General features: G+C 28.8%; 9 protein-coding genes and 2 long non-coding RNA genes across 13 annotated transcripts; 6 read left to right on the top strand and 5 right to left on the bottom strand.

Moving 5' to 3' along the window:
* The first annotated feature begins 6,768 nt into the window (after window positions 1–6,768).
* Window positions 6,769–7,890, top strand: LOC136083749 (uncharacterized). Of its 2 annotated transcripts, none has more exons than XR_010640052.1 (3): window positions 6,769–6,937; window positions 7,342–7,437; window positions 7,570–7,890. It is a non-coding gene; the product is annotated as an uncharacterized LOC136083749 (long non-coding RNA). The 2 variants fall into 2 exon arrangements; XR_010640053.1 differs by having other exon boundaries at window positions 6,770–6,937; window positions 7,346–7,437.
* A 29,300-nt stretch (window positions 7,891–37,190) lies between these two features.
* Window positions 37,191–40,234, top strand: LOC136083750 (uncharacterized). Its single transcript, XM_065803401.1, has 3 exons — window positions 37,191–37,263; window positions 37,422–39,648; window positions 39,967–40,234. Exons 2-3 carry the CDS (start codon window positions 39,215–39,217, stop codon window positions 40,067–40,069), a joined length of 537 nt encoding a protein of 178 aa, XP_065659473.1. The 5' UTR covers window positions 37,191–37,263; window positions 37,422–39,214; the 3' UTR covers window positions 40,070–40,234.
* A 13,393-nt stretch (window positions 40,235–53,627) lies between these two features.
* Window positions 53,628–54,848, bottom strand: LOC136083751 (uncharacterized). 2 transcript variants are annotated; one of them, XR_010640054.1, is made up of 3 exons: window positions 54,716–54,848; window positions 54,173–54,328; window positions 53,628–53,869 (listed from the first exon to the last, which is right to left on the bottom strand). It is a non-coding gene; the product is annotated as an uncharacterized LOC136083751 (long non-coding RNA). The 2 variants fall into 2 exon arrangements; XR_010640055.1 differs by lacking the exon at window positions 54,716–54,848 and adding an exon at window positions 54,412–54,466.
* Window positions 54,849–55,313: 465 nt separating this feature from the next.
* Window positions 55,314–76,003, top strand: LOC136083753 (uncharacterized). The gene is made up of 6 exons (XM_065803402.1): window positions 55,314–55,409; window positions 74,212–74,376; window positions 74,574–74,819; window positions 75,153–75,230; window positions 75,459–75,760; window positions 75,842–76,003. The coding sequence occupies exons 2-6, from the start codon at window positions 74,226–74,228 to the stop codon at window positions 75,860–75,862; spliced, it is 798 nt and encodes a 265-aa protein (XP_065659474.1). The 5' UTR covers window positions 55,314–55,409; window positions 74,212–74,225; the 3' UTR covers window positions 75,863–76,003.
* LOC136084289 (histone-lysine N-methyltransferase SETMAR-like) lies at window positions 72,811–73,896 on the bottom strand. The gene has a single exon (XM_065804357.1). The coding sequence runs from the start codon at window positions 73,851–73,853 to the stop codon at window positions 72,879–72,881; it is 975 nt and encodes a 324-aa protein (XP_065660429.1). The 5' UTR covers window positions 73,854–73,896; the 3' UTR covers window positions 72,811–72,878.
* LOC136083754 (uncharacterized) lies at window positions 75,922–78,012 on the bottom strand. The gene is made up of 4 exons (XM_065803403.1): window positions 77,836–78,012; window positions 77,422–77,700; window positions 77,032–77,289; window positions 75,922–76,821 (listed from the first exon to the last, which is right to left on the bottom strand). The coding sequence occupies exons 1-4, from the start codon at window positions 77,911–77,913 to the stop codon at window positions 76,717–76,719; spliced, it is 720 nt and encodes a 239-aa protein (XP_065659475.1). The 5' UTR covers window positions 77,914–78,012; the 3' UTR covers window positions 75,922–76,716.
* Window positions 78,013–89,787: 11,775 nt separating this feature from the next.
* LOC136083237 (uncharacterized) lies at window positions 89,788–90,306 on the bottom strand. Its single transcript, XM_065802638.1, has one exon. The coding sequence runs from the start codon at window positions 90,304–90,306 to the stop codon at window positions 89,788–89,790; it is 519 nt and encodes a 172-aa protein (XP_065658710.1).
* A 210-nt stretch (window positions 90,307–90,516) lies between these two features.
* On the bottom strand, window positions 90,517–91,257 carry LOC136083238 (zinc finger MYM-type protein 1-like). The gene has a single exon (XM_065802639.1). The coding sequence runs from the start codon at window positions 91,255–91,257 to the stop codon at window positions 90,517–90,519; it is 741 nt and encodes a 246-aa protein (XP_065658711.1).
* Window positions 91,258–108,812: 17,555 nt separating this feature from the next.
* LOC136083239 (zinc finger MYM-type protein 1-like) lies at window positions 108,813–109,664 on the top strand. The gene has a single exon (XM_065802640.1). It carries the CDS (start codon window positions 108,813–108,815, stop codon window positions 109,662–109,664), a length of 852 nt encoding a protein of 283 aa, XP_065658712.1.
* A 484-nt stretch (window positions 109,665–110,148) lies between these two features.
* LOC136083240 (zinc finger MYM-type protein 1-like) lies at window positions 110,149–110,853 on the top strand. Its single transcript, XM_065802641.1, has one exon. The coding sequence runs from the start codon at window positions 110,149–110,151 to the stop codon at window positions 110,851–110,853; it is 705 nt and encodes a 234-aa protein (XP_065658713.1).
* A 23,936-nt stretch (window positions 110,854–134,789) lies between these two features.
* On the top strand, window positions 134,790–137,052 carry LOC136083241 (chitin deacetylase 8-like). The gene is made up of 6 exons (XM_065802642.1): window positions 134,790–134,895; window positions 134,983–135,495; window positions 135,937–135,998; window positions 136,199–136,445; window positions 136,591–136,815; window positions 136,925–137,052. The coding sequence occupies exons 1-6, from the start codon at window positions 134,808–134,810 to the stop codon at window positions 137,050–137,052; spliced, it is 1,263 nt and encodes a 420-aa protein (XP_065658714.1). The 5' UTR covers window positions 134,790–134,807.
* Window positions 137,053–144,179: the final 7,127 nt, after the last annotated feature.

The raw sequence follows: 144,179 nt of genomic DNA on the forward strand, positions 1-144,179 counted from the left end.
TTTTATGGGCAGGGTATGCCATGACACATGGCCCTAACCTACCGATGATAAAATATATTGACTTGTTTTTTTTTAATGATTTAAGTAAAACAGATGAAAGCACGTCACAGTTAATGCAGGAAACCAAACCGTGTATAAATGAGTTTTTATACACCTGGTCAATGTATTTATGCATTGATAAACTGATCAATGACTGATCATAAATATTAATAGCAATAAATGATGCACACTGTGCACCTCGGTTAGAAAGGAGGCATGTACTTAACTCTTCGGTAGTGATATGTGCAGGGTCCGTGGATAAGTTATAGGCTAGGGTTGTTCTGTGCGATCGACCCGATTTTTTACCAAATTCTTTATATTTAACGCAGATTTTAGCATAAAAGTTCAGCAAGATATTTCCTAATCAAGATATTTGCTAATAAAACGGACTTTTTTTTTTTGTCAAAAATTAACCCCTCCGCAAAAAAAATTTTATGGTACGGGCCTTTATATTAGTTTAACCGTCAAAGCACGTAGAGCCACGATCGTGGCTTTGAAAGTTTTCTTCAGAACTGACTTTTTCTGCAAAAATACCGCTGTTCAAAAATTAAAAATGGTACTTTTGAATATAGCACATTTTTTTCTATTTTTTGGTATATTGTTTGTGTATGTTGACTTATTTTAAAATAAAGTTAAAATTCAAAATAGTTGTTTTTTTTTTTTTTGTTTTTTTTAAGTTTAGTTCCTCCTTACGGCGCTCAAATTTTAGCACGCGCTCAAAATAATTTGTCTAAATTTTATCTCTTGTTTACATATATTACTTTAAGTAAAAAATCACGAATTTTAGATTTATTGCGGGACGCGTATACAGGTTATTTTATAAATCAATAGGTGTAATTCTCCCCTACACTCGATTCTAAAAAGAATAGTCTGAAAACGCAGGCCGTTTCTAACAGTTTTTATTGTTCAAGTTGAAAATCGGGTGGTCCGCAGGAATAAGGTGCAAAATAAACTTAATGATGGCCGAAAGTTCAGAAGATTTAATTCATATCGAGCACATTGTCGAGTTAAATCAAGATGAGCTTTGCAGTTATTGACCAGGATTTGTTACGTGATGTTGTTGAAAAACAACACGATTCGCATACACCACCAACAACATTTTTGTGTCAGTTTTGTAATAAAATATGTTTGAGCTCTAGGGGTCTCACTCGTCACTCTAATAGCAAACATTCAGATACTTTATTAGCTCATTCAGAAGTTTTAAAAGATACAGAAAAATTTAAAATACCAGAAGAAATACTTGATCTCAAAAATTTTGAAATATATTTAGAAAGAAGTGTTGCAAAGCTTTCATCGGATAACTGCTTTGAATCTGTACAAAATCTTTTTAAAAACTATGCGATTAATTTCGATATAGCTAACACAGCATACCAGTTCATTAAACCAGTTTTATCTTTATTTCGAGGAAATGCTGAAAATTTTTATCCAGATTTCTACAAATGTATCTTTGACAACATTGATTCTATTTTTATAGGATTAAATACACAGTGCTCTACATTACTTGGATTTGAAGTATGTAACCATGTATTGTCGCATCTTTCTGGTCAATCAGTTCTAAGTGATGCAATTTTATCTGAAAAAGCTTGTGTACTTTCAAATAGAGATCAATCTGTTATTTGCCTATCTAAGTGCGTATGTTTGTAGCACATTATATCGTCGCATCAGGTTTTCAGGTATTTATAAGGAAGAATCTTTACTTGCTGCCCAATATCAAGGAAGTGATGATTTGCCTGAGCATAAACTTGTGAACACACGTAACAGATCAGGCTTATGGAAAATGAAAATTGAGGCAATATGCATTTTTATTACTGCTGAATCAACCTTTAAAAATATGGTTAGTAAGTCTATCAATAAAATTGACAGTAAAGAAATTGTACTATCACTTCTCAAAGACAAATATTTTATCAAATTTTTCAAAGATCAAAAGTGAAACTGATGTTGTTGTTAACAAAGAGGTTTGTTCAAATGTTCTTGAGGACATCTTGAATTTGTATGTGAGAGCAAGAACATTTTCATACGTCAAGGATAACCTACAAGCTTATAAAGTTAAAGTCAAACAACTTAAGTCCAAGTCACTACGAACTTCACTAAAAAAGAGTAGTCAAGTATAGGTTATATATAAGATTAATTGCACATTTGACAGTTAGATACACTTATCTGATCTTATTATCTCAATTTTTTAAACAGCTATTTTCATAGCTACAAATGGCTAAAAACATTTTATGGCATCAGAATATTAATAATAGTTTTTCAATAGAATGTTTATTGTTTTTATGTCTTTCTAGTCCTAAAAAAACTTTTTATTTTATTTAAATTTTATTGTTTTGTTTTTTATTCTCGTGCCATTTTCTTTTAAGAAAATTTCAAAATTAATACTTTGCTGTCAATTAAAAGGGGGAATCAATTGTAAACTGGACTTGGAAACTGGAAAAAATCTATTTGAAAACAATAATTTTTATTTAAGTAGATTGATCCTAAAGCATATTAAGAAAAAGCTAGCCTTCTTGTTTTAATAACTTCAATTACTTAAAAAAATGAAAATTAGGCAGCGTTTCTAGTTGTTAGTAGAGTAGTGTTTGTATTTAGGGATGAGGGGAGAAGGTAATCAAATTTGATGTATATAGGGGGTAAGTTGGAAAAGTTGTTGACAAGAGGGAGAAAAAAGGTAAAAATTACCCCAAAACTGTTGACATAATTAATGGACAGCCCCTTAGGGGAAAAATTAAGTATAACTGTTATTGAAATATGTAATGATTATATTTGCAGGTCTACCGTGAGAAATTTCTGACCCTGAAGAAAACGGATGGGCCTCCTTTTGGCGGGTCCACTGAAAAATCTAGGCAGTATATAATAGTTATACTTGCAGTTGTTATTAAACTAAGAACTAAAATTAGAGATTTAATCAAATAAAAAGATATTAGAAATAAATTTATTAGTACTATAATAGTTACCCGACTAAATCGACTTTTAGTCGATTAGTAGAAAATCCAAAGTCGGTTAAATCGACTATTACATTTTTCATAGTCGACTAATTTCGACTAGTCGACTTTTAGTCGATTTAGTCGAAGTCCATAACAACACTAATTATAAAATAACATTAGGGGGCATCCAAATGCGATAAACACTGTAGTATAATCAGTTTTTATTTTTATATAAACTTATTTTTCCAGAAGACTTAATTTCTATATAATATTTAATATATCATGTAAAAGCAGGTTGCAGTAAAGATTAGGATTTGATATAGTAGCATAGTGACAAATTATGGGCTCCCAAAAATTTTTATGAAAAAAGACGTCAAAAAATCCACATGTTGCATTTACATGTAAATGTACACACCCTACCTTTTCACTTTGCCAATAATGTGTTTTAATAATTTGTGGCTATGAAAATAGCCGTTTTTAATTGGTGCCCTATTATTTTACTCGCTTTCTGCATGGTACTGGTTCTTCATTGATCTCAAAGTGAACATCTTCATGGGAATTGCCATCTTTTATTGGTCTGAATACCTTTTGATTTCGAATAGTATTATCGTTGTAGCCAAAATCACGGACAGATGGATTATCCTTGCGGGAACCGATTTGGCGTTGATGTCCAAAATAATTTTCAAGGGGATCTTGACAAAATCTTTCTGTCAATACATAAGACACACCATTAGAAAGTTAAAATGTTATCAATTCAACAGCAGAATTCACTGTAATTTTAATTCCTTCATAGGTTTGCCACGATATAAACATTTTACTTTTATCATTTAAAGTAAACTTACCTTGACGGGTATTGATAGAATTTAACCAGTTTTCAAATATGGCAAAAATTCTGATTTAAACCAGTTCAAACGATTGTCATCAAGAGAAGAAAATGGAACAAGAAATGGTTTTGACTTCTGAATTGATTCATAAGGATTACTAATGTTTATAATATCAAAAAAATTGTCAATCATTGAACAAAAGTTAGCTGTTGCAAAAGTATCTGGAGATCCATAGTTAAGAAGGACTTTACTTACAGTAGTGCTTAGAACTTGTGCTGCCAATTTGACATTCATAACAGAATAAGATGACAATTTAATATGGTCATATGATAATTTTGGGAGTAGATGTAAACCACATGTTTGATCTTCTTTAAAAATATCTGAGATGTGACTCCATAGAATGTATAAACCATCATTCCACATGTATCTAGTACATTTACCAGATCCAGAGCTGTAAATACAGTTTCTTGTTGTTTTAAGAAGATGTGGAGGGTCAGCTATAAAGTAAATATATCTTTCAGGACAATATAAATTTATAGTTTTATATGCGACAACTGCATCCTTTTTAACATTTGAATTAGATAAACGTGAATGCATTTTTAAAAGTTTTCTGTTCGGAGAAGCACCATCACACTTTGTTGCCATAACTTTTAACTTGCATTCCAGTTTACATATACCGATAGCTTTCCAAAATAATGGAAAAATTTGAGCTGATGATATTCCAAGTGTTGCAAAATTAGCTAGTGTAAACTTAAAAGGGTTAATTATACTGCGAATCATAAACACAAGAACATGAGTGGCTACTGCGTCAGTTTTTTGTAAAGTTGCGTAGTTTAAATCGATATCGCCAAGGTCAAGGAATCCTATAATTTCTCCTGTGTGTTTATCCCATACAAGATTTTCTTGAATTTTTATTTCATCAAACAATAATACAATATATTTTTCTATATCACTAAAATCGTTTACTTTAGATTTTAACTCTTTAATAATATCTGGATTGAAACCACACTGAGGATGAATATAATTCTTGTAGTCACGAAGACGACGACGGCTTGGTAATACAAGAAAACCAGTACCAGACTTTTTATCAAAGCGAATATCCTCGTATGCACTAGGAGACTTTGCACAAAGGCTAAGGCAATACCATATAATCATTGGATGTTATCGCACAGATGTTGGATTTGACAGTAGGTATTTTTGTTGCTCAGTCCAAAAAAATTTCATAAATGGTGAAATATTATCAAAAGCATTTGACATTAGGTTTTTTATATCATTATCAAAATCAGATGTTACTCGTAATGAACTTTTTTGAATCTCATCTTGCATATTTTTCATTTCCTGTTTCAAAATGGCATTTTCAGATCGATAGTTTTGCAAGGTAAGTTTAATTCTATCAGGTGAAGTTATGGAGATTTTAAGGGGCATTTAAATGAGCAGGTTTTGTCAGCGTTTCAGCTTTACGTTTTGCAGCCTTTTGTAGTTTAGTATTTTGTGACAATTCCAAAGCTTTACATTCATTACAAATATCACCAGATTTTATCAATAAAAAACACAAAGTTGACCTATTAAATTCACTCTCAAATGTAGTGATTGATGGAACACTTGGATTGTACAATTTTGTAAGAATATGTTTTTTAAAACAGTTTGAACGAGATGCAACACCTTGACACAATGAGTTGATAAAAGAGCAATAATACTTGATAAAGAAATGTTTTTAACTGATTGTTTGTAATTCAAATATATATCATGTGTATTTGGTAAGTTCCAAGCAAAAGATCGTATTGTAAATATAAGGCTAGGTTGAACATATACTTCATATTTGGGTTGTAGGTGAATATTGTCTACTTTAAAAACTTTGACTAAATCTTTCGATATAACAAGTTCCCATGATTCTAATTTAAGTATGCTGACACGATCAACAAACTCTTGAAATGATTTATAAAAAAAATCTACATGATTCTGAACTTTGTCTGATTCATTGCACTCTTTCTTTGATGTAATAATTAGTGTTGAAAGTCTTGTCTTTTTTAATAGACTAAAAAAAAATAAAAAAAATAAAGATAAAAAATAAAGACAAAAATTAAATATTGCTTTGAAATTTTTTTACCTGGATGTTTGAACACTCTTAATTGGTAAATTTTCTGAAGGTAGAGATCCTGGTATAAGTCTTGCTCTAGTTGAATCTATAAATAAATAAATAAATATATATATATATATATATATATATATATATATATATATATATATATATATATATATATATATATATATATATATATATATATATATATATATATACATATATATATATATATATATATATATATATATATATATATATATATATATATATATATATATATATATATATATATATATATATATATATATATATATATATATATATATAGGCGCACATAACGAATAGTTTAGCTTACTTCTATTAACTTCGTGTTCTTTAAAGTGTTTCTCACAAATATGCAACGATTCACTGGCGATTTGCTTCCTTAAAGCTGAATAAATTAAACGGTCTTTAGTTATAACCTCTGTCAATTTTCTTCTCCATTGAACGGTAAAGTCATCCTGACCTTTAGGAAGACTGAATATAGCTATTCCATGTGAATAACGAGAGGTATGACAGCCATACACTGAACAATTTGCTCCAGGCATTGTATTTTTACTTGAAATCGTTAAAGAAATTTTGTTTGTTTTGCACCTTAAAGTAGGCTGGGTACTAACGCGGGTAAGAACCTAACATCAACGGCAAAACCTATTGTTCACAGGCCGTGTTTCCAGACTATTCTTTTTATGACTGATTTGTGTTGACGTTTTTTTGCGATGACGTAACCTTTATGCGTTACGTCTGAAACTATTTATTAACGAATATTCTCCAAACAACTGTTTCGGCGAGTCAATTTTTAAAGTATAAAAGTAAACAAAGTTACGCGGATTTTTTCTTTTTGGATTATCAAACTAATATCAGATAAGTTTTTAAATCCACTTTTATCTAGTGCATATATTTGTTAATTAATATTATTTTATTTGTTTTTATTATATTTATTAACAAGTCAATATTATTTTGATAACAATGTATTCAACTGAGAGGGAAATTCTAAAACAACATATTGGATGGAAAAATGGTTGGGAAGATAGGTGCAACTTTCCCTTTGTTAAGCGATTAATTAGGACAGATAAGATCAGTAATAATGTCATTTCCATTTTAATGACTGCCTTTAAAATAAGAGGTGATTTATTTAGTTTTATGAGTTTTCTTTTGCCAATTGATTTTGATATGCCTAGTAATGACGAGTTTGATAAAATATGCCTAAAGTTTACACGCCAAAAAAAGAAATGTAAAAAAAATTTTAAAGCTATAAAAAACGAAGAATTTTTTAAAATGCAACTGTCGCAAGCTCCACCCAAAAAAAAAATCAGCAGATGCAGATGACTTTTTCACTTTAAATAACAGTCAGGAGCTACTGAATCAAATCGATCAATTAACTTCTGAAAATAAAACAAATATGGAGCAAATAGAAAAATTTTAAATTGCAAGGTAGGTAGGTGCCCATTCTGTTCCTATCTTCAGAAGTTATTTATACCTATGCAATACCTTCGCTCAGGTTAAAGAATGGAATACTAGTCTTGCATCAAATGTATGTAAAAATCTAGCTTTTACATATTAACTTGTGATCAGAGCAACTGGTATGTTGGTTGGGTATGATCTTGTATGTTTGTGTATTTAATTTAAAAAATGTATCGTCCTTCTTTGTAACATTTGTTTATAGATATATTACATATCCATTCGATGTTTATCACCAGAAGTTAGTTCTACCTTTGCAGTACCTCTGCTCTACATACCTCCTCGCTGGTTAAAGAATGGAATATAAATCTCATATCAAGTTGGTGTAAAAATTTAGTTCAATAAATTAAGAATTTGTAAACGTTATCAAAATTTTGAGTGGAGCAATTGTTTTTCTGGTTTAGCATGAGTATGAATCTGATATCAATTGGATGTACAAAGATAGTTTACTACTTAAAGAACCTATCAGTAAACCAACTGATTATAAAACAGTTTTTAATGGGAATAAAAACAAATTTTCAAAAGATTTCAATTAGCTATTTGTATATTCAAACACTTTATTTACTGAGAAAAGAGACTATAGATTCAAGTACTATAAAATAATTCTACTACCATAAGCGAAGTTAATTCAAAAACTTAAACTCAAATTTGGTCATGAATTATTTTATTAGACTTGGTGAGTGTTTATTTATTAACAACTTAACACCATATTATTAGAACTGTGTGCACAGAAAAAAATAAATGCCTAAACTTTAAATGTTTTGACTAAATATTCCAAAATCGAAATCTGGCTTTATTTTGCAATGCAATGAATTTATTGGCTTAGGAAAATAAGTTTCTAAAACAAGAACTCCTAGGTTTAAAAATGTACTCTTTTAACAGCTAATCCCCCTTTTAACTACATTTTTTATAACTTTGCGAAAACTGCGGTATGCTTTCAGACCTCAATAAAGTCTGTTTTAGCTATCCTTAAACAATTAAGTAAAGTTTTTTTGTTTTTATAATGGTCAAACAATGGGTATATTTGAGAATAACTATCAGAAATAAATTTTTCTGATTTTTTTTTGATAAAAAGTAACATCAAATTACTTGAATTCAGCCAACTTCATCTTTTATCGCGTTTTTTTTAAACTTAAAGAAGTTTTTTTACTAATGCATTAAATGTCGTAAGATGAAACATTTAATTGGTGTTTTTATTCTTTTTACAAAACAAAATTATCTTTAATATTTTAAAAGTTATAGAAGTTTTAGTAACACCCCTTAAGTCAATATTTTCAAAAAATAACAAGAAGCCGTTAAGCTCGGTTTATAACAGCCGTGCTGCTCAACCCAAATAAAATAGAAGCTGTTTTGATTGGATCTATAAAACAAATTAGCAAGCATAAAAATGATTCAAAAACTATTTTTTCTGAAACAGCACTAACTACGATAAATTCAGTAAAAATCCTTGGTGTCACCCTGGATTCATTGCTCTCTATTGACAAGCACATAAACAACACTATTAAATCCTGCAATTGCCATATTCGTGCACTTAGAAACATTCGTCCATGTCTGACTAGAGAAGCTGCAAATACAATTGCGTGTGGCATTGTTAACTTCAGCTTGCCTGTTTTAACAGTCTTTAATCTCTATCAAAAAAATATTAAAAAACTCTAACGAATTTAAAATAGCTTATCTCAAATCGTTTTCCATTTTCTTATTCATTTAAATTCAGAAATGTTGCTGAAAGCTCTTCATTGGTTACCAATAAATTAAAGAATAATCTATAAGATATCAGTCATCACATATAAAATTTTATTATCTAAATCTCCTGCATATTTATTTAAACTCCAAGAAGTTTGAACATCAAAAAAAATACAAGATCATTAGACAGTTGTCAACTTACACATCGTCAATAAAAAACTTGTCTGGACTCAAATTCTTTTTGTATGACTGCTCATCGAATTTGGAAGGGTTTATTTATGAACACGCGAGACTCAACCTCTTTAGAAACATTTAAAAAAAGACTAAAATATGAACTTTTTATAAACGCTTTTTCAAACTCATAGCTAACTTGTTTTAGTGCTTCAGAATTACCTCACCACTATTGTGATTGTTGTAAATAATAGCACATTAATCTTTAATTTTTATTATTATTACTACTATTATTATGTGCGGCCGTGGCGCAGTGGTTAGAGCGCTTGCTTTATAAGCAGGAGATGCAGGTTCAAAACGTGCTTTTGACATATTTTCGCGTCACGATAAGGAAGGAGGGGTGAACTTCCTGCTTAAATGAACTTCCGCGGTGCTCTTTGACAAGACCGTTATATATATATATATATATATATATATATATATATATATATATATATATATATATATATATATATATATATATGTAACACAAGTCAAAAAAGGTCAAACTGAGAAAATCAGCGATGAAGTTTTAAGTTCTTAATATTTTTTCCGACTAAGAGTGCCATTTGTATCTGTCATTTTGTAAACATTCGTTTTAGACTTGAGGTATTTTTTTACCATGTACAACACATAACATACTATCAAATGAAATTAATATCTCAACATCCATAATTTTTGAATTGTGGCATATATATATATAAATATATATATATATATATATTTTTTTTTTTAGTTTACAATTATAAATCGTAATATAACAATGCATAAACTTGGTATCTGAAAGAAGATCCAAAATATCTTGTCGTCAGAACCATATAAAATATATCAAACGTGTATATATAATATAATAAAAATACAATTGATTTAATAATTATTAACTATGTAGAATAAACAAAAACAGAAAATAATTTTACATTTCAAAAATATTTATATAAACTGTCAGTAGAAAGAATAAAGTTTTTTAATTTAGTTTTAAAAACAGAAAACGAAATTGACAAATCAAAATTTGGAACAACAATTTTGTTCCATAAATATGGTGCTCGATAGTTTATGCAAAATTGATTAAACTTTGTTTGACAAAAGGGTTCAATTATTAAATTATTATTTCGTAAAGTATATTTGTTTATAGCTTTATGGGTAAAAAGATCTTTAAAAATGAACAATGGTTGTTCACTTTTACAACGAAACATAAAACATAAAATATTATAGACATTGAGTTCGTAAACGTTAAGTGCTTTAACGTTTTTAAACAAAATATTAGAATGAGAAAAATGATTTTCAAAACATATTAAAAGCATTGCGTGTTTCTGACGATGGTAGAGATTTCGTAACTTACTTTTAGAGATACTTTCCCAAACAATATTGGCATAATTTATATAGTTATGTATAAATGAGTAGTAGAGTTGAATTAAATTTTGTTTATTTAGATAGTATCTACCTTATATAGAATTCCAAATTTGAAAAATGTCACTGTTTGACAGAAATAAATTAGTATCGTCCGCAAAAATGATACTCATAAGGTTAGAAGCTTTATTTAAATCGTTCATATAGACTAAAAACAAAAGTGGGCCTAGAGTAGAACTCTGTGGAACACCACATTTTATGTCAATTAGTTTTTCATTTTGAAAATAATCTCCATAGAAAATAAATTGTTTTCTATTTGTCAAATAACTTTTATACAATTTTATTAATTTGCCATTAATTCCATAAAATTTGAGTTTCTTAATTTGAATTTTGTGATCGACCGTGTCGAATGCTTTTGATAGGTCAATGAAAATACCTAGTGTATATTGTGATCTACCAAATGAATTGGAAATTTCACGAATGAACTGTGTAATGGTTTGTTCAGTTGAACAATTTTTTTTTAAACCGAATTGATTTTTATATAGAAGTTTATTGTATGTTTTATATAGAAGGTAATTGTATGTTCTATTGTATATAATTCTTTCTAAAATTTTCGAGAAGGTTGAAAGAACTGAGATAGGGCTAATTAATAATAGGGCTAAAATAAAAACTGAGATAATTACTAATATTTGATTTTTTTTCGTCTTTGTAAATTGGAGTAACTTTAGCTATTTTTAATTGGTCGGGGAATACACCTTGCTGTATAGATCCCCTGAACACTTTATAAAGAATACATTTTAAATTTTCAAAGCAATCGATGATTATGTTGCCATTTATTTCGTCCGCACCTGTAGCTTTGTTTCTTTTAAAAGATAAGTCAGAATATAAATTATCTATAAAAAGCGAATTATTTATAGGCTCTAGGAAATCACTAAAAGTTTTTTCCGTAATAGGAATCTTATTTGCCAATTTAGTTCCTATATCAATAAAATATTTATTAAACTCGTTTGCAATTTCGTTTGGTTCATGTATATTTGTTTTATTTATTTTAATTACTTTAGGAAGGTAGTTTGAATTTGTTTTCCTGTTATTTCTTTCAACGTTCTCCAAGTATTTTTTGAGTCGTTTTTAAATTTACTAATTAAATTTGAATAATAATTTTTTTTAAGTTTTTTACGAGTTTTTTCAAATAGATGTTGGTAATTTTTATATTTTTGTTGGTTTTCATCTGATTTTGTTTTTAAATATTTTATATATAGTTTCTGTTTGATTTTAGAGGATTTTCTAAGTCCTTTGGTAATCCATGGACTATTCAAGGTTGTTTTATTTGTTATTTGTTCACAAAGTGGAAAGTTTGCATTGTATATTGAGAAGAAAGTATCAAAGAACTTATTATATATTGTATTTGCGTCATCACTAAAGTTAATATATTTCCAATGCAGAAGTGGTAATTGATATTGAAAGAATTTTATATTGTTTTCGTTGAAGACACGTTTTTTTATTATATTTTGTCTTTCGGGGCTATTAGAGGATACAGTATGAATTGTAAGAAAAATGGGGAAATGATCGGATATGTCGGTTTTTATAATTCCTTTTTGTAATTTCTTATTATAAATATCTGTTGTGAAAATATTATCAATCAACGTCGTTTAAGTTTTGGTTATTCTAGTAGGGCGATTAATTAAAGGAAGAGCTCCTGCCATAAATATTTCATCATAAAAACTTTTTACTTTTTTATCTTTACAATAAATTAGACAGCTTATGTTGAAATCTCCAATTATAAAAGTAATTTTGTTTTCTTTGCTACCTTTGTGAATGATATTACACTGTAAAAAGAAACGAAGATTTTCAGACGCACCATCTGGTGGTCTATAACAGCAGCTTAATAGAATACTTTTTTTTTATTGTTTAAAATGTCAACAGTTGCGATTTCTTTATCACCATCAGAAACGCACGTATCATTCCTAAAGTGATATACAATGTGTTCCTTAACGTAAATCAAAACTCCTCCACCCCGTTTAATTGTTTGTCTTTCTAACAAAATTGTTTCAAAACCTGAAAGATGGAAAATAGAATTATTTTTAAACTCGTTCGAAGAAATCCATGTTTCTGTTAAGCAAATTATATTAAAAAAATTTTCAGTTTCATCTAAAAAATCACAAAGCTTTTCAAAATTTTTATTTAGACTACTAATATTAATGTGAAGGATTCTGATTTTTTGATTTTCAGTGCCGTTTTTATTAAGAAATTCTTTTAACTTATTGGGATAAAGATAAAAACAACGTGTGTTCACATCATTAAAAAAGTTGACATCTGGATCTGAATTAAGATCTGATTTTAAGTATTTATCATGAAAATTAAAAGTAAAGGATTCGTAGTCATACATTTTTGTTTTTAAATTTGATTATAGAATATTAAAAGAATTCCTTTATACAGGGCCGTACCGAGCCGATTTTGCGCTTCGGGCAAGAAAAGAAAATTGCGCCCCCTCTTCCCCTTCCTTCCCCCTCCCCCTCCTTAAAAAAAAAAAAAGAAGAAAATTAAACGAAAAAAATGATTTATTGATCACAAAATTTATCACATCAAGTTATAAGTAAAATTTGCCATTAAGGTTGCACAAACTTTAGTTCAATGCCACTTTTCTGGCTTTTCTTGATGAAAATTCACTAATGACATCATCAAAATCAATGATGTTTGTCACTTCATTTTCAATTGAAATTATAGCCAAACTAGACAAACGTTCTTGGCCAATTGTTGACCTCATATAGTGTTTTATGAGCTTAAGTTTACTGAAACTTCTCTCACACGTAGCAACTGTGACTGGTATGGTGAGGAAGATGCGAATAGCAATTGTTGTGTTGGGATAAGCATCGGTCAAAGAATATTTATGAATGAACTGCAAAATGTCGATCTAGCTAGATTTTTCAAAGTTGTCCATCATTGCGGCAGCTTGATATTTAAAGCTTGCCATTTCTGACTGGAAATCGGAAGAATCTAAATCTGTCTTGTCAATTTGAGATAAATTTGCAGCTTTTTTCTTGAGTTCATCCACTGAACTTTTAGAGAGTGAATGCCCACTGAGGTAGCCAAAATCAGAGGATACAGCAGACATCAGCCTCAAACCGCCACTCTATTTGTGTAATAATGCTATCAAACACAAGGTTGCACTGAGATCCGAATTCTGTTTCTGCTGTGAGAAGGTGAGAGTCATCTTCAGCTTCATAAAGTGCTATTCGCTTCACTTTGCGCTTCCTCTTAATTGGAAAGCCACCACCAATTCCGCTCTGGTTAGCTCTTTCTGTGGATAATATTGTCCACCCCAACATCTCAAAAATTCTGAATGAAAGCCTTCAACCATTTCATTTTTTTTACGGCAAATGAAATGGTTTTTGACTGAAGCAGTTTGTTTTCCAGGTCAATTAGAGAAAGAATTTGACACCAGAAATCCAACAAACACAAAAAACTGAAATCAATATGAATGAGAAGTTCTTTTGCACTGCTAACTGTGACAGCATTTGTCATGGGATTGTGGATAATGGATTCCAAAACTTGAAGAACATCTTTGATTTGTCTGTGCAATGGTGTAATTGCTTCTTTTTTGGTAGACCATCTTGTGTCATTATTTCCCTTTAATGAGATGGTCAACGTTTTCATCAGTTTTTCCCATCTTGGCGTGAAGCTTGAAAAAAAGTTAAAGATGGCTTGAACCTTTCCAAAAAACGTAATCATGAGTGGGGAAACCTCAGCAGCATGAACACCAACAAGATTTAAAGTGTGAGCTGCGCATGGAACAAATCTTGCTGACTCATTAAGAGAATGGATGTGAGCTTTGACGCCATTGTATTTTCCAGACATATTGGCTCCATTGTCATAGCCTTGGCCCCGGCAATCGGAAATGCTTAGACCATCCTTCTCCAATTTTTCACTTATCTCTGTTGCAAGACCTTTTCCGGTTTTTTGGTGAGATTCAATGAAGTCCACAAAGCTTTCCTTAATTGTGCAGGTTTCATCACTGATGCGGACATACCTGATGATCTGAGTCATCTGCTCTTTGTGGGAGGTATCTGGAGTGCAGTCAAACAGAACAGAGTAGTATTTAGCTTCTTTGATGTTTGACAAAATTTATTTCCTGACTTTCTGCCCAAGTAACTCAATCAGCTCATTTTGAATTCAAGGAGAAAAGTAGGATGTTGTGGTTTTTTTTGCTTTAACGGACGCAATGTGTTCAGCCACTAAAGGATAATAATAGCTAATCAACTCAATTAAGCTCAGAAAAATGCCACTGTTTTGTTGACCGATGTCTTCTGTTGTTCCCCGAAGGGCAAGATTGTTCTTGGCACAGAAAAAAATTGCATCAACAATCACTTTTAAGATATCTCTCCGCTTTTTCATCTCTCCACTAATAACTCTCTACAGATCAGAATTCAGGGTCTTTCTTTCCTTGAGGTTTTTTTCAAGAGTTTGCAATCAGAATAGCATCTTTGGTGTTCATTGTTGTTTTCATGCTCAGGAATTCTTGGGTTTAGTTTTTTCCAGTCACAAAACCCTTTAGAAATTTCTGAGAAATTGTTGGTTTTTGTTGTTAAAAATAAGAAACAGCAAAAACAAAATAAAGAATCTTTTTTATTGCTGTACTGCAGCCAAGTGCGAACAAATTTTTTACCATTGGGATAAATTTTTTCATACCATTTTGAGCTGAAGTGTCGCATTCTGTTGTCAAAATCACACATTGTGTTTGGGAAAAATTCTCTTCTGTCTTGCTCTGGCCTATGCTCAATCAAAAAGCATCTTGTTTTTTCCGTTATTTTAGGCCATGTTGCTCCCTATGTTGAAAATATATTTTCCGTGGCAACTGGAATTTTTGAGATTTCTGAATGAAGTTCATCCTTGTCCATTTCAGCTGGGCCTGAAAGCTAGGCATTTTCATCTTCCCTGTTTGGTTCTGAATCAGTTGTGCAAAATTCTTCTTGACTTTGGCTGATGAAAATCTTCTCTTCAATTAATTCCAAATGATGATCTGAACTCAATTAAAGTCAATTATAGGATCTGTTAAATTGTTATTAATTTCAATACAAATATCCTCTGAAATAATTTGTTTCTCCACTGAGTTTGTTACCAACCACTTCTTGAAACAGTTTTGCAGTTTCTCGTCACTTTCTTGGCGCTGTTTTCTTTTCTTCTTAAATTCAGCACCAGATAACTTTTGGGTTCGACTCATAATAGAATTATAATGCTCCAAAGTTATCAAAGGTATATTAGTGTTATAGGGCGCTTTTTTATTCAGTATATGAGCTTTAATATTTAAGAGTTTGTGTCAAGAGGCGGAATTTTAATTAATTTTCTTATCAACAGCAGCGACGCCGTAAAAATTAGTTTCATAAACTGATTATTGTTTTTTTAATTTGTTAAAGTTTGCGCCCTCCCAATTTTGGCGCCTCAGGCCGCGGCCCGGCCGGCCCCGCCCTTGGTACGGCTCTGCCTTTATAATTATAGGTCACGCGTAATTAATTTATTGTAAGTAACTTTAGCAAATTTACCTTTCGCTCGCAATTCCTTCGCTTCTTTGAAAAGCTTTCTTCGTAAATTTATTGTAAAATCGCTAAAGTCTTCGTTAAGGTACGACCGCTCGTTCCAAAGCTTCATCGTTTTTTCCTGTTTCTTTTCCAACTCGATGGGCTCTATCTATTAAAATCTTTTCCAACTCGATGTTTCGTTCCAAAGCTTCATCTGTTTTTTCCTGTTTCTTTTCCAACTCGATGGGCTCTATCTATTAAAATATTTTCTTGTATATTAAGCTTCGTAGTGAAGAATTCTTTGATTTTTTGTTCACTTTCTTCCCAAGTTTCATTAGCTTTATCTTCAATCCCAACAAATCTCAAGTTGTTTCTACGGCTTCTGTCTTCTAGTTCTGTTATTTTCTCTTCTATGTTATTGCTTCCATTTTCAATATTACTTATATCTGGTGATTTTTTCGACTCAGTTTTTTTTAATTCTGTAAAAGCTATGATAAAATAATAATTGAACAATTATTATTTTATCATAGCTTTTGCTTATAAATTCAACAGCTTTCTGTACCTCAGATAATTCATTTTTTAATGTAAAGTTTTCATCTTTTAAGTTATTAAATTTAATTTCCATTTTTTCTATCCAATCATTAAAAATTTTCATCATAGTATTCTCATGATTTTCAAGGATTTCTTTAAGTTGTGCTGGTGTAAAGTTTTTCGCCATTATTATAAGTTTTTAAAACGCTCTTAAAACCACGTCCGTTCGCGGTGAAATTTGCGGTGAAAAAAAACAATATATATATATATATATATAAAGGTGTTTTTTTTCTCTAGGCAATAAGGAAATTGTTTATGCATTTTTTTATTTTAAAAGCAGCAGAACTTTAAATAATGCATAGAAAACAGGGAAACCAAAAGTAATGACTTTTCGAGACGCGAATTTAACTGAAAGATGAGTTTAAGGTGGTAGCCCTATAAAAAAGGTGATTTTGATAAATAAAAAGAAATCTGCCATATTTAAGTGTTTATAGAGTTTCTTAGAGAGAATTAGGTTGATTCGAAAAAAAAAAAAAAAAAAATTTGGTTGATCCATAATGGGGGAAAAAGTGTCATAATATCAGCGAAATTGATCACATTTCAAAATGCTCTAAGTCAGTTTGTCTTTATCTGTTTTCAAATAAATTTTAGAACATTCTGCAGTACATCTAGATATAACTCCATATAACCATATAAGATATACTCCATATAACCGTCAGATTTTTCCTAAATCAGAATATTAAAAAAGTCATTAACTTTTTTGGATGAACCTATCGATTTTCAATAGTTTTGTGGTATGATTTGAAACGTTTAGGTCTATAAATCAATATTTAGAGTGATTCATAAACTCTGACGGTTAAATGGAGCGCATATATGTTGTGAACATATCCTGAAAATTTGAAAGAAAATACTCTATCCAATAATAAGTTATCATCTTTTAAGTTTTCAAGAAACATTTAAAACGCGAAGATGAGAAAAATACAAAAGAAAGTTTAAAAAGTAAAAATCTCAACAAATATTTTTTTTAAATCCTAATAATTTCCTGTTGCATAAGGGTCTATGGGTTCTTTTTCTTTAAATATGTCATAGTAACCCTTCTGCTTTGCTCCGATGGATTTTCTTCGCTTTTTTACATTGTCAGTAGCTTTTTTGGTCATGCATTTTTCTCGTGATATATCCAGTTTCTTTGCAATTTGGTGCAAAACTATTCCTGTGAATCTGAAATATTCTAATATGCCAAGGATTCCGTTCCTGCCATTATTAAAATGTATGACAGCTGAATAGGTACCCATTTCTATGGTTTCTTTTCCAACAAATATAGATTTTGGTACACGAGACCATATGATTGCATTCAAAGCCTCGTTTGCATTTTGTGTTTTGCCGTGCATACACTTTTCCAATAGCTCATCTTCCATTAAAGCTTTTAAGGTTGGAAAGATGAGATTTTTTATCCACATAGGAATTGAATTTAGTGACCTATATGACTTATTTTCTTTTGACCAATATTTGCACCAACTTCCAGAATCTCGTGGGCAAAATTTATGACAAAGGATCAGGTAGCTCAGTGAAATGAAAAAGAATCAATAATATTGCCTTCTTCATAGCATATAAATTTCCAATATTATTACGAATGGCCTGACCATAATAATTTTGCATAGAGCCAATTCACTTGTTGGTAAGTTTTCTCTTACCAGATAAAGGTGTTTTAGTGTTTTTATATGATTTCACAAGATTGCGCAAACGAGTCCCAAGGCGCTTCTGTACGTGACCAATACACTCGAGCTTGATTGGGGTTACGTTATGATTTTAATATGGATTAGATTTTAGAACATCATTAAACGAACTGGTGTCTCCATCTACCAAGTATTCTTTATAAATCAGGCCATAATTTAGTAATGATCGGGAAAAAATGTCAACAGCACCAGCTGATTCCATTGCACCTGAGGATTTTGTATGATTAATTTTGCAGATGTGGTAAAGTTTCCAAATTTGGAATTCAGAGGTACCAAGTTTTTTTTCTCACATTTTGCAACCAAAGCAATGCCTTGACTTTATTACCACATCTAGACACTTGTCATCTGAAATAGCTGTTACTACTCCATGTAGTGAAGAATGGCCGCGTTTCTGCCACGTCAACAGAAATACGAGTGCATGGTATATCATGGTGTCAATATGGACAACCTCTCCAGTAGCAGTTTTCATACTAAACTCAGCTACTTTTTTGTAACAATCTTTAACAACTTTATTAAGTTGGATGAATGGACCTTTAGTTAAACATTTTAAGTTCATTACCGAAGAAAAGGAATCCATAGCATTAAAACCACATTCAATTTCACGAAATGCAACATCAGCTCGTACATTTATGTCAAAGGTACTGCGACCCTGAATCTATTTAATTTCCTTTCGTTTTGTTTCAGGAGAAGATTATGAGGCTTTAATCCAGTCACAATTGGAATATTTGACACTAATAAAGTGTGAATACCCTAGCCGTTTTAAATTTTCGTCATATAATGTTACTACCACAATTCGAACACATTAGTTCACAGAATATATTTTGAAGCATTGCAAAATGTACCAACATAAAAAAGTCATTATCAAGAGGATTTTTTACTATAGATGCAGACATTTCATTATTCATATTTAATTTCCTTTGACTTGAACAAGGACCAAGAACAGATGAATCCCCAAATATTTTTTTTATTTGCAATTGCACCATTCCACTTTCTCTTTTTTTAACTATAGAATTTTATTTATTTGCCATTCTATTATTATTTAAAATCTAAAAAATATTATCTATATGTATAAAGACACACGTGCATATACTAATAAATACATAAAGGATGCACCAAATAAAATAGTAAACATATATATGAAGCTATAAAAGTATGACTACTATATAATGAATTTCTATGTAATTTCGACACACTGTTTGCAGTTTTAAAACTTGCTCTACTCAAATATAGTTATAGTTTTTATAACTATATTTGAGTAGAGCAAAGCGGATGTTTTATCTGGAAAAAAAAAAGAAATAAAAGAACTACATGAAGGGATTATACTAGACCATTATTTTTTTGAATGGTAACTAAGGGCGTTGCTATGTAAATTTCCAAATATAGATAGTCTAAAAAGTTATCAAAACTGACATAAAAGGTATGGTATGTGATTTAATTTTTTTGGGAATGAAAGTAGTGGTATACATGATGCTGTTTTAATAATAAAATTTTTTTTCAAAAAAATCTTTTTTTCATCATTTTTTATAGAGCTACCACCTTAAAACATATGCGTAGACCGAATTTTTATTAGGAAGACGAACTTAGGCCATATGTGGACCCCGAATTTAACTGAAAGGGGAATTGTAACTTTATACTGAGTTTAAATTAAAACCGAATTTGGATGTTGAAAACATATTTATTTGAAAGATAAAGGAATTTTATATCGAACTTTAACTGACTTATCATGCTGAAAAAATATATTTGACTTTGTAAGATAAACATAATTCTAATGTTTTATTTTTATTTTTTGATTGTATTTTTTTGTCTAAGGTTGATGGGTTCACTTCTGTCTAAGAGACTACTTTTTTTTTTTTTAACTTTTTGATTATTTTGTTTAACAGTGGTTGAGTGAGGTTAACCTCACTCAACTCTTTAACTCCAAAACATGAAACTTGATAAGCAAGGCCGTTGCTCAGAAAAACAGATTGATATACTTGAAACATGTAATATATTTTATAATTATTTTTAACTTTTAACTGGAAAAATAATTTTCAAATTTTACTAAAAGTAAAATAATATTTTCAGTGAACTTTATAAAAAAATTTGTAAAAAAATTAATTTTGAGCTCATTAAATTTAAAGTTGAAATGCTATTAGAAAATTACTTCATAATTTTCAATACTTGTAATTTCTCTGAAATCTGCTGCGATATATCTGCTGTACTGTTCAAGTAATTAACCAAAACTGAGGTTTCTTTTACAAATGTTTTTAATGCATTTACTACTGGTCGGGTTGTGTAAGTTAATTTTCAGTTTTTTCTAAAAGCCAAATAAATTAATTCAACACTTTCCAGTTCTTTTTTACGTTCCGTGCCCTCTGGTATATGAAAATTATGTTTTTCATTTAGCTGGTTACATAGTTAAACACAATATTCTTCTATGATACACAAAAATACTTTATTGCAAAGATGAGCAGCTAATTAAAACCTATAAAACATAATGTATTTCTTTTTTTTTTTTTTGAAATGGTTTCCTTAAGAATTTAGTTTTCTACAGCGTTTAAGTTTTGTTTTGCCTATTTGAAGATCAACGTGTTTTTCTTTTTTAGTTTTTCTTTAGAAATTTAGCTTTTTTTACACTTATTTTATACTTTTAATCTAAAGGTTATATTTAAAAAAATTCTAAAAATGAAAAGACTTTTTCCTATTTAAAAATTACGTTTGTATTTTTTTTCAAAACTATATATACCTCTTGTAATGTTTGTTAATCGAGAAATGTGAATTTTTTCATTATCTTGTTGTAAATCTCAATGATTGACAAAAATATAGATAAAATTAAATGTTTAAGTATTTCTTTAATTGGATAATCGTGATGTATTTTAAAAATGACCATGCCATAAATAGTTTATGCAAATTGTATTTAATAAATTTTTTACACAGAGGTGCCAAATAAATACTTTTTTATTAGCGACTAAAACTTAATTGCAATTTTTTATTTAATTTAAGCTTATTTTCAACATCGTTGCCATTACTATGGTATTATAATTCAAAATCTTTCTTCAAAGATAATAATAAAAAGGTCCAAATCTTTTAAAAAAGAGTTGTAATCTTTGATTTTAATGTCATGTATTTTATCACAATTTATCACATCATTTTCTTTAATTACGAATAAAATGTGATGGATTTTATCACAACCTATATAAAAATCGCAGTCTAAATAAAGAATACAATGATTATTATCTTTGCTAAAATTGTTACTTATTTACAAAATGACCATATTTATAAAAAATTAGATTTAACAAATATTCTTATTTTGATCTTAAATAAACATGCATTGTCACTAAAGTGCTGGGTCGGAACAAGAATTTTTGGTCAATAGGTTATACACAGTTACGATAAAAAGATCAGACCACCCAAAATTTATTGCAAAAAAACGTTTTTCTACTGTATTGTGAACGTATTTAATATTAGAAGACTTCTTTATTCGAATAAAAATATACATGAACACACAAAAAGAAAGAGGTCTCATTGTGAATAATATTTAAGTATTTATCGTGTATCAAAACGTCAAATATTTTAATTCTAAACCAAATGTTTTTTTATGAAAGCGTGGATTAAGTGCAGAAGTCTATGACAAGGTGTCTACAAACTGTGCAGGAACTAGTGGTTAGTTCTGGCATTAAAGTAATTAGTTTTACTTTGTTTAGATGTTGCAAAATATCTCGAACGGTCTCAATTTTGCTTGAGCTCTTGTGAAATTCTTGGCTCCGGAAGCGTGACTGCAGCTGACATATTTCAGTGTCAATATTAAGATAAAAAAAAAAGTTTTAAACAAAAGTTTGCCATACTCTATCTTGCCATTAAATAAAAGTTTGCCATCCTCCATCTTTAAACAAAAGTTTGCCTCCATTTTGAACGAGCTCTCTTGAAATTCCTGCTGGTATGAGCAAATATTTTGTACAAGATCTTCATTTTTAAATTATGATTTTCACAAGTTTAGTTACAACAAGTTTCATTTTAGTATGTGACAAGTCAGTAACTTGTTTGTGGTTTGGGAAGCGTGACTGCAGCTGACTATTGCAGTGTCAATAATAGGATAAAATCATTTACTTTATGCAAAAAATTGCCATTTTTTGATCTTGTTGTAAGTCATCATAAAATAACTTTGCATTTTACAACAGCGACTTTTGCTTTTGTTTTTTTTCCAATTTGCAGCCCTTAAATGATATAACTTTTTTAATCAAAAACAAAAAGAGGAAATTTTTTTAAAGCATTTAAATGACGGTTTAGTGAACGTGCCCTACTACGTCATATTTGCAATTTAAATTTTACTATACTACATTTACCGCGAGGTATTATTCTCCCTAAATTATTCTCCCTAAATTACTAAAATAAGTTATTTATCTAATGCAAATAGCTATTATGTGCTTGTTACTTAAGAGATCGAAATGAAAACGTATATTCAGTAAATTGGCCTGATTGATTTTAGGATCATGGATGCATAATCTCTCCTAATGCCCTGGGGAATATAAATGGATGCATAATCTCTCCTAATGCCCTGGTGATTATGTTACTAGAGGTAGACGGAAATGCATCAGGCGACACTGTTTTTTTTATTGTTTAGGGCTCATTGCAAAATGCAGCAAAATGATTGGAATCTCTTTTAAAGTCGCAAACCCATTTCTTCCTTTTATTAACAATGAATTTGACATCATACGTGCTAATGCTGCAGCCAAACTACTCGTTGACTTGTTTAGTTGTCTTATTCAAAAGATCTCTAGTTTTAGAAAGAAAAAAAAAATAGTATATGTTATTCTACACTGATTTATTGTTTCACAAGACAGAATTGTTATCAAGGCTTAAGGTAGCAAGACTTAGGCCAAGGTCACTCGTTAAAAGGCCAAGGCCAAGACAGAAGCCAAGGACAAGGCTGATGCCAAGAGTTTTACGATCAATGTCAAGATTAAAAGTTTCAAGGCTACGGCCTACGCAAACATTTTTAAGAACAAAGACGTCAATTTTTTACCAAGGTTATCCGCGAAATTCAACAAAGTCAATAAGAAAATATGTATTTTATTTAAGGCCGAGGCCGAAACAATTGAGGTCGAGGCAAAAATTTGCAAGTCCAAGAACAAGGCCAAAGCCATTAGTTTCAAGGCCAAGACAATGGCTAAGGCCTCAATTTTTTACTTTATAGCAAGGAAAAGACCAATGCAAAGGACTAACAACTCTGTCACATATTAATGCGTCATTTTAAAACAAATATCGGTTCCGTAAAACTCGTAATTATATATATATATATATATATTTATATATATATATATATATATATATATATATATATATATATATATATATATATATATATATATATATATATATATATATATATACATATACATACATATATATATATATATATATATACATATATATATATATATATATATATATATATATATATATATATATATATATATATATATATATATATATATATATATATATATATATGTAAACATGTATATATATTTATATATATCTATATAAGTATATATATATATATATATATATATATATATATATATATATATATATATATATATATATATATATATATATGTATATATATGTATATATATGTATATATATATCTATATATGTATATATAACTACATATATAACTAAATACTTAGATATAGGGTAATTATTTAATACAAACATGTATATTAAATTAATTGGCTTAACATTAAAAATGTATATATAGTTTTCTACGTGAATTTTGTGTTGCAAATATTATTTACAATATCATTAAAGTTCATGTTTATGGTAGATGCAGATTCAATAAACAAAATTGCTAACCTATTTAGACACTCACAACAGCCATTCCCGACATCAAATAAGACTTATTCCTATTTAATGCTAAAATATTCTCTCGGCTGAATAATTGGAAGTTCGGCAACATAGATATACCCTTAATGTTATATCTACTTATAATAAATATTGCTTTAAGGATAGTTATAAATTTCTTGAAGTTTATCAGTTCTGATCATATTACAAATATTAATTACAGTTTTAGGTCTTTTGTTTCCACTTAAATTCATAAAATAACTTCTGAATTCTATACACTCGTTAGTTAATGAAGTCAAAAGATTATATTTGTATATTTTTCTGCTTTTTTGTAAACTTTTGATGGTGGTTTTATTATTTGAAAGAAAAAATTGCATTTTTTATTGGCATTATCATAACACAATTTTCTTTTTTCTAGTTTTATAATAGCATAATATTTTTTTACCCTTAAAGAGACCCTCAAATTTTTAAAAATTATTTCTCCTTCTTATTTTTCAAAACGAAGGTAATTTTTTTTTTCTTTTTTATATTTTGCGATATTTTTTGTGTCCCAATTTATAAACTTCTCTCTCTCTCTCTCTCTCTCTCTCTCTCTCTCTCTCTCTCTCTCTCTCTCTCTCTCTTATCATAGATATCAAACATACTACTCAGATTTAATACACATCGAAATAACGATTTGTATAAACTTACAACTGCTTCTAAATCAATCTAAACTGACTGCAATTGTTTACTATTTTTGTTGAATCTTTCTAGTATATCACCTCTGTAATCGTTTCAAGATTGTCCATTAGCTTTTGATCTTGTGATTGACCTTTGTGATTTATCATTTTGGTCAAAGACATTAATTATTTCATTTCAATACTTGTTTAAAAATATTTTTGTTTCAGATCTGGCTGACCATCTGATATCTTATAGTTTTTAAATAATGCATTTTCTGTTTTTGTTAAATTGATCTGAGGTATTTCTCATCAATATGTAAAAGCACTGAATAGGTTTTAGATATTTTGAAGCAAAATAAAAAATTTTGAAGCATTTCTAGAAAAGTCCACAGCGCATCCAACATCAAGATTTAAAGAGCGTGCCAAACATGGTACACGTGTAGCTAAAGGATTAACTTTTTTAATGCGAGCTTGAAGTAATGTATACCTATCAGACATGTTAGACGCATTTTAATCTTAACCACGACTATTGTTTATATCAAATCCATGCAACTCTAAAACTAAAAATCTAGCATCTGCTAATTCTTCAGATTTATGACCAGAGTTTGATAAAAACCCTAAAAGTCTTTCTACCGGATAGCCATTCTTTTAAACATACCAAAAAATAAACACAGTTAATCAAAAGTATTTAGCTTCCTACATTTCTTTCACCATTTTTTGTATAAAATTATTTACCATTGTACCTATGAACTGTTCATATAAATTAAAACAGAGTTCTGATCTTTTAAAACAGATAGGATCCTTAAAAAAAGGGTCAAACTGAGCAGTCTTAATCACTATGAATCGTGAGCTTGACAACCTCAACGAATGGTTGAAAGCCAGCGAGCTAAATCTCTAAATAAAACTAAAAGCAAATATATATTTTTTTCTAAATTCTCCAAATATGAAACTTTGCCCCTTAAACTCCCAAATATTTTAATAGAAAAAACTAACTTACAACAGACATTCTGCAAGTAATAAGTTGGAAAGACCATATAAAATTTAATAGAAAATAAAATTTCAAAAAGTATTGGAATTATGTACTAGACAAGTCATATGCTGGATAAAAACTGATTAAAACTAATCTACTTTTCATTTATCCATAGCTATATTAGTTATTTTAGTATTTATCCATCAAACTTAACGCATATCTTAAATAAACAAAAACAAGCAAGCCGCCTTATACTAAATGCTAATAAATACACCAGTGCCAATCCACTGCTTAGAAAGCTTGGAGTGCCTAATGTTTATCAATTAAATATTTACAGTATTCTTTTAATCATGTTTAGATTATAATATCGTATGCTGCTAGATATTTTTGACCACCATTTTGTTATTATAAATCATAAATATCAAACAAAGCATTTATTGCATAACTATCAGGTACCAAAAACCTTATTAAAACAATCTAATTTCTCAATAGCATACCGAGGGCCACATTTGTGGAACTCATTCCTTCCAATTGAAAATAAAACTCTAATTTCACTTCAAACTTTCAAAATTATTTTTAAAAAACAGTTACTTAATTATGACTTGGTTACTTAATATATCTCAAATTCTATTTTTTTTTTAATATATATTTTTTTTGAACTCTTAACTTTTCTTTCGTTTGCTAAATAGCAAAACATATTTTTTTGCTTATTTGTTTAAATTTGTTTTATTTCCTTTTATATATATATATATATATATATATATATATATATATATATATATATATATATATATATATATATATATATATATATATATATATATATATATATATATATATATATATATATATATATATACATATATATATTTTGTCTTCTGCCTGCTTCGGTTATATCTTAATTCATTATATTTTGTAAATAACTTATAATGAAAATGGAGAAATAATTTAAAAAAAAAAAACGTGACTTTTTTTACCAAATCAACGTTTTCGCACAAATAATCTATCCTCTATTTTTTTAATCAGTAGGTTACTCTTATTTTAGGGTGTTAAACTAATAATAATTTAAGTTTATGTTCCTCGTCAAAGTTTTGTTACGCTTAGCGTATTATAAAAACATATTCTACTGTTAAAATAGTTTATATATATAAATTGTTAATAATTTTGATTTACGATTTAATTTCTTATAAAATTTTACTAAAATTTTGTTAACGCGACTTTTTAGACAAGCAAAAAAAACTTATAAAAAAGTTTTTTTTTTGGTGTTAAAAGTTTAACCATATACTTCAGAAAATATTTCATAAAAAGTCGATGAATTGAAAATATTAAAATACGTATATCTTTGGAACGAAATAAGCTAGTGGTTGAAACCTTTTTGGAAATGAAGTATATTAAGGAATTCAATGCATTTAAAATAAAAAATAAATACATTCGCTAAAAAAGTTCCCTAAACTCCCTTGTATATTTTATTTTCTACTTTTTAGAAAGTGACGTTTGTCAAGGCATTTGTTAATAAATCGAGCTTTTTAGCCTTATTAAAGAAACGGAGTATTTTCTGATTAAAGGAGCGGAATATATTTTTTTAAAAGATAAAAGTTTTTTATTTAAAAAAAAACTAACATAAAGTACAAACATTTCATTTGGATTGCCACCCTTGTCCTCCCACATATGTTGTATATTTTTATATTAATATTAAACAAAACTATGTTGTAAGTAATTTTTTTCAATTTTAATTAAAAAAAATTAAAAAAAGATAAAAAAAAAACTACAAACCAACAAGCAATTATAGAATTTTAAAATGAAAAAAATGTGTGAACAAATCATATTATAAAGAATTAGAAACCCACACGAAATATTAGCTTATTTTATAGTTATAAATAAAATAATTTGATTCTAGTTAACAAATCATTACTAGAAACAAATCCTCAAGCAATTAGCACCTAATTTCTATATATAAGGTTAGTTCTTTAAGCTCAATGTTCAACACAAAATGTTGAAGAAATGTTCAAACCAGGACGACAAAGTTTTTTGACAAAGAGTTCGCATCAAGTCTTCAAGTGTTTATACTGACAGTACTATTGCACCTTTTAACATCGTGTGCAATTCCTGTTCACTTTCCCTACGCTATCAATCTAACTCGACTATTTCTGTCTACTTCTGTTTTTCACTCTAATATTCCTTCACTCTTGCCAAACTCACTTTAATCTTGATCCGTTGAGCAGTTAATGACGCTCCTTAGGCAGCTGAACTTGTCTTTCCGGGCCATGTTAATGTGGTCTCCACAAGGCAATTAGTTGGAGAAGAATAAACCACAATATCTTCATATCAAGTGAAAGAAACGTGGCTGGATAGCTCAGTTGGTTAGAGAATTGAAAAAAATATTAAAACCTGGACTGTTGTATGATACGGGTTCATAACCTGCCACCGCCAACTCAGCACTTAAGTAGTACTTCTGTACGCAGAAATGTTGGTCAATAACGGAAGCCACATTGAATTAACGAAGTTAGTCTTAATGATTATTTTTGGCAGTTATTACACTTTGCGAACATTAACTTCGGATATAACACTGTATAGCATAGAAATTCGAAAAAAAAAGAAAGAAATGGAAAAATTATAATAATCAGTGGCGTTGACGTCACTTTTTGCTGATTTGTTGTGATGAACTTAATCATGCCATTATTTTGACGTTTATAGATAAAAAGTACTTCGATGTTCTGAGCCAATTTTTTGCTTAGCTGCACCTACCATCTCTTATAATAACGCAGCAGATTTTTTTAAATAGATATAAGATTCAAAAGTATTATAAATAGAGTAAACTATGGCTTTTTTTTTACTTGAAAATATTTTTTTTTTTTAAATTGTTAAAAAAAGAGACTTTTAGATGTCCGACCGAGTCAGGGTAATAACATCAGTTTTTGCTATGTCTAAAAACATTTGTCCAACAACATCAGTCAATATAGTGAGGTAAAACAATATCTGTCCCACAACATTTGTAAATACACTGAGGTAAATTAACATCTATTTGAGAATATCTGAAACTTCCTTGATGTTATATAACATATGTGTAAAAAGTATATGATTACTACAGATCCCGTTACATCTAATCAGTTATCTAAGTATATCAACATCTGTCAACTCCATCTGGATATTTTACTGATGTAGCTACATCTTTTCAATTATGTTACATGCTAAAGACCACCTGATGGCGATAGAACAGAGAACAGATAAAGTTAGTCATTATTGGAGATAAAAACATAAATATTTTAATGTACAACAAGCATGCTATTACTGAAAATTTCTTTGACGACATGTTTCAACTTAATATCTTCTCCATTATCAATAAACCTACCAGGGTAACTTTCAAAACTATTACAGCTATTTACAATATATTAACAAACTCAATACAAGATCTTTCTCTAAAATCAGGAATAATAAAAACAGACATTTCAGATCACTTTCCAATATACTTCTCTTTGTCACGAAGTTCCACATAAATTAATAATTCAAAAATCTTATGTTATAAAAGAATTACCGATGAAACTCTACACAAAAATATAAGGACTTGCTATCGGCAACAAATTGGCAAAAGGTCTACCAAGAATGTGACCAAGGAAGTACAAACTCTGCGTACATCTCTCTACAAGCAATAGAAAAACCCATTTGAAAAAATAAAAAAATAATAATAAAAATTTATATTATTCTAATCAAATAAAAAAATTTAATGGTGACTTAAAAAGAACATGGAACATTATGATAGAAACAATTGGTAAAAATAAATTTATTTTTAACAAAATGCCTTCTAGAGTAATAATTAATGAAATTGAATCAAGCAACAAACGAGATGTTTCCAATAAATTTAACAAAAACTTTGCCAACATTCGTGCTGATCTTGCATTGAAAATTAAATGCCCAAATAATACATTTAAAAGTTACTTAACAGGCTCTTTAAAATTCAAGGAAATAAATTATGACGAACTTGAAATAGCTATTAAATCACTTAAAATTAAGTCCCCAGGAATCAATGATATCTCTTGCAAAGTAGTGTCAAATGTTTTGAGGTGATACGTAATCCAATTTACCAAGTATTTAATTCATCAGTTTCAACAGGTATTGTACCTGATAAACTAAAAGTCTCTAAAACTATACCAATCTATAAACCAGGAAAAACCAATTCTTTAAACAATTATAGACCAATCTCTATCCTTTTGGTATTCTCAAAACTTCTAGAACTAATAATCTATAATAAACTAAATAAATATTTAAAAACTAACAAAACTGTCATTAAAGGTCAATATGGTTTTCAAAAGCTGAACTCAACTGAGCAAAATCCTTGACCTCTCCAATAGGATAAAAAGATCATTAAAAAAAAAAAAGTTCACATTCGGGATCTTTATTGATTTGTCAAAGGCATTTGACACCGTCAACCATGAGGTTTTATAAATAAAAATGAAAAACTATGGTTTAAAAAATCAAGCTTTAAATTAGTTTAAAAACTACCTTAATAATAGACAGTAGTGTGTTATTATAGATAGAAAAAGCAAATCAAATTTACTAAAAAGAAAATGTGGTGAACCCCAAAGTTCCATTCCTGCTTCTCGTCTGTTTCTTATCTTATTTATATAAACGATCTTCCAAACGCGTCTAATATCTTTAAAACTATAATGTTTGCCGACAATACAAACTTATTTTACTCGTCAAAGACAATCAAAGACCTATATGAAAAAACAATTGCTGAACTAAAAAATAGTATATGGTTTAAATCAAATAAACCTTCACCTAATATTAAAAAAAGTAAGTATATACTCTTTCACTCTAATCAACAAATTAAAAAAAATACCCCTTAACCTACCAACAATTAATATAGTTCAGGATTGTTCAACCAACCGCGATCGTGAACGGACGTATTTTTTTATCAAAGGAAAAAAAAAAAAAAATTACTAAATAATGGCGATATTTTCAGCAACCAATATAAAGGATTTACTGGAGATACATTATTTACTGGAGATACATGAAAACACATTAATAAAACTTTTTGATGATAAATTTGATAAAATGGAAATTAAATTTAGTAATATACAAGAAGAAAATAAAAATCTTAAAAATGAAATGAGGGAATTAAGAAAGGCAGTCGACTTTGTAAGTGAGAAGTATGAAACTACTCTAGCTGAATTGAAAGAACTGAAAAAAAACGCAATTCCAAATGTCGAACTAACAGATAACATAAAGTTTAATGCAAAAACAATGATGTGAAAGACAAGCTTGCCGAACTTGAAGATCGAAGTCGTAGGAATAATCTTAGGTTTAATGGAGTCGAAGAAAGCGAGAACGAATCATGGGAAGACAGCGAGAGAAAATTTCAAGAAGTTTTAAAATCTAAGTTTGGTTTTACTAATGATTTAGAAATTGAAAGGGCGCATCGAATAGGAAGAAATGACAAAGGAGTTGAAAAAAACAGAACAATAATAGTCAAGTTTCTTAATTACAAAGAAAGAAACGCAGTTTTTGAAAAATTTATCAAACTAAAACTTTTGAATGAAAAACTATATGTTAATGAAGATTTTAGCGAAAGTACAACGGAAATTAGGAAAAAGTTGTTTAAAGAAGCAAAGGAATTAAGAGCAAAAGGTAAATTTGCTGAAGTTATTTACAACAAACTTATTACGCGCGATTTTTAAAGGAATTCTTTTATTTCTAGTTATTTAAATTTTAAAAATGGATTCTAATTATCAAAACAATTTTGAATCGCTTTCATTTAACTTTTTTCAATTTAACGACTTGGTGTTTGACACTAATTCAGATCCGGATCTAAACAATTATAGTGATGTAGGAGCTTTGCGAAACAATTGTTCCTACTTCCATAACAATGAAATAAAAGAATTTCTTTCTCGGGATCATTTAAATGTTATTCATTTTAACATTAGAAGTCTTAAAAAAAACTTTGAAAATTTGTGTAATTTAATTGAGGAAACTTCAAATACATTTAGTATAATTTGCTTAACTGAAACGTGGTGTGAATTTGATGACGCTAAATCTAATTTAAATCTCCATATTCGAGGTTTTAATATGATCCCACTAGCGCGTAAAGCAAATAAACGCGGAGGTGGTGTACTTTTTTATATAACGGAAAATTTGAGGTTTTTTATTAGGCCTGAGATGAGTATTTCTGATGACAGCAAAGAAATTTTAACAATTGAACTTTTAACCAATAGTTCTAAAAACATACTTATAAGCTGCTGTTATCGCCCACCATCTGGCCATATTGAAAGTTTTAATGCATTTTTGTGTAATGATATTTTAAAAAATACTTTTAAAGAAAAGAAACTAAACTATATAATTGGTGACGTAAATTTAAACTGTTTTGAATATCACGTTAATAACAACATTAAAAAATTTTACGATGACTTATTCGAACATGGAGCAATTCCACTAATTAACAAACCTACTAGAGTAACCTCAACTTCAGCTACCTTAATTGACAACATTATAACAACCGATATCTTTAATGAAACTCTTAAAAAAGGTATAATAAAAAGTGACGTTTCTGACCACTTCCCTATTTTTTTCTCTATTAATATTGACAACAAATTAATACAATAACATAAAAAAGTCATTATCAAACGTTTTTTCACCAATGCAAATCTAGCATCGTTTAAGGATCAATTATCTTTAATAAATTGGAACCATAATATTAACAGTTCATTTGAAGCTAATGAAGTATACGATACATTATTTCAAACTTTCTATGAAATATATGATGCAAATTTTCCAAAACGTGAATTTATTATAACCAATAAAAGTTTAAAGTCACCATGGGTCAATAAAAATCTTAGGAAATCCTCAAAAATAAAGCAAAAACTGTATATAAAGTACTTAAAAAAACCAACACCAGAAAATAAAGTTATTTATAAAAATTACACTAAAATGTTTGAAAGTCAAAGAAAAAAATTTAAAAAACGATATTACTATGATTTACTAGAAAAATATAAACATAATTCAAAATGCACATGGCAAATTATAAGTCAAATTACTGGAAATAGTAAATTAAAATTATGCTCTGTGCCTAACGCAATAAAATTTGATGGCGTATTTTTATATGAACCCAAACAAATAGCAAGAGAATTAAATAAATATTTCGTGTCTGTTGGCCCTAATTTAGCCAAAAATATTCCAAATATGATTAATCCAATAAATGATTACGTGTTTCCATTAATCTCTAGTTTAGATAAATTTGAAGTACCTTCTTCAGAATTTGAAAGTGCTTTTAAAATGCTTAAAACTAATAAAGCAGTTGGTCCTGATGATATTAATTGTAATATAGTCATAGATACACGAGATACCATAAAACGTATTCTTTTTAAAGTTTTTAAATGTTCTATAAATCAAGGAATTTTCCCCGATCAACTGAAAATAGCCAAAATAAAGCCTATATTTAAAGGAGGTGAACCATCAAATATCAGTAATTACCGACCAATATCTTTCCTCTATGTTTTTTCAAAAATTATAGAAAGAATTCTGTTCAACCAAATATCTAATCATCTTGCTGTTAATAATATACTTTACAAAAATCAATACGGTTTTAAAAGATATAACTCTACTGAACATGCAATAATTCATCTTACTCGTAGTAAAACTGATTCATTCGAAAAGTCAGAGTTTACTTTAGGCGTCTTTATAGACCTATCTAAGGCTTTTGACACAATTGACCATGAAATACTGTTTAAAAAACTTGAACATTATGGTATTACCGGTAATGCTTTAAACCTACTAAAAAGCTATTTAAAACATCGCAAACAATTTGTCTATGTCGACGGATGTTCTTCACAAGATTATCTAAACAAAACCTGTGGTGTTCCACAGGGATCTATATTAGGGCCCTTATTATTTCTAATTTATGTTAACGATCTCCATGAAGTCTCAAAATTAACAGCTATAATGTTTGCTGATGATACAAACCTATTCCTATCTAATAATAACATCAATAAACTTTTTTATGACATGAACATTGAACTATCAAAAATATCAGACTGGTTCAAGTCAAATAAACTTTCGCTCAACATTGATAAAACTAAATGGATTTTCTTTCATCCACGATTTAAAAAACATTTACTTCCAAGTAATATGCCTCTTCTTCATATTCAAATAAAAAGAGTAGTTTTCACAAATTTTCTAGGTATCATTGTAGATGAAATTCTATCATGGAAGAATCACATCGGACAAAAAGCATTGGTGTTTTATATAAAGCAAGAAGTGTTTAAAACAAACATTCATTAACTCAACTATATTACTCTTTTATACACTGTCATATTAATTATGCTAATATTGCATGGAGTAATACCCGTAAAAGTAAATTAAAGCCACTTTATTTTCAGCAGAAGCATATTGCACGTCTTATAAATTTCAAAAATAGTTTCACTCAAGGCCAATCTTATTTAACATGAATGTTTTTAATATATATCAAGTAAATGTTTATAATGTTCTTTGTTTTATGTTTAAATGTAAAACCAACTCATCTCCAGAAAAAAATAAATATTCTTTAGAAAATGATAATTTTGTTAAACAACCAAATAATTTTAAAAAATTTTGATTTTTCTCATGAATGGAATTATTATATGTTCAAAAGAAAACTAAAAAAAGTAATTTTCTCAATTGAAAATATTTTTATATACTTTTAATTGTACCCAGTTTTGTCATCACTCATTTATATTTTACTTTTATACAATATTGATTTAAAGTTTATGTGAGAAACTATATTTAAACACCATTATTTGAATTTTGTTAAAAGTTGCACTGACATTATTTTTACAGTAGTCATTTATTATTTACTTGTTTACTTTAATTTTTATTTTAATTCGTAATATTTGTAAATAATTTGTATCACGAACGGAAAAGTTTAAAACTTGTATTTATTTATTTTATTTATATTTACTAAGTTCAAAGTTCTTCAACAGCGGTTCTCGGTGACAAGACCTGTATGGTCTTCTTTGAGTTCCCGCGTCCTTTATCTTTATTCTTTATTTTTATTTATTTATTTTTAACGATTTCTTTGCATGTAATTTTTCTTATTGATATGTTTGTAAATATTGTGTTTCATATTGTAATAAAGAACAAAAAATATATATATATATATATATATAGAAAATAAGAGCCCTCAATACAAAATTTTTCGGAACACAAAAATATCAAAGAACATAGGTTTACTTTACAAGGCAAAACCATTTCTGTCACAAAAAAAACAAAAACTTATCTTCTTTTCATTCATATATAGCTATCTCATGTATGCCAAAACAGCATGAGACAGTACCCACAAATCTAAATTACAACTACTTTACTTACGTCAAAAACACGCATCAAGACTATTATATAACAAAAACAAAAATTTACTCATGCTCAACCCTTACTAGAACAAATGAACGTACTAAATGTATTTCAAATAAATATTTTTCAAAATATACTTTTCATGTTTAAATTAAAAGTCTGGTTGCAGAGCATTTTACAGCACACTTTTTTAAAAACAATATAAATAAATACAATACAAGAGCAACAGGCAACTTTAAGATATCTAACAACAATACTGTCAAAATTCTTATTTACCTATTGTGGTCCCTATTTATTTAACAAATTAGTTTCCAGAAACGAATCACTGTTAAACTCAAACAACGAACACTCTCTGAAAATAAAGCTCGGAATATTTTTACAAAAACGTTTTTATATTGTTGTAATTGATATTTATTTTATTCGTGTCTCGTATTTTTATTTACTTCGTATATTTCTAACTTTTTATTTATTATTTATATTTATATATCTTTACTGCCAATCTGTGATTGGTTACTTGTAAATAATTTGTAGTTGTAAAATAAACATGTATATAAAAAAATAAAAATAAAAAAGTGAAAAATCACTACCACATGTTATGAAATTATTAAATTATAATGCATTATTTTTACCAATTGTAATTACATATTTGATTTTTTTCAGATGCAGTTAAATCTGTAAAAAAGTAATAAATATAAATGCGCTATTTTAAACAAACGTAGTTGTATATAAGATTTTTTTTAATTGTAATTGGATCCGGAGAAAATTCTTCTAATTGTTATTGGACTTAAAGAAATGTTACCAGATGTAGTTACATCTTCCAAACTATCAAAATTTTTTATAATTTTTGTCACAGCAAATATAATTATACTAAAAATATATTGATATTTTTGTTTCTATGGATACTTTAAATACAGATTAAAATAGTTAAACTAAAATGAATTCCTAAAGTCATAAATATAAAAAAACAAGGAATTCTTAGTTAACTCTAAATGAGAATTAAGTTTTTATATAAGGTGTTGATTACAAGTTTAAAAAAATATTTTTTGTTGTTGATGTTTGTTTTGTTTTGTTATAAAATATTATTTGTGAATATCATTTTTACAACATTTCAAACATAACAAATATGACCGCATCAAATAGATGTCGGAACACTTATTTTGTTAGGTTAATATTATTCAGTCAAATTTAATAAAATTACTTATTAAATATATCGCAAACAAATACCGTAAAATCTTCACATAAATTCAGTCACTTAAGCTTTAAGATTCATATGCTAGACTTATGGGAGACGCATTATTATTGATATTTGAGATACAACAATTTCACGCTATGTGCAAACTTTAGCTTGAGTATATTCATACCTATGTCAAATGAGGAGGTCCTGCGAAAAATCAAGATGATGGAGGCTTGGGAACAAATCAAATTGACGGATATAGCGTGAGGGCACTAATGTAATAAACTCTACTATTTTAAACTAAACTTAATTTCATCGACAGATTTTTAACTTCTCAGTAAAATGTTTTCAATTACAAAAGTTATGACCATACAATTTTTCTCAATCCCCTCCCCCTCAAAATGATGGTTTGGTAAATATTGTATGGCCGTAACTTTTAGTATTGCAATATTTTTAAACGAAATTTAAAATGTGTTAATAAACGTTTATCTACGTTAAACATTTATCTTCATGTCGATACATGAATTTTAGTGCGCTAAACAACTGTCTTGTTAATAATGTTAACATTTTCTTAGACGTACACAGTTATCAAAAAAGAAAAAGCAGAAAAAAAAGTTTATACATTGCTATCAACGATAAATATATAAAAGCATGTTATTATGTGATTTTTTATCCACACCCCCCTGTTGCAATAGCAACGTTGGAGCATTTTCTGTTGCATAGTATAAACCATCAGATAGGCTTAACTTATATTTTAAATACAGCATATTAAAAGAGCTACTTGTTTAAAACCTATTTTTCAATAGATTTTAATCCAATAAAAGGTTTCTCTTAAGTTTGAAAAAATCTTTTTCTAAAGCAGATCTAAGACAGTTCAACGTGAACTGAGCAAAATGAAAAAACTCTTTATTATTGCACTACTAAATTTTGTTGTTTTCGTAAGTTTTGAGAAGTTCTTTTGATTAAAAAAATTGCTTATATTTTAAAAAGATTTTAATTTGAAAAAAAACTCAAAGCTAAATATTAAACATTGAATTTATTTTTCTTGTTTTATCTTATAAAAATATTTTTGATGTTAACTTTTTTTGATTTTTAGAACGACGCTCGCTAATATCCTGCATACCTCTTGTCTGAAAGGTAATTACCTGATTGTTTAAAAATATAAGCAGTGTAACTGATGGTACTTCTCTGTTTTTACTTTAAAAATAAAGAGAAGCAGATTGATTAATTAAATTGATTAATATGTTCTTTAATCAGAGGCGTATCTATAGGTAGGCATATAATAGACACATAATCTACTTTTATTAAGCTTTTTTTATACTTTATAACATTTAATCAACATAATTCTGATTAAGTTTATAAGGATATCAATAATTTAAAGTTTGATACAAATATAAATAAAAGCAAAACATTTAATAAAGTTGAAATATGATAATTTACATTTTACGAAACCATTCGTGAAAAATTAATTGAAAATAGTCTTGTCAGTGACTGACATTTAAACATATAGCCTATCCAGCGGGCAACCGACCTACTTGATGAGTATATTTATAAAGAATATATGAAAATTTATTTTGCTTTTGTTTGCCTGTTTTTTTTTTGTATATTTAACTTTGCACAACATGTAATCAAGGATCGTAGCTTTTTTCTTTAATCAAGAACAAGTGATTTTTATCTCGTGGAGGTTCAAAATTTTGTTTTTGATATTTTGTATTATATTTAAAAAAATCTATGTTATATTTTATATTAAAATTAAGAAATTTGGAAAAAAGTGAAAGGCCAAAGCACAGGAGACCAGAATAGCCATACTTAAAAAAAAACTTAATATACAATTTTACAATAAAGGGCATCCTAACTAAGTTTGGCATAGGTACAAATATTAATTATGGGCACAGGACCTAAATAAGACGTCTTTTGAACGTTCAAAAGACGTCCAAAACGTTCAAAAGACGTTTAAAAGACGTCTTTTTTACGTCCTGTGCCCACTGGGATCATTTATGTTTGTACTTATGTAAAACTTGTTTTTATGCTTTATTTCTTTGATTGCTTTGACCTTATTTTGCATAACCACAAACTATTTACGTACTGCTGACTTTTATTTGTGCAGCATACGCTTTATTCCGCGCTTTTATTTATATGATGGCAGTACTAAAAGAAAATGTTTTTTTTATAAATAATAATTTATTAAATCAATTTAATCAATTAACTATAAACGTTTAAACACGTTCCTCTAGAGTATCTAAAGTATTACGATGTTGTGACGAGGAAGAAAAGGTCAAAGCAGTCGAAATTTGCGTGACGTTATTTATGGACGTTCTCATATTCTTAAAAAAAAAATTCGTAAAATATAGTCCTTATAAGCACAAATAATAAATACAATTGTGAAATGTAACTGTGAATTTGAACATCAATCAACTAAAGAATTATAAACCTATATTTTATTACTGAAATTAAAAAATAATAAAAATCGAAAGTTTTGATTAAATTTTTTTAACTATCAAAATGTTTAAAACAATTTATAAAAGGTTGGTTTAAATAATAAAAATACAATAAATAAGAACACGGAAACTCAAAAAGACTAAGAAGTGTTAACACTATGAACCGTCAAAACAAAGCGCTCTTAAAAAAAGTAATTTTTTTTTTCGTAATCATTTGTTAAATCAATTCAATCAAATAACATTGAACATTTTAAAATATTTCTCTAGACTAAACCAAAATTCAAAATTACGTTTTGAAGATGAACCATTGCCTCAACCTGTGCCATCAGAGAATTTAGACAATGTTGTTCCAAACGATACTCCCGAACAAAAATTCAAACCAGGTACTTGGATAGGAGATGATGAATATTTGAATGATGAACATCTGCGTGATTTAAACCCAAGAGCTTCGATGGTACAGGATGATGTTTTTTCAAATGATGAAACCATGCATCAATCTAACCCTAGAGATTTGACGAAACAAGAGTTTGTTTTTTCTAATGATGAAACCATGCATCAATCTAACCCAAGAGCTTGGATGGTAAAAGATAACATTTTTTCAAATGATGAAAACATGCATCAATCTAACCCTAGAGTTTGGATGGAACGAGATAGTGATTTTATACATGATGAAACAATGAGTCAATCTAACCCTAGAGCTTGGATGGAGCAAGATAATGTTTTTTCAAATGATGAAACCATGCGTCAATCTAATCCCAGAGCCTGGATGGAACAAGATAATGATGAAACCATGCGTCAATCTAATCCAAGAGCCTGGATGGAAAGTGATGACTTTTCTAATGATGAACGTCAGCCTTTTATTCAGAACGATCAAGATGAAACAAGGTAATTATTTATTACAAAAATATAGCAGTTCTATTTTTTTTTGTTTTCTAATAGTATTTTCTTCTAAAGTGCTGCAATAATGCAGTGGTTAAAGCGCTGAACTTCTAAATCTAATGTCTAGAGTAATTATTTTCCCAAGTCTTAATAGAAGCGAGAATAGCTTAGCGTATACACATTATATATTACTCTCTCTAGTGTGCTTATATAATATAAAAAATACTATTTTCACCCCATCTTGTAACATTAACAGTTTAAAGATATTTTTTATGTTATAAATTGTATATATAACAGAAAATCTTTTAATTTTATTTTCTTTAGTCCAGATCACGATTTACAAAATTTTTATGATGAATCTCCATTGTCTGAACAAAGGTTTACGGAGGAAGACGATGTTTTTTCTAGTGATGCAAGAAAGGGTTAATCATCAGGATCTCGTGGAAGGTCAAAATCAAAATCCAAATTAAATCGCGCTTCACGCAGACACTAAAAATTGGAATAAATTGAACATTTTAGAATGTCCATTAAAATAAACTTAGTTATAATAACACGTTTTACTTTGAATTAATAAATTTGTGTAATTTTTTAATTTTTTTATTGATTTATAAAATGCAAGTTATAACATAAAAATATGCCGTTAAAGTGTGTAAATAAGAGTTTTTCGTATCAGTTAAAATTCATTATATTGAAATGCTGCTAAAGTGCGTAAATAGCGCAGATACGTTTTGTATATTGTATGGTAAGCGATATTTTTGATACAGAAATGTTTTCTTTTATTCTTAGTTTTTAGTTTTGGATGCAAAATTGAAGACTAAGATCTGGGGACCAAATGTATTTTGCCATATTTGTGCTTTTAGGTTTCAAAACTGCATTAATCAATAAGGAGCATTTCAAAAGAAAAATAAACCCCTCCCCAAAATCTCTTGACATTTACAACTACATTTGTATCAGATCTTCTGGGATTTTGAAAAAAGTGTAAAGATATCCTTTAAATTAGTGGTTAAAAGTTTATTGAGAAATAAAAATGTATATTACTCTGGAAAACTTGTGACAAAAACTCTGTTATCATATCAGAAATTGGGCTACAACAAAGGGATTCATTTTCTGCACTTTAATTTTGCTTTCTTTCCCCATATCTGTGGTGCAATTAGCAATGAAAATGGTAACCGTATCCTTAAAGATGAAGCGGCAATGAAAAACAGGTATCAAGGAAGTTGGAGTCTTTTGATAATAGCAGACTACTTCTGAGTTGTGGTCGGAAATACCCCTGATGGAGAGCATAATCAATAGAAATCAAAAGTCGTGAAATTCAGAGGACATCTCCGCGAAATAAATATATTTGTAATTTTATCATTAAAAAAAACTATTAAACAGATAGATACAAGCACTTTTATGAGATTTTTGATTTGAACAGAGACGTCTCAAGGGGAAAGCGTAGGAGTGTGTAGCCCCCCCCCCCCCCCTATTCGACCAAGTAAATTTTAGTCGAACTACATCTGGTCTTTGTAGGACTTGATCGGCAAAAATCCTTCCTTTTTCAACTTTCCACATTTCCTTTTTCAAGTTTTCTTCGGGACGGACATGGTTTTGAAGTTTGGGTTTAAATCATGCACATTTTCATCATTCAAATTTTAATGCTCTCGTTTCCAAGAACCTGGTTTGAATTTTTGTTCGGGAGTATTGTTTGGAAAAACATTGTCTAAATTCTCTGATGGCACGAGTTGAGGCAATGGTTTATCTTCAAAGTCACAAAACGTTACAAGTTTTATTTTAGTCAAGACGTGTAAAATTTAATTTTTGAATGTTGACCAGTGTATTTCAGCCAGAGTTGATAAGGCCACGCTGCGTCAAAGTAACTTTCTGCCGAAAGGCCAACTTTTACGGAGGTGGAAGCTTTTAGCGACGGCCTTCAATTTAATTTTTAGCGGCATTATGTTATTTCTTCCGCCTCCAGTAGCTTCTGCCCTTCTATTGGCGGTCGCAGTCAGAGTTATTTTTTGGAGACAAAATGTTTCGGAGGCCGACGCCATTAGGGAGACGGAAGCCATTGGTGGCCAATGGCTTCCGCCTTTATTATTAGAACAATTTAAATACCGCCTAAATTATTAGAACAAATTAAGTTTGCAAAGTGGAAAAATACCACTGATGTTATAAATTGGCTCTCCATTATCAAAAATAAAAATGACTGTACATTTATTCAGTTTGACATTAATGATTTTTGCCCCTCAAAAACTACAGATATTTTAGATAAAACAATTGAATTTGCGAAAAGCCACACAGTTTTTCCAGATGACACAATCCGTATAATAAAACATTGTAGAAAAACCTTACTTTATTTTAATACGAAAACTTTATTTTAAGAAGAAAACTTTACTTTTCTTTATTAAGAAAAAGAAAAACATACGTGGCTGTAAAAATGGGCAGTTATGACGGAGCAGAAACTTGTGAATTTGTTAGACTATACATTTTAGGTTCATTAAATAAAATAATCAATATATAAAAGATTTAAGCCTTTATAGCGACGATGTTTAATAGTAATGCGAAAAAAATCTGGTCCACAGCTCAATATAATTAGAAAAGATGTTATAAAAATGTTTAAAAATAATGGCTATCAAACCGAAAAAAACAAAAATTTTTAAATTATGAATTTTCTTGATGTCACAATTAACTTCTCTGAAAAATCATGTAAGTCTTTCAAAAAACTAAACGATGATTTATTGTAAACAAGTCCTGATTCAAATTAATAACAGGCTGAATCAAAACTCCTCTAATGAAAGAATTCAATTACTGTAAGCGAGTATTTGAAGATGCCCTTAAAAAAGGTGAAAATTTTGAAGTAAAACTTGATCCTGAAAAAAAGAATACAAATAGCGAAATAGAACTAGAAATTAGGCTATTTATTTTGATCACGGTAACAATGCCAATTAGTCGCTTTTCATTCATTTATTCAAGATGTCATAAAAAAACTCCTTTTGTATTTAAAAGTTCCTTTTACAACATGCGTTTTTAATCAAAAAAATAAACATGTCTTGATAATTGCGTGATTCAACTAATTAAATTTTGATTTTATAAAGCATTCTGGATCTTTTTTTGACTAAAAATTTATTGGACGAGTAAAAGACGTTCAAAAGACGTTTAGAATTTAAATGGGACGGACGAACGCTAATTGAACGTGAAAAGGAGGTCTTTTTTCGTCTTGTGCCCACTGGGAAAAAAATGAAGTTTATTTTTTTATAAAGAAAAGTATATTAGCTAAAAATCAAATAAACTTTTATTTGAAAAAAAATGCTAGAAACATTTAGTTTTGACTTTATTTAAAGATGCCATTTTTGTGTAATAATTGATAAAAATTTAATTGGTTTTTTACCTTACTACGTGATAAATTAATTAGTAAAAAATTTTTAACAATTGAGTTGTTAAAATATACATATTCGGGGTTAGGGTTATATTTTTACCAATTGATTTGTTAAAGTATATAGAGTCAGGGTAAGGTTTAAAATATATAGAGTCAGGGTTAGGATACAGTTGTAAATACAGCTGTAATGTATTTTTAGCAAATGATTTCCCCTTTGAAGCAGGTATTATTATTAATGTTTTTCTTCTCTGTTTAGCAAATCATTGGGTTTTTTAAAAAAAAAAAGTTAACAATTTTTTTATCCCACCAAACTAACTGATGACCATTTGTGAAATGTTTGTTGATGTTGCCAACATATTCAGCTCTTTTTTTTGTTTTTTTTTCATTTCTGTATTATATTACATATCTCGAAAAAATATTAAACGTTAAGGGTGGAATGCGAAAAAAGAACTATAAATTCGAAGTCATAATACAAACCTGAAATTTAACTTGAACAAATTCATAAAGCAAACTTGAACTTATATTCAATTACACTTAAAATCCGAAGGTGTTCAAGATAAAGATGAAAAAACTTACTTGAGAAAGAAAAAATTGTTTCTGTATACAAGAAGCCAACTTGAAATTTTAAGTTCTACTATAAATCTGAAGTCTGACTAAAGTATAATGCAAGAAACGAACTAGAAATGAATTCTTTCTTCAAAAAATTCGGCACGAGTCGCTTTTTAAAGTTCGGAACTGCCAAGTCGTGAAACTGGTTTATTTAAGGTGATATTTTTATATTATCAATATAATTATATAATCATAACTATATTTATTACAAATTAAATTAAATATATATAAATATATATGTAAATTAAAAATATATAAATATATATGTATATATATGTGTATATATATATATATATATATATATATATATATATACATATATATATATATATATATATATATATATATATATATATATATATACATATATATATATATATATATATATATATATATATATATATATATATATATATATATATATATATATATGTATATATATATATATATATATATATATATATGTATATATATATATATTTATATATATATATATAAATATATGCATACATAAATATATATATATATATATATATATATATATATATATATATATATATTTATATATATATATATATATATATATATATATATATATATATATATATATATATTTGTTTATTTATTTTATGTATATATGTATAAATGTTACATTACAATTGACAGTAGCTACAAATCAGCCAATAACTTTTCAAAATGTTAATAGTGACTAATCATCGGCTTGCCACTTTTGAATCCTGCTACAAGTGTTTCATAAAGTAACCAATAAGCACAATTACAGTAAACCGCCTAAAATCCCTTTATAGGGTTACTGGAATTCCGCTTTTTACTTAGTGGACCATTAGTGACAGACGCTAAAAGTGGCTAGCCAATGATTAGCCACAAGTACCGTTTCGCAAAGTTATCGGCTGATCATTGAATTTACAATAAACCACTCAAAATGTCCGATTGAAATCCGCTAAAACTATGCTTACTGAGCTTAACACTGTTGCAAAAGACGTTTTTTAGCAAAGTTTACAACCCATACCGACAAGTTTTAAATCGACATACCGACAAGTTTAAAACCCACTTACTGACAATACTTAAACAGAATAATGCTATAAAGATTTTAAAGAAATTTCTTACTTAAAAATTAGTTTTCCGTAATAATTAAGTATGTATTGTCACTTTGTTGAAATATAAATCGTTTATATTCAATCCTATATTGAGTATAAACGGTTACTGCCGGTTGTTTATTCTCAATCTAGGACATAACATACCACAGTGAGTAAAAGTAGTCTGTTTCAATCGGTTTTTACCGTTACTCGAAAACTACGGTTTTTTGTCAAAACCGATGTAAATGAAAACCGTCGGTTTCCAAAAACATTTTTAGCGATTTTATTGTATAATGTCTTTTGAATGTTTACTTATTATAAAGAATTATAAAAAAACAAATTTAAAAGTAATTAAATTTTTAATTGTTTACAAAAAACGAGCCTTAAATAAATCGTAGCTGATCTAGCTACAGATGTTACGATTAATGCGATAACGAACAATTTTATTCGCTCATCGATTCAACAAAGGGAAAGTCATCTTCTTAAAACCTTACAACTGTAGTGAATTTAATCCATCAAGATTTTTCTTATGAAAAGGAAGTGATGAAACAAAAAATTATTGAAAAAATTAAAATGGGATATAAATTCAACTAAAATCATAAATAATACACATCTTTGAGACACAAGGTATATTTGTGTCAACCTGCATATAAGCGAAATTAAGAAAATCTATAATATTAGCTTAATTAAGATTTATGGTTCCTGTCTAGCTGAAAGTTTACTTCAAAATGTTAAGTATCATTTGAATTCATTTGGTGTCTGTATGGGTAGAGTAGTAGGAGGTTCAACTCAAAATGGTGCAGCAATCAACCAGAAGCTCAAGCATTTAACATTAGCTTTATATTATTATATATTATTAGCTTAATTATAATATTAGCTTAATTAAGATTTATGGTTCCTGTCTAGCTGAAAGTTTACTTTAAAATGTTAAGTATCATTTGAATTCATTTGGTGTCTGTATGGGTAGAGATGTAGGAGGTTCAACTCAAAATGGTGCAGCAATCAACCAGAAGCTCAAGCATTTAACAGACATTGTTGATCAGTTTTGCTTTACTTATGAAATTGATCTTGGTGTATGCAACACATTATACAAGAGAATTAAAGACACAAACGAACCAATTCCCAAGGAAATGGACAGTGATTCAGAAGAAAATGAACATGGAATTTACGATGATAACTAAAAGTCGTTACAAGTTGCAAGTTTTGTTTCGAAACGTAAACATAATGTTAAAATAATTTGATTAAATAAGTTATTTAGCAAGCAATGCTAAATAAACTTATATGAGTTTCATTATTTAAGAAGAAAAATCGAAAACCACGGTTAATCGAATTTTTTTTTAAATTAAAACCGAGACCGCGTTTTTTTTTTTAATTAAAACCAAAACCGCGGTTTTTTTCTTAATTTAAACCGAAACCCCTGCATTTTATAAATGCGGTTTTTTATAAACCCTAGCTAACATTCAAGACTTGCAGTTCGCAGGGAAGTAGTCTAATTGAGAGTGCTGAAAGCAAATTTTACATTTTGCCGCCTAAACTCTGGTAGGCCAAAAGAATTCTTGTAACAAGTTTTTCACAGTAAGATGCTTTTTCGTTTACAAAAAATTCTCAACCACTAGTTTGATAGATTTCTAAATATACGCATATATAGCTAAATTCTCTTTTAATGTGCTTTGTGATAAGACCGCAAAGATTTCTGGGTGCGATTTAAAAACAAAACAAAAAACTCGCAGAATCTGATACGAAAGTTAATCTTTTAGATGTTTACTTAATTGTTTTCAGAGACTTTCGAAAATGCTATACTTTCTTGTGGAAACAACTATATCAATTTATCAAAAATTAACATAACAACAAAATTATCAATTTTGGACGTCTGTCAATATTCTTTTCATTAAACTTTAACTTTGGACTAAATATTAACTCAGCTGAAAAACTTTCAAATTTTTATTTTCTTGCGAGAATTTGAGTTCTTTTTATACATTTAGCATAAAATATTTATATAACATAAAAATAAAAAATAAAATAGCATAAAGTTTATTTTTTATTAAACGGTCAAGTGTTTTATAACATTTAAATTTATTTATCTCGACCTTCTGAAACATTCAATTTATTTGAATACTTCTTTTTCTTTTTTTTTTTGTTTTGTTCTTTATTACAATATTTATTACAATTTAAATAAAAAAAACTTTACTACAATGATAAAAGTTAACAACTATGGTTAAGAAATAAATAATAAAAAAAATATATACATATCAGGTCTTGTCACAGAGAAACCGCTAATTGCTTGTGGATAAAAAAAAAAAAAATTAATATAAAAGATTATACATAAAATATATACATATACTAATATAGATAAGGGATTTTTAAAAATTTTAAAATTTTAAAATAGATTAGTATATTGTCAGTTGAAAAAATGAGTTTTTTAAGATTTTGTTTAAAAGAATCAAAATTACATTCTTGAGAAAAATCTTTAGAAGTATTTAGAACTATACTATTCCATAAAAATGGTCCGCGAAATGAAATAAAAAATTTTCTAAAATTAGTTTGAGAAAATGGTTGTCGAATTAAATTATCGTTCCTTAAAATATATTTATTTCTATTTCTCTGTAAATACAAGTTACGAAAAGAAACGGGTGATAGGTGGGTCTTGCATTTATACATAAAACAAAGAATGTTAAAAACATTTAACTTGTATATACTGAGTGCTTTCATATCATAGACTTGGCGTGAGCAAAACGGTCCTTGAAATTTATAAGGCGTACTACATGTTTCTGTTGCCGATAGAGAGGTTTAAGTTTACTTTTATAAGTGCTACCCCAAGCAATGTTTGCATAATTGATATAGTAATGTTTATCAAGAATGTTTCTTATTTTGTATAAAATGCCTATACTCTTTGAAATTTTAATGTACAAATTAGCAATGTGGCTTCTCCAATTAAGATTTTCATCGATATATTTACCTAAAAATCTTGTCACTAGAACTCTTTTAATAATAATGTTATCGATGGAAAGAAAGGGTAAGTTGCTAGGTGCTTTTTACCATAAGGATGAAAAAGAATCCATTTCGTTTTATCAATATTTAATGATATTTGTTTAATCTAAACCATTTGGAAACTTTGGCTAGTTTAATGTTCATGTTTCTAAAAAGTGTGAAAATGTTTTTATGAGAAAAAAGTTAGAATCATCAGCAAACGTAATTGTAATTATGTTAAAAGCTTTTGGTAGATCATTAATATATATTAGAAATAGGAGGGGTCCTAATGCGGATCCTTGAGGAACTCCATATGAAATATTTAACAAATTAGATGATACGTTATCATCCGCATAAACAAATTGTTTCCGAATATTTAGGTAACTTTTAAGCCAAATTAATATATTTCCAGTAATTCCGTACCACTCCAACTCGTTAAAAAGAACTTTGTGATCAATAGTATCAAAAGCTTTTGCCAAGTCGATGAAAACACCTAAAGTAAATGAAGAATTTTCAAATCAGTCATATATATTTCATGTAAATTGTAAAATAGCATGTTCAGTGGAATTGATTTTTTGAAATCCATATTGATTGCTGTATAATAAATTGTTTATAGTAAGATGATTATAAATTTTATTGCACAAAATTCATTCTAAAACTTTAGAGAATACAGAAAGTACCCAGCAAGCACACAACGTTGAAACAACGTTGAAATAACGTTGATCGACGTTGATCAACGTTATTTCAACGTTGTTTCAACGTTGTGTGCTTGCTGGGTAGTGAAATTGGTTGATAGTTTTAATATTGGTATGACTTTAATATTGGTATGAAATTAATATTGGTATGCTAATTTTAGAGCTTGTGGAAAATTTCCCTGTTTAAATGTTATTAAAAAAATCTTAAAGAGTATATCTTTTAAAACATCAAATGAACTTATAACAATGTTGCCCTTAATACCATCAGGGCCTACTGCTTTGTTAGATTTCAACATTTTAAATGCAATTTCAAACTCTTCAAAAGATAATTCAAAAGAGTTCAAGTATGAGTTTAGAGGGAAACATAGATCAATTATTAAACTGTTGCTATAGGAATGTTTTTTGCAAGATTTGGTCCTACAGACATAAAACATTTATTAAACTCTTCCGTAAATTGTCTTTTATCATATAAAAACTCATTATTATGTTTAAACATGTTTGGCAAAGAGTGAGATGTACTTTTTTTGCTGCTAGTAATTTCTCTTTATAAACCAAGTGCGTTTAAAATTTAATTTTTTTTATCTAGTGAATTTGAATAATTTTGTCAGCAGCATGATTTAGTAGTAAACTTTAGTGAACACCAGTTGATGTTAAATGCTTTTTTGCAACCTGGAAAATGCGCTATATTCCACCATCAGCCTTTATGAAGATAATCCAGATTCATCTTATATAGTTTGCAAATTGCGATATGTAAAAAAATAAATAAATAAATTAAAAGTAAACTTTTTTAATTTCTTCACTACATCACTCCATATAACACTAAAAACATATTGTTAAACATTTATTGTTACAAGACGGGGATAATACATACATTCTTTATATAAATATCTATAATCAGAACAAGTCATTACATTTTTAATAAGAAACACACTCGAGAAAGTAATATTTAATATAGTTCTGAAAGGCTACACTCGCTAACTTCTCATAAGCGTTTGAAAAAATATTACCTCTTGGCATTTAGTTTAGAAGTTCAGCGCTCAAACCACTGCACTTTAAACAGAAGAACTCGTAAACAACAAAAATGAAAAAAAAAAAATTCTGTAACAACATTTTTTTATAAACGATTACATAGTTTTCTCTGGAACGTTATTATTAAAAGACAAACGCTCATCATTAGAAAAAATATTTCTTAATATCCATGCACTTGGATTTTTTTTTTATGCATGGTTTCGTTGACTGAAAAATCACTATCTTTATCAATCAAAGCCTTTAGCTCTGATTGATCTACACTTTTCTCATTTAAAAAAACATTATCTTGTTCCATCCAAGCTCGTGGGTTTATAGTACACCCATATTTACCATTCAACTCATCGTCTACCTAAAACGAAGGACTTTGAGGCAAAGATTTTATCATTCAAATCATCGTCTTCGCACAACCAAGGACCTGGAGGAAAAGATTTCGTTTTAGCATTCAAATCATCCTCTTTCCATAACCAAGGTCCTGGAAGCAAAGGTTTATAGCGTCATTTTGAATCTGGATTTAGCTTTGAGAAAGTTTTAAAATGTTTAAAATTATCCGATTGGCATGTTTTAACAAATTACTATAAAAAAAAAAATGATTTTTTTATGCAAATTTATTATCTCTCTACTTTTTAAAAACATTTAGCATCCATTTTTTGACAATTAATTAAGACACGTTTTGTATTTTTTTAACATCGACAATTTTTTAAAATACTATATAATAAATACAAAAATTCATATAAAAACAGATTAAGCAAAACCGACTTGCAGTTTTTAGAAAAGTTTTCTTATATTCTGTATAAAATATTATATAAGTGGATTTTTTACATTTGCATAAAATTATGTGTTTATTATTATAATATGTTATATTAGATGCTATGCAATAAAGCTCATTTATAAAAACCGCTTTAAAAGTGTTGATTATTTGCAATTGGTATAAGAGGTTATAGAACAGTTTCCTTTTTCTATTACGTGCATAAATTCAATAGAAGAGTAGTTTAATGCGCTGTCGTCTGTGTCAATTTTTAAATACGCCCCTTAATACAATATATTTTCAATTTTTTCAATCTGGCTGTTTATATTTAAAGCAAAAAAAAAATGTAACAATTTTTTTTTTGCTATAATTAAAAATTCTTTATTATTTTATTTTTATTTATTTATAAAAATTATATAAAAATTTATTATATTAAAATATATAAAAATTTATAAAAAAATATTAAAAAAATTATATAAAAATTTTACAACGTGTTTACACGCTTCAAAATAAAATATAAAACAAAAGATTGACAGGAGCAAGTAGAAGACAACAGTCAGGGGTTAAGGGTTCAATCAAGCCCCTAAAGTAATCGTAAGGTTTTTTTTTTTATTTCACAAGTTCACATTATATAAATATATACTTTCTCATATTATAAAGCAATGTAAAATAACTGCAATAGAATAAATAGATGAAAAAAAAGAATTTTAATAAAACGAGATTTTATAGTATAATAGGAAATAATAAAAGAAAATCCCAAAACTTCAAAGTAATTCCATTAGAATTTTTTTTTTTAATTTTTATTTTTCTGTTAAAAAAACAAAAATATGTTAATGGCTGGTCAGTCGAGCAAAAGAATTTATTGAGGTTATAAATTTCATATTTTAATCAAAAACTGTATTCCATAAAAAAGGTCCTCGATATGAAACTGAATCATAATTAGACTTAGGTAAAAATAAAGTTGTAAACCTGCTCCGTCTATTAAATACTCATTAAGTATTTATAGTTAATTTTTGGAAAGCAATCATTTATAAATTTTGGAAGCATGTCATTTTGATATTTAAACATAAACAACACATTTTTAAAGAGGTTTAACTCATAGACATTAAGTGCTTTTATTTCTTGGAATAACGGCATAGCGTGGGCTTATTTATGTACATTACATATAATTCTACATGCTTGTTTTTGTTTGATGTAAATATATATATATAAATATATATATATATATAAATATATATATATATAAATATATATATATATATAAATGTATATATATAAATATATATATATAAATATATATATATATATATATATATATATATATATATATATATATATATATATATATATATATATATATATATATATATATATATATATACATTAAACAACATTAAGCACTCCATTTGTAGAATACACTAATATAATTTATATATAAATAATTATATATAATTTATATAATTATATAATAAATATATATAATTTATATAATAGTTATATATAATTTTAACAATAATTATATTATAATTATAAATAATTTATAGCAACATTGAGCATTTCAAATTTCTGCTGCTAAACTTGTCTCTATATTTACAAAGAATTTATTTAAATTTTAGGTATTTTTCTTCTTATCAAATATATCTTCATTTATATTGGTTTATAAACTCTTTGGAATTGTGACATTTTTCATTATTTGTATTCTTCAAATAATTTCTCTAATAACTTCCCATGTTTTTTTACTATTTTCCTATCGAATGATCTAAGAGATTAGAACAGTAGAATTTTTTTAAATTTGTTTTTTTGATCGTTCAAAACGATTCACATATTTCTCTTATTTATTTTCACTGCTAATTTGCACTGTTTTGGTTTTTAAGAATTTTTTGAAAAAGTTTTCGTTTTTTTCTGGGTGATCTTTAAGGCCGTTTGTCATCCACGGTCGTTTGTCATCCACGGCCGTTTGTCATCCACGGCCGTTTGTCATCCACGGGTTATTAAAGGTTTTAGAATAAGTAGTTTTTCAAGTTTTGAAAAAGATATTTCTTATTGTTTAGAAATATATTTTTTATACAATCGTATGAACAAGTAATATGCATTATTTGCATTACTGTACTTAGTTAAAAATCCCTAATCAGTTTTCGCTAACTGTTCACAAAGTTCGTTAATGGATTGACTGTTTATTTGCATCACATATGTTGTAGAAGGATTGATAGCGTCAGAAAATACAAAGTAAGTTATAAGAAAATTTAGAAAGTGATGGCTAACATCAGTTTTTAAGATGATACTTTACACTTAAGAAACGATATAATTGTTAGTTAAAATAATATCAATAATCGAAAAAGAATTGTGCGTGACTCGCGTTGGTTTGTTTTTCATAGGTATAACGTTATTCTGAAAATGAATATTAACAAACAGTTTAGCGTAGCAATCATTATTTAATTTTTAAATATCTATGTTAAAACATACTCATAGTATTTAACTAGTCTGGAAACGCACGTCATTAAAAAATTAACTTATAGTCATTATATAAGTTAATTTTTAGTGAAATAATTAACCCTGATAATAAAGAAACATTAATATATTTTAAACTGAAACTATATATTAGTGCAAAAAACAAACATACATTATTTCAAGATTCAGAAGTGCTGGAGAAATACTAAACACAGATTTGAAACCAGCATAAAAAAGTACATCTAGTAAGCCTAAAATTAAAGCTGGTGCAAAGTCATTGTTGACCAGTGTAAAATGCAGATCGGGAAAAAAACTAATAGAATCTCATCGAAGAAAAAGATATCCCCGAACCAGTTTCTTTTTTTTAATAAAAATTTGTACCGATAGTAATTAACTCGTTTCAAGCAGTGTTCTAAATATTATTTACCTTGGTACTAATACTTAATCCTTTGATAAATAGCAATGTTTACCGAACCGGTAAAGTTGTTAAAATTTTCTTTTTTAATATTACTTAGATGCCCTAAAAGGTTCTTGTGGTCTTATCACAGAGCACTGCGAAAGAGAACTTATTAGGAAGTTCACCCATCTATTTTAACCGAAGTGGTAAAATTTGCTTTGAGGTAGGGTTTGAACCACCGATCTTTTGATTCTAAGCCATATGCAATACCACTGCACCGCAGCAGCTCTATCCTTTAAAGCAGAATTTTCTTTATAATTTTTAATGTAAACAATAAGTATAGCTTTTTTATATGGTATTTTTCTACCTCTTACTAAAAAATATTAAAGTAAGGGTTAAGTATAGAAAAGGTCGGTATGGAATATATTCCCAAGACCCGTATTTTACGGGTCGAAACAGCTAGATTAAATTATTCGTAGTCACAACGAAAATTTCAGTAAATTTAAGATTACTTTTTTTAGGTATTTTAGGTTAAACTCACTCCACTTCAAAACCCTTGTCGTCGGATATAAATATTACTTTACGAATCTCTCCATATTCGATAAATAAATTATCGTTTCTTTCTAATTGCATTCAAATAAAATACATTAAAGTTATTATTAATAAAAAAATGAAACTTTATACAAAATATTTTAAAACTTAAAAAACTAAATACAGGAAAATAACAATGACTTGTAAAAATCAAATTAAGATTATTAGCCAGTATTACAAGCCACATGAGGAAACACACTTGTAGTAATAACCATCACATTGCGCATCAGACGAACATGACTTTTTTCCATCACTAGATTTCTTATTTGTCCAACACCACATTCTGTCAAGCCCCTATATAAACATTTATATATATATATCTATATCTATATCTATATCTATATATATATATATATATATATATATATATATATATATATATATATATATATATATATATATATATATATATATATATATATATATATATATATATATATATATATATATATATATATATATATATATATATATATAGCACGAATATCTACGTTTACGATTGATGGAAGGTTATAATAAGACATATATATTTTTGATTTTATAGGAATTTCTTTCTTTATTCAAATGAGGTTTTATTTAAGAAATCAAATATCTTACATTACAATATGCCCAGCAAGTTGATTTATAGCAACCATATTCCACCTTAAATCCAGATTTAGGATCAATTCCATTTAATGTAGCCTCCGTAACAATCATTAATGCAAAAAGAACTGCGACAAAAACGATACGCATTGCAATATCCTTGTTTTAAACCTACATGAAAAAAATATTAAAATATATTTTGTATAAATTGTTATAACTATAACAACGTATATAAAATATATTGTATATCTAACTTGAAGAGAATATAATTCACAAAACTGTTTTACAACCATAAAATCTTGGTTTAAACTGGTAATAATAAAATGCTTTCTTAATAATAACATTATAAATGCCTATTGTTTTTAATTAATTTGTCAAAAAGTAATTAACACGTCCGTTTGAAACTAAAGTAGTTACGTTAAAACTATATATTAAAAAAATCGATAAATTTAAAACATTTTATATCCAAAATACAGTGTAAAATGTAGATAAAAAAGAAACATAGCTAAGTACACATTTATTTTTGATTTAAAATAAACTATTTATATATAACTATACCTATAAGCTTCCGTATTTAACGTTGAAATAAGTAACATTCAAATTTCTGGCGAATTTATAAAGTTTTTCCGACTAATACCCAGTACTCTTACAACGCCTTTAAGTAACACAATAGAAAAAAAAGATGACAAACAAAAACAGTACAATTGTGCTGTTTTTGTATGTTATTTTGTTCTGTTATTTCTATATAACAGAGTAATTTACAGCTTAAAAGGGTGTAGCAATTTAATCAACAGTATAATCTTTCATAACCTTTCGCTTACACAACAGAATGCTTAAATTATAGAAGGTGAAAAAAAAGGAAAAGCTAGTTAATTTAATATTTAGATTTTTTAACTTTAATGTTAACTTTTACAGAATAATTTTGTAATGACGCTATTTAAAACAGTACGACTGTTATTTTATATTTGTAGAATACAACTTTTTTTCTATAAGCAATAAGTTTTAAAAAGAAATCGTTTATGCACTTTCTTATTCTAAAAATTTTTGACTGTAAGATAAATATTTTTCTAATAAGTTTTGTTTTTATTTTCCATTGGATTAGTTTTTCTAGGGCCGAAGGGGTCACTGCTGTCTAAAAGGCAATTTTTTTTATTTTTTGGTTATTTTTTTCAACAGCGGTTGCAAACTTCCATCAACTCTTTAACTTCAAAACACAAACCTTGATAAGCAAAGCCGCTGAGCGGAGAGACAGGTATATACTTAAAATATGTAATATATTTTTTAACTAAATTTCTTTTTAATTGGAATAACTTTTGAATTTAACTGAAAGTAAAATGAATTTTTTAGTGAACTTCGTAATTCGTAATTCGTATTTTAGCAAATATTTGCTAGTCCTTAGACATTCATATTGAAAACTATTCTTTCCAATAATATATATAATCAATGATTTAAATAAAAAATTCATTTTGATGTAAGGCATTCGAAATATATATTTTTAGTGCAATCATGTCAGTACGCACCTACAACCTTTGCACTTCCTTTCTTCTCCTGTTATATCTAATATCTTGTTTTAGAAAATAATAAATTTAGTGAAATTAATTCATCCAGTAGGCACTGTACCTTTAAAAGACATCTTTTCAACGTTCTAAAAACAACGGTCGTCCAAAACGTTCAAAAGACTTTTAAAAGACGTCTTTCTTACGTTCCGTGCCCACTGGTATATGAAAATTAAGTTTTTAATTTAGCTGGTTACATAGTTAGACACAATTTTCTACTATTATACACAAGTACTTTCTTGCAAAGATAAGCAGCTAATTAAAACATATAAATCGTAATGGATTTTTTTATAAAATAGATTTTTAAAGAGTTTAGTTTTATACAGCGTTTAAACAGGGCATTTTGCGTATTTGAAGATTTTTGTAAATTTCAATAATTGTCGAAAAAATAGATAAACTTAAATTGTTTAAGTCTTTCCTTAATTGGATAATCGTGATGTATTTCAAAAATGCTTTTGCCATAAATAGTTTATGTGAATTGTTTTAAATAAATTTTTTACAGCGAGGGGCCGAATTATATTTTTTTATAAACGACTAAAACTTAATTGAAATTTTTTATTTAATTAAAGCTTATTTTTATCATCGTGTTATTGTTGAAGCCAAGTTAACAGAAAAAGAAATAAATATGTTCTTAACAAATCAAAATCTTTTCTAAAAGATAATGATAAAAAGATCCAAATCTTTTAAAAAAGAGTTTAATCTTTGATTTTGATGTCATGTATTTTATCACAATTCATCACACTTTTCTCTGTAATTACGAATGAAATGTGATGGATTTTATCACAACCTATATAAGAATCACAGTCTAAATAAAGAATGCAATGATCTTTGCAAACATATTTACTATGGCCATATAAATTTTATAACATATTTTATAATTTTATAACATATTTTATAAATTTTAAACAAATTTTACACCAATTAAATTCAACAAATATTTATACTTTAAATTTAAATAAACAAACATTTAACTAAAGTGCTGGAACGAAACAAGGGTTTTTGGTGTATAGGTTACACAGAGTTACGGAAAAAAGATCTGACCACCCAATATTTATTGCAAAAAACTTTTTCTACTCTATTATGAACGCATTTATAATTAGGAAACTTTTAAATTCAAAAAAGTACACACATGAACACAAAAGAAAAATGAGGTCTCATTGTGAATAATGTTTTAGCATTTATCGTGAATCAAATTGTCAAACATTTCAATTCGAAACCAAAAAGAAATATTGTTTTCCAAAGTTTTCGAATAATTAGCGGAGTTGATGATTTTAAAAATGATGTTTTTAAAAATGTAAACCAGCACCAATATTCGCAGCGGTTAAAAAACTCGAGAAGATTATGAATGTCATTTCACGCTTTCATTAAATGTTTTTTGATGAAAGCGTGGATTAAGTTCTGCAGTCTTTGTCAAAACGAATTCGTGAGACAAAAAATGATTTGATTTCCGTCAGAAATGAGAAGTTTAAATCATTAAGAGATTAATACAATCAAACCGGAGGAAGAAAAACGTGAAAATTTTAGAAGACAAACTATAATTGTGGGGAGATAGAGATAGAGAGATAGCGATAGCCATCTAACAATCTATAAATCAATCTCGAAATGATCTATGATTTGACCTTTTTTTACTTAACAATATTCATATTAGTATATCACAGGCACTGCTTGATTCTAAAAGTTTTAAGTTGAATTTTAAAAAACATGAGGTTTTTTTTAAATTCTAATAACATGTATAGGTTATTTTTTAATCTCATTTCGAAATATCGCAAAAAACATATGACCGTCCATTGTCTTTGAGAAGTTCATGTAACTGTTATCCAATGACTTTGGGGAGGGCCTTACTTTTTTTGGGCATAACAAAACTTATCGGTGCTATTTACACACTTTTGAGCCATTTTAATATAATAATTTCTAACTGACATAAATATCTTTTATTTACACTCCTTTCAAGGCATTGTTTTTACCCAAATCACTGCCAGGGTAGATTACATTTAAATTGCTGCTTTACTCGCGTTGCCGCAATTATTTGCAGGCACTGCCGGCGATAACTGCTAGCATAAAAAATATATATTTTTTTAATTTGCGATCAACACGCTGTTTAAAAAATACGACTAATAACTCCAATCAGAGATTAGAGTTATATGCTCGAATTAGTTGTTGTTCTATTTATAACTTTTAGTTAATAGAATGAAAAAAATTCATTCCAATCTTTAATCTGCATTTAAAGTATCCATAGAAACAAACAAACAAAAAATGTTTTTAATATAAATATATAGTGGCGTAACAGCAGATTCGCGGGCCCTGGGTCAAATTATTTATGGGGCCCTGAACATTTTTTAAAGACTTATATAAAGCTTTATAAATTAGGAAAAAATTTTGTTTTAAAATTTTTAATTTAAAATATATGGAACTTTTTATTCAGCAAATTCAATTACATGTGATTTTTAAATTGCAAAATCTCCAATGAGTTTTTCTTTGTCCACAAGTGTTTTATTTTTTTATTGCAAGTAAAGCAAATCGAGAAAGCTGATTTTGAGAATTCCTTGACTGTAAGTTGAATGACTGTTGACTGACTGAAAGTAATTAACGAGTAATTAACGAATGGTTTACAAGTAATAGACTTTCAATTGAAAATAAAGAGCCATTATTTTTAAGTTTTTTTTTTTTTTTATTGAAATCCAACTCAGTCTTTCTTTTTTTTTTTATTAACATTATATTTTGCTGTTAAATATAAATAACAGTTTCCATAAACTTACAATTAAGTTAATGACCGGAGCAAGATAAAGGCATTGATTTGCCTTATCCCCAAGCACCGTGTCACAATATATAATTTTTACAAAGTTGTTTAAAAAACATATAGTATAAAAGAAAAATTGAATGAATGTTTACAAAAAATATCTAAAAAATAAAGTAAAATATCGTTTAATACATAATATCATAAATAGATTGGGTAAAAGTAAAAGTGAATATATAAAACTTTATTTATATATACATGTATGTATGTATATATATATATATATATATATATATATATGTATATATATATATATATATATATATATATATATATATATATATATATATATATATATATATATATATATAAACATATATATATATATATATACACAAAATAAAATGCGAAAAAATGTGATTTTTGATAATAGTTATTGTCAAAAAATTTTAACTTTTTTTAATGATTACAAGGAATAATGACCTTGTTTTTCAATTTTTAAATTATATATCTGATCTATTTTTAAAAGAAAGACTTATAATATAAATCAAAATCTGAATTAATAAAAACTGTTTTGAATCAGTTTTGAACTAATGTAGAGTTTTTTTTTCCGGAAAAAATGTTTGGGAATCTTTTCCACAAAAGTGGTCCGCGATTCTGAATTCAATAAGAATTTTGTTTAGAATAAGATTTTGGTATAACAAAGTTGTTTGCGGAAAATATTGTAGCATATTTATGGTGTATTTATTTAAAATAAGTTTCAAATATTTTGGGGACAGTCTATATTTTGTTTTATAAATGAACTGTAGAACAAGATGGTTATTAAGTTTGAAAATAATCAGGGCACCAACTATACGTAAAAGAGCTTCACAAGGAAGCGCTCTACCAGCTCTAAATATGATTCTAACAACATGTTTTTGCTTGCTAAAAAGTTTTTTTAGCTTAGTATGATAAGTACTTGCCCACATGATGTTGCCGTAAGTTAAGTAACTATTTATAAAGGAAAATTACAAACTTTTTAAGGACTTAAAATTTAAAAGCGGCTTAACTCTAAAGATCATGCCAATGTTTTTTTAAATTTTTTTTTACTATAGAATTTTTATGAACTTTCCAAGATAGATTTCACCAATGTTCAAACCTAAAAAATTACAGGTATTTGCCTTTTGATGTTAGTTTTATTCATAAAAAGATTGGGAAGAATAAATGGTATTTCTTATGTTTGTGGAAAAGAGAAAATTTAGTTTTTTAAACATTCAAAGACAATTTGTTGCATATAAATCATTCATTTAATTTATTTAATTCTTCATTTACTACTGTAAAAAGTGATTCAATATTTTTGTGATAATATAAAAGATTCGAGTCATCTGCGAATAAAATAAAATTCAATAGGTTTGATGTTGAAGACAAATCATATATGTTTAAAAAAAAAGTAAAGCTCCATATATAGAACTCTGTGGAAATCCGCAGTTTACAGTTTTTTTGGTCGTTTCTAAATTTTCAAATTGTACATATTGTTTTCTGTTAGAAAGGTAGTTTTCAAACAGAAAACAATATGTACAAATTGAATCTAACGTAAAACAGTCTTATGTTAGATAAGTGATTAACTAACTCTACTATTGCGTGGTCTGTTGAATGTTATTTTTTGATACCAAATTGCTTACTGTATAACATATTGTTTTTAGTTAAATGATTATACAGCCTATTGTACACTATACGTTCAAGCAATATCGAGAAACAAGATAAAACAGATATAGGCCTGTAATTAGAAGGTTCTGATTCATCTCCAGACTTAAATACTGGAGTCACTCTAGCAATTTTTAAAGTATCCGGAAGTTTAACCGATTTAAGTGACTGATTGAAGATATGAAACAAAGAGGATTGAATTATATCATAGAATAATTTTAATATATTAACGCTAACTTTATCCGATCCTGCACTTTTGTTACTTTTTAAGCTTAGTAATGCAGTCTGCAACTCACGTATATCTAGCTTTGACTCATTCATTTTTTTATTAGAATTTGTTAGATAAGAATCAAACGTTGAAGAAGTAAAAGGAATACTTTCGGCTAAATTAGAGCTAATATTAATGAAGAAATTGTTAAATTCTTCAGCTATTAGTGCTACATCATAAATTGATTCACCGTCAATAAAAAGTTTGTTTGGCAAGGCGTTATTTTTATATTTGTTTTGTCCAGTTATCTTTTTAATTGCATTCTAAGTTTGCTGAGTATTTCCATTTGCATTTTCTAGCAATTTCGAATAATATAATTTTTTAGAGTATTTTTTGATTTTTTCAAATATGTTTTTATATTTTTGCTTCGTTTGAATATGTTTTTTTTTCAAAAAATTTTCATAAAGTTTTTGTATTTTTTCTTGACAATTTTAGTAAACCTTTTGTTAACCAAGGCGAATAAAGTGAATTTGAATTTATATAAACTTTTTTACAGGAAATGCTTTATTGTATTGTTTACAAAATTGCGCTGGGAAAAGTTCAAAAGCATTGTTAGCATCTCGTGATTGGAGAACAAGCTCCCAATTAACGAAGTTAATTATAAGGTTGGAAAATTGTTGTATGGAGTTTTCATTGATCTGTTGCTTGTAAATAATGTGCTTTGTGGATATATTATCAGGTGTTATGCTTTTTTTTTTCTTGATGCCACCAAAGGTCTGGTGGCATCAAGAGAAAATTGAAAAGTGGAAAGTTAAGTCGGGTCGCCTCCGTTGTCAATGAGAATGTCGAAAAGGTAAGATGTTCAACTTGTAATTAATGATTCCAATGGGTTTTCTAACTTGAATGTTTTGCCTTCAATTATCTTTGGTGACGTTTTCTTTTTTGCATATTTAAGATTCTGAACCATGGCCAAAAAAGCCAAGCCAATCAAATGTTCTAAAAAATACCATAGGTGTCTTTTGAAGGCTGATATTGCTGCATCTTTAACAACATTGCTACAGGTATAACCATTTAAAAGTCTTAACAGTCTCAAGTCATTATATGGGGCTCTTTCTGCCAAGCAAGCTTCATGCCAAAATTTTCCATAGACTAGAGCAACAAACACGCTGATGTCGGTCAAAGCTTTTATTTCATGAGCAGTGAGAGTCACTTGATTCTTGAAAAGAAGGATTTTGATTGGATAGATGCCCTTTACCATCCATCTAGTTGGTGAATGGCTCAAGGAGTTGAAAATCTTCTTATTTTGGGCAACCACCAAAAATGATGAGGTAAAATTGTAGAAGCTTGCCATAGTCTTAGCAAGCTTTTTTTTTTCTTGGCGTTGGTGTTGGTTTTTTACAACTTCTTTGTAGTATGCAACCATTTCATTGCGGAGATCAGTCATGGATCCATTGAGAAGCGTTTAATCAGCAGCATCATATTTGCTTGGGTCAAATGTTGGCCATTATTTTTGAAATGGTTTGTACAAACCTACATCAGGTCTAGTGGTCGCTCCAAGATATGTGGATGCAAATACGCTGGAAAGGATAACTTCAAAAACATGGACTTGCGTCTATCCATTCTAGAACAATGGGTAGTGCTGCGAGAAACTGTAATGCTATCTAGATCATGTCCAAAGGCTTGAGCAGCTGCAGCAATAACATAAGTAGCTTACCGATCACTAATGTTAACGCTGTCAAGCATGAGGTTCGAGTCTGGAGTCAGAATGTTATTCCTTGCCCTTTTTGGAGCAGAGTGAGGTAGCCATGTGGAAACGCTGATAAGTTCATCATCAGATACAAACTCAGTTTCAGAAGCGGAAGAGCTGGAAGAATGTTCTAACAGTAGAGTTTAAGCGACCACCGCTTGGTTTTTCCTGGCATATTCAGCATACCTTTCTTTTTGTTTTAAATGTTTTTAAAACAAAAAGAAAGGCATTATGTAACTTATGGAGCATATCTATCGGATGTAGTCGGTATCCTAGCATTTTCCCAGCAACGAAAGACGGATAATATGATAATATTGGCTCTTTAGTTTAATGATTACTTTTCTTCCTTGTGATAGTAGAGGAAGTTTGCCAGTACTTGTTGATTGGAAGGAAGTCTGGAGCATTCCAACTCTTTGGTTGATTCTCCAATTAACCACAACTGGCAGAACTTCTCCTTGTTGAAGCCTTTGCCATTTTTACCTAAACAATGAACCAGCAACCATTGCCTAGAGTTTACCCGTTCTGTTTATGTAATAGAAAACTTCTGTTTCATGCAAACATTAAAAAAAAATTTAACGAATGATTGAAATAACCTAGTACTAATACTACTAGTCTACTACAGAATGATTATTTTTAGTTTAATAATAACAATTTTTAGTTTAAACAATGAATATATAAATATTTAATTTAGTTTTAAAAATATAATTTACCTTGGAATCTTTGAGGAATTCAAATCAGAGAAAACTGTGTGTGATATAATAATTTATTACTAAATTATAATTAACTTAATCAATAGCCAATAATCATATTAATAATAGTGGAGACTCATGCATGAAATACAAACATGAAGAAGAAACATGAGAAGAATTGAAAACATGAGAAGAAGTGAAAACAACTAAAAGTTGACTTAAATTAAAATTAAGTAAGCAAAAAAGGTTGCTATGCAAATAGTGTATTTCTTTTTAAAATCTCATTTTACAGATTACTATATTTAATTTATTATAAAATTATTATACTTTTATTATATTTATTATATTTCTCATGAACTAAAACTACCGTTACCTAGTACTTACTCTCACACTTTGAGGTTAAAATATATAAAATATAACCACCGAACAAAAAATGAAATAACTTCAGGTAAGCCAAAAAAAATTGAAAATTACATAGTATTTTTAGTGTCTGCTAAAATTGTTCAACTTTACGCCACCTCAAAGTGTTACTGAACCTGTCTCATTTTGGCTTAAGGACTCCTCTCATGTATAGAAACAAGAGCAATTATGACCTAAATTGATATTAATAAAAAATTATATATATATATATATATATATATATATATATATATATATATATATATATATATATATATATATATATATATATATATATTAAGGTGGACTGAAAGCATTGTAAAAAAAAAAATTTTAAAATCTTTAATGCAGGGGGTGGAGTAGTTGCTCCATAGTAGCATTTGTGAAAACAAAAATGTAGACCAATAAATCATTAGTTTATTGGTGTTGAGGTGCCCCAACACTCTTGAAATATCACCAATTTTATGCAATTTTGTAATTTTCTGATATTTTACATACAACTAAGCAATGGTAAATTTAGTTACTTAAAATACTTGTACTACATAGTACACAAATGCACACTACACATGCAAATAAAATGTTAAAGTCTGTATTGTCTTTGTTGTCAAACGTTTTCATTTTCTTTCTGGATTCAATATTAGAATGGATAAATCCGTCTCATTGTTTAGTGCAAACTGCCGCTGATGCCTCAGTCTCTAGACGAATATGTTGCTCAGTGGCTTGGGTGTGGCAGGGAAGTTGTGGCAGGCTCCTAACAAGCTGGTTGTTACTGTTTTTAACGCAGTCTTGTAGCTCTGCTTCAGCCAGGTGTTTCATCATTGGAGGTTCGCAGCGGTCCTCGTTGTTCCAGTTTACCAGGTCAGTGTAATCTCTGGCATTAAAGTTTAAACTTGGAACTCCAAATTGTCGCAGTGCTTCTGATGCATTCTCCTTTTGTGCAGCAAGTATCCGTCTGCAGCCCAGCTCTCTGATGTGGTCTTATTCATCAGCTAGCATTGTCATCAAGATGTTCTCAGAATGGCAAAAGTAACTGTTTCTGGCAATTACAGGATCAACAATCGCTTTGAGTTTCGGTTTCATGTATCTGGAAAAATGTATTAATCTCCACATATGTCGCATTCCTTCTGTGCACGCCGACCTGACGTTAATGTGGAACCATAGCGGTGCATACACAGTCATGAGATACGTGATAAGTTCCACAAGATTCTCGGTAGGAATAGCTGTAGCTACATATGACTGAAGCAGCCTGTTAGCGGTAGTCAATCATCTTGAATGTACCACCGGCCCGTGCTTTTGAAACGCAAATTCTTCAAGACATTGCCCAGTCTCTACTGCTTTACACATGTTGAACAAATATTTTTGATCCGTGCTTAAGTCAGCACAATCCACAGGAAGACAGTTGTCAAACTTTATAGCCACAAATGGTACAACAGGCAATTCTTCAATTGTTGGCAGTAAACTTCCAATGGGTCCAGAAAACAATTTTGGACCACTCGTAACTCCATAAAGATGAGTAATAAGATGTCTCAGCGGTAATTCATTTGCATGCAATAAGCAGACGAGCAAACCGATCACACCTCGGTGTCTGCCGGTATTGACATTAGTGCCATCGCACCCAATAGCCATTAGATCCTCTGTTTTGACTTTATTCTCCTTTAGAAAGTCCCAGATACCTGTAGTTATACTCTCGGCTCCTCCACTTGAAGGTGTAATGTGGCCTAGGTACTCTGAATTTGACTCGCGAACTAGACACATGTTCTTCTACAATAATCCGTCCATAGTTTTTGTTACCTTTTCTAGTTTGCACTCTAGTCTTATCATTGTGGCCATTGAAATAGAGTTCATTCAGTTTTTGCTGGAATGCCTGGGTTTGTAATTGCTTTCTGACTTTTCGCCGTTTTCTGCCAAATTTATTTTTATCTATTACCATTGATGAGTCCCCCTTGTGTATAAGACCCAATTCTTGCAATGTTGCTCTGACAATAGCTGCTGCACAACGACCTGGACTTTATATCTGTCGTACATCTTAGCTACATTTGGTAGGTCGAGTCGCATTTTTTTTTTTGCGCCGCTTTTAATCAATATCCAATACTTTACTGTCAGTAGTGTCAGTGGTAACACTGAAATCCGGATCCATTGCATCCATTCTTGAGTCGTCCTCATCAGACTTTGCCGAAACATTTACATCGTCAACTTGTTCATCAATTTTGATACATTTGAAATGTTTTTCCATGAAATCATCAACTCGTCTTTGGCGTTTTTATCGTAACACGAGTTTCTTTCTAGTTCTTACATCAACTCCACCGATCACCATTTCTCGTTGATTTCGTTAGTCCGTCAAGAAGCTTCTCTCCGCAGGCGGCACCTTATGCTCAAGTTTGCATCTGCAACTTGGAAAATTGATACATTTGCAGATTGCAATATCAAATAGTTGCAGATCTGTTTCGGTCGCAAATCTTTTAAGTCACTCAGTGTATGCTGGATCACATTGTCTGGATGTATATGGTTTTAGCAAGTTTCTGTAATTGCTGTGGAGCATTTTGATTTTTTCTACAATTCTCTTGTGTGATATTACCGGGATTGGCGCTTTGATCCATATATGCTCGATATGTTGCGCTGTTCTTTCTGCGACTGTGGAAACTGCAGGATCCGGAGCAGTCTGTCACTTTCATCTCTCATCGTATCTGCAACAAGGTTCGTATTGTATCCAACTTTGTTGGCAGCTGGGTCTCTTTGGCTCTAGACGGATAACCGTAAACGGGACAGCATTGGGACTTTCTTGCCGGCTTCTTTGATGCGCTTCGGGGTGTAGTATTGCACTTTTCCGTTTCCTGAAAACATAAACAACACGAACTCAGTTATTGCTGAGAAGCGGCCGATGAATGTAAACCTAAACTCTAACCCCAACTTTAACTGTAACTTTAACCTTAACCCTTCTCAAGTTAGCATGATTTGCTAAGTTCTGTCACGTAATAATAATAGGGTTACGGTTATGTAATAATGCAATAATGTAATAAATATAGTCGCACTGCTTACCTGAGCATTAGTCAGATTCTTTGATTTGCTACTGGGTGTCATAACAACTTCTGACATTCTTTGTTTTGCTGAAAAGTACATTTAATTAAAAAAGTACAGTTTATTGTATAGTATTTACTTTATTTTCGTTATGAATGACTAATAATAAAGAAAGCATAAAATATCTACAACAGTCTGTTGCATTACCTAACTCTCTGACTCTGTTTCACTGCCCTTAATTATAATTATGGTTGCTTTTGGTAGTACTTCATTGGAAGCTATACCATTTTAAAACCAAGTTGGGCCATTTGGTAGTCATAAAATTGGGACGCCCTGGGGCATCATAAGATGACTTCCAAAATTCAAAATATTTTGCACAATAACTAACAAGGTCATGGAGCAACTATTGCATGCCCTGCCGTTTTTTAGTTTTCAAGACAGATTTTTCAGCCCATATATATATATATATATATATATATATATATATATATATATATATATATATATATATATATATATATATATATATATATATATATATATATATATATATATAGTTTGTTGCATTTAGGAAGAGCGGAAGGTTTAAAAGTGATACTAACGCCAAAACATACGTCACTTTTAATTACTTTTGACTTTCGTCCAACATTTGCGTGTTTTCAAAAAGTTAAAACCATTAATTTAATTACAATTTATTCGTTTTTTAAAAAGAGCACAAAAACGCAAATTTAATTGACCAGGGTGTTTTTAAAAACATTCTGAATGTTTTTTAACAATATAACTAATGTTTTTATTTATATTTTTTTAATAAAATGTTTTTTTTAAGTTTTTTTTTACTGCAAATCATGCGCGGAGTGTTGCTATCTCGACTACATTATAGGCTGACTCGCAAGGAAGTGCTGCTACATCTACTATCTTTTAGCCTGACCCGCAAGGGTGTGCTGCTACATCGACTGAGGGTTTGATTGAGGCAGGCATTCTATCAATCAATAAAAAAAAAATTCCGGTCTTGCATTTTACTTTTTACTTTTTGTCAACAAAATATGGAAATAATATTTTGACAACATATAGGAGTTCTATATATACAAATATATATATATATATATATATATATATATATATATATATATATATATATATATATATATATATATATATATATATATATATATATATATTTTAAATGACGACATCTTGTATGAGAGTTGAATAAATTTAATATGTGAACATCAATAAATACGATAGATTATTGATACTAGCATTTTCAGCTTTAGTTACAAATTATTAATTAAATTAAATTACAATCAAACGGTAAAGTCACATTTTAATGGCTTCTTAAAATTTTCGCTTTAATTGTGCTTCTTTAATATTACGTAGGTATAAAAAATATGGTGTCCAGAATTGCGTCTTCACATATTGACCATCATCTAAATTCATACCTCCATTTTTAGGTCCGCATTTGTTGAACTGAATTTCGATTGTCTCTCGAACTTTTCTTTCAAATTTTTTGGGTTCTTCTTTTAACGTCTTTACTTGATCCTATTTTATACTACATGAAAATTTAATTTTATGATGCCCAATTGCGATTGTTCTAATTTTTCTTCAAAAACATTTTTTGGTATTGTTATGTTCTTGTTGCTATTTTCATTTTTGTTTCGCCGATGTATTTTTGTTCACACTCACATTCTATTAGGTATACTCCGGGATGGCTATTTGATGGTAGTTTTGTTTTGTTGCGTGAAGTTAGTGAAGATTTAAGATTTGCACTAGATTTAAAGACTGCCCTGTAACCTGCTTTCCTAAAGATTTATCGAAGTTTTGGTGATAATATTGGGATCCACGGTGGTGATATAGTTGGCATGGTTGCTTCGTTGTTAGATAAAATTATTTCATTACTTGAGTGTCGTTTAATTAAAAAATTATTATTGAGAGAATTCATATTTATTGATGTTCACATATTAAATTTATTCAACTCTCATACAAGATGTCGTCATTTAAAATTTATTTCACAGCTAAATACGGAGCTGAGCTTTATAAAGAAACAAAAAAATTTTAACAAGCAAAGATAAATATAGCAAAATTGAAGAACCAATATATCTTTCTTCAAAAATGTCTAAAACATAAATTAATACCAAAATGGCTTTGAGTTGTATGTCCAATAAATAGCAAAAGAGGAAGAGACATAACTAAAAGGTACCGTTTTGAATTACTAATATGCATTAAAAACGATTATAGAACTTTTATTCAAATTGCTTAAATACTATAATGTTATATATCATTAGAAAGAGGATTATTACAGTATTTTAAAGGTGAAAAAGTTATCAAAATCGAACAATTGGTTCAAAAGTTATGGCGTTTTAAGTAGCGATTTTTCTATATATGGATTTGTTGAAGAAACTGTGGTCAAAATAATGTTTTTCTTCACTTAAATTGTAATAACTTTGCCAATTCTTATCGAAATACAAACATCTTGGTGTCAAAAGATAGGTGTAAGAGTGGGTTACAACTTTGTGTTAAACTCTAACCACCGGGTGTATCGGATGGACAGAGGGGGCATCAAACCAACACCTCACCCGTATAAAACTGAACACTTTTTTCAGAAAACTATTATTTTAAAGACATAAGCAATATAAATACACAAAAAAGTTGTTTTAAATTTATAGTTAACCACCAAAATATATGAGAGGTGAATGTTAGCAATAGAGGTGGGTGTGGTGGCGATTGGTGTATCACACCCTAGGATCAAAAACGACTTGATTTTATAAATATTTATATCTTTACTAAAATGAGTAAAAATTAGTACACAATATAAAATTATGTTATACAATCTTACGTATAAAAGTGGTGTTTCTATTACGAAGGGGTGTATGTCCACCACCTGCCTACCCCCCTACCCCCGCCTCTCCACTAACCTAAAAAAAAATTATTATTTTCAAAATTTGAACAATAAATTTAAAAAATAAATTAACAAATTAAAAAATTTGGAAATAAATTAAAAAATAAATTCATACCAGACAACCACCAAATATGGGAGGTGAAAGTAAAACTCACAGTAGATATGTTGATGATGTTTTAGTACTATAATATCAAAAAATGTTTCAATTTTTGAAATATCTGATTGAATATTTAAAGTACAACAACAAAGAAGTAAAAAACATATTCCACTAGATTAAAAGATACATTAGTGGTGCATCCATGGTCATAAGAGAGTGGAGTATAAGGGAGGGCGTATCCAAATATGTCATAAGAAAGGGGCATTCTAATGCCCCTTCACTTCTTACAAAAAATTATTATTTAATTGGATATATATTACAAAAAAATTGTACAACTACTAATGTGGGGCTATAAGTCAATTGGCTGTAAAAAACATGTCATCTTTCTAATCAAGTATAGCAAAAACCTATAATAAAGTCTTTCATGTGATTATTACATTAACAGAAGTAAGGACCATACAGTATAGTTAACGAGCTAGCCATTTTGTTTGGTTCACAAACAAATTTCCTGTTTCAAAATAAATAATAAATAAAATATTAAAAAATAATATTTAACTATTTTAAAGATAATACAATTTATTTTTGTCTTGGCTTTTAGTGAATGATTAAAATAATTAATTCCAAAAATGAAACTATGTTTTAATCATTTTTAAAGATAGACACCACGTGAAGGTAAGCCAGAGCTGTCTATCAAAAATTCAACAAGTCACAACACTTGCTGTATTATTTAGGCAAGTCACAACGCTTGCTATATAATTTATGCAAGTCACAACACTTGCTGTATTATTTAGGCAAGTCACAACACTTGCTGTATAATTTATGCAAGTCACAACACTTACTGCATTATTTAGGCAAGTTACAACACTTGCTGTATTATTTAGGCAAGTCACAACATTTGCTATATAATTTATGCAAGTCACAACACTTGCTGTAATCTTTAGGCAAGTCACAAAATTTACAATACATTTTTGGCAAGTCACAACACTTGCTGTATTATTTAGGCAAGTCACAACACTTGCTATATATTTAAAAATTCTCTCACCAATTATCGAAGTAAGGTTTGCTAAAGATAAAGAAAATAAATTAAAATTGTTGGAATGCGAATTGAATATTTTTTAACTTTAAAATACACTAGTTTCGAGTTATAATATCTATATAATGATGTATTAACAAAGTATACACTTTAAAATATTGAAACCTACAAAACTTACATATTTGTTTGCCATATTCACCTAAACACCAATTTTAAATTAAAACATTTACTTGAAGTTTATACTTGTAATGATGTATCAATTAGTTATATGTTGAAAAATACAGAAATCTATGAAACTTACGTATCTGCTAGCCGTACTCACCTAAATACCAATTTTAAATCAAAACGTTTATTCAAAGCAAACAAGGAATACTAACAAAGCATACAAATACTTTTAAATGATATAGTAACTAAAACAATTTAAACTAAATTTACTGATTGTTTGTTCTAATTTGTCTACAGAAAAAAAAAGTGACTTAATAAAATTTAAGAATTAGGTATACAAAAATACAACTAACAACAATCTACATAGACATAATAAAGAACTGTATTTGAAAACTAATAGTAAATGACTAAATACTAAATTAATTCATATAATAGGGATATAACTACTGGTCCTCTCTAAAGCAAGTTCATCTAAAGAAATTAAATTAACTTTATTTTTACAAAGTAATATAAAAATTTGCATATAGTAAGTCATTTGTATATATATATATATACATATACATATATATATATATATATATATATATATATATATATATATATATATATATATATATATATATATATATATATATATATATATATATATATATAATAAAAATAACTACTGAGCTATTGAAAAAAGAAAGTAATTAACTGATGTTGTTGGCTGACGCCATTTCACAACTTTGAGCATCTAAAACAGCGAAAGAAATATTTAAGTTATACATAAAGGTTTAGATCAACTTTTTTCTCCGCGCAGCGGCTTTGTTCGTCAAGGTTTGTGTTTCGGAGTTATAGAGTTGAGAGAGGGTTCTAACCACAATTAAGAAGCCTCTTCATCTGTTGTGGCCTTCTGGGCCTTGGGGAGGTGAAATAACAAAAAAAAAAAAAAAAATATGTATATACATATATATACATATATATATATATATATATATATATATATATATATATATATATATATATATATATATATATATATATATATATATATATATATATATATATATATATATATATATACGTAAGTGTATATATATGAATAAAGAAAATATCTTTATATTATCATGTATAATATTGTATACTTGAAAAGAGTGCTCAATAGATAAACTAGAGCTATATAATATATATGTTGTTGTTGCCCGCAGTACCAGGAATTAGCTAAATGCTAATGTTTATAATATAATTTAATATTGCAACTCTGAGTTTCATGTGTTATCACAATCATCAGGCAAGTTGTATTGTATTTTATTACGTCATCTGGCAATTTGCCTTACTGACGCCCTCATAAGTTTACAAGTTAACGTAAAATATAAAAAGTAAAAGAAAAAGATAACGTAAAATATAAAAAGTAAAAGAAAAAACATAAAATAAAATTCTATCGGAACTATTTGAGATAGTTCTGTGTGTTAGCGATTATTTTAAAATTAATTGTCATAAATTATTTTTAATTTCATGGCCCAAACTCGTTTGATTATGAAAATTTTAGAAAGTTTTTTTGTTTAAAAAGTAAATAAATAAGACCTGGGGCCAATGCTATAAACATAAAAAACGAAGTTTTTTCCGTAAAACACGAAGTTTTTACCGTAAAAAGCGAAGAAAAAAAAAGTCCATTGCTATAAACATTCAAAAAATACCGTTTTTGAGATAAAAACTTCGCTATTAAATCCAATGCTATAAACGAACAAGGGAATCCCTTTTTCAGATAAAAAATGCGTTTTTTCGAAAAAAAATTTCAGATAGATTTTTTATCTCTATTTTAGATATTTTCTTCGTGATTTTTAGCGGCCATTCTTGGAACAACGTTAGCACTTCAAAATCATTGAACATTCTCTGTTTGTGTTATTATGTAGATATTTTACAGATAAAACTGAAAAGGATTTTGGTAATTAAACTAATTTAATTTAATTAAACTAATTTAATTTAAGTAATTAAACTAATTACTTAAAATCTTGATTTAATCGATTATTCAGTTCCTTGTTGGTTTTCCTTGTTAGGTTTTTGATAGTAATTTTGGTTAAACAAATTTTTCATGTTTGACTAAAGAAAAGTATATATAGTCGACAATTATGCCATATAATACACAAATACACAACAAAATAAAATGCTGTCTAAAGAACTTAAAATGTTACTAGCAATAAAGATCAGAGAAAACAAAGAGGTTCTTCTTGGGAAGCTTAGTATGTTTTAATTAGCAAACTATTTAAATAAAAATATGTATAATTACATTATATTATATATATATATATATATATATATATATATATATATATATATATATATATATATATATATATATATATATATATATATATATATATATATATATATATATATATATATGTATATATATATATATATATATATATATATATATATATTAGGTTGCTGCAAAAATAATCTCGTTTTTCAACCGTTAACTTTGAACAAACATAACTCAGCATAGAATAAACTTTATTAATCGAAATAAGAACCATTACAATCAACACATTTTTGCCAACGAGAAACAAGTTTATTTATGCCGGTAGCGTAAAATTCCGAAGTCCTGGAAGCGATGAAGTCATCAAAGGTCGTTTTGACATCGTCTCGGCTTTTGAAGCATTTCTCGTGGAGGAAGTTGTCGAGATGCTTGAAAAAGTGGTAGTCGGTGGGCGAGAGGTCCGGTGAGTATGGTGGATGAGGCAGAGTCTCGTAGCCCAATGCGTTCAACTTCTGCAGGGTCGGTTGTGCGACGTGCGGCCGGGCGTTGTCGTGGAGGAGAATTGGTCCCTTCATATTGACCAATCTCGGGCACATACATCGGAGCTTTTGATGCATTTCGTCGATTTGCTGGCAGTACTTCTCTGCCGTAATCGTCTCGCCAGGATTCAGGAAGCTGTGATGGATGAGACCGGCTGCAGACCACCAAACAGTCACCATAACCTTCTTTTGGTGGAGATTCGGCTTCGGGAAGTGCTGTGGGGCCTCATCGCGGTCCAACCACTGCGCGGAACGTCGTCGGTTGTCGTAGAGGATCCATTTCTCATCACACGTCACGATCCGGTCGAGAAACGGATCGTTTTTGTTGCGCAGAAGAAGAGCAGACGATACCTCAAAACGACGATTTTTTTGATTTTCGTTCAGTTCGTGCGGCACCCATTTGCTAAGCTTTTTTGACTTTCCTATTTGCTTCAAGTGGCGATCAACTGTTGAGTTATGAACGTTGAGTTCTTCCGCAACCTCTCGTATGGTTTTGCGCGGGTCGGCTTCGATTAAGGCTCTCAATTGATTGTCATCAATCTCAGACGGGCGTCCGCGACCCTCTTCATCTTCAAGGCTCTTTTCACCGCTGCGGAATTTTTTGAACCACCACTGTGCCATACGTTCGTTAGTGGTTTCTGGGCCAAATGCAGTGTTGATATCGCGAGCTGTCTCGGCAGCTTTTCGGCCCATCTTGAATTGGAACAGAAAAATCGTGCGAATTTGTCTCTTGTCCATGATAGATTTGACGTCCTGTAAAAAATGACTAAATTATTTTAAAACAAAACCAATACGATAACTAGATCAAGCGAAAAACGCGCTTTTAAATAACATATAGCATGACATCTGCCAATAATAAATTTATTCAAAAATTCATCCAAAAATATAAAATATGAAAAACGAGATTATTTTTGCAGCAACCTAATATATATATATATATTTTAGGTATGATTCTAATTATAAAATAATATATTATTATAGAATATTTAGTATTTTACTATATAAAACTATATTATACTATATATTGATTATTTATTTACTTTACTTTTAGGTCCATCTATTACTATGAGGCATAGAAATAGAATTTGGGAAGACATAATGTCACATTTAAATAGTTTAGGGGCAAAAATTGAAGATATCAACCAGCTGCGTAATAGAGAGTGGGATTATTTGCAAAGAGCTACAATGCAAAAATTTGCTAAAAGTCTAAAAACAGGTATAGTTTTGTTATATATATATTTATATGTGTGTGTGTATGTGTGTGTGTGTGTGTGTGTGTGTGTGTGTGTGTGTGTGTGTGTGTGTGTGTGTGTGTGTGTGTGTGTGTGTGTGTGTATATACACACACATATATAATTAAATATTTTTGTATATATATATAATATATACAAATATATATATACATTTTTTAAAGGTGCTGCAGGGAGACAACTAACAGAATTAGATAATGTTGTCTTAGACATTCTTGACAGGAAGTCAATAAATGTATCTGGAATCAATGTTCCTGATTTTAATATCTCTTTTTGTATGACAGATGATGCATTGTCATCCACTCCCAAACAACTTTCTACTCCCACTGCCACCCTTTCTTCATCAAGTAAAGAAGTAAACTTTACTTTGAAACAATCTGATACAGCTTCTTTTATTTCATCTATGTCTGGTATATTTTTCTTTATTGGTTAAGACTAGTTGTATTATAAGATATATATATATATATATATATATATATATATATATATATATATATATATATATATATATATATATATATACATATCTTCCTGATGATCCAGCGATGGTGAAACTCCGAGTCGAAGATAAAAGTTAGATAAGTGTTTTTTACTAATTACTAATTAATTATATATATACATATATATATAGATATATATATATGCATATATATATATAGATATATATATACATATATTGTATAGTTTATAGAGTTCTATTTTATTCTTATATAAATTCTATACAAATTAATTGTTTATATTAGATGCAAGAATTGATTGTATGTTCTCCCCTAATTTAGACAATACCACTCTTGTTGGTGATAGTCGTCAGATACTTCAAGGTAATGCAATTTATAAATTGTTTTTTTTTTAAATCTCAGTTGTTTAATTTAGTTAATTGTAGGTTTTAGACTTATAATTATATAACAGACAACATCAATTTGTGCTTAATTTTTTAAAACTAGTATTTCCAAAACCATCAAAACTTCTTATTTTTAAAGGAATCTAAACCACCTTTCTTATTATTTTAGTTAACTGATCTTGTTTTGACACCTAGAATTAAATTTTAGATTCAATTCAAAATAAACCATCAATGGGGGCATTAAAAAATTTAAAAAGAAAACAAGCTAGAGAAAGTCTCTTGGTAGATGGAAGTTTAAAAAAATTGAAAGTATGTGTTTTAGGGTTAGAAAAAGAAAGATTAGAAAAAGAACAAGAGTTAAGAGTTAAACTTATGAAATTGGACGTTGCCCTCAGGCAACAGCAAATTCGAAAAGAAAAGGCTTTAACAATATATTACACAACAGCAACAAAGCTAATGCATGAGAAAATGCAACCTTCAAACCAGCAACATTTTGTAAATACAGACACGGTATTTTATTTTTTATTTTTTAAATTAATTTGTAGTAATAATTAGTATAACTTTATCATTAAAATTTTTTTTTTGTTTTAGGAGGAAATTCTCTTGCATTAAGAGAAAAGCTACATCATAATTTTATGTTAAATTTTGAAAATTATTGTATAAAAATATATACTATATTTAAACATTCGTCTTGTATAACCATGACCAATTACATTTTTTTAGTAACAATAAAAAAATAACTCCAATCTGAAATTGTTATTGTTATTTCATTTTTTTATCACCATTGCCTTACAGTAATAAATTCTGTAAAACTTCACACAAACATTAAGACCAATGCTGTTGCAATGTGAAATAGATACAAGCATTACAACTATAAAGTTAACAAATCTCCTATTATTTTTTAAGCGTGCTCTATAAAAAAACAAAATATACATACTTAAAAACAAATATAAACATATATTTTTATGGTCTAATTTTTTATAAAAATTTCTTGCATTTATTAAAAAATCATTGTGTAAATTTTTTTCCAATTTTAATTCAACTAATTTAGACACAAATCTATGATCCATGTCTAAACAATTTTGATAGATCCTATGCTCTAGAACAAATTGTTTATGAATTTTTAAACAATATTTTTAAGTAAAGTAGTTAAGTAGCTGTAATCGTCTATTCAAAGCTCTATCATTCTGATTTTCTTGAGCTAGATTTTCATCAGCTTGTTCTTCTTCGCGTTCTTCAAAGTCATTACCGTTGTCTTCATGTCGAATACACAAGTTATGGATAACAAATCCACACATGATAAGCTTAGAGGCATCTTCGACCTTATGCAAACGAATTCCAGTTTTCAAAGCATAAAACCTGTTTTTGACAATTCCAAAACATCGCTCAATTATGTTTCTAGTTTTTCTCTGTGCTATGTTGAAACGTTTTTGAGCTCCGTCTGGATCACCGGGAGAAGGTGGAATTTACCATTCTCGACATGGGTACGCAGAGTCAGCCAAAATTACAGCTCCATTAAATGGAAGCTCTCCAATTTCAAACTTGTTCCATAGGTTGCAATTTCTTAGAACCTAATAGCAGTAAAGTCACAATATTTAAATTTACTGTAAGTTACATTATAATACGTTATATTAGTTAGTCTAAGCTACATTAAAATTAGCAATCATAATAGTTCAAATAGTATGTTCAAATATGAACATTCCAAAGAGTGTCACGTACTAGTTGAATAGCCGGCATTAGTGCACTAACAGTTGTAAAATATAACTTAGTGACAGACTTACATGTGCATCATGCCACCTTCCTGGACTGTTGGTCGATGCATAAAATATGGATGTGTCGGGTCCACATACTGCCATTGCATTTATGCTATGGACATGATGGCGATTGATTAGAGAATCTTCATCTGCTTGAGGAGGGTTAGAAAGGAGTATATGAGATCCATCCAGGACACCACATACGCACGGAAAACCTCCAATTTCCATGAACTTCTGTGGAAGAGTGGAGCAATCATTAGGCCACTTTATGATCTCTTGTCGAATCTAATCTTATAGGATAACAATTTTTATCTTTACTAAACTTAGTTTTTAATTTACTTACTAAAATAAAAATAATAAGCAACTTTATATGACAACGTAAAACTTTCAATAGTTTTATTAACTTAATACACTAACATTGAAAATAGCTTCTCCTACACTGTGTATAATACGATAAATTGTGTTGGTAGAGATTCCATGACAGTCTCTGAGAACATGAAAAAAAACATTTGTGCCAATAAAATGAAGAAATACCATTATCTGGAAACGTACTGAAATGCTTTTATTTCGCTTAGTATAATGTTGCAAATCATCTTTAAGCCTAGTTTCTAAAAAATCTAATACAGCTCTTGGGACTCGATACTGCTCTCGAAAAACGTTGTCAGAAACATCTTCGTTAAAAGAGCGACCATTAAACTAAAATGAAATTGAAAAACAAAACAAAAATATAATTTCTGTGCATATTTAGTATGATTTCTGATTTTGTTCGATAACAAATCATTAAAAAAACATCAAAATTTAGTAATTTTAAGTAATGCTTTAAACTCCAACCTCTCGAGGCAATCGGTGGCGAAGCTCATTTTCTGCAACTTCGAAATCTAAATCTTCATCCGAAAAAATTAAATCCATGTTCCTATTTTAATTTTATACAGTTTTTTTAAACACCAAATACTTGAATGTAAAAATATTTATAAAAATAGAGTAGACAGCACAGCCTACTTAATAACTAATAAAATTTATTTAGTAGGCCTACTTAATAAAATTTTTTAAAAAAATTGTTGTTATCAATGACGTATTACGGATATAAAAAGTGCGTGAATTTAAGTGACGTATACGTTTTATGCTTTATAGCAATGGCCGAAAAAAATACAAATAGCGATAAATTCTTCGAGTTTACGCATTTTTTTACGTGTAAATAATTTACTTTAAAAATTGCGTTTTTACGAAAGATTTTTTTTCTCGAAAAAAACTTCGAATTGTTTATAGCATTGGCCCCTGTTTACAAAGAAATCTTTCTGACTTATTTATAGTAAATAAAATTATATTAGTAAGAAAAATCACTGAGAGAAAATCAAATTAAAAACGAAAATAAATATAAAAAATAAAGGAAAAATTATTCAAAATTGGTCCCCGTCCATCCCCGTCTGAACGATTACTTTTGCCATTTTGTTTTAGGAATACCGTTTCGTCTGTCGCGTATTTTTTCTATTTGCTTTTGTTTAACTGGAGTTTGCGGGTGTGTTCTTTTCCGATCACTCGCTTGCTCCATCGCCACATTGTTCTCGTCGTTGTAGTCGTTGTTATCGTCGCTCGATGTTTCTCCATTTTCAAACTCGTTTTTCTTAATTAAAACGTCTTTTTCCTTCTCCTTTCTAAGACTCTTTTTGGATTTATATTCCATAAACGCATCCTCGACTATAATAAGATTTTCAATAGGATGCACAATTTTCAGTTTTTCTTTTTCCAAGCGTCTCGCATCGTCAAAGGCGCTTTCATTTTCGTGTTGTATATTATTTATTTTATTTTTTACTTCTTCCGGTAAACTCAAGTTAAGTTGGCGTTCTAAAGTAATAGTAGAATTATTTTTATTCAAGGAATAAATTGAGTTTTCTCCTCTTGGTGTTGTCAAATTTGATGTTGTCTTTTGTGATGGTGAAGTGAAAAGAAATACGGGTGCTTTGCCTTTCCTATCGATAAGACTCTGACCGAACGTGAAATCAATTGGATTCTCGACTGTAGTTATATTTTTTATTTCATGGTTGTTAGTTGGGGGAACACATGCATTTCTTGGCACATGTCGGCTTTGGCAGTTATTACAATAAAATTCTTTTCCAGCAAAGTTTAGTTTAATTTTCATTCCATTGATTTCGATATTATGTGGTAAATATTTTACCAATGTGTTGAGCTTAACTCTAAAAAGTCTCCGACCATCCTCGATAGTTCGGTCAAAATCGTAAGTTGTATGTTTGATTGAGTAAATTGTATCTGTGTAAGGAGCAAGTTTATCGGAAAGTTCAGCATCGGTGACAGTTGGATCGCACTTAATTGTTATTAAAAAACCTTGTTCTTCTCTTTGCTTGAAAACAACGGGTTTCTCGCATTCATTGATTTCAATCTGCTCCATCGAAAGGTTAGTCGCGTCATTGATTGATTTAAGAACTGTTATCCACCTACCATCTCTGTGGTAAGTAATATTTTCAATTTCGCTCCTTCCAATCTTTGCTGCTATTTTCTCGCTAAGTTCTTTGGCTTTCTCCGAGATATATTTTGAATTGTTGACTTTTGAATAATCCAAACGGGTTCGGAAATCAAGTACACGATCTCGTAACACCTCTACTTTACTTGTAACACTAGCATGAGACATAATAAAAAAAATTATTCGCCAACAATCATCAGGCAAGTAGTAAAAGTTTAATTTTGCTACGATTTGTTTAGTGGACGTTACGGTTTATATTTGTATTTTAGATCGTTACGGGACGGAAATTGATTAGTAGTTAGATTAATAATATTATTAATTTGTTTTTAGTTGGCTAATAATTGTGAAAAAGTTAAATGTTTAATGTTGTTTAAAATATTTTTTATGTGTTAATGTGTATTATTTGTGTATTAAAAAATAATAAAATAAAAATAAGAAAATAAGAATTAAAATTGATATAAAAATATACATAATATTATGAAATATATTACAAAAGCTGTGTATGTGAGTAATTTATTAGTTAGCCTAGAGATACATGGAGCAGATTAAACTTTTGGATTATATTTTTTCGGATTCGATGCAACTGTCAACAAAATGCAACTGTCGAAACAAAGCAGAAAGCAGTGTGTAGGTGTGTATATATCCTTTTAAATTAGTTCTTTGGGGAAAGGCTTCTTAGGGTTAAGAATAGTTTTAGAACACCATGCCTGATGTATTCTATTAGGGATATCTTTTTAAAATTGCATTGTTTTTTTTATAATACTTCATTCTCATACTTCAAAACTCTAAAAACGTTCAATTGATTAATTTGCACGTTTTTTTATATTTATCTTGATTTTTTCTTACCCCTTTCCACCCACTTTAAGTAATACCTTTAGGTATGCTATTATAAATATTTTCTATAAATGTACGTACTTTCCTTATAATAAATAATAAAGTCATAATAATAAAAATAAAAGCACAGTTTCAAATGTAGAAAACAAAACAAACTTTTATGCACAAACCAAGATGTCTAAATATATAAGCCATTAAACGGCATAGGGTCACTTAGGTTTTACTGAACTATTTTTAAAGAGAAAGTAACAACTTGTGATAATTAGGTAGTAATAAAGTAAGCTTATTTTGTTGTAATATTTATTAGGAAATAGTTATATGCGAAAAAAATACAAATTTACTAATTAACTAGGAAAATGTTTTGTTTAAGTTACATAACATACTTAGAATTATAAATAACACAATTAAAATTAACACAAAGTATTTCAACCATTCCCATAATGTTTCAGGAAATTGCTGACTAAAAATGTTTTTAAGGAATTAATTTGTATTGTATTCCCAGCCTTTTAAATTGCAGCTATAACGGTTTGCGACAGCATTTAATATATTTATGCGTATGATCGTAGAAATAAGACCACCATCGACGCATGGTGTTTTTCAAAACAGGAATACCGCAGGTAGGTAACGGGGTTATGTTCACTTTAACATCAACATCATTGACTCCCTTTACAAACCAATCTGACCACGCCCCGCTAAACCATTTGAGCTTGAATGCAGCCACTGTGCAGCCTTTAAGAATTATCGAATCTGCGTAAACATCGAGGTTTGCATGCCAGCGGCAATCACGGGTAGGTGCACTTGTTACTTCAGTACACACGCTCTGTTGTTGTACATGCAACACTTTATCGCCACAGAAAACACTCGAAACTACGAGAAAAAAAGCTAACTTAAACATCTTTCAATACCATCAAACAATATTACTTTTTTTTGAGTTCTTCTTTAAATACTAAACATATATGACTCATATATAATCTTTAAATGTGTATTAAGCATATAAAGATTAACGTGATACCCGTAATAACATAATTGTACCACGCATAACATACGTTATGTTTTTTGATATATTTTCAGAAAATATACATTGTTTATGTTTATATGTCGTTTATATATTGCTCTATTACAAAAATAATTACTAGTAAAGTTTGTGTTTTAGCAAAATTGATAAAAATATGTACACTCATGATTGTTATATTTTAGATTAAATTAATTTGTAGTTTATAGGGCTTTAATGACTTTGAGTTAAAAATTGCTATAACTGCTTACAATTTAGAGTAAGGAAAAAAACATTATGAAACTAAATTAAATTTACCAAAAAAACAAAACGAAAATTCGCAACTTAAATTATATATACCATTAAAAGGTTCCTATTTAAAAACTGTTAAACAAACATTTGTTTCCAGATCTTAATTATGCTAACAAATTTAACATGCTTACGCAGAAAAGTACTTCTTCTAGGAATTCTAATTAACTTATTAAGTAAAGTTAAATCACTATTGCTTTTGTCATAATGTTTAAAGTGAAGTAAATTAAATAAACATAAATAGAGAGTTTAAAAATAAAAATTTAATCAATATTGTTTTAATACCAGATAAACGTCAAAATCTATGTGACGTTATTGAGAAAAGTCAACCTACGAGTCTCTAAAAATATATCAAAAAACATAACGTATGTTATGCGTGGTACAATTAAGTTATTACGGGTATCACGTTAATCTTTATATGCTTAATACACATTTAAAGATTATATATGAGTCATATATGTTTAGTATTTAAAGAAGAACTCAAAAAAAAGTAATATTGTTTGATGGTATTGAAAGATGTTTAAGTTAGCTTTTTTTCTCGTAGTTTCGAGTGTTTTCTGTGGCGATAAAGTGTTGCATGTACAACAACAGAGCGTGTGTACTGAAGTAACAAGTGCACCTACCCGTGATTGCCGCTGGCATGCAAACCTCGATGTTTACGCAGATTCGATAATTCTTAAAGGCTGCACAGTGGCTGCATTCAAGCTCAAATGGTTTAGCGGGGCGTGGTCAGATTGGTTTGTAAAGGGAGTCAATGATGTTGATGTTAAAGTGAACATAACCCCGTTACCTACTTGCGGTATTCCTGTTTTGAAAAACACCATGCGTCGATGGTGGTCTTATTTCTACGATCATACGCATAAATATATTAAATGCTGTCGCAAACCGTTATAGCTGCAATTTAAAAGGCTGGGAATACAATACAAATTAATTCCTTAAAAACATTTTTAGTCAGCAATTTCCTGAAACATTATGGGAATGGTTGAAATACTTTGTGTTATGTCATTTTTAATTATAAGTATTGTGTTAATTTTAATTGTGTTATTTTTAATTATAAGTATGTTATGTAACTTAAATAAAACATTTTCCTAGTTAATTAGTAAATTTGTATTTTTTTCGCATACACCGTAAAAACCCCTAATTCCGGATGTAACCAAATTCCGGATGGTTTTAGTAAAAAGTTTCATAACTCCCATAATATAATGAATTTATGAATAATTTTTTTTAATTAACAAACTTCTTTACCAGACAAATCGAAAACTATTTAAAAAAAAATTTATAAACTAACGCAATCATGAAAGATTTCAATTTGAAATCTCTCATAACTAAAAAAACAAAAAAAAGGAAAAAAATAACTTTGACTTGCAACAAAAAAATTAAAAAAGTAAAAACACTATTTAGTGCAGAATTTTATGGTGATTATTTTAGCCAAAAAAAATTCAATTACCTTTTGAAATAATTGATAAAAATGAAAAACAAATTTGCTACCAGCCAAGAAAAAAGACACCTAATTCCGGATAGAGGTAATTAATATTTTATGTATCTAAAAAAAATAATAAACAAATTAACCAGCAGCATTAAACAAATACACTTTTGAGTTCCGGATACAGTTAGTTAAAATTGGCTATTTTATTTTTTATCACTTTCATGCACATAATATAATATATTATGTTCATGAAATTAATAAAAAATAAAATAGCCACCAGGAAAAAAATAATTGACACTAATCCAGATACAGCTATTTTTTTTAGCATTCATAAACTCACGCAAACAAACTTTCAGGATTTAAAGTTCTAATACTTGATGCCCATGCTTCACATATGAGCTTAGAGTTGAAAAAAAAAAGCTTTATAAAATTCTATTTTACTTTTGCGTTTGCCGGCTCATACCAGCCATTTTTTACAGCCACTAGATGTTGGCGTTTTTAAAACTGTGAAAGGCGCATGGAAGAGAATTGTCGAAAGTTATTTGACTCAAAATCACTTTCAAAGCCTGACTAATCGACATTTTCCGGCCATGTTTAAGGGTTTCTTCCAAAATGGTGGGTTTAAACCTGAAAATGCGCGGAGTGGTTTTAAAAATACTGGTATATTTCCAATTGATCGTTTGCAATTTTCTTCTAAAAAAACTTCCATTGGTGCTGTGTTTCAAGCTGTCGAAAACAACAATATTGAAAATTTATTTGATTCTTCAACAGTATCTAGTCCATTAGTTATGGGAAATGCTACCAATACACCTAGCACACCGTCAAGAATGTCAAATCGTGAATTTTTGCTTAAAAGCTTTGCTACTTTGAATGTTCAACAAGTGGGCAAAGGTATAAACAAATCAGTGTTAAATATGCTTCGAGATCAATTGACACCAACTCTAAATGAAAGAGTTCAAAAAAGTGAGAGAATAAAGCGACCAGCTAATTATAATATGACTTCGGCGGATGCCATAGCTTACGATGAAGCTGAACAAGCATCAAAAAAACAAAAATTAGATGAACAAGCTGCAAAGAAATTTACTAGAAAACAAAAAAAGATTTCCACTGCTACTCAAAAAGCGAAAAATGCACAGAAAAAAGAAGAAAAAAAAAATTAAGACTAAGTCAGTCGTCTAAAATACCAGGTAAAAAAGGTATAAAGACAAAGAATCAATTAGAAAACCCTCATTTTCCTCAAGCTTCAAATAACATTTTAGTATCTGATGATCTTCTATGTTATTCTTGCGAAATTAATTGGACAAATAACTCAGATAACCGATGGCTTGCGTGTGAGCAGTGTTCAAATTGGTCATGAAGTGTATTTACTTAAAAAAATTATTTGAAAATTCTTTATATTGAGCAAGTTATGACAATTTAAGTCCTAAACCATCCGGAATTAGGGGTTTTTACGGTAACTATTTCCTAATAAATAATACAACAAAATAAGCTTACTTTATTACTACTTAATTATCACAAGTTGTTACTTTCTCTTTATAAATAGTTCAGTAAAGCCTAAGTGACATTATGCCGTTTAATGGCTTATATACTTAGACATCTTGGTTTGTGCATAAAAGTTTGTTTTGCTTTCTACATTTGAAACTGTGCTTTTATTTTTATTATTATGACTTTATTATTTATTATAAGGAAAGTACGTACATTTATAGAAAATGTTTATAATAGCATACCTAAAGGTATTACTTAAAGTGGGTGGAAAAGAGTAATTGTTTATTTCTATTTCAAGTTTATCATTGTTTTCAATTAAATAATAACATGCTTTATCTGTTACAAGTTCAATTAAGTTGATTGGCTTTCGTCTTTGTTGTTAACGAAAGTAGTAGTATTTTTGCAAACGGTGGCGTTGATGATTGCTGAAATGTTTTTATGGTATTGTCAGTTGAGCTGTTTGATGAGTTTAAAGTGTTATTTAAACAATTTGTTTCAATTGTTATATCGATTTCTTCGGATTCTTTTAGATGCATTTCATAATGCAAAAATGTTTTTACAAATATTTTTGCCTTTGTAATGCATTCATATCTATCGATATCATTTTTGATAAACTCAAATTTACGAAATTTGAAATCAAGAAAAGTATCTGCTAAGAAAAATCATTAGCAAAAATGTATTTGAAACGCCCTTTTAGAGACCTTATTAATTCCTTTTGAAAAGTCTTAACTAGTTCTGTAAAAATGGGTTGCGATTCAAGTATTCCATTTAGTAGAGAATACAATGTTGGAAACAGAAATATTAGTGTAACATATTTCTTACCGCTAAAAAGTTTTGTTAGCTCTTTAATTGGGTGTAACAAATCATATAAATTCTCCAGCACCTTAAATTCATTAGCAGTGGGAAGATAGTCTTTTATATTTTGGTGTTCGATGCTTATCATATCCAACTCAGTTTTATTAGTTAATATAGATTCAATCATATCGAATTGGCTATTCAAGCGAATAGCTATATCCTGCACTAACTTTATTTTAGCTTCATATCGAAGTGTTTCTTGAACTTCTTTTAACTTTTTTTGTAACATCTCCGAATGCTTAAATGAACCAACAATGTGCCTACAGTATGAAATTACCTTTGCAATTTCCAATTTGCCTTCGTTCATTTTTTCAATTTTTTAACTTCACTTTCTGTAATTTCTTTATTAATTAATTTTCCATTACAGTCGTAATCCTTTACTTTGAAACGCTTTGAACTATATTTTAATTTTTTTACTTTTATATCCAATGTGTTTAGAAGATCGTTAACCACAAGATTCAGACGAATACCAGCACATGGAATCTCAAGAACATTATCATCAAGTTTATTTACTGCAGAGAAAATGTTTGCACCTGAGACAGTAACTAGTGCAAAAATCTTATTACTGATTGACCATTCACTGAAGATTTCGTTTAACGTATTAAATAAATATTCAGCTGTTTTCACTTCAGACATAAACCTAAGATCCAGGTTTCGGTCAACCAGAATCATATTTTTGCCAATAAAATGGCAAGTGACACCGAGGTAGCTGTTTTTACTCAATGATGACCAAACATCACAAGTAATTATAATGAAATGACATCCCTTCAATTCTAGCATTAAAATTGATCTTAGATTGTCCGTAATTGATGCAATTAATTTTTTGCCCACCGTGTTTATGCATGGCATTTTGTAGCTTTTGTTTAACTCACTAACTAAATTTACAAAACCTGCATGACGTACTATCGAAATCGGCTGATCAGTACCAACAACAAAGTTCATCGATATTTAATTTTTTATGACTAGTCTCTTCAAAACTGTCTTCATTACCGCTCTCAATATCGAATATATTGTCATCGTTGAGTAAAATTGTTGATTTTTTTAGATATTTTTGAATTAATGGAATGATCAATTGATAAATGGGATTGCATTGAACTGGTCGAACTGTTGTAAGGTAGATTCTTTTAACATATGCTGAATTTTGTTTGATTCTTTTGGTCTTTTTGATTCTTTTGGACTTTTTCGAAATATGTCCTAACAAAGCTTCGTTTTCTTATTCATTTCTTAATAACGGATATATTTGTTTTTGACATGTTTGTTCAAACTAAAAAGCAAGAAGTTTTTTTTACTCGTCGCATACAATAAATATTTATAAATTAGGATCTTATGTTTTTAGTAAATATGTAATACATGTTACTTCACTTATGTTACCGAGCAACTAAGGAGATTTACATTTTAGAGTTATGTAACAAAAAGTTTGCTAAGGTATATACAATTGTTTGAAATCGTTGTAAATCTCATCTAAATAACCACTAGAGAGTAATTAGCCGTTTACTTTGCAACAACGATTTCTTATACTTGCCTTAGAGGCCCTTAGGGAATTGCACTTTATAACTTTTAAACATCATAATTATATCATTTTGGAAAAGCGCACGAACTTTTACGTAAATTCTAAATCTAAGGTTAACTTACGTTATGCAAATTTAAAATTAAAAGTGTTTAAACTAGTGTTGCTATCGACTTCGACTAAATCGACTAAAAGTCTACTTGTCGAAATTAGTCGTCTTTGAAAAATCTGATAGTGGATCTAATCGACCTTGGATTATCTACTAATTGACTAAAAGTCGATTTAGTCGAATAATAGTACTTATACATGCATTTCTAATATCTTTTTATTTGATTGAGCATTATAAATCTTTTTAATTTTATTTTGTTTATCAAAAGCAAATATGACTGTTGAATAGATTGTAGTTTTTTCAGAGCCGGAATAAAATATTTGCGCCTCTTCCTTTCATATTAAATTAAGAAATTAAAATATAGTATCTCCCTCCATTACAACGACCTCTCTCCTAATCCAGCACTAAGTTTTTTGTTTACTCTCTTGAAGTTCTAATAAGGGTTTGAGGAATTCAGCAACTTACAAAAAAACAACTTTTATTTACCGGTACCGGTATCGGCGGTTACTTGAGAACAACTAAAAGTACTCAAGAGTAACTTATAATACACTGAAAGTAGCTTCACAACGTCTTCTGGTAATTATGTATGGTAACTAGAATTAAGGTCCGCCTAAGTTAACATTTCGTAATGCTAACAGTAAGTAACTTGCCGAATCTTAGTTCTAACATAGTATCTAAAAAATAATATACAAACAACCACGCCTGAAAAGAGGTTGGGATAGATTCATTGGGTGTGTGTTTGTAAAAATAATATTATTTTCATCTTACACTATTTTTGTGTACTTTTTCTCTATTTTTACTATATTAACATTTTATTTATATTGTTTTTTCATTTTTTTAGTATTTTTATAAAAAATAAATAATCAAAATTACAAATTTCTTTTTTCAATATCCCAATTAATTTAAATCCAAAATATTGTTAGTTAGCTTCTGTATTTCTGGGTTTACGACTGATCATTTGTCGGCCCTGTTTTATTTAACAACTTAATAACATATGAAAAAAATTATTATATGAAAAAACTTTATAGTTATGTGTTTTTTTTTTGTTTTTTAGCAGTCTTTGCATGTGATTATTAAAAAGATTCTCATACAATATCGATCCGATATACAGTGCCGATCCGTTCCGTTCTTTAACTAGGGCTCTAAAAATAATTAAATTATGAGACCCTTCATATCTAAATATTTTGTTTTAAAACTTATATTTACTTTTATTTAACTATTTTAGACTTATATTTATTTTATATTTATCAAGAAATCAATAGGACTTTTTCACAATATTAAATCATTTGGACCAAGCAAAATTTATCCTGCGTGGCGTTTATATTGTTTTGTTTCATTAATATTTAAGTTATATAATTTAAAAATATATAAAACAGGCATGAATTACTTTATTTCTTTTATTACTCCCCCCCCCCCCTCACACTTTGACTAATAAACTATAGTTTAACCAAATATAGTTTTGAATTTACAATTTAAATTGTAAACAAAAACACTTAAGTAGCTTTTGCAATAGCTAGGTTTTATTCACTTTGAGAGAGCTAATTTTTTATATGAAAAATTTCACCGTATAGTTAAAAGGGGTCATTTGCAAATTATGTCACGCAAAAAACATTTCAGATCCTCTTCCTCCCTTCTCCACAAAATGTCACAAAATATCAACCCCCTATCTTATCCTGAGGGTTCTAATCCCTACAAAAGAACCGTTGGGGTTCTAATCCCTGAAAAAATATTTTGAAGCAAATTTTGGAATTTTGAAAGTAAAATATCGTTTCGGTATTATTTTCAAAATTTCGAAATCTCAAAAATATTTCAAAGCAAATTTTAGAATTTCGAAAGTGAAAAATTGTTTCGGTATTATTTTTAGAATTTCGAAATCTCAAAAATTTTTCGAAGCAAATTTTAAAATATCGAAGGTGAAAAAATGTTTCGGTAATATTTTCAGAATTTCGAAATCAAAATAATATTTCGAAGCAAATTTTACAATTTCAAAATGAAAAAATCGTTTCGATGCAAAATTAATTTGAAATTATTTTGAACTTTCAGAAACAAAAATAGAGTTTCGAAAACTTTCTTTTTTTTTTTATCGAAAATTCGACTTTAGCTTCCGTGAACAACCTTAGTATTTTGCCGGCTGAAGCAAGATCCCAGTTTGCTACCCTAACTAAAAAGCACTAATATATTAAAAAAATATCTTAAAGTAAAACTACGAGTGACGTATAAAATCGTATATTTGCAAAGCATTAAATCCAAAGATACTATCACAAAAAGCAAGCAAAATACATACGAAATGGGCATATTTTAACATGACTTAGTGAATGAAGTTTACTTTTCTACTCTTTTCAGACGCAAAAGCTTTCAATAATTCAGTAAAATCTAATTTTTGTAACCATATCACTTTCTAAGGAAATTAAAGAAAGACCTGTCAAACGATTTTGTGACATAGCAGATCTTAAGTAATCTTTAATTAGTTTCAGTTTTGAAAAACTACGCTCTCCAGTTGCGACTGATACTGGCTGTGTTAACAGAATTCGTAAAGCAATAAAAACATTTTAGGTGAAATTATTGTTTCTTAAAATAAACTCTAGTTCTTTTAATGGTGATGTTTTTGGTTCAATTAATTCAGACAATGCAAGCAATTCATTTAATAATTCCATGCCATCAATATCTGCAGAACTATCTGTGCTTAATATTTTTTGAAGATTTAAACACTTTTCTCTTAGACTTTCCTTTGAAAATTTTTTTTTAATATTAGCAATATCTTACAGGAATTGAGAAGCATCACTGTGTTTATTTAACTGGTTAAATCTTTCCTCATCGAACTTATAGCACTATCGAAAATGCAATTAAAACATTCTATTTTAAATCTATTTTTTGGATTTTTAATGGGATCATCTCGAGTTTCATAAGAAAGCATTTGTTTTTTAAACCTTGGTCTAATAGAAACTTTAAATAAAAATGATGACTCCAAATCTAATTCAGCAGCAGTTAATTCTGCATCAGAAATAACTTTTTCAAAAGCTTCATCCGAGCGATACAACTTTAAGAAGTTAACAGTTTTGTTCAAAGTTTGTTTCGCTTCAGAAATGTCAATTTCAATATTCTGAATAACTTTGCTTGCTAAGTTTACTTGGTTCAAAGTATTGAACCATATCACAGTACAGCAAAAAAATTTAAAGTTTTTCATCTTTTGAGTTAAAACCTCTGCTTCATGACGTGAAGATGGATCATAAGAAATGTCCTGGCTGATTTCAAAAACAGCATCAAAGATTTCTCCAGCACAGTATCGAAAAATTCGCACAGCTTTAATCATGCTTTCCCATCTTGTTGCACTCAAAGGTTTTTAAAAAACTTTTTTTCCAAGATGATTTTTCAAAACTGTCCATCTACGAGATGATCCACAAAGAAAGTTATAAATGGCTTGCACCATTCCAAAATAAGCCACAGCCACAGCCTTAAATTTGGTAGTTAATGATGCTGCAACATCATCGAGATGATTTTGCAGCATCATTAACTACCAAATTTAATGAATGAGCATGACATGGTACAAGAAGGCTCTGCTGTTCTTTTCCAATATTCTTTTCTGCACTCCTGACTGATGTCCTTTCATATTCGCACCGTTGTCGTAACTCTGTCCACGCATATCTTCAGTTGGAATCTCAGTTTGAGTCAACATTTGTAGAATAACATCTGTGAGTGCTGACAAATTTTCTTCACGAAATCGTTTTGCAATTATCTGAATGAGTTCATTTTGTATGATTTCCCCCAAGTAATGGGTGTTAATCTCCTCATTCTTTATTCGGTGAACATGATCTGCCATAACTGCATCAAACTGTGCTAGCAGTTCAACTAGTTTTAGGAAGTTTCCATCACTTTTCTCATGTAAAATATCAGAATTTCCACGAAAGGCAAGACATTGTTCTTCTAAAAATGTCATTATTGCAAACAATCTTTCCAGAACTAACTGCCAACACTGTATTTCTGCACTGAGAAGTTGTTGTTGTAATGCATCAATTGTTTTGTTGGTATCTAGTCGGTTTGCTAATTCCATCCATTTGCCCAATGAATAGACGTGATTTTTAGAGGTTTCATGTTCTTTCAGCTGTCTGTGCAAATTTTTCCAGTCTCCAAAACCGATTGTCTTCAAATGTATGTCCATGTCACCAAACAACTTACATGAGAAACAAAACACAACATCTTTTCTTTTAGAGTATATAAGCCAGGATGTTTTAACAACTTCACCATTCTTGAGTACTTCTTGCATGCATTAAGGATTAAATCTTCTGTTGTTGGCATTGAAAGGAATTAAAAAAGATGGATTAGGTGCTGATGGGCCATTTTTAACAAGAGTTACTCGAAGATCATCTGGAATTTGATCAGGCCAATTGGTAGGATCTGTCAGGTCTGTAGTTGGTAAAGTTTGAAAACTCTGTTCTGGCAATGCAATTTACGAAGTCGTAGATAAATTTGCTTCATCTTTTAATTTAGATTTTTCACCTTTCAGCTCATTTTTCACTTCCAAGTTTGAACCTATTGTTGCATCTTGAATTTCATGGATTTCATCACAAGCACTAACATCACAAGAATCTCTCATAGTTGTTGTTGGCTTGCTTTAGGAGTTATTAAAAAATTGCTTTAAAACTCAGACATTTGTTCATCCTCTTCTCTTCGTTTTTTTTTTTGCTTTCTGTAGAAATCACCAGAATTCTTTCTTTTATGTCTTACCATTTTTATCTATGGATGTCAACAAATATATAATCAAAACTCAAAATGCCGCCTTAAGAAAGTGCCGCTTGAGGCAGCTGCTTCTCTTGCATGTGTCTAGAGCCGGCACTAAACATGTATATATATATATATATATATATATATATATATATATATATATATATATATATATATATATATATATATATATACATCGATCTCATAGTACCTTCGACAATATGAAGCTATCCTGAACCGAACACTGATATGCAACTCCACACCATAACTGTGTCAGCATGTTTCAATTTTGAAACTGTACAGGCCGGTAAATCACGTTCAGTGCAACGTCTACGAACAAAGGGCACTCTTTCCAGGATGGTTTCGATCGATGAGTTGTCCGAAAAGCAGACCTTAATAAATAAAACAAAAAATTTATTTAACCATTTTGCTATTCAGTTTTTATTTAACCCTAACCAATAAATATTCATACTTAATACATGTTCATGTAGATAAATTAGTAAAACGTTCAGTAAGAGTAATAAAATACACCAGGAAATGTAAAAACTTAGTACTTACCCTATATCAATCTTCAGGTGTCCAATCACGATACTTCAAATCATATTCAATTTGTTTCTTCCTCACGGCATTGTTCAGAAAAGGCTTCACAGTTGGTCTGTAGGCCAAGTATCCTTGTTTCACGAGCCTCCCCTTTTTTGTTCTACTAAGAAAGATTAAAATTATAGATTTTATTCTGACATTGACATCATAGAGTTGCCATTGCCTTGTCAGCTCGGCAGAGGATGATTTGCGACTCATCTTACATAAAGATATGAGTTGACGATCATCACGACCCGTCGTCTTTCTCATTCGTTTACAGTTTTTCCTATTCGAACTCAGAATATCATCATCAAATTCAAGTCTTTGTTTAATTCTACTGAAAGAAGCTGGTGAAATGCCTAGTTTTGTTGCAATAGCTTTACTTTTGATTGAAGAACACTGGAGATAAGCTTTAATTTCACGTTTTTTACCAGGGCTGAGATCGGAAACTTTATCTAAAACTAAAACTAATCTAATTACAACAATCTAAAGAAACAATAAAACTTTATCATACATTTACACAAATAAAGATTGCGTACCACTAACATCATACGGTCACTCATTAAACACATTTCGTACAATACTTATATTTACAAAATTCATGAAATTATGTATAATATTCAAACCGTCATTAAGTAAACAAAACGTCAAGTAAACAAACAAAATGGCGTGTTGCATAGTTATTTATTTAAATTTCAAAACCTATATACACTCTGTTTTGTCATTTTTAACATATTTAATATATTATAGGGGGCTATTTAGTATATACATACTAAGCATGGGTGTTTGATTTATTTCGTCTGGTAAATCCGGCCGTAACCGTTAACGTCCGTTACGTTAAAAAATTTTAATGGGCGAAAATAATTCGTTTAATCGACGTTCGATTAAATGAAACTTTTAAAATGAAAGACAAGGTGCTAAAAGAAAATTTAAAAATAAAATATAAAAGAAAAAATTTATAAATATATTGATTTAAATTTATAAAAACATTATTTAAAGGCTTTAATAAAAAATTCAAACTTATAAATTGAGTTTAAAATATATAATTTTAATATAAATTTTCTTTTTTATCAAAAAAAAGTTTTTTTTATTAAAAATGGTTTTTTTAAGTCTTATTTCATTTTCCAAATGTCATTTTTTTATTATAGTAAGTAAAGCATGTTATCTATATTGTAAATGTGTTTGTGACATTTTTTTTATATATTAGTTTCTTTATTGTATGTAAAATGCCAAAAACATGTGCTGTTATTTGGGACTATTTTGAAAAAGAACCAACTAATAATGGTGGTGAAGTAGCTGCCAACGCAATTTGCAAAAAGTGCCAAAAGAGTTTACAAACTTGCTAAGGGTTCAATATCCGGTATGAGATACCGCTTAAAAACAACTCATTTATCTTTGTATAAAATATTAGTTGAAAAAGAATTAGTTAATTCTTTTTCAACTAATAATTTATACAAAGATGAATGAGTTATTTTCTTAAGAAATTCAGGTAATTACTTAAAAAATTCAGTTGATCAAAATAACGGAGAGAAAAATAATTTTACAGAGACACGTGGTAACTTATAACAAAATATTTTCTTTTTATTTTAACTAAATAGTTCAATTTAAAAGTTGTTTTTTAATTTCAGATGAGTATATCGAAGGATCGTTACAAGGTCCAGCACCAAAAATATAAGAGTTATGCAAGAAGTTTTAGCTCGCTCAAGTAGTCAAAGCTCAAAAAATATAGACAAACAAAACAATGCAACAGTATACAAGTCACAAAACAATATAATTTCTTTAATTTCAAAATATAAAAGTCAGAACAAAAGCAGCTGGTTATTAATTTTAATATCACAAAGTTTGCGAATCTCTACTCTTGATTTTAGTTGAATCTTAAGGTTTTAAAAGTAGGACAACGTTTTCTAAGTACAAAGTTATGCATGATATATTGGAATATGAAGGAGCATTAGATAAAAATGTTGACAAGTGAGCTAAAAAATGTAAATGGTGTAGGATTTACTACTGACTGCTAGAGCAGTTTATTCATTTATTACTTTATCTCTACATTTATTGCGAATGATTACACTTTGAGAAAATTTGCTATTGCTGTGGAGAATTTTCAGAACGCCATACTTCTCAACATATTGTTAATGGAATAGACAATATGATTGAGTCAGTTGTTGGCTTGAAAACGAAACAAAAAGTGATGATAACAGATGCTGCTAGCAACATAATATAAGCAGAGACGGTTTCAAAGCATGTAACTTATGCTGATTTGTGTTGCGATCATAGGGTTAATACTTGTCTAGATAGAGCATTAAAAACAATGACACAAAATTTATTTAAAGAGAGGTTAATAAAATTTGTTTGAATGCCTAAAAAATATTTGAAAGGCTTAATGAAATTCAAGATGCTCTTGACATCTGCATAAAAATATCTTCTAAAACTCTAATAAGACTATCTTCTAAAACTCATCAATTATTCTTAACCTGTCAAGAAATTAAAAAAGAATGCAATAAACTTGACGGTTGGTTTTTTTTAACTTACTTAGTGCTTAAATTTCTATTCATAATATTCAATTAATTGTAATATAACATGATATTTTCTTCTTTTGTACTGCCATATGTTAAAGTAATTGCTCCCGTCAAAACACGATGAAACAGCCGCAGCATGATGGTAGAATCGATATTGAAATTGAGACCAGCTCTAGAATCTATTAGAGATACAGAAGTTATATCAGAGTTACAAAAACTAATACCTGATGCTAGAAACTTTGTTATATTGAATCAACTTTTACCGATCTTGACAGAATTTAAAAAATAAGTGATATGCTTTCAGCTGATAACATTCCTACGATTCAAAATGTCATAGCAGCATTTTATAACATTACCGTGCACCTTACAAATAAAAAAAAAATATAGATACCACTTTATTACCGAGCATAAAAGCTTTTATTGAATCCTTGCTTAGTGAAATTGAAAATAAAGTGCAAAAATGTGGTTCATGAGGATTTTAATAACAGAAATGCACATTTTCAACACCTATATTATCGAGGAGCTGTTTTAAAAAAGTTTGAAGTAAGTTTAATTAAAAATTTCATTTTGAAAACTTAAAATGTATTTCAATGTTGTGCTATTTTGTTAGTGTTTTGAATCGACCAAAGAGCAAATTTTGATCATCTACAACCCGAACCCTGAAAAGGTTGCTTTTGTAGCAAGCACAGAAGATTTTGAGTTTATGGAGCAAATTGATTTTTGTGTTGCATGAATGTCTTATGTCAAAGATATTGCAATGGGTGATGTCTTTAATTGAAGAAGAATTGTTCTCTTTTTTTTCAATGGCAAAGCCTGTCACCAGAAGCAACACAAACGTTTTAAACTGGTGGACAATTCAAAGGTTCTTCCCATCTTGGCTAAAATTTCCAGTTCCATTTATTGCCGTCCGTCAAAATAGGTTAACGGCCGTTAATGGAAAATTACCGGTAATGAATTTTAACGGAACGAATTTAATCGGAAATTCTGTTGATTTTCTTTAAAGCAACGGAAATTACTGGTTTTTAACGGACCACCAAACGCCAATGCTTAATAATAATTAGTATGTTAGACAAAAAATTTTAAATATATTTACATTTACGACTTCTATTAAAATTTATTAATAATCCCTTCAAAATATATTTAAATTAATCTATATTGGGTGCTGATAATCGCCTAATGTTAATGACATTTTTTAATGTTATCTCACCTCTCCAGGGCCATAAAGGTTACTACAGTCGAGGAGACTACTATAGTTAATAGGCTGCATAATACTAGTTATGCCTATTTCAGTTCATAAAAAATATAAATGATTACAGACATCTAATAACGCGGAAAACTATAAAGAGCGAATTGAAGATATGTTAGAAAAAAACAAGAAAGACGTTTTAAAGATAAATATTAAAGCTGAAAAAAGATTCCAAGAAACAGATTTGTCTATGAGACAAAGTTCTCTATAAATGTGCTTACCTCAAAAATACCTTAATTATTGTTTGTGAAATTTGTAGTTTGTTTAATTCGGCGTTTAACAACATTTACAGTTTAAAAGTTCATAAGTAAAAACACTGGCGGAGCCACTAGAAGACGTTATTTTGTCTTATCACCGAGATCCAATTGTTCGTATTTACAATAACCGTATTATATATGTATATTTTACACATTATCTATCAAAAGCGATAAATGTAAAATAAATAACATTTATCCTAATAAATACTTCAAGAACAATATTCATGTTAAGGGTAATAATTAAGTAAACACGAAAAATTAAAAGTAAAAAATAATAAAAATAAATTAATAAAAGAGTACATATTTACAGAAGCAGTAATATATACGTATACTTTATAACTTATTTATTGAAAAATATAAAAGTTAAATATATAACAGTTTGTGGTTGGTTAGAGAAAATATTTAAAAACAGTATTCATGTAAAAAGTAATATTCAAGTAAAAAAAAAAAATTTAAAAATAAAAGAGTACTTTATTTACAAAAATTGTAATATATATGTATGCCATAAAACCAGTTTGTATAAAAGTAAAATAAATAGCAAGTCATCGAAAGTTAATTCAAGAATACAGATTAGATGTCAACAATAACATTCAAGATTAGAGGATACACCGTAACTAAATTAATAAAAAAAAAGTTGAAACATTCTGTACCATAAACAATTGAATTTTAGTTCAAAAGAAGTATTGAAGTATTTAAAATCGGATTTGTAGAAAATCCACAAGTAATAATGCCTCTTCCTATTCATTTTTAAACCTTTGTATACTAATTTTTTTTGTATTAGCAATCTTAGGAAACTTTTTCCAAAAATAAGGTTCACGATATTGAATTGAATATGTAATTTGTTTTGAATTATACTTAGGGACAATGTAGTTATTATCTAAAAATTTGTCAAAATAGAACTGAAATATTTTAGGAGATAGTGCCATCTTTGTTTTATACATGAAAATTAAAACTTGGTGTAAGTTAATTTTAAACGTTTAATGGACCATGTATACGCAGAAGAGGCTCACATGGAACAATTTTATCAGCTCCAAATAATATCCTGCACGCAAGTTTTTATTTATTGTACGGTTTTTTTTAATTTTATATGATTTGCACTTGCTTATGCAATATTACACTAAATCAAGTAACAATGAATGAAAGAAAATAAAAACTTTTTAAAGATTTATTATTTAGAAATGGTTAAGCCCTATGCAACATGGCAATATTTTTTGATTTTTGATTTCTCAATGCTTTTTATATGATCACTCCAACGTAAATATTCAACTAATATTACGCTCAAAAACTTTACTAAAGTTTTTCTTTTTGTGCTGTTTGTTTGTGTTTGTGCAAAGTTTTCATGTGCTTTGCCATGACAACTTTGAGAATATCAAAGTGTAAAAGTAGAAATAAAACCATTCTGTGAATGAAAAAAAAAAAGAGTGATAAGTTTTGTTTTTTTACTATGGATAACTATGTCTATGTGTTTTAATATTTTTTTGTTTGCTTTTAAGAATATACATATTATCTTATTTGCAACAGTTCTAATTTTCAATATTACTTTGTTTGCAATTAAAAATATACATATCTGTTTTGTTGTACCTTTTAAATAACGGCCGTTAACGGAGTTTACCGTCTGTTAATGGAAAGTTACTGTTAATAATTTTTAACAGAATGAGTTTAAACGGAAATTCCGTTAATTTTTTTTAACGCAACGGAAATTAACGGCTTTTAAGGGACCGTCAAACGCCAATATTTTTTTTACTATGTTTAAGATTTCGACTTTTATTTCTTTTTTTTTTTTGTTCAAACTCTAAGTTTTTAGCGATACATTCAAGCGCTTCATACTTGATTGTTGTTTCTTCGTATTTTTTAGACGGGAATAGGAAGAGGCCAAGAAGGTAATTGTATTTGTATTTTATCAATATTTTTTATATACATTATTTTTTTTCTTTTTTTATATATACATTTTAGTATATATACATTTTTATAAATACATTTTAATGTATACATTTTTATATATTCATTTTTTATACATTTATATATACATACATATGCATTTTTTTATATTCATTTTTTATATGTACATATAGATATACATTATTTTTTTTATTTTTTTTTTTTTACGTTTACTTTTTTTATCTTGTTATTTTTTTTATAAAAAAATTAAGCAGTAAAAGAATTAATAATAATTAAATTTAATTTTTTTTAAATCGATAGTAGTATGCTTATATATATATATATATATATATATATATATATATATATATATATATATATATATATATATATATATATATATATATATATATATATATATATATATATACATTTTTTTTTCTTGAGTACTATCTAATATATCTGGTTATTATAAATAATTCCAATTATGAAACATCCTTTTCAACTCAATGAAAAACGTGCATATACCATCAAAATACTACATTTAAAATACTTAAAATCGGAAATAAAGTTTGTCATAAATTAATAAGATGAAAAGAGGCGATGTGCAATAAAAATCCAACCGAGAGCTCGTTTATCATTTCGATCTTAAATCAAGGAAATATCCACCGCAACACCTCGTTATTGTACGCTTTGAATATGATTTTCAACATATTAAAAAATATCTCTTACTGCTATCCACAACGAACTTTGAATGCATATAAATAATGACATCAATAATATTAAATCTTGGGTAAATATGCTCATTTTTCCAGATAAAACTCAATGTCTTTATGAAATTGAATAGCTTTCGTATGAAAAACTTTATATCGATAATTTTACTAAAACTTGTAAAAAGTCTGATATTACACAATACAATAATATTAATATGGAAGCTAAATTAATAACAGTAAATTTGGATATTGGTGATCGTTTAGAACATTTTTTACATTTTGAACATTATGAGTAGGGGAGAACTTGCACCCTTGATCCGTAAGCACCTTTGATCCTATAGCCTTATCTCCTTACTTACATAACTTATTAAAGAGGGCTGATAACCAGCGTGTTATAAATATTGCATCTTCAAAATTAATTGTGTTTTGGTTAGAGAGTAGACTACTATTAAACTTATTTCTAAAGAGTTTGATTTTGACGATAAAAAGTAATTTTTTTACTTTTACAAGGAACCCCACATCTTTAATATTATTTTGAGTTGAATAATTTTGCTTATGTCATTTTGTAACTAAATTATTCACCTCTTGTATGGTTGCTTTTGGTAAGCTATAGAAGCATCTAATATGACAAAAAAAGAATTTTTGTAAAAACTGAGCGGGTTAGCACCCTTGATCCTGATGCGATTATGCACCTTTGATCCTATGATCAAAGGTGCATACACACACACACAAACAAAATGTTTAACCAATAAAGTAACATGTACAATATGTCATATTGTTTTTAAATAAATTTTTTTCTTCCAAAATGTAGCCTTAAAAGTAGATTTTATACTATTTTGTGTTTTTTTTGTCCTCCTAATACTCTTATATAATATAATTGTATTCATATATATATATGTATATATATATATATATATATATATATATATATATATATATATATATATATATATATATATATATATATATATATATACATATATATATATACATATATATATATACATATATATATATACATATATATATATATATATATATATATATATATATATATATATATATATATATATATATATGTATATATATATATATATATATATATATATATATATATATATATATATATATATGTATATATATATATATATATGTGTGTGTGTGTGTGTGTGTGTGTGTGTGTGTGTGTGTGTGTGTGTGTGTGTGTGTTTTTTAATAAACTAGATTCAAAAAAAAAAAAATCTTTATAAATGTTCTTCCAAAAGTTAGGAATATAGCAAAACTATATAAATATTTTTCATTTTTTTACAGTTAAATATGGTGTATCATGAAAAAAGAAAAACCGATAGACCACCAAGAGGTAAAGTTAATGAAAATGAAATGCGAGCAGCTGTTAATGCAGTTCTTAATGGTTGTACAGTTTATCGTGTATCTAAAGAGAGGGGAATCAATTTAATGACACTTAAGAGATTTGTAAGGAAATGTCAATTAAATCCAAGTACAGTCTGCAAACCTAACTTCATTACCATGCAAATCTTTACCAACGAAGAAGAAACATCTTTATCAGACTATCTTTTAAGGGCTTCAAAACTTCACTATGGATTGTCAACCAAAACAACACGAAAACTTGCCTATAAATTTGCAATGACTCTTTCTAAACGCATTCCTAAATCCAGGAAAATTTTACAAATTGCTGGGAAACAGTGGCTTCGTGGTTTTATGTTACGTAGGAATGAGTTATCTTTACGAAATCCAGAAGCTACTAGTATGGCACGAGCAACTGCTTTTAATCGTTATACAGTCGGAGAATTTTTCACCAATCTAAAAGATGTTCGTCTGCGACACAAATTTCAGCCACAAAACATATATAATGTTGATGAGACAGGTCTTACAACCGTTCAAAAACCAGTTAAAGTAATTGCTGAAAAAGGAGATAAACAAGTTGGAAGGATAACTTCAGCAGAAAGAGGGACATTGGTAACAGTTTGTTGTGCAGTTAATGCAATAGGAAACTCAATCCCCCCATTTTTTATTTTTCCAAGAGTTCATTTCAAAGGAAGTATGTTAATTGGTGGTACACCTGGATGTGTTGGGGTTGCAAACCCATCTGGCTGAATGAATTGTGCAATGTTTTTTGAGTGGATGAAACATTTTATTCAAAATGTGAAATGTTCACCAGCTAATCTAGTGCTTTTACTTCTTGACAACCATGAGAGCCATGTTTCAATTGTGTGTTTAGATTTAGCTAAAAAAAATGGCATAACTATGCTATCCTTTCCACCACATTGTAGTCACAAGCTGCAGCCATTAGATCGGTCAGTTTATGGGCCTTTGAAACGTTATTACAATACAGCCTGTGATGATTGGGTTGTATCTAATCCAAGACCGATGACCATATATGATATAGCTGCAGTTGTAAGGAAAGCTTATGCACAAGCTTTTACTTTGTCTAACATTTCTGCAGGATTTGCTGTGGCAGGAATTGAACCCTTTAATCCTAACATATTTTCTGATAATGAGTTTTTGGCTTCATATGTAACAGATCGTCCAGAACCTATTACTGCTAACCCATCTCCAGGTATTGTTGATCCAGTTTCTGCTATTGTTCATGCCCCAGCTTTTAATCAATCATTGATGTCAAGTCTGTCATCAAGGCCAGCTTGTAGTGTATTGCCAATTCAGCCTATATCTGACCCTGTAAGTCAACTATCCAGTGTTTCTATTAATATCTCTAATCAAGCAAGTCTAGAAAAAATTAGGCCATTTCCGAAAGCTGGATCAAGGAAGTTCATTAAAGGACGTAAGCGTCAGCGTACCCAAATACTCACAGACACCCCTGTTCGAAATGAACTAAATAGGCTTCAGGAAATGAAAAAAAAGTCTCAGTCAAAAAAGAAAAAATATGAAAAGCAAAATAAGATCTTCATGACAAGGAAAAGAAAACTTGATCTTGAAAGTAATGAAAAAAAAAACGTTGAGTCTCAGTAAAAAATAACATTTTTTCCATTGATTTTTTCTTTTAAGAAAGATAAATTTGTAGTAAAATTAATAATAACTTTATTGGTATTTATTATAGACATACTTTTGAAGACTTAAAAATAATTCTTACACATTTATGGTATAAGTTTGATCTCAGAACATGTATACACACATAGGATCAAGGGTGCATATAGGTAGGATCATGGGAGCATACTGGTATGCACCCATGATCCCAATTGAGGGTTCTTAGTTTTTATAATTTTAAATCTACTTAAAATATTCTGGTAAAAAAAAGATTATTGAATTATAATAGGGTATAAAATTTGCTATTATGTACTGTTACTTTAGAGATCGAAATGAAAACATATATTCAGTAAATTGGCCTGATAGATTTTTAGGATCATGGGTGCATACTCTCCCCAACAACATTTATTAAAATAAAAGACTACAAATAGAATTTCGCAAATGACTCTCAACGCAGATTAGTCTACCCTGCAAAGTCTGAACAAGGAAAATTCAACAGAACTTTACAAGATGATATTATTATTAGTTAGAATTAGAATTTCAATTAGAATTTCTATTTATTTCGTCATTTTACACATTTTACAATGTTATCTATAAATTTAAACAAATATATATAATTACAAGCTGACTGGGGCAAGTAGAAGTCAAAATGACTTATCATCAAGCCCCTTTGTGAAATACAAAAAAAATACAATTAAATTTTACATCTTCCAATATTACATAAAAGAGTGAAATTAATAAGGTTTAAAAAAAAAAAAAAATTTGGTTAGAAGTTTTAGAAGGTTAAAAAAGAACTTAAAGTTAAAAAAAGAACTTAAAGTTAAAAAAAAGAAGAAAGATAAGGTAAAGTTAAAATATATAATAACAAATAAAAAATTACAAATCTGTACATATTCGTATACATATTAAAGACAATAAACAAAAAAAAAAAAAAAATTTAATTCGTTTCATATGCATATACATATTCAATACAATATTAAAATTAAATAAAGTACATAAAAAATTAAAAATACAAAATTATTTCGATTTTTTTTAAAAAAAATGAAAGAATGCACGTAATGTTTAAATTTAGTAAGTGTTTTTTTATAGTTCTTTTAAATGTAGCAATAGATTTTTTTTTTTTATATTTTCGTCAAGAACCGAATTCCGCAAGCTTGGTCTCCGGCATATAGTCGAGACGTCAGACTTTTTGAGTGATGTTAGTGGGATGTAGTAATTACTCATTGAATGTCTTGTTTTATATTTATGATTAATTCGAGTGAAACTTTTTTAAAATTTTAAAAAAATATTTTGGAATCATTTCATTTTGAAGTTTAAACATAAATAACAAGTTATGGTATATATTTAGTTTGTATACATTTAGAGCATTTATTTCCTTGAGTAACGGCTCGGCACTTTCGTATCTACTTGCGCCCAAAACTAATCTACTTGCTTGCTTTTGTTTTGTATAAGTAATTTTTAGGAAAGATAAATGATTGTGTGCCCAGGCAATATTACAATAGTTAATATTACTATGTATAAATGAAAAGTATAAATTTTTTAAACATAAATTATTTAAAAGATGTTTTGTCTTGTACATAATCCCCAGGGTCTTTGAAACTTTGTTCTCGACTAGCTTTATTTGGCTTTTCCAATTTAAATTCTCATCGAAAATTATTCCAAGTATTTTCATTGAAAAAACTCTTTTTATTTTAATATTGTTAATTGTTAGTTCAGGTAATTTGAGTGGAAGGTTCTCGGATTTAGATGACTTAGCAAACAATATATATTTCGTTTTTTTAATATTTAATGAAAGTTTATTTGCTTCAAACCACTCATTAAGATATATTAATTCTGTGTTTACAATATAAAAAATATTTTTTAAATTTGAGTCAGAAAAGAAAACATTTGTGTCATCAGCAAAAATAATATAATTAAGTATTTTTGAAGACAAATAAATATCATTAATATAAATTAAAAACAGCAGGGGTTCAAGTATTGATCCTTGGGGAACTCCGCAATTTATTGATTCAAATGGGGAACATGTTAAGTCATATGGTACTCCTTGTTTACGATTTTGTAAATAACATTGCAACTACTCCGTAGTTTATAAATTAGAATCTTTTGGTTGACAGTATCAAATGCTTTTGATAGATCTAGAAAAATTCCGAGTGTGTAACTGTCGTTATCAAAACTATTTAAAATTTGGTTGGCAAGATCAATTACTGCATGTTCCGTGAAATGGTTGTTGCAAAATCCAAACTGTTTATGATAAAGAATGTTGTTTTTTTCAAGATAATTGTACAGTCTGTTGTGCATAATACGCTCTAGTATTTTGGAAAATCAAGAAAGTATGGAAATTGGTCTGTAGTTAGATTTTATTGAGTCATCACCGTCTTTGCATATCGGAATTATTTTTGCTAATTTTAGTTGGTCAGGAAAAATGCCGTTTTTTAGGGAAAGATTAAAAATTTTAAAAAGAGGCTTCTCTATAATATCTGAGACCGCTTTTACAACATCAGGGTTAACTTCATCCAGACCCGCACTTTTATTTGTTTTTAGCATACTAATTGCTAGTCAAAGTTCATCAATTAAAAGCTCCGACTACTCCATGAAGGAATCAGATTTTTTCAAAAAAAATTTAAATGATTTTTTTCCCTCAGGAATTGCACCGGCAAGCTCTTTTCCTATATTTATAAAAAAGCTATTAAATGTTTCAGCAATTTTTTTATTAACAAAAGCATCTCCTCTATTATCATCTCTTTGCAATCTTTTCGGAAGATTATCACTTTTCACAATTCCCACTCCTGTTATTTCTTTAATTACATTCCATGTTTTCCTTGCATTTCCAAATGTTTTATAAATGTTTTTAACGAAGAGTAGTAATTTTTTTGGATTGCTTTTTTAATTTTTCAAAAATTTTTTTATATTTTTTGTATTTTATTTCATTTTTGTAGTTCTTTTTTTTTTTTAATTTTTGGTAAAGTTTTTGCTTCCTTTTTGACGACTTAATGAGTCCTCTGGTCATCCACGGGCTTAACAAATTTTTAGAATTAACAATTTTTTTTTATTTTTGGAAAGGCTTTTTCGTATTGTCTTGTAAACATGCGAATAAAAAGATTGTAGCCATCATTGACGTCATTGCAATCAGTTAATAGTTCCCAGTTTACTTCATGTAAGAGATCACGAAACGCGGCGATTGATTCATTATTTATTTTCCTAACGTATATCGTTTTTGTTTTTATTTTATTCTCAAGGGTTGAAAAATTTATTATCAGAAAAACCGGAAAGTGATTAGTTAAATCTGTTTTACTAATACCACTTTGGATTTTAGTCCTTGTGTAATTATTAGTAATAATATTATCGATAATAGATGCAGTTGTTTTAGTCACACGTGTTGGCTTATTAATCATGGGAAAAACGCTGTATTGCAAAAGTGTATTTATAAAATTCACGACTTGGTTATTAGCTTTATTATTCAATAAATTCAAATTAAAATCACCTAATAAGTAAACATTTTTTTTAATAAGCTTTGGTAGCAAGTAGTTTAAGTGGTTTTCAAATTGATTGTAATTACCGTTTGGCGGTCTATATATTGCAGTTATAAATGTATTTTTATTTGTTTTATTAATTATAAAAAAATATAAAGATATAAAAAAAAAGTTAGAAAAGCTACCCTTGTGCATCAATGACATAGTATAAATGACGTTTTAAAGAGTTCCATGATATCAATGACAAAAAAACCCATTTTATTTGTTCAATATGGTTTTGTTGATTTTTATCCTTTCATTTTTGGACAGTTCCTTTTCCGATTTCTTAGTTCGCGCCAAAAAAGTTGCTCAAACTTTAGATAAGACAGTTGATATTAGACTAATATTTTTATATATATATAGACTAATATTATTATATAATATAATAGATATTATACTAGAAAATCCTAACTTTTGACGTTACAATAGAAAGCTTTACCGGAGCTGAGTAATGTAAACTGTTAGGCCTTTTTATTTTATATACCATTAGCAAAGAATACGGATTAAGTAACAATGGTTTATATAGAGATGACGAACTTTGCTGCTTCCATATTATTAGTGGACCGCAATCAGAAATAATAAAGAAAAATCTCGTCCTCCTTTTTAAGGAAACATTCAAACTAAGTATTACTAGTTTAAAAATTGTCAACTTCCTTGAGGTCTTTGTTCAACCTGTCGAGCTATTCTTTTCATCCATAGAGAAAATTAAATGACGATCCGTGTCAATGTTGTAAGTTACTTTGCGAGTTACTCTACGTAGGCATAACTACAAAAAGAAACTCGCCAGTTAATTTTAAAAGCAACCGTAAATGCTTACATGCACATGTTCAAAAAAAATAGAGCATGAGGAGCACTATTACATTGCTAGAAACAGTTAATAGCAACATCACTACCAATTTGGGCAACATGCACTCATTGTTAAATAACTATTTTTAATCAGTTTTTGTTTTTGGAGCCCAAAGGTTCAATGCTAGTCATTGAAAATTGTACTGAAGCAATTTGTGTTGTTGATCCATCAAGTTTTTATGTCAATAGAGTACAAAAGTGCCTCAACCACCTTGATAAAAAAAAACTTACCAGCTATGATAGCTTGCATTTACGGGTTTTTGGTAAATGAGCGGCTACTTTTGTTAAGCCTCTTTTGCTTATCTTTAAATGCTCATTTGCGACTTTTATAGTTCCAAACTTGTGGAGGAAATCAAATGTATCGCCTATTTTCAAAAAGGGAAGTAAACTAATTGCATCAAACTACCGGCCTATCTTGTTCACGCTTATTTCATACAAAATAATTTGAAATATTTTGTAAACAAACATAAAAAAAGTAATTTAGGATACTAAACAAACATAAAGATAGTAAGTATATGTGTAAACGAGATAGGCCGGCAGTTTGATGCACTTAGTTTACTTGCCTTTTTAAAAATAAGCGTTACATTTGATTTCCTCCACAAGTCGGGAGCTACAAAAGTCGCAAACGAGCATTTATAAATAAGCAAAAGATAAGCTTACTTTACAGTTTGGTTGCGTGACCTAAATCGACGAGTTTTCATCAACGGCATCACATCTGAATGAAAAGCGTGCATCCCAAGTTTAGCCTTGTAACGTGCCTCAAGTCTCAACTTGGGACCATTGCTCTTTGACTTTACCCATGGAGTAGCTAAAACACAAATAACCATAAAAACAGGTTTTCCTATGTAAATAAAATTATTTTTACCTTATTATGTAAAATACCTGCTTTTCCTTAACTGCTGACTAATGATCAATAGAGTAAACTTGGCATCATATATATTTACTAAATTAATACCATGTTTCAACAGTAAACAAGCTAATCAAGTGATGACAAATGCAACTAAAAAATCTCCCTAATGCCAGTTTGCGCGTGTTTTCACACTTACAGTCATAGTAAGTAAAAACCCTGTAAAAATAACCGTAAAATTTTAATAGACCAATCAAAATTGAAAAATTTTGCGAGCGGTTTCTATCGGTACAGATATTTTGCGCTAAAATTGAATTTGATTTATAAGAAAACAAAGCGTATTTTTATGTACCTCATCCAGTGGCGAAACTACTGGACGCAGGACCCTGCGTTGCGGGGGGGGGGGGGGCTACCAGCTATAGGGGGCCCTCATATAAAAAAAATTATACTCTCAATAATATTTATACTATAAAACTCTTTTCCGCAGGTATAGTGGGCCCTAAAATATAAAACTTGGATAAAAAAATGTCATCCATCGTATTAAAATATATTGTTCAAAAATTTATTTTTGTATTGGAGTGCGTAATTTACATTTAAACAAAAAGTTGTAACCTTTTAAAATTGCATACGCAATTGAGAAATAAAGTACGATTATCAGCTGCGAACTGCCAGATGTTATTGTATAGGTAATTTTTATACCGTTATGTTGTGTTTGTGTATGAATTAGACAATTAGACTGAATTCGGTAAAAGTAATAATTTGTTGCGTATAAATTTTTTTTAAACTGTAAGAAGTTCTTCAGTTTATAAGTTCTTAGTTGCATATTCAATACTTTTAAAATATAAACAATATTATTTGTTATGTCATTGCATATCAAGGATAATGAATCTATAATCCTTGTTGCATATACAAATCAACTTTTAAATGTATGTTCTCATTTTCAATTTTATATTAAATCTTCCGTTGTATTAAGTTAACTTTTCATTTCTTATTTTATCTGAATTACTAGTCTCCAAATTATTTAATCGTGTTACGAATAATAAAGTATTGTTGCACGAGAGTTTATTACTTCACTGATATATTCAATAAAAGGTAATTAATAAATTTGTAATAATTAAAAATTTTACAACAGGTACTGAATTTATAAATTTGTAATAATTTAGATTTTGACTCATAATAATGGAAAAGAAATTAAGTAGTACAAGCGGTGCAGCAAAAAGAAGAAAGTTAAAAGAAACAAAAGCTACTTTAGCTAAATTGCCGAAGCTAACAACGTTTTTGAAACTAATCGAAAAGCGAGCGGAAACGGAAGTGGAAAGTCAAAACTCTGCAGAAGTGGTATGTATAAATCAGTCAGTAGAACATGATGATATCGAAGAAAACATTGCTACTGGTAATAAAAATGTGAACGAAGAAGATGTGAATAGGTCTCCGAGAAACCACCGAAATGAAGACAAGGAAGATTCAAACTCTGATACAAATGACGCCATTGAACAAATTAATTTAGAAAAATCAAGTGAATTATTTTCTACTGACATTGCAAATTTTCATGGTAAAATACTAACAAAAGATATTAAGAAAATAATTGTATTATCGGAATCGTGTCGGCCAAAAGGTCCTTTTATACGCGACCCCTTGCAAGAAAACCAAAATTTTCCAAGGAATATTTTAAAACTACCACAAAATATGGATCTATAGAAAGAATGTGGCTTTGCTATTCCCCAAAACTTGATGCCGTTTATTGCGAGCCTTGTTGGCTTTTCTCAGAAGAACGAAAAGCAAAGGATAACTGGCGTGAGCATGGTGTCAGAGATTGGCGTGGTCTTTCTAAAAAAATTAAAATTCACGAAAATAGTCAACAACATATATTTGCTTGTTGCATTTATGAAAAATGGCGACATAATGAAACAATTGATAAAAATATAGAAGAACAAATACGATACCAATCAAATTTTTGGGTGCAAGTCTTAGAGCGGATAGTAAATATAACATTAGCACTTTGTAAAAATTCTTTGGCTTTTCGTGGTCATCGTGAATCATTTGACAATGAATATAATAGTAATTTTTTAACCCAAGTTCAACTTTTAGCTAAATATGATAATGTTATGAAGCAAGTTTTGAGTATGCCAAATGGATCTATAAAATATTTAAGCCATCAAATTCAAAATGAAGTCATACATTGCCTTGCAACGCATTTAAAAGCCACTCTTACTGCTGATATTAATAGTTCACCTTTTTATTCAATTATAATGGATACAACACAAGATATTACTAAAAGAGATCAGCTCAGTCAAGTATTTAGATACCTAAAAATTATTAAAAATGAAAAAGATGAAGCCACATCAATTGAAATTAAAGAAGTTTTCTTGGGATTCACGGAAATATATAACCACACTGCTGCTGGACTACATGAAGAAATTTTAAATCTGTTAGAAAAACATCATATAAAATTAAGTAACTGCAGGGGTCAAGGTTATGATGGTGCGAACGTCATGAGTGGAATATACAATGGGGTTCAGGCCCTTTTTAAGAAAAATCAACCCAATGCTATGTAAATGCATTGCGCAGCTCATAATTTAAATCTTGTTATTAACGATGCGGTTAAATGTTGTGTTGAAGTTGCTTCATTTTTTGTAATGCTAGAAGATGTGTATTCATTTTTCGGAAATAGCATAAACAGGTGGGATCTACTATCCAAATATACAGGAGAATCACAAATAACATTAAAAAGGTTAAATCCAACACGATGGGCAGGACGATATACTTCTCTTTTCGCCGTTAAAATTCGCTTTCTTGATATAATGAATGCTCTTTCCGAGATATCAATAACAAGTACAAAACGTGAAGAACGCGAAGAAGCAGTACGAATACAAAAAAATATGAGCAGTTTCGAATTTGTTTTTTTATGCGTGCTTTTGTCAAAAATCCTTAATGGAGGTACATATACCATCAAAATTGCTGCAAACTAAAAATTTAGATCTTACGACAGCTTCAGGTTCTCTAGAAAATGCCAGCAAAAATTTAAAACAATATAGAAAGATGTTTGATTCAGCAAAACTTGAAGCGGTAGAAATAGCGACTACGTGGCAGATTCCTGCAATATTTTTTCAAAAAAGAAGAAAAATTGTGGAAAGGCATTTTGACGAATTATCTACAGATCACCGTTTTGATAGTAGTGAGGAAATTTTTCGCATCAATATTTTTATAAAAATTTTGGACGTCGTTATCAATCAACTCGACAATAGATTTAAAGGAATGCAAGAAGTGGTACAATTATTTTCCTGCATCCATCCAAATAAATTAATGGTAATGAAAAAACGTGAGATCATAAGCTGTGCAGAAGCCATTCAGAGAAAATATAGTGAAGATATAACAACTGAATTTCCGCTGCAAATGGTTATGGTAAAGTCAATGCTACACGATGAAATATCAAAAATATCATCTATACGTGAATTGGCTGACCTTTTAATAGTAAAATTGTCAACTATAGCTGCAAGCGTTCCACAAGTGATAACAGCATTGTTATTGTTTCTTACATTACCTGTTACTGTTGCATCAGCTGAACGTTCTTTTTCGAAACTTAAAATAATAAAAAATTATTTACGAAATACCATTGGTAAAGAACGTTTAAGCGACCTTGCAATAGTTTCTATTGAGGCAAAAGCGGCTGGAAAAATGGAAATGAAAAACATCATTACCGATTTTGCCAATATGAAATCAAGGAGGAAAGTTTTCACTATTTAAGTTCGGTTAAGTTTTAGTTTCGTTTTGAAGTTATCTTTATCTTTATTTAATTTTTTGTTTTTAAATATGATATATATAATAAATATCTATTTAATATGTGAAGCTTTATTTTTTTTAAAAAAAACATTATTTTGCGGAGGGGGGGGGGGATCCTAATCTCCAAAATTTAATCTCCAAAATAATTTAAAAAAATTATAAAATATAAGTTATGTAATTAGTAAATAAAATAATGGGAAAATTCTTCTTAAAAAATGCTGCTATAAAAAGTTTTTAAATTGGTTTGTAGTTGAAGGTTCTTTTGATTTCGTTGCAGGAAAGTAAGTCGTCAAGTACAGCCTGCCAATAGCTAAAAAACAAAAATATAAAATTACTATTGTCCTATCAATTTATCATACATGTTCTATTTTCATTTAATTTGTAAATTCTATTTCATAAACCAACACACACTGTGATTTGCATAGCTTTTGAACAGCCTAGCTTTAGTTATGTTGTGGTTTAAATAGCTAACCTTAAATAAACCAATAGAATAATTTATTCTTGAACCAATATAATAACTTAACCTTAAACCAATAGAACTACTATATACATCTACACCTTAACCTATTTAAAAAAAATAAAAAGCATAACATTAAGAAAGGTGTCATCATATTGATATTTTTTAACAGGTAATATTTATAAAAACTAATAGAAATAAATTATTTTTATATTTTGAATATGTTATCTTTTTTATGAAGGTAATATGAAAATATCAGACTAAAAAAATATATTAATTAATTTGAACAAATATAATTTGTTCAAATAAATTATATTGAGATATAATTAAAATGCAAAAGGATTTTCAGAAACAAAATAAAACCAAAAAATTTGTTGCTTGTAAATTTTTTTTGATGTTTGGCAGCACAATTTTGCTGTGACATACAAATCTGGAGTCTTTTTGGGACTCTGCATCCCTGCTTGGGTCATGGCTTTACTTAGATAACCTTAACACAAACATCATGGTCTTTAATAATCTGATAACTTGTATCAAATTACTATAACTTCATAATAAGTATATCTGTATCAGATGTTTATCAACTTTGAAAAACAAACTACAAATTGTTTTTGTTTTCGAACATGCAACATATATATAGATATTAACAAATATAAATGAGAGAAACACAGTTTTTTAAGATATACACCAACATTTGTATGAAAAATTATTAATATAAAACATTTAAATCTATAAAAATAGAAAATTTGTGAACACTGCAGTTCATTACTTATATAATGTAACACTATCAAATAATCGTTTGAATATGTTACATAAGTAGCTGTTTATACATTTTATTAACAGTTGTACCAGTCTTTACATTTCTGGAGGTTTTTCAATAATAAAACTGTTGTAATCAATAATAAACTTATTTATCAACTTAATAAGAACTTAATAGTATGTTATTAATATGTAACCAAGTAAAACATTTATCCTTCATAAAAATATTTAATAATGTTACAATTTGTTTACAAAGTATACAAAAATGCAGAATAAAATCAAGACAATTTTGAAATTTAATGAACATAACTTTGAAATTCATGAATACGAAATAAAACAGGAAACAAAACAAAAATATAAAAGTTAAAATAATAACTAATAGAAACAATTATGAAGATCGAATAATAAAAATATAAAACTTGGAACTTCGAAAACTTTCAAGCATTTTTTTTTTCTCACAAAACCTACACACCTCAGCCAAATAAAACAAAAGGTAATATTTAGTGTGTTTAAATATCCTAATAACACGATAATGTTGCATAAACAAAAAACTTACTTCATAAAATGATCTGAATGCATTTTTCACAGCTAAACACAGAAAGCACTGATATGTAGTCAGTCACATGTTGCTAGTAAAGATATTTGTAAACATTTTTTCATACTGTTTTAATATATATTTATACCTGCTAATAAATATTATTTTTATGAAATATGTTTTATCAACTATAAAATTAAAAAAAAAAAAAAAAATTTAAATGTCAAGTGACAAATAAATAAAAAAATTGTATAACATTTTCATTTTAACATTTAAGATAAAGTCTTAAAAATAGTTTGTTTGTTTTTTAATCAAATAATAAAAAAATATTTTTTTTAAATGGCTGCCAGTTTTCTGAAAATTAGTTAAAAAGTCACATAGAAACATCAGAGATAAACTCATACTTATCTTTTACTTTATTTATGAAAAAATTCCGCAAATAGTCCTTAGTGTGTTGGGTCACAGAGATTTTAAAGTTAATTCATTATTTTAGGTTTTAAGACTTTTTGAAAATCAAAAATGTCAATTTTTACAAGAAAAAATAAGATATCTTAAGATATATTTATTAACTTTCAAAATCTCTAGCTAAAAGGAAAGATATTAATGCAAGTATCAATTTCAAATATAAAACTGTGTATAGATGAGGTAACATAGTGGTTTATCGAGCATCTTTTTGTAGACTTTATTATGATTAAAATAATACGAAGAATGTGTAAAAATAAATACATTCTTCCACGTACAAAAAATATAACTTCTCAACATATTAACATAATTACAATTAAGCCATGATTCTTGGTTACTTAATTGCATGTTTTAGTGTAGACTGAACGAAACATAAAAACATTCCAGTCTACACAACATTTAATTTTATTAGTCGCGCGAACAATTCGCGCTGAAAGATTTTTGGCCAAAAATTAACGCCGTGAATTGTTATTATAAATAGTAAAATTAATACTTAGTTTTGTTCTTAATTTAATGTGATTTTACTTAAGTGTCATAAGTAAAATTAAATCAAATATAAAACATAATATATTATTAAAAAAAAATTACAAAAAAAAAAAAATCACCGAAGAAAAAGCGGCAACCGGCAGCAAACCCTATACAGACTCAGAATAGGCAGAGATATGCGCAATCTGATTCGCTGATTTTAAAAGAGAGGCTTTAGCGCGTATGTTTAAATCAAAACAAATGTCAAAAAACGTCTTGAATAATAAAAGTGAATTTGAGTAATTTAATAAAAAACCAATTAATAATAGCAAAAAAATTATGATTTTTCTGTCCAATTTTGTGCAATATAGTACAAATACTTATACAAACCCTCACAACTCAAAACATCCGTGATTTTCAGAGTTTAATAAAGAATTAAAAAAATTAATTTTTTTTTCTAAGATATAAAAAAGACAACTATTGTAACAAACTATAACCAGATGGTAAAACTTGACTATGCTGTGATTCTCATACGATAGATTTTTTAAAACAGTTTTAAAATTTACCTACTAATATCAATAGACTATTATTAACTTTGTATAATTTTTTTCAAATTAAGTTCCCATTTATCCAATCATTTAGCAAGAAAAGTATTTTGAAAAAATAGCCTAATTTCTTTTTAGAACTTTACACTTATTAATCCCATATATAAATTATATACAACACTAAAAAAGTTTGAGAATATTCCTTGGTTGTTATAGCTAGCCCAGATGATTTGCAACACTCTTAAAATAAAAGCAATTGTAAGCAAGAGCGAATTTAGATATCCTTTGATAATGTATAGTAATAAAAGATCACAAAGCATTGTAGCATAATAAGCTATTAGAAAAATCTATAACCTGATGTCCAAAAGTGTATTTTGATATAGTAAACTGATTACCAACAGCAATAACTCTCAACTTACCACACCTTTATGAAAAACTAAGTGTAAAAAGGTACAAACAAGAAAGATTGCAAGCATGCAAGTTCATGTTGTTTATTTCAATTTCAAAACTCAATACATGTTTGTTGATATATAGCTTTTAACCTAAACAAAATACACGTTATTGTATTCTATAATTAATATAAAATGTGTATCCTTTAATAGCAATTGAGGGTAAATAATATTAAATAAAGCACCAAACTTTGATAAATTAGCAGATTTAAATAGCAGATTTAAGCCTATTTTATGTAGCACTTTTGATACCTAAATTTCATCTTTCCGCTTTAATTATGGGAGAAGTGGAGGGGGGGCGGGCGTGAAAAGAATTTAGTTTGCATATAATATATGATAATATAATCAAATTTAGAATAGAAAAATGAGCAAATAAAAAAGCGATAATATATGTATATATATATATATATATATATATATATATATATATATATATATATATATATATATATATATATATATATATATATATATATATATATATAAACTACTAATTTAATTAGTAGAAAATCAGAAAATTTATTTATATGTATATATATTCTTTTATTACTTTTATTCTTTATACTTCCAGGTAATAAAATTAAAGAAGGTATCTACCATTCACTTTTTGTAAAAGGTATCTACTATTCACTTATTGTAGAAGGTATTTATGGTATTTTTTACACTAAGACTTTTTCTTGAAAGAAAATTTCTACACTAAGAAATTTTCTTGTTAATTTAGATTTCAAATTGCACAGTAGTACCAATTGACTAAGTTTTTATATTTTAAACCATAATATGGACCCAACAAAAATTGTTTTAAATTTTTTGGTAAATTCAAAGAGTTTTTATTTGCTAACTATGCATTACTTTGTGAAACAATAAATCAGTGTAGGATAGGGCATATACTGTTTTGTTTTTCTAAACTTGGAGAAATTTTGAATGAGACTGCTAAACAAGTCAACAATTATTTTGGCTTCAGCATTAGCACAAATGATGTCCAATTAATTGTCAATAAAGGGAAGAGATTCCAATCATTTTGCTGCATTTTGTAATGAGCCCTATGTAATAAAAAAACAAGTGCCTCATGCATTTCCGTCTACCTCAAGTAACATAAACACTGTATCTTCAATTTTTTCATCATTAGAAAAAAAGGTGTTATCTCCAGTAAATAGTGAATCTTTATGTTCACCAAGCCAAATTGTAAATTCAGAAATTAGGAAGAATTCAAGAAAAAAATTAACTCCAAAGAAAACAAAGTTAAAGAATAGGCTGTCTTATTTGTCTCAAAGTTAGCTAGCTCTTCCATAGAATACAAAAATAAAATAGATTTAGTAAAGTCTAAAATGAAGACCATGCCATATAAGCTGAAAGTGTTAAGCTAAAGTGTCAAAAAAAAAGAAGGTATTATAAAAGCTTTAAGAGAAGAAGTTAGAAACTTAAAACAGAACTTGCAAAGCTTAAAACAGACTTGAAACAGAAATTGCAAACATATTATTACAGTAGGCGTATTCTCAACCTTATTAATACAAAAAAAGCTGTACAAATTAGAGAAAAGAGAAAGAAAAATTGAGACAAATTAACCTCAAAAATAACAAAATTATTAGGGAAAAAAAAATAGCATTAGCTAGTTTAGAAAATGATATAACCCAGATGGAGAAGGAAATTATAGCAATTTCAGTTGCGTCAGAAGATAACAAGTCTTAGCGATTACAAACTAGATTGCTAATTTATTGCATGTTGTTGTTTTATATGCCAGCAGGTAATATTCCATTCCTATTGGAGAAAATTAAACAATATTTTGGTGTTGATATTTTGTATATTCCCCAGCGCATTACTGTTGAGCAAATGGCTCGCGAGCTTGGCAGTATATCTGACCTACAAACAGCAGAATAGGCCTTCGGTAACGAAAATCTGACTCTTGGGTTTGATGCAACAACACAAAAAGGTGTCCATATCAACAGCATTCATTTTATATCAAAGGATAAATGTCAAGTCATTGCTTTGGACCAATTACCTGGAGGTACATCAGATGATTATCAAAAACACATATGTAACGCAGTGGATTATATGGCGTTAATTTATTCAGATTATCACTCGTTTTCATTTGTCGAATGTCGTAAGTCAATCATCTCAAATATATCAAACACAATGGCAGACAGAGTTGCAGCAAACCATCTTACTATAACCAAAATTTGTGAAATCTGGAGTAATGTAATGAGCTAAACTGTCATTTGCACCCACTTGGCACAATAGCTATTTCCTATCGTTTGGCATTGCAGTCTCTGGAAATAGAAACTTGCCAATTATTTGGATACGATTGTATGGCCGTTAAAATTATTTTAGCAATGAACAAATTGAGGTTTAAAGATGGCAAGGGTGATCCTGAAGATTTTGTTATTTTTTTATACAATAAAAAACTGCCACGAGGTATAATTCCAAGATATCGTGGCAATCGTCTTCACATTCTTTTTCGTACTTGTTTCATCTTCATAAAACACTACAATGCTTTTAAAGACTTTCTGACTATCGAAATAGTAAAATCTGTCACTCTTCAAACAGCACTGCAATCAGCGTTGTGCAATACAACTACCATAAAAGACATGTGCGTGCTAGCAATATTTTCCAAACTACTCACTGGACCCTGGATGAAAACATTTTATGTATCAGCTGACAAAGCAAGTTTTGATCATATTGCCGGTATCCAGGTAGTTAAAGGTGTTTTGCAAACGATTATAAGTTGCATTTCTAATCCAAGTGCACTGTTAAAAAGAAAAAATGATTTTTTTGGAAATCCTCCTAAACCAAATGTATTAGAACCTATAAATAATTTATGCTCCATTGATGAGCAGCTTATTGGCATGATTAAAGCTTGTCTTATTGCGATAATGAATGTTTTGAAACGTCAATATGAGAGATATTTCTCTCTTTCCATTACAGTGACACTCAAATAGGAGACAGCTAGTGCAAGGCTTCACAACATAGATAGTGAAGAGTTAATGGGTATGTTTAGTGAAGCTAAATGTAGATCCCCTAATGCAACAATATGTTATATATCTTGCGAAATAAGATCAAAAAAGAATAAGACTATGGATTATTTAGATAGTCTTGACCAAGTATCTAGAGAAAATGTAGTTAAGTGGTCAATGCAAGCAGCTCGTAAAAAACGGCTAAACAATCGGTTAAATCATACTGCGTTACGAGCAGAAATTTCAAAAAATGGATGAAAAAGAAAAAAGAAAGCTTGAACGAGACCTGTGTCAACTATCTTTTAATGATATGAAAAATTTCTACAAGCACTTATCTACCAAACAACTTGAAGACTTAGGTGACATAATGTTTGAAAGATTTGTTGGCAGAGAACTCTGCCATGAATGGTTTGTAACTGATAAGTCTGTCATGTAAGATGGACGAGTAGAAAAAGTAAATAAAAGAAAAGAAGACAGAATTTATACTATTTCTTACTAGAAAAAAGATGAAAATGATTAAGAAGCAGTTGACTATTGCATGAAAAAGTTTCAGCTTGCTGCTGATGTCATAGCAGGAGAGTTGATCTTTTCATAATTTAACAATTATAAAATAAAAAAAGTGTGACTTGCAAATAGGTACAGCGAGTGGTGTGACTTGCAAAAAATGTACTGCAAGTGGTGTGACTTGCAAAAAAGGTACTGCAAGTGGTGTGACTTGCTAAAAAAGTACTGCAAGTGGTGTGACTTGCAAAAAAGGTACAGCAAGTGGTGTGACTTGCTAAAAAAGTACTGCAAGTGGTGTGACTTGCAATATAATTGATAGACGGCTCTGGCTTACGTTCTCGTTGTGTCTATCGTTAAAAATGATTGTTAGTAAGTTTCATTAATGGAATTTAAATTTACAATCATTCACTAAAAGCCAAGACACAAATTACTAATAATATTATGAAAGAAAGGATACACTTACTTGTCTAGAAATGTGGTGCATATGTTTTTACATTACTTCGTATCATTTTAAACCCTTTCGATTTTTTTAATCTTTTTTTGCGCTCTTTTTGGTCCCATTTAGCCCCCTTAATACATCAAGTGGTTAGAGGTCAATAAAAATTTTTATTATATATTAATTGTATCAAAATTAGAATATCATTTTGTATATAGAAATTACTAATTTCACAAAAAAAGATGCTCTACAATGGACGAACCATTTTTGGCAGCGAGTATGGAAGTTCGGTACCCCCTATAGCCCCTGGATACTACCTGCAGTTAGAGTCTTTTAATGTGGTAAAATATGTTTAGCTTATATCTAGAGTCTTGTTATGTGGTAAGATATTTTCTTATGTTAATTTCTTATATTAATTTTATTTATTTTTTATATAAAATTCTATACATAATCACATTTATGCCTTTTTTTTTACTTTATTTAGGTTGGAGGGGGATGGCACATACCCTTTTTCCTAAATCAATGTATTCATCACTAGTATATATTGTAAAGTAGTAAAATATGATTTTTATTTATATTAATAGATTTCCTTTTTATTATAAAGATAAAAATATTCATAAGAATAAATTGTTTTTGATAATAGGGTGTGTTGACTATCTCCTTCATATCCACCCTAACACAAAGATACACCTTTTATATGTGGTTGTGGTGTAGGAGCAAATTATAATAAAAAATATATAGAATTGACTAATTTCACAAAAAGACGCTCTATTATGGAAAAAAAAATGTTTTTTTGGGTGGTATAGGTGGTGATATAGGTGGTGGTTCGGCACCCCCTCTAGCCCCCTGGATAGGCCCAGTGAGCAGAAGCCATTTTAATTTTGTAGCCCACTGTTATTTCGATAATAGTTAGCAGAGTTATAACAATTTAGGTAAAGAAAAACTAAACTTTGACCACAATTTCTTCAACAAATCCACATATCAAATTTTTGGTATTAAAAACGACATAACTTTTTGTCTAATTGTTCGTTTTTTATAATTCACCTTTAAAATACTGTATTAAAGGGCTTTCTAATGATATATAACATTTTAGTATACGATTGTTTTAAAATTTTCATGCTACGTACCTACTTGTGATGAATGGGGAGCTTAAATAGCCAAGGTATATTTAATGATTTTTAAGTCCTAATTTTTATTATTCTCACTTTCTTTTTCATAAAAGTTCCTTTATTTAGGTTAAGTGAAAGTTTCTTTATTTAGGTTGAGTGGAAAACTCTTTTGAGGAGTTCTTCCAGTGCCAATGTCACTCTTCAAGATGAGACAATCAATTTACCTAAATCTGAATCAAGCTTATGTTCTTTTTGTTATACATATCTTGCACCTGGTTATCCTCATAGCTGTAAACCCACCAGTGCAGTGACTAATATTATTTCATTTGCATTCCTATTAGGTTCTCTACAAGCTGAGCAGGTAAAAAAAAAGTTTTTGGTGATAGTACATAAATATTAACTACAAAAGTTATATTTTAGTACAAACTATATTTAGATTGCTTCTGGAATCATAAAAAGTAAAATGGCTTCAGAAAATTTGGTTGATGGATCTTTTTGTTTATCTACAGGAGGAAATCCTCTTCAATTCACAATTGGCACACCAGAAAATAAAGAAAAAAAATGTTCTATCCAACAGCTTTCCCTTGAATTACTTAAGCAATTACAGGTTGTGCTAGAGCTGTCAAATAGAAAAACAAAAGAGATGGTTGCTACTCTACGCAAAGGTTTAGGAAGTAAACTATCCATAGAGCCTAATATTTTTGGTCGTCTTTCTAAATTAGAAGATTATATTTCTAATTACTACTATGTACAGAAGTGTGCATTTGTTGACAGTATAGGCATTGTAATTTCAAGATATCTTGTATATGTTCAAAATACATCTGATTTTGTGCTAGACTTGCTAAAATTACGTGGCTTAGAGCCAACTTCAGCCTTTATAAGAATTTCATTGGATGGCGGTGGTTCATTTTTAAAGTGATTATTAGTATCTTTGATTGTCATAAGAATAGTGATGATTCAGATGAGTTTTTGAATAGTGGTGTACAACGATCACAATTTCTAGCTGTTGTTGAAGATTTTCCTGAATCTAACTATAATTTGAGGCAAATTATAGAAAAGTTAAATTTGCAATGTGTCAGCTTTTATGTTGCTTTTGACCTAAAATGTAGAAATGCTTTATTTGGCTTATCTGGGCATTCTGGAAAAAGAGCTTGTTTATGGTGTAAGGGAATATCCACATTATATTCAGGGACAAAACGAACTCTTAGCAGTATTGATTATTGGTACAATAAGTATTTAGAAAATAAATAAATTAAATCATCCATGAAAGACTTCATGAACTGCATTAATCCTCGAATTTTGTATATTAATCGAGATCCAGACACTTTAATTGAGCAACTAGTTTCTCTGCCTGAACTCATGGCCTACTGTTATTATACGGCCTGATTTGTTGCATTTTCCGTAAAAAATTAAGAGGCCAATTTTTTTACCGCAAATGTTTATTTTATCAAGATGGTCGAGGACTTGAGATTATCATCATGTAATTACATTATGCTATACAATATTTTTCGCTAACTGATTCCCTGTTTCAGTATATTCCAATAACATATGAAATACTGAAATAGGCTTTCAAATAGCTATGTATCAAAATGTTACTAAAACAAACTTATTGCAAAGACTACTTACAACTCTTATAGCTACTCCAGACGAATTTTTTATAATTCAAAAAAGCATATATAATTTATACCATTGTATAGAGCTTGACCTCACTTAAAAAATGAGGGGTCATTCGACCTTTGAAATTAAGCGGATCCAAAGTTATTGAATTTTTTGTAGTGCAAAAATTGATGATTTTTTGACGAAAGATATAGGGCTTAAGTATGGAAAATTTGCAGTGTTATTGCACCGAAAAAGAGAGCATTTTTAGATCATATTGACTTTTGAATAACTTTTGAACCGTTATTACATTTGACTTGAAATTTTCCATATTGATTCACCAACTATAAGAAAATAAAATACCAAAATATTTTTATTTAATTCAGTCGGGATTGTCCGGATTTGTCTATTTTACAGACTGTGGGTTTTAACTTATTTACTTATTAAATTTTCCATAGTGATCCAACAAATATAAGAAAATAAAATACCCCAAAATTTTTCTGTTCAACTGACGAGATTTACCAGAATCATTTATTTTACAGACTGAGGGTTTTCACTTATTTACTTAGTTTTAGAAAATAAAATTTGAGATTATATTATAATAACACCATACAAACATGCATAAAGGAACCACGGAATACAAATAGTACATCATTTTCAAATTATTGTATAATTTACAGACCGGTCAATAAATTACTGCAAATAGGCTGCACATACCAACTGGGCATACATTTTGGGCATATAACTTTGAATATATTTGATATTTTTCAACCGTTATTAAATTTGACTCGAAATTTTTCATAATGGTCCCATTTTTATTCATCTGACGAGATTAACCAGAACCATCTATTTTACAGACCTATGGTTTTCACTTATTTACTTAGTTTTGGAAAATAAAATTTGGGGTTATATTATAATGGCACCATACAAATATGCATAAAGGAATCATGGAATCCAAATCATACATCATTTTGTTCCAAATAATACATGAAATGATTGTATAATTTACAGACCGGTGAGTAAATTACTGCAAAAGAGCATTGAAATATGTCAAAATTATTCAGAATAACCTATTTAACAGACAGAAGATTCTTCAATAAAGTTAAAATTTAATTTGTAATGAAAATAACTTACAGCAAACAAACTTTTTGAAATTTGGAGTACTTACAACTGCAATAGGCAGGTATAACAGCAGAAATTATATCTAAAAATGTAAAAATATTATTATTAGAAATACAGATACACAATAACGTGTTAAAAATATTTTGTTAATTCATTTTAAAAATATATAAATTAAAAACATTTAAAAATAAATAAGTATAAAATAAGAAACTTACTCATTAAGATTGTTTATGTGAACCTATGAAAACGCCTTAGATAAAAAAAATGAAAATAACATAAAATAATGTTTTTATTCCAAAACTTATTTCTTGGCTTTTAGTGAATGATTAGAAGTAGCAAGTTTCAGTAACGAAACAAACTAATAATCATTTTTAACAATAGACACCATCGAGAAGGTAAGCCAAGTTGTCTATCAACACAAAACATCACAACAATAACATCACAACAATAACATCACAATCACAAAACACACAGACCCTGTGGCACTAAACGCTCCTAATTCACACTAGTGTCACTAAGTAATGGGTTAACTTTTAACCAAAACTAGTGATCATCCTGAAAAGCTTAAAGGTGGCTCTATTTGCAGATATGACATAAAAAACCTATGGATTTAAATCATCTTATTTTAGAACTGACTTGCTAACTGTTCTTACAGAATGGTACTACATAGAATTAGATAGAGGTAGTTAGGCAAATTCTACTGCTCTGGATATCAAAGGCTTTCGATAAAGTCTGGCATGATGGACCCATCTTTTTGCAATCTTTTAAGTCGTCTGTTAATTGTTATCTAGCTGTATAAACTTCGTCTTGACTCTTCCAGTAACTTCCAACTTTAAAAGTAGTTACCTTCTGATGCTTGCTCTACCCCTACTTCTATCCACAATAGTGAAATTGTTCCCAATCAAATTACTGTTTTTGTACTTTCTGATTTAATTTTGAAGATTGCTAATGATGACTTTTCATGCTCTGTTACCCCAACTTATATTGCATACATCCCTTTAGGAAATGGATCTAAAAACTTTCTTATTAAAACGCAACTTAATTAAGAGAATCTCCCAGTTTCCAATTTGGACACTACCTATATTATCTGGTGATTTCACCTATCAAATAAAGAAATTTTAATTTGTAACATGTAATTGACGTTTTTGAAGAAGGTAGATATATCTAATGGTCTGATTATAAACAAGGTTTTTGAGTCTTTAATTAACAAACACTTATGCTCTCCTATTGAATTTAATAACTTACTTTCTGATCATCACTACGGATTTCAATCGCCTCGTTTTACAGCTAATACTACCATTTATTCCTGCCTTGATAAGAACGCAACACTCCCTGATTGCTTGAAGGGGGCATTTGAGCTTGAAAAGGCAGCATGAGGTTCACAGTGGCTGGTGAACTTTAACTCAAAGAAAACTTAATTTTTTTTAGCTAATCGTTATCGTCATAATCTAGATCTTCCTATATTTATAAACAGTATTGTACTCCATTAGTCATTTACCCTTTATCTTCTAGATTAACTCTTACTTCCGATCTTTTTTGGAAATCATATATTAAATCGACTGCAAAATTAGCATCTGCTAAGTTGCATCTCTTTATTGTGCTTGTCACTTTCTTACTCTGGATTTTATTCTTTATCTCTATAAATCTCAAATCCTTCCTTGTATGGAATACCGTTGCCCTATCTGGGGCGGATCTTCCAATAATGCCCTTTCTCTTTTAGACAAGGTTCAAAAATGCATTGTAAACATAGTTGAACCTGCTCTTGTAGCCAACCTCCAACCATTATCACATCATTGTAATGTTGCTTCTCTTTCTCTTTACTATAAGTATTATAATGAACACTGCTCTAAAGAGCTAGCGTCTCTTGTACCATATACTAAAATTCATTGTTGTGTTACTCATCATTCTATTAAGTCTCATCCTTTTAATGTGACTGAAATTGTAATAAAGTTGCAAAGACAAATAAATGTCGAAAAAAAATAAAAAATAATAAATAAAAGAGAAGTGTTGTTAACAAAACCTTAGATAAGAGGGTTACACAAGTTTAATAATAAAAATAAAAAAAAAGAATAATTATAGAATAGCAAGACCTGCCTCTGTAGCCAACCATTGTCGCATTGTCATAGTGTTGCTTCTCTTACTCTTTTCTACAAATGCTATAAAGAGTGCTGTTTTAAGGAGCTAGCGTCTCTTATGCCGTCTGCTTAAATTCATTCTCGTATTACTTATCATTCAATTAAGTCTCGTCCTTTTACTGTGACTGTCCCTAAGTGCTACAAAAATTCTTATTTGTGTGACTAATCATTCAGCATCTTTTTACTGTATATGTTCCTTCATGGTCTAAAATTTTCTTTAACAAAACATAAATATACCAAGAATGACTTACGCGTGCATAAATGCTGTGCCAGAGAACACAGACATACATATAATGACTTACAGGTACATAAACAGAAACTTACATATAATGACCAGTATTATCACATGAAATTCAGGCCACAGATCCAACAGAAGACATGTGTATATATAACGACTCACTGGTACATCAAAACAACATTTCGCAGGACTTACCTGTACCTAAATAACGCTCCAGAGGTCCAATAGAACACAAACATACACATTATGACTAACTGGTACATAAACACAAACATACATATAGTGACTTACGGGTGCGTCAACACCGCTCCAGAGGTCCAACAGAACACAAACATACACATAATGACTAACCGGTACATAAACACATACATACATATAGTGACTTACGGGTGCGTCAACACCGCTCCAGAGGTCCAGCAGAACACAAACATACACATAATGTCTAACCGGTACATAAACACAAACATACATATAGTGACTTACGGGTGCGTCAACACCGCTCCAGAGGTCCAACAGAACACAAACATACACATAGTGACTGACGGGTACATAAACACAAACATACATATAGTGACTTACGTGTGCATCAACACCGCTCCAGAGGTTCAACAGAACACAAACATACACAAAATGACTAACGGGTACATAAACACAAATATACATATAATGACTTACGGGTGCGTAAACACAAACATACAAATAATTACTTATCAGTAGATCAACACCGCTGCAGAGGTGAACAGAAGACAGGTATTCATATAATGACTTGTAGATGCACCGACAAAAATTAATATGTATACATATTAATTTGTTCAAAATATATTATAACTGATATAAGCCTGGCATATCTACTGGTAATAAACCGAAAATAACAGATTTTATAACTGGATATTTTTTATTTAAAAAAATTATTTTCCAGTGTTTATCAACAAATTTTGCAAATTTTTTGAAATAACACTGGAGGTTTTCATCAAATATTTAGAGGATGATTCGGTTCGACTTGATTTGGGAGATACTTTGTTTTTACATATTAAAAAATGCAAATAATAATTTTAATATAATTTCGTTATTTTACTTTTGAAATTTTTTTATTTAGGTTAAAAAACTGAGTTTTTTAAGTGCAGAAGATTATAAACAGCTGTAGAGATTGGTTAAGAATAGGTTTTTTAATTATTTTTTTGTATGAGCAATCATTTTTTGTATTTTTATGTATTGAATATATTTTTTAAATATATTTATTTATAGTAGTTATTGCAACCAATAATCATAACAGCCACTTTATATATATACATTTAAAATACATTTATAACCTCAGATATATGAAAAATGCCCGTTGATATAGTAAAGTTCTTATTTTTTATAAATTGAATTATTTATTCATTTTGTTTAAGAGACTATTTACAAATACACTGTTGACACTAAGAAGGTTTTGGTTCAACTTAGAAGGTTTTGGTGGAAAGATTGCTTTATCATCAACCAAACTACATGATGTAATAAAAGGTAATAAAATTAGTTTTAATGTATTAATATTTTTTAATATTTAGTATTCGATAGAATCTATGTTAAATAAAATTATTTTTGTGATTTTTGTTCGACAAAATTATTTTAGCAAATTTACATTTTATTATTTGAAAAGTATCTGTAAATTTTGTTTTATTTTTAGAAGTTATAAAAAAAAAGATTTGAAAAGGTTTCAAATGCTGATAAACAGCAAATTGGACGAATTAAATGAGTTATAAGTTTTTATTGTATATTATTATATGCTGAATACATAGTTATATAGGTTTTTTTAATTATTTTTTTATATGAGCAATCATATTTTTTGAAGATCTTGAGTAAGAAATCTTTTTAACGAACAAAGTATACCTTCTTAAAACATCTTTATAACGTCTTAAATAAAACGTCAAAAGGCCGTTTAAATAGAACGTTATAAATCGGTCTTTAGTAAGACGGCTTAAGCGCAGGTCTCCGCGCAGCAGCCTTGTTTGTCAAGGTTCGTGTTTCGGAGGTATAGGGTTGAGAGAGGGTTTACCACAAATAAATAGCCTCCTCTCGGCCTTGAGGAGGTGAATCAGCAAAAAAAAAAAATATATATACAATTTGCCTAATACCTGTTAATAACTTATTATTATTTATTGGACAGGTGGTAATTTGTTGAAAAGGTGATGATCTGTTATGAACAGGGGCAGAGTCCATTAATATGCGTTTCGATTGGGAATATTTTGATGCTGAATTGTTACATCTACAAGAAAAAATTATGATTTCAATACCAAACCAATGGTATAACTTTGAACAAGTTCACAATAAATAAAAACATACATATTAATTTGTACCAAATATATTATAGTTGATATAAACCTGGCATATCTACTGGTAATAAACCCAAAATAACAGATTTAAAACTGGATATTTTTATTTAAAAAAATTATTTTCTGTTCATCATTATCAGATAATCCAGTGTTATAACAGTCTTTTTGCAAATTTTTGAAAACCAGTTTTTGAATAATGTTTGTAGTAGACTTGCTTGTTTTTACTTTATAAACACTTATACTTAAAGAACTTGTGAAAAAAACAACTGAATATCCGGCATATATGACTAAAATATATGGTACACCTCATCACATTGAATGCAGTCATTTATTAGATAATTATATCACTACTTCTCTATTTCGAAGTCTATTCTTGCTGTTGGTAAACCATCAGAATCACAATTGCTCAACTCAATATCACTTCCATAACTGTAAAAGAAGTATAATAACAAAAATTATCCAAAATTATTTTAGTCAAAAAAGTGTATCGCCCCCTAATCATTTTTTAACTTTTCTGTTGTATAAATTAGTAAAATTGCAGAAAAAAAGCCAAAATCAAGCAAATTTGATTATTAAAAAGTATTCTAACTAATTTTTTAGCAAAGTTTGTTTTCTTTTTAGGTTCTTAATAAAAAAATCATGGTGAAAAGATGAAATTCATGAATCAGTAAAAAAAATTCTTTCTGGGACACTATAAAAATGGAAAACGGTATGAAACTATTTCTAAAATAGTAAATGTTAAGCCTAATAGTGCAGGAAATATAATTAGAAAATATCATTAGAAAATATTAAAAATGGGTATCATAAAAATTTGCCGAGAAATAGACGCCCAGCTCATACTACCTTATGCATTGATAGAGAAATTATTTAAAAAGTTAAACAAGATTGAGAATTATCTGCACCAAAGCTAGCAAAATATTTACAAACAGATCATAGTATAACTATAAATCCTTAAACTGTTTGCAATCGCTTGAAAAAGCGAGGTTTTGTTGGTAGAGTTACTCTAAAAAAGCCTTTTTTGAGCAAAAAGAATCAAAAGAAAAGATTGGCTTGGGCTTAGAAACATTCGAATTTGGTCTATTGATCAATGGCAAATAGTTTTATGGTCCGATGAAACAAAAATATGTTTGTTTGGTTCAGATGGTATCATACGCAAATGGTGAACGCCTAAACCCTAAATGTATTTCGTATTTCTCACCAAAATAATTAATTTTTTAAATATTTTTTTAATATTATATAATTACACGTTTATTACTTTATTTATGCATTTTATATATAAATATAGCTATTCTAATAAAAAAAAAACTACGAAAATAATTTTGGCACATAAAACTCGATTTTGTCTGACTATGTATAGGTCCGAGACTGTGCCCATACAAAAAGCCCTCGCGTATCCCATACCAGTTGCGCGGACGACTCACATACGGTACCCATATGTGTTGGTTGACTGGAGTGTCTTTATTTTATTATATTTTTAAAATTTTATTTTATTTTTAGAAGTTGTAAAAACAAGATTTGAAAAGTTTCAAATGCTGATATTAAACAGCAAATTAGACGATTTTGTAAAAATGCTTCATCACGGATAAATACAAATTAAACGAATTATAAGTTTTTATTGTATATATTATTATATGCTGTATAAATTTTTATATAGAAATATACTTTTTTTAAATACAGCTAATTCCATTTATTTGTATTATATGTTTGCTTTGTTTTTAATTTATTTTTTCCACTATAATTATATGTCTTTAAAATGCAATTTATTAGTTCGCTTAATGTGTTATTAATGCTGTCAATATCGGACAACATAGTATAGTGACAAAATTAATTATACCATCATTAATGCTGTACAGTAATTAAAACTTAATAAATTATTGAGCCGTCTTGAATGGGACGTATGTTCTCTGTAAAACGTCTTTTCAATGGACAAAAGTGACGTCTTTAAGATGCTAATTTTTATCTAAACTAAATACCTTAAAGTCGTCTAGAATAAGAATAAAAATAGTCTTGAATAAAACGTTTTAAAAGCGCTCGAATAAGACGCTTTTAATTTGTCTAAAGTAAGACATCTTAAGGCAATCTTGATATATATATATACCTTGAAGATATCTTTATGGCGTTTTTTTTAATCTTTGAAAGAGGTCTTAAGACAGCTAAAAGATGTCTTTTTGTTTGCTGGGGAGTGGTATTGCGTAGTATTATTAAAAGGAATATAGAAAGGTTTTATAATTTGAAAATGCGGCAATTCCTTTATCACCAAACCGATTAGAATTACTTGATCAAAAGCATTCTTTAACTGATAGTATTATTATATAGTTACGTACTAATAAAGTCTTTTAATATGTTGTTAAAAACCATACTAAACTCATAAAAATACTTTATGAATAACCAATAACATAATGATGTCTACTTGCGTAAATTTTGAGATGCAATATTAATATAATTATGAAAAACCAATGATTTTGATTAACAAATATATATTTTGGTTAATAAAACATACTTAAGTGCCAAATTTAAGTAGGTTCTTGTTTATATCACATTAGAGTGTTTAGGAAAAGATTGAAACAACCACCTCATTTGGTTAGGGTGTAAACTTTATATTATCATAACTTTTGAATTTTGAATTTATAAATCGACTTGAATTTTGTGTAAGAAAACAAAAGAAAAAAAGTGAATTTGTTGCCCTCTCATTTAGAGTAGGGATGGTAAATGTTTTAGGGTATTTTTGTTTCCAGGCTGTACTCTCTACAAATTTTATTTCTTAATCTACGTAAAAACCATTGTTTATCTACAGCTCGGTTATGCGTACATAAGAACGTTGCGTTGAAAAATAGTTTTGGCCTATAGGAATACGTGGCCCAGGTGCTTAATTTCTGTTTCTTTAAAGCAATAACTTTTACTTAAAAAATTCAAAAATCTTTATATACATCTTGAGGCTCTTAAACCTCACGGCCCTGCGCCAAATTGCTTGGGGGACTGTAAGATTTGCTTGCACTGCCATTGCTGTTGTGTTGTAGTAAGCTTATGTAATTTAAATTTTATTTTATATAATCTATTTTTAATAAAAAGTTGTTATTACTTTTGAAATGAAAAAATTCTATTTAAAAAATAATATTCTATTTGTAAATTTAAATTACATTTGGTAGCATATTACTCTTATGAAAATTATTTTCATATGCAAGTTTTTTTTTTAATATAATTTTTTTTTAATTACTTTTAAAATAAAATGAAAATTACAGTTTAAAGAACTAGTATATTATGTAATTTGAAAAGTAATTAAATTTTAAATGTAAAAGTTAACAGCTTTTTCATGTGACTTATTTTTCATGTGAAAGTAAATTACTTTTTGTTGTAATCTTCTTTTAGATAATTTACTTTTGAAAGCAAAAAAAATTACATTATAAAGTAAAAGTCGTTTCATGAAAGTTCTCGATTATATTTCTTGTACATACCGACTAAGAAATCGAAGGCGAGCATTTAATTACAACATCTCAAATGATGGCAAGTTTTAATAAAAATGCCGGAATAATAGAAATTATAATACAAAAAAACAAATTAAAAAAAAGAACAAATTCAAAAGTGTACTTTGCTAACAATACCGATAAAGACAATAATCTTGTGAAAACAAATAAATGTTACACACAAGTACAACTATAGCTAAGAAATCAGTATGGCATTTGACCGTTGAAATTAAAATATTTAGAAAAAGTCGACAATAATCTCAAGAAGCAACGACACACATGAAATCAAAGTAAAAAGCATTCTTTTTAACTGATAAAGGAAATAAATAACCTAATATTAAAACCTATAAGCAACCTTAAACGAATGGGGAAAATATTTAAAAAAAAAAACAAGCAACCTTGTTTAATCAAGGAGTTATCATAGTCTGGAGTAAGAACGAAGTTAAAATACGTCATTTTCCAAGGAACAGTTTTGTAGTAAAATAATTTTCTACTAAACACTGCGTAATTATCATAATCAAAAGTTAACTAATCTCATTCCACGTTTAACAAAAATTATCCAATAATATTGTTTCAAAACGTTATAAACGTCTGCAAATAAAAGATAAAAGTTTAAGAAGATTTAGTTTATTGTTATTTTTTTGCTGGGCATTTGAAGGACTAATAATAAATTTCTAGATGAGACTTTAACTAATAAATGTCTAAATAAGAATTTGGTAGTATTTTTGCCGGATTTACAAAAAGAAGTTTTATATATCTATATTTGCTTTAAATCCGACATAAATACTCCAACACAAAATAAAATCCGACAAAACTACTCCAACACAAAATAAAATACTGGAGGGATTTAATAAGTTCCTGGCCAAAATAACAGTTTTAAAGAACGTAACTAACCTATAGCTGAACAGGCAAGCAAAAAAAAGGATCAAATATGTAGTAGAGATTAAGGTTGAGAGTCTAAAACTTTGATATTTATAGCTATAATTGAGGTAAGCAGAAAACAATTACTTTGCCTTAATTGTGATTTTTGTTTTAATTAACTTCTTGATTGATCGAATAGTTGTAAAATACATATCTAACAAACTTTTATTTTATTAATCCATTCCGATTACAACTCTCAAAGCTTATTGATTACGTTTTAAAATATTCCATTTTTTTGCAAAAGCGCCATTTTGACCTGCTTCTGGAATAATTACACTACATAGGCTGTAACGCGATTTTAATTCATTTTCGGCTTTGTTCTCCCTGAAGCTAAGCTATTATACCTCCTTGGTTTAATACAATCACAATTAAAAATGTAATATGATAAACTTGTGTTCAAACACAAAAAATAATTTATATCAGCTTTAAAAAAATTTGTGAAGCTAACGCGTATTCTTGGTTTCTTTAAATTAAATTAATGCTTGTAAACATTATTGCGCCATAACTAGGGTTATGTTGTCACTAAATAAAAAAAGTATGCTACAAAATTCCTAGATTCTGTGTTGAAAAAGTAGCAATCTTATTACGGAATAAATAAGTGTTGCATTAAGTATCTTATTTATATGCGAGTATTATTCTTTTATCAATAAAGACACAAATTAAACGATGTTGCCGATTTCAAAAAATTAACGATGTTGCCAATTTCATTTATTACAGTTAATAAAGTTTTTATACTTTCCTGTCTTAACTTGACACGTAGCCTGATCGCAATATACTTTTCAAAAATATACATATTTATAGATATTATAAATATCATACATCGACATATCTAATTAAATATTTAAATTAATTTCATTTAATAAACTATTGATCGACACAACTTTAAAGAATACTAAAAAAATAATTATAATAGAGATGTAGTTCTCTCTTTACTCTGAACATAATATTAATTTGTAGCTAAAGCACAACACACTTGTTTAGAACCATATTCTGACATCAAATTTTAACGTATTTAAAAATAAAATTATGTGTGACCATAACTAAGTTGCCGAAATATATTTTTCTGCTTTTTTCACATCAGGCCGTTTGAAAATGTCCCATTCAATAATCAATACTTTGTCCCATTCAATAGGCTTCCCGCTATATCCACAAATGAAAGGACAGGCTAAAAACAGTAATACCTAACCGCAAATGCTTTACAAATTTAAAAAGTAGAGACATTTGGGTGTTTAAAAACTTTAGTAATCGCTGCAAAATTAGACACAGAAAATTGTTTTTAAAAATTACTTTTTGTTCTTCAAAACACAATAACATCCAATGCCATTATGTTTAGACCATAATAGAAATAAAGATTTAGTCTGTTGAATGGTTGTGTCAAACACTTCATACCACAGTAGTTTGGAAAGCCAACCGTAGATGCTTCTAAGCAAATTTGATTTTGCCCCACTCAATAATTGTTAAGATTCTCCCCTACCTTGAAGATATCTTTATGGCGTTTTTTTTAATCTTCGAAAGAGGTCTTTAAGACAGCTAAAAGATGTCTTTTTGTTTGCTGGGGAGTGGTATTGCGTAGTATTATTAAAAGGAATATAGAAAGGTTTTGTAATTTGAAAATGCGGCAATTCCTTTATCACCAAACCGATTAGAATTACTTGATCAAAAGCATTCTTTAACTGATAGTATTATTATATAGTTACGTACTAATGAAGTCTTTTAATATGTTGTTAAAAACCATACTAAACTCATGTAAATACTTTATGAATAACCAATAACATAATGATGTCTACTAACTAAATTTACTGCGTAAATTTTGAGATGTAATATTAATATAATTATGAAAAACCAATGATTTTGGATAACAAATATACTTTTGGTTAATAAAACATACTTAAGTGCCAAATTTAAGTAGGTTCTTGTTTATATCACATTAGAGTGTTTAGGAAAAGATTGAAACAACCACCTCATTTGGTTAGGGTGTAAAGTTTATATTATCATAACTTTTGAATTTTGAATTTAAAAAATCGATTTAAATTTTGAGAAAATAAAAAAAAGAAAGTGAATAATTTGTTGCCCTCTCATTTAGAGTAGGGATGGTAAATGTTTTAGGGTATTTTTGTTTCACGGCTGTACTCTCCACAAATTTTCTTTATTAAAATACGTAAAAATCATTGTTTGTCTACAGCTCGGTTATGCGTATATAAGAACGTGGCGTTGAAAAATAGTTTTGGCCTATAGGAATACGTGGCCCAGGTGCTTAATTTCTGTTTCTTTAAAGCAATAACTTTTACTAAAAAAATTCTTTAAATACATCTTAAGGCTCTTAAACCTCACTTAAAATACTCCAACACAAAATAAAATCCGACAAAACTACTCCAACACAAAATAAAATACTGGAGGGATTTAATAGGTTCCTGGCCAAAATAACAGTTTTAAAGAACGTAACTAACCTATAGCTGAACAGGCAAGCAAAAAAAAGGAATAAATATGTAGTAGAGATTAAGGATGAGAGTCTAAAACTTTGATATTTATACCTATAATTGAGGTAAGCAAAAAACAATTACATCGCCTTAATTGTGATTTTTGTTTTAATTAACTTCTTGATTGATCGAATAGTTGTAAAAAACATATCTAACAAACTTTTCTTTTATCCATTCCGATTACAACTCTCAAAGCTGATTGATTACGTTTTAAAATTTTCTATTTTTTTGCAAAAGCGCCATTTTGACTTGCTTCTGGAATAATTACACTACAAAGACTGTAACGCTATAAGTATGCTATAAAATTCCTAGATTCTGTGTTGAAAAAGTGGCAATCTTATTACGGAATAAATAAGTGTTGCATTAAGCATCTTATTTATATGCGAGTATTATTCTTTTATCAATAAAGACAAAAATTAAACGATGTTGCCGATTTCAAAAAATAAACGATGTTGCCAATTTCATTTATTACAGTTAATTAAGTTTTTATACTTTCCTGTCTTAACTTGACACGTAGCCTGATCGCAATATACTTTTCAGAAAAAGTTAAAAAAATGAGAAAAATAGTACAGTTATATCATAACTACCATAATTATCAAAATCTAATTTAATGTGTTTTGAACATTATGAGTCTGAACATGATATCGGATTTCCTAACTAAATCAAAAGTTAGTTATGTTAGTTATGATGGTTATTTAATGGATCGTAATTTGTAAAATCGTGACTGTTTCAAAACTGTTAAATAACGTTTTTATTTGAACAGTTTCCGTACCTTTAATTATAAATTGAAACTTTTGTTTCATCTTATCATTGCAAAAAGAGTTAAGACTAAACAGATAAACTGATCATAAAAGGTAAAAAAAAATTAAAGTTCTTACATGTTGATATTTTTATTAATTTGCAATTGCCTTTAAGAAAATACAATTATATAAAAAGTAATTTTAACATAAAATGCATTCGACGTTGTTTAGAGTTTTTGTTTTAACTTCAACTATGGCGAAGAAAATTATTCTACATTCGTTTTTAATTTCTTTACTACATCAGATATCTGCCAACGTAATCAGACGAGATATTTTATCATGTAATTTTATAATTTTTTTTTTCACTTTTGTTCAAAGTTCTAAATTTAGAAACATGTAATATGTAGCTTAAAACACTTTATTCATAGCTTCGCTAGAGCAAAGTTCTGAATCAGAAAACACCTTTAATCAATCATCAGTCGTTCAAGAACTACCGCCGACAATATTTCTTGATACAAACACAATACCTTCAGAGAATATTTTACCAGAAAGTTTTTCAGTCGAAAAGGCTCAGCTGCAAACATCGATGAGCGAACCCGTAATGACAGATACTTTTACTGCGCCGACTCAAGCCGAATTAATCATGACGAACCTAGTTTTACCAGAGTCACTTCAACCAGCATCTAGTTGCAATGTTGCTAACTGTCTTTTACCTTCATGTAGATGCGCGGGAACAGATATACCTGGCGGATTGTCAAAAGTTAACACCCCGCAAATGATCTTATTAACCATGGATGACGGGGTAACACCAGAAAAATACCAGCTTTACAGTGAGTTACTTAGTGGCATGACTAACTTTAATGGCTGTCCAATAAAAGCAACGTTTTTCGTATCCGGTGATAATACCGACTACTCTTACGTCAAGAAATTGCAAGAGAGCGGTAAGTAAACTTCTTAGTTTTGAAATTAAGTATTACGCGTTCACAATTCTTCAAGGTTTTTGACGTCAAAATGTTTGAAGCCTAAGGAAGCTTTTCATTAAACGACCCAAGGTAAAGTTTCTTTTAACTCGGGTCGTACTATGAAAAGCTTCAAAAGCAATCAATTGCTTAAGCTTTATTATACGCGTTCGTTTTGTATAAAGTTAGGTACTTTAAAAACTTTTCCGCTTTTACCGAGTTACTTTTTAAACAGCATTTATACAACATTTTCGTCTTCAAACGAGAGTGTTTTATACCGCTCAAGTTTATTTTAACATTCTTTGATTTAAATGCATTCCTTTTTCGCTTGTGCTACACTCTGTAATTTTCTCGTCTTCATTTTAAAAGTTTTCCTTTCCACAAAAGCGTCGTTATATTAAAGAATACTCTTACGTTTTATAGGTCATGAGATAGCAGATCACTCGACGACTCACAAGTTTCCTGTAGAATGGTGGAGTAAAACAGTAAGTTTGGCAAAAACGTTAGTTTTTTTTTAGTTTTCAATTGTATTTTTTTTTCTTTTTACGTGAAAACATCATCTGTAGATCAGGTGACCTTACTATTTGAATGTTTTTTTATATTCGAGCAAAACAATTAGAAACAAAAGCTAAGGTTTTATCAAGGTTGTTTACGTGTCAGTCATTTTTTTTATATTCATGTTCAGGCCGCCTTAGAAGATCTGCAAATGGAGATTTTAACACAAAAAAATACTATTCAGCAAGAAATTGGAACAACCACACTTGGATGGAGAACTCCGTTTCTTGCTAGCCAGGAAAATACGTTTAAAGTGTTAGCTGAAAACCAGTTTTTGTATGACAGTTCGTTGGGAACCTTTCCGGGTACACGATGGTGGCCATATACGTTGGACTACTTACCTTCATTGCCATGCTACATGACAAACTGTCCAAAAGGTAACAGTTTTGTATACGCCATTGCGATTCTTTTATTGATCTATCGTGTCTTTATTTTTCTTTTTCGCTTTATTAAGTTATCCTATACTTATTTTTATTGAGCTCTCGCGTGCGAGTGCATTTAAATTGAACAAATTTCTTTTAGATGCGTATCCTGGAGTATGGGAAATCCCGTTGGTTACATTGCAATGCGACGAATCAGCTACATCGTTCGCTTCTATGCTCGATGAATGTACAAATTTAGAAACAGAAGAAAGCACGTATAACATGTTAATGACCAATTTTAGGCTTCACTACGAGGATAGTAAGCAACCGTTTCCCATGTTTGGCCATTCAACTTGGTTTGATAATGCACCTTACCGTAAAGATGGTAAGTTTCATTAAATGTGATCAATTTTAGCTCACAATAAACAAAAAGGTTTACGGTTTCTTGAAATTTAATTTTTAATTAATGAGCAAAGCATTACTTTATTTTTTAGCTGTCAAAAGGTTTATAAACGATGTTCGAAAGTTCAACGACGTTTACTTTGTTACTGCCCAACAGGCAATTCAATGGATAAAGTCGCCAGTCAGTAACGATAAAATGCCGTTTTCATGTGACCGATAAATGGCACTTTTACAGCATTTCAAGATAACTTACAAATCAGAAAAAAGGCTCCTAAATAGCACTTTGTCAGATTACCTGTAAATAGCACTTTTATAGTTTGCAAGATTTTTTTTTACTGGTGTTTTATGTACGTAGTATTTAGTTAATTTTTTTTTCACTTTTGTGAAAAATTTGTTTGTTATTTTATACCCACACGCCCAAACCTTTGGTTTTGTATGCTAATTTCAGCCAAATGGCGGCTATTTATCGCAGGTGTGGATTGCTCTAATAACTATTTGCAAGTCATTATTTTATCTATGTGTTGTTTATATTTTTATGGCTGAGTGGGTCACTGGTAGGGAGTCACCAGTCGGTTTATTTCTTTTTGTGGGAACACCCTTTTTTTTAACTATTTAACTCCAAAACACAAACCGTGACGAGAAACGTTGCTGTGCAGAATAACACAGTTAATTAGTAAAAGTTAATTGCAAGGTCTTAGAGCGTGTTCCCATGCACCTCGAGCACAATAAGTATAAGCAGAACTAGACTGATTACGTGTAAATACGCTGTTAATTGATAACTAAAAAAATGCTAAATTAAATAAGATGATTATATATTCTCATTAGTATTCTCAAGATAAACTTACTATTTCTTTTTTTAATATAGAATTTACTAGTTAATATTATATGTAAAATCAGTGGTAGATTCAATATAGGGCATATGGTGTGTGTGTGTGTGCGTAGGGGAGGGAGGGGGAAGCGGGAAGTGGAAAGGTTAGCTGGATTTCTTTAGAGCAATTTTCTTTAAAGAAGATATACACAGTCAATGGATTTTTAACATAGTTCGGTGTATCAAAACTACTGTGACTGTACAGCGAGTGATGTTCATAAAACTACAACGACTTTGGAAACGGTAAACAACTATTTTTAGAGAAGTAAAAAAAAAATTATAAAGTAAATGAACTAAACATTGTGGAGTAATTTAGATTTGTTTTTATGTGTTAAAAATGTTTTCATGTAAAACCGTATGGCACCCTCTCCCATCTTAAAACCTACTTGCGCCGGCTCTTCTTTTAAAGATGTGCATGCATCAATATCTCCAGCAAAGACGACTGAACTACAAAATGAAAGACGTACATCTATTCTAAATAGAGAAATAGATGACATCGTGTTTTCCTTACATGTCTATACTCAACAAAATTAACTTGATTCATCCATTTACATCTGCTTATGATGAGAGTAGTTTCAGTAGACCAAAGATCAAAAATTATCTTTGATCAACAATGACAAAGCAATGTCTTTTTGGATTGACATTAATTTTATTCGAATGTGAGCTTGCTGAAAGCATTGGTTTTGAATTATCAATAAATCATTTTGTTTCAACCTAGCGAGCACAGACGTCGGTAAGACATCTATTCAACGCCTTCTAGAGGTCACAAGTCCGTATGATGTTCTTAAGACGTCCAACAAACGTTCTGTACCCGCTGAAAAAGAAATCTTGCAGAAAAAACTAGCAGGAAAGTAAACTTCTTTCTTAATGCTTGGGTTCAATAATATGTACAGTGCAAATACATTTTTAAATAACCAAACCATTGCAATAATAATAAATGTTTTTTTGTTTTAACGATAACTGATAAACTTAGCAAACTCAATCTGATTTGAAAATAAGCTGACTTTAGGTGTCTTAGGAGTATTGGTCACATTGAGCACAACAGATAAAACAAGAAACTATCATTGTCTTCAATGGCTAAATAGACTGCGTGAGATGCTGTTTTTTCAAATGTGATTTTCGAAAGATCTAATGGAAACATACCGGTACAGATGAAACCTCTACGCACGTTTTCAGAATTAAAACCATTATTATTATTATTGAGGTCTTTAAACATAGTAGAAACCTGTCTGATTGTCAAACTTTGAAAAATATTTTTAAATTGAAAAAAATTTAACTGTATTCTTCCACTCGACTTTGAGTGTTTTGAAAACACAAACGCCTAACGGGCGCAAAAAATGACTTGTGTGAGCCGGCAAACGTCAAAGTATTATATTATTTTAAAGAGCTTATTTTTATAATTCTAAGCCGATGTGCCAAACAAGACCGTCAAGACATAAAACTGTCAAGCCTTCGATTTTTTTTGCATCAGACAAATATGCTGTAACTTAAACTATGCTAGAAACTGTTCCGACTTCACCCATCCTGATTCACTCTTGTTATAAAAGACATTTTCGGCACCGCCTTTGCACCAGTCTTTCGTAATGCTTTTATAAAATATGTTTGAAAAATAAGTTTGAAAAACAAGTTTGAAAAATCAACATAATTAAACCGCTTTAATGACGCTATTATTTTGTAGAATCACAAAGAAATGCATCATTAAAAATTAGTAAATGAAAAACGAAACTAGCATATTCTAGCGGTTTTAATTTTTTTTTCTGTATTAAATTAAAAGCGGATGACCTTATAGTTTTGTTAACAAGGACTTATTATTGCTGCGGAAAAGCAATAAGAAGTTCTTGTTATCAAAATTATAAGGTCACTAAGCCCCGTAGTTAAGGCCGAGAAGGCCTTGAAGTTTTCAGGCTAGAAATTTGAACGTTTTTTCGTTTTAACTTAAAAACAAAATATCTGAAATTTTTTTTGTTAAATTGTATCTAAACCTTATATTAATAAATAAAATAAAAAAAAGAGTTAGTGGGGACAGGTTGGAACGCAGACATTGTCGGAGAAAATGTCCAACCCAAACACAGAAACTGTCATCAGAAAAGCCTAATAAATTTTTTTTACAGTAATAATACACTTAAACCTATTTTTGTGTGTTATATAGGGACTGCATAAAAGAAAACGCATAAAAAAAATGACGTAAGTACGCACATATTACACATTTTGATCGTTTGATTGAAATTATTGAGCGTTCAAAAATTAAATTATATGAGATCGCACAAAAAAAATCACACAAAATAAAACAAAACACACAAATTAAGTATCGCATAAAAAAGGACCGCATAAAAAGAGGTTTGATTTTAATTGTAATGCATTTATACATTAGTTTATCTAATTCAATGACTTTTATGTAAACCTATCCATTTTTGATGGACCCAAACATGTCTCAAAACATTTCTCAAAAATTAAAAAACATATTTTTAACCTGTCATTGTATATGAAAATGCGAGGGAAAATATTTTACACCAACATTAGTTTTAAACATTCATTAATATTAACTCACTCTACTTTATGTTTCATAAAGAATTATATGTAAAAAAAATTAAATATAAGGCGTTTGTCCTGAAAAACTTAAAATTGCAAAAGTCTTACCAATTTTCAAATGTGGTGATGTTTTAAACGCTGTATACTATAGACCGATCTCAATTCTTCCTTGTTTCTCAAAAATATTGGAAAAAAATTATGTACAATAGTTTTTATTCCTATCTAAATAGCAATAATATTCTTTACAGCAAACAATTCGGATTTGAGTCAAGACATTCCACTGACAATGCCATTATTCGCCTTATTTATGACATAAAGCCTTTGATGAAAAAAAAAATGCAGTTGGAGTTTTCATTGATCACAGCAAAGCGTTTGACCCAGTTGATCATAACATTCTTCTAGCTAAACTAAAATATTATGGCATAAAAAACTCAAATAATGGCTGCTTTGAAAGTTACTTAACAATTAGAAAACAATATTTATCGTATAACAAAGGAAAACCAAAATATATGACAGTCACATGCGGTGTTCCTCATGGATCAATATTTGGACCACTACTCTTTCTTTTTTATATAAACGACTTACATAGATTTTCTTATATTTTAACTTGAATTTTTTTCGCCGATGACACAAACTTCTTTTTCTCTAATAGTAACATTGACTTCTTATTTGGAACTGTCAATAAGGAACTCACAAATTTAACTGAATGGTTCAATTCGAATAAACTATCCTTAAATATAAGTAAAACCAAATAAACTATTTTTCATAGACTCCACGAAAAAAAATTATTCCATTAAAACCTCCCTATTTTTGTATTGATAATTCTAATATAAAAAGAGAGCACTCGTGCACGTTCTTAGGAGTATTTCTAGACGAAAATCTTTCACGGCGCACATTGGGACGGAGTGTGCCAAAATACCAAAAAATCAATATCAGCATTGCACGGTGAAAATTTTTCAAAATGGCAAAGACATGTTCATTAGAGGAAACATCTAGTTAAAAAAACATTAAATATTAATTTAAGCGTAATTTTATGCGGTTATTTACACGTTAATTTGACATGTGTTCCAAAACGCTATTTTGCATTTTTTATTTATCAACTTTCTTACGTTACTATTGTTTTAAATTAGCTTTATTGACTTTCATTTTAAACTATATTATTTTATTTAAAAGTGTTTTTCTCGCTGAGGTTTTTAAAAGTAATTTAACATAAATGTAATCATTAGTTTTTATGCATCGAAAACAGACAGTTTTCGATTTTTTTTTTGCTACTATCCTTTACAATTAGGTATCAGATAAACTATTCTCCAATATAATCCAATTATTTGACTATGTAAATCTCATGCTAAATATATGTAAATAGCCATGCCATTTAGCCATGCGACATAAATATTTTGCAACTTTTTGCAATAAAAAAAGTTATAAATGATTGGTCTTCGGTTAATGGTCAGTTGATGAGAAATACTGAACATGTAAAAAAGATGTTAGGTACACAAAGAATACCTACAAAATCTTTCATTACTGTTATAATATATAAGTATTGTAAATATCAATCTAAAAAAGTTATTTTATGACAAATACATGCACTGAAAAAAAATATTTTAAATGTTCACACTGATAAAAGCTAACTTTTATCAGTCTGACAAATGGAAAAGACAATTGTCCATTAAAAATATTTCGTATTTCTCACCAAAATAATTAATTTTTTTAATATTTTTTTTTTATATTATATAATTACATGTTTATTTCTTTATCTACGCATTTTATAAATATAGCTATTCTAATAAAACAAACTACGAAAATAATTTTGACACAAAAAACTCGATTTTGTCCCACTGTGCGGCGTGAACATATAAGTATAATAGAAAACAAAATATCAAAAAATATTGGCCTATTATATGAAGCTAAAAGGTTTTTAAACCAAAACTGTTTAAAAAACATATACTTTTCATTTATTAACAGCTACCTTAATTATGGGAACATTGCTTGCACCAACGCAACCAAGATAAAAAAACTACTCAGTAGACATAAGCATACTATACGAATTAATTCAAACGTAAACAGTTTTACGCCCTCAAAAGGTTTATTTAATAAAATTAATGTTTATCAACTAAAATTTAATGTACAAAATCAATAATAAAATAATACCTATAATACTTAATACCTTTTTAATCAAAATAAATCATGTTTATTCTACTAGATTTTCAAATCAAAACTGCATATAACTCAAAACTATTATACGGCCACTAAATTCTCTATTGCAAATAGAGGACCCAAATTATGGAATTTTAAATTTAACAACAACATCAAAACTACTCCTTCTTTTTACAAATTTAAAATAAAACCTAAACAAAAACTTCTTACTCTTGACAATGAATTAAGTTATTTTTTTTCATACTTTATTTTTATCTTCTTTTTTATTATATCTGGTTTTAATTGATTTATCTTTTTAATTTCCCTTATGCGAACAAGCCACCTGGTTTGCTTTCTTTTGTTCTTGTTATTATTAACTTAAACATTGTAAAAAATAGTGCGATTCTCACCACGTCCCTGGTAGTACCGCGCTCAACTTGTTTCTCCGCGCAGCGGCCTTGTTCTTCAAGGTTCGTATTTAGCGTAAGTTATAGAGTTGAGAGAGGGTTATAACCACTATTAAGTAGCCTCCTCATCTGTAGTGGCCTTCTCGGCCTTGAGGAGGTGAATAACAAAAAAAAAGAAAAAAAGAAAAAAAAAAATATTTAACTTTATTTTGTTTTGTTTTTTGAACACCTTGAGGTCTTTATTGTCTTTTATTAAACTGTGTCATATTTTTTTTTTTTTTAACTTTTGTTAGTTAAATAAAATAATATTTCAATTAATTTTTAACGATATTATAAAATATTTATCTTATAAAACAATTGCGTATAATGTAAAAATACGATGTAAACTACGGGGCTTAGTGACCTTATAATTTTGATAACAAGAACTTCTTATTGCTTTTCCGCAGCAATAATAAGTCCTTGTTAACAAAACTATAAGGTCATCCGCTTTTAATTTAATACAGAAAAAAAAATTAAAACCGCTAGAATATGCTAGTTTCGTTTTTCATTTACTAATTTTTAATGATGCATTTCTTTGTGATTCTACAAAATAATAGCGTCATTAAAGCGGTTTAATTATGTTGATTTTTCAAACTTGTTTTTCAAACTTATTTTTCAAACATATTTTATAAAAGCATTACGAAAGACTGGTGCAAAGGCGGTGCCGAAAATGTCTTTTATAACAAGAGTGAATCAGGATGGGTGAAGTCGGAACAGTTTCTAGCATAGTTTAAGTTACAGCATATTTGTCTGATGCAAAAAAAATCGAAGGCTTGACAGTTTTATGTCTTGACGGTCTTGTTTGGCACATCGGCTTAGAATTATAAAAATAAGCTCTTTAAAATAATATAATACTTTGACGTTTGCCGGCTCACACAAGTCATTTTTTGCGCCCGTTAGGCGTTTGTGTTTTCAAAACACTCAAAGTCGAGTGGAAGAATACAGTTAAATTTTTTTCAATTTAAAAATATTTTTCAAAGTTTGACAATCAGACAGGTTTCTACTATGTTTAAAGACCTCAATAATAATAATAATGGTTTTAATTCTGAAAACGTGCGTAGAGGTTTCATCTGTACCGGTATGTTTCCATTAGATCTTTCGAAAATCACATTTGAAAAAACAGCATCTCACGCAGTCTATTTAGCCATTGAAGACAATGATAGTTTCTTGTTTTATCTGTTGTGCTCAATGTGACCAATACTCCTAAGACACCTAAAGTCAGCTTATTTTCAAATCAGATTGAGTTTGCTAAGTTTATCAGTTATCGTTAAAACAAAAAAACATTTATTATTATTGCAATGGTTTGGTTATTTAAAAATGTATTTGCACTGTACATATTATTGAACCCAAGCATTAAGAAAGAAGTTTACT

Source organism: Hydra vulgaris, chromosome 08 (genome assembly GCF_038396675.1).
Source record: "Hydra vulgaris chromosome 08, alternate assembly HydraT2T_AEP".
NCBI lineage: Eukaryota > Metazoa > Cnidaria > Hydrozoa > Anthoathecata > Hydridae > Hydra > Hydra vulgaris.

Bases quoted from the DNA above. Each gene is read 5' to 3' on its own strand.
- LOC136083750 (XM_065803401.1), top strand. From the start codon at position 39,215: ATGGTACAGGATGATGTTTTTTCAAATGATGAAACCATGCATCAATCT. The intron at 39,649-39,966 runs GTAATTATTTAT...TATTTTCTTTAG, and splicing joins AACGATCAAGATGAAACAAG to TCCAGATCACGATTTACAAA.
- LOC136084289 (XM_065804357.1), bottom strand. From the start codon at position 73,853: ATGGGCCGAAAAGCTGCCGAGACAGCTCGCGATATCAACACTGCATTT.
- LOC136083753 (XM_065803402.1), top strand. From the start codon at position 74,226: ATGAGGCATAGAAATAGAATTTGGGAAGACATAATGTCACATTTAAAT. The intron at 75,231-75,458 runs GTAATGCAATTT...ATTAAATTTTAG, and splicing joins TAGTCGTCAGATACTTCAAG to ATTCAATTCAAAATAAACCA. The intron at 75,761-75,841 runs GTATTTTATTTT...TTTTTGTTTTAG, and splicing joins ATTTTGTAAATACAGACACG to GAGGAAATTCTCTTGCATTA.
- LOC136083754 (XM_065803403.1), bottom strand. From the start codon at position 77,913: ATGGATTTAATTTTTTCGGATGAAGATTTAGATTTCGAAGTTGCAGAA. The intron at 77,701-77,835 runs GTTGGAGTTTAA...ATTTCATTTTAG, and splicing joins GCCACCGATTGCCTCGAGAG to TTTAATGGTCGCTCTTTTAA. The intron at 77,290-77,421 runs GTTAGTGTATTA...CTATAAGATTAG, and splicing joins TAGGAGAAGCTATTTTCAAT to ATTCGACAAGAGATCATAAA.
- LOC136083237 (XM_065802638.1), bottom strand. From the start codon at position 90,306: ATGATTAAAGCTGTGCGAATTTTTCGATACTGTGCTGGAGAAATCTTT.
- LOC136083238 (XM_065802639.1), bottom strand. From the start codon at position 91,257: ATGCAAGAAGTACTCAAGAATGGTGAAGTTGTTAAAACATCCTGGCTT.
- LOC136083239 (XM_065802640.1), top strand. From the start codon at position 108,813: ATGTGGCTTTGCTATTCCCCAAAACTTGATGCCGTTTATTGCGAGCCT.
- LOC136083240 (XM_065802641.1), top strand. From the start codon at position 110,149: ATGTTTGATTCAGCAAAACTTGAAGCGGTAGAAATAGCGACTACGTGG.
- LOC136083241 (XM_065802642.1), top strand. From the start codon at position 134,808: ATGGCGAAGAAAATTATTCTACATTCGTTTTTAATTTCTTTACTACAT. The intron at 136,446-136,590 runs GTAACAGTTTTG...AATTTCTTTTAG, and splicing joins CATGACAAACTGTCCAAAAG to ATGCGTATCCTGGAGTATGG. The intron at 136,816-136,924 runs GTAAGTTTCATT...TTTATTTTTTAG, and splicing joins TGCACCTTACCGTAAAGATG to CTGTCAAAAGGTTTATAAAC.